This window comes from Taurulus bubalis, assembly GCF_910589615.1.
Source record: "Taurulus bubalis genome assembly, chromosome: 10".
In the NCBI taxonomy this organism is placed as follows: Eukaryota; Metazoa; Chordata; class Actinopteri; order Perciformes; family Cottidae; genus Taurulus; species Taurulus bubalis.
Window position 1 is genome coordinate 7,261,739 of NC_136598.1, and position 114,266 is coordinate 7,376,004.

Below are 114,266 nucleotides of genomic sequence, written 5' to 3' on the forward strand. Positions count from 1 at the left end.
ATAATCCAATCCATAAGCACTTAATGAAATATAATGTGCATTTAAAACCTAGAATCCAACTCCTTTTTGATCTGAAATGTACACAAGTTTGAGTATACATATCAAGATTAACCTGCATTTTCTATTCTAAACACATAAAAAAAATCCCCAGACTATAGTGACAAAGTGCCATATATGTAGCTAGAATAACCAGATGCCGTGATTAAAGCAGAGGCTTTTATTTTTGGTGTGTGTGTGTGTGGGGGGGGGGGGGTCGACCGCTGTTGCAGTCGGGGAGATTTAAGCGGAGCGCATTCCTGCACAGCGCTCACACCGGAGGACGCGCCGCGGTGAGACGCAGACCGCAACGCCTCACAGGGGCTCACAGCGCACCGAAAACCTCAAATTGGAGGTGGGAGGAAGTGCCGGGTGTCGCCCGAACACACAGCGGTCACATGTGCAGCAGCCTCGGCCGAGGGTAAACGTTGTGTGTGCTCGAGGAGGACCTGTGCGCCGCGATGTCGGAGTTCCTGGTGAGTCTACTCGGGGAGCGGCTCGTCAACAGCGAGAAAGCCGAGGTGGACGTGCAGTCGCTGGGCACCAAGCTCTCCCTGGTCGGGCTCTTCTTCGGATGCAGCCTGAACGCCCCGTGCAAGCAGTTCAACGGAAGCCTGGGCGAGTTTTATAGCAGGTTCAAAAAGGCGTCCGAACACAAGGACAAATTGGAAATCGTCTTCATCTCGTCCGATCAGGACCAGAAACACTGGCAGGACTTTTTGCAGGAGATGCCATGGCCTGCGTTACCTTTCAAAGACCGACACAAAAAGGTAAGAGGGGCTGTGGTGATGAAGAGCAGCGGTGCTTCTGCTCTGAAGAGGGCTGCCTGTGTTTAGTGAGCTGGAAATCCGTGAGGAAGAGCCCGTGTCTGCTCCTTCTGCCGGTGCACAGGTGTACGAGGTTTATTGTGGGTCCTTAAATTAGTTTCCTTACATCATCACCATCTTTATAATCAGGTTCCATCAAATCTGACTTTAATTATATTGACTTCTGTCTCCTTAAAATACACCAAATCTAGTTATTGGAAACACACACACACACATTCAGAAAATCTAATTTAATAAAGACAGGGGGGAAAAAAGAAAAAGCCACAGCCAGTGGAAAATTAAAAGGATCTGTGAAATGTCAGTACTGTTGGCCAAGACTTATGAGCAATTTAATGATACATTATTTTCCAGAAAAAATATTTCACCCTTTTTAATAATAACAGTTGCAGCTGTGAAGAAAGCTTTTGTCCTTTTTTGTTCATGACTTCCTTTTTTAATCAAGATAATCTAAATGTGGCAGACCAGACATTCCTAACTTATCAGGAAATGGAAAGAGAGACTTAATATACTTTTGATCTCTCCACTGACTAACATTTCTGTTCAAGGAATCTTTATTGGCACATACTATTTCAGCTAAATGTCTCAGAGCACTGGTATTTGTGCATACAACATTATCCTTGTGCCCAGTGGTGGCCTTTTATTTTTGCCATCATCTCATTTATAGCTTTTACTGGTCATACAACAATGCAGTGCTTGGAATATTTCTTGTTCAGTCCTTTGCTTTGTCCAACTTATGAAGTATATTTATTTTTGTGAATCATGAGGCAGCTTGAATTTTATTTCTGTAATATTTAGTTTGAAAATGTAGTATAAATACTATAGCTTTACAGTGGAAATAAACAGAAAATGTAGTTTTTATTTTTTTCCAGTTGTCACTATATTATCAAATTGCGTCATTTATATTGTCATACATTTGACTGTAATCTAATATTATGATTGAGTTTTAAATGTAAGACAATTATTGCTAGTTTCTTTTGTTCATGGCAAAAACTGCTCCACAAAAACAGAAAATCACACACAAACATAACTTGTGCAAAATATGGAAAAAAATATATATGGTAGAGGTTTCCTTTACTAGTTAGTAAGTAATATTTGCAGCTGCATAAACATGAGGTCTTTTCAAATAGGAAGCACTTCCATGTTCCATACATTTTGTGTATGTGTGCGTGCTGCAGGAAGTCTGTGGGCATTCCCAGTGTTCTGTCTGCAGCACAGGTCTCTTTCTCTTTCTCTAAATCTAAATGTAGGTGCAGATGAGGAATCAACAAAGTCAGATTGTTTTTTACATCGTATCCGTCATGCATGTCGGTGAATGCTGATTTTTATTTGCAAATTTAAATGGATCGCTATGGATTCAAAATTGCCCCCAAAAAATTAGAGGATTTTGACTCCTTGCTTTTTAAGCTTGATTCTGCTTTTAGGAGAAAATATACCTTTCTCATGTCGTACAGTATGTGTTACAAACCATAGTGGCCTCAAATGTTTTAGCAGCCCACATCTGGTCTTTAACAGTCTGCATTTTGTCAGAACGGATGCATGTTCTTCAGACTGGCCACGTTTAGCCAATTCAACCCTAACTGCTCTTTGTGTCGGTGAGGCATGACTCGGACTGCATCATTGTCTTGTAAATTCTTTCAGATTGCCAATGATGATTTCCGTTGCGCCTCATAATGAAGTCCAGGCAGGAATGGGGGGGGGGGGTTGTCTTGTTGGCGTCTGGGGCGGAGCACGTCCATCGCCACAGATTCGATTATGTGCAGCATTATTGTGTTTTTCTAACTGCTGGTGGAGAATGTCTGTGGCATCAACATAACCATTGTTCATGCTCTTGTTGGTGGTCTATTGGCTGTCTCGGCCTTATGAGAGTACAGCAACACTGTTGTGTATCTGTGTTTTTGCAGAGGCGCACAGTTCTGGTCCAGTCTGGGCTTCCTCTAGCCTCTCGGCCTATTCTCTCTCATCATCGCAACACAGCAGTGGAAGCGCGTGTGAGCATCAGCAGGAACACTATTTTATAAATGTGAGAGGCGTGCACAGCGTGGTGTTACACCTCATCATCCACTAGTTCATGTATGATTTATGCATGTTGGCATTTTAATTATATTATAATGGTACATGTATGTATGCTGGGATTTGCGCATTTATTCATACTGCGGCCTTTAACCTGTCCAAATGGTTGGTGTTTATATTTTTAATGGTAATTCAGCTGGTTGAGTTCATTTTTTCCCCACTAGATATTGTTTGTTTGATTAGTTGTAGTGCATATTACTGCAACAATTACTCAATCAACAGAAAATGAATTGGCAACTATTGTGATTGATTGTAAGATCTACACATTTTTTAGACGGTAATGCCAAATATGTGCTTGTTACAGCTTCTTAGATGTGATGATTAGATGCATTTCTGTGTCATGCATGATAGGAAAGTTAATATTGTTGGGTTTTGGACTGTTTGTGGAATAAAACAAGCAATGTGACTACATCAGAATTAGGCTGTTGGGAATTTGTTAGATATTGGTCACCATTTTCTGACAATAATGGATCGCCAATTTAAAACATGAATATAATGAACGTATTTGTCAGTTGCAGCCCTAATTCATTGCCTATTGTGTGTGGATGTGTGTCTTGGTAGAGAGGAGAGAGAGAGAGAGAGAGAGAGAGAGAGAGAGAGAGGAGAGAGAGAGGAGAGAGAGAGAGAGAGAGAGAGAGAGAGAGCGAGAGAGAGAGAGAGAGAGAGAGAGAGAGAGAGAGAGAGAGATGAGAGAGAGAGAGAGGAGAGAGGAGAGAGAGAGAGAGAGAGAGAGAGAGAGAGAGAGAGAGAGAGAGAGGAAGAAGTCTTGCCTGAACGTGAACTTAACGGTCAGGAAGAGGATCCAATGTGTGTGCGCACCATCGTCGGACCTAATTGCTGACTGATGTTGACTCGGTGGACGGCCTTGTTGATGTTGCTGGTCTACAGAGACTAAGTGGCCCTCTCGCCTCTCCTCTCGGGGCTCTATTTGACTTGGTGCAAGCCGAGCTCATCCCCCGAAGGGTGCACTTTCTCTTTCAGATCCTCGCCGCCCACCTGACAATCTCCGACTCTACCTCCACCCCTCTACCCTGTACTGACTCGGCTATATCTCACTGGAGGCTGTCCGCCTTTTCTTTTTCCTGTTGCAGAAAATGTGTATTTAATCAAGAGGGGGATGATATTCTTGATTAAATACAGATTGAAAGGAAAGTCTGGTGTTGTTAACTTAAAGTCGAGGCCTATCTTTATTCAATCTGTCCTCAGAAAAGGGTGAAATTGTTTGTGTACTTCTCTGATTTTATAGCCCACTGGATTTAAATTAGTTTATTTCCTCATGTGCGTGTCTGACTGCTTAACGGAGTGGATCATGTTAGTAGTCTTTCTTAGTTGATATTTTCTATTCTGAAGGTGGTGTCACTCTTGAAGCCAGGCCCTGCTTCTGAACAGCAGAGAGGATATCCACAAATATGTCTCCAGGAATCCTCGAATGGCATGTTCTCAGCGAGTGGACGTCTGCTTGTTGTCCAGGGTCGGCCCAGCTGTCTGGCAAGCTTGGCTTGCTGGCAATGCCTTACATGGACTTGTGCAGCAGGAGGGAGAGAGAGTTCTATGTAAATCAATTAAAGCCTTGGCCAACGCGATGTGAAAACCCAACTTGACTAAAGCGGGGAGAACGAGCTGAGACCCTGCCAGAGCTGATCCTGCAGGAGTCGGAAGGGGGGAGGATCACATCCCGGGGAGAGAAAGGCCTCTTGTTTGAGTCCTCCTGGTCGGCGGTTCATGCCCGGTAGCGGCAGGACGGCCGCTCACTTGGCCCGCAGCCCGGGGCCGAGGGTGTAAGGGTCTTCAGAGAGGGGCTGAGGACGTCTTTCATCAATAGGTCACTGATCTGCTGAAAACTGCCCAGCCCATTATCGCTCCTTGCACTGCGACAGCAGAAACGGCTTGAAAAGGAACCCAGACTGTTTTATCTGCAGGTGGTGATTCCCTCTTCTTGATCTGTCCAAGTTGCTTTTGGTTTCTGTGGGTCTGTAACATTTAGATGTTTCTTTTTCTTCTTTCACTCGCACAGTGTGGGTTAATAACGTCAAGAGAATGTAACATTTAGTCTGTAATTGAGAGCTTTAGAAATGTAATTGTAGGATTCGGAGAGGATGTGTTCGTCACCAGTCTCTGCTCGGCATGCCGGTGCTGCAGCCCGTGGGAGAAGACGTCAGTGAGATATCAAACTGAGGTCTTTAAGATCACCAGGTTGGCAGTAGAGATGTCTCATCATGATACGGTATTATATGGATTCTTTGGACATGGTTACACTATTTGTATTTTACAAAATCTGCAGTGATACAATTTTGATTCAATTCAGGGAGCTGCGATCGATTTTACACTATCATTTGTCCATTTAATACACTCAGTTACATATACTGTATCACCTCACAAAAAGCAACTAGAATATGATTCGGCAATCGTATTACTGGCTCTGTGAGAAGGAGGTGCACTTGGAACGTCATGGTGACGCAGACGTGCATCTTGATGATGGGAATCAATGTTTTCTCTATACCTCGATTATATTAAATCTATTTTTCGATCCGGATCGATGTATTGTTAGGCAGGTAGCAAAAACATTTTTGACTGCTCCCTAACAGTACGTCTAACCATAATTCACAGATGTTTGAAAGTAAATTTGTATAAAACATTGTAAAAACCTGCAGAATGCATTAGATCTAAAGACAGTGTCTTTGCATTGGGGCGGTCAACTAAGGGTGATGTAGGCAGATGCAGCAGGCATGCATTGGACATCACATCCAGTAGATGAGGGTCGTCTAACGTGGCCTACTCCTCCACACAAAGCTGTGAACCTCTTTTAGATTCCCAACTCTGATCAAAGTACGGAGGCTTTAAGTAGCCTAATCTGAAGTTGGCTGTGGGGACTCAAGAGAAAATACGATAATCCTTACTTCAAGGCATTTGACCCTGGCAGATAAAATGACTAATGAAGAGCACTTAACCTAAAGTTTCATATTGTTTAATTACCCCTCAGAAACATGTAATCAGTACTCTATTCCATTTACTTTTCATTTACAATATCTTTAACATGAGCACAGATCTATTTCCTTTTCAAATTGCCAAACTACATTGCTCAGGTCAACAATACTTAGACGCCTTATATATAGGCAAAGGAAGTTCTGCGTGTTGGCATAACAACAAACTAGATAATACCTCTTACTGTTCAAATTGCATAATATGGTGTCTTCATTTCAAAGCAAAAAAGTACAGGAAATGCCACAGACATTTATCAGGCATTTAACTGATTCAGATTTTATTTTTTCCCTTCCTTTTAAAAGCTGATTGGCCATTTGCAATGTTTTATGTTTTGTTTCACTTGTCGTGAAATATATAACACTTTAGCGCCAACGGTGTATCAACCTCGGCCAACCAAGGTGTGATATAAACACATGTAGCGTTGAAATGCCACGGCTTTTGCAATTACGAGCATTCATACATTCTATTGGGTTTAGTGTCAGCTGACCTTGTAGAAACCCTGACTCTGGCTGGAAGTGTGCATGCCTGGTTGCAGTGCTGTACTTTAACGTGTCTCCATTGTCCTGCAGCTGTGAGGCCTTGTTGCTGTGCGCCATGTTTGACAAGAGCTTATGTAAAGAATGTGGACAGACACCTGCTCCACTGAAGCCATTCAGGGCCAGAGGGCATGGCAACGGTGTGTGCTTGAGAGGGCTCGGGATACTTGGCAATGCCAACTGTTACATCTCACACCACCAAGCTTGTGTTACCGTCTTCTCTCACTGCCCATTGTGTCCTCTTTATTGGGAGAGATGTAATATTATGAGAGGCCACAATAGAGATCTCGTCAGAGGTGAAGTTCGGATGCTCACGTTACCCAAGTGAAAGTTTCGGGAACAGTCGCACTGTGTGTCTGGTAAAAACCCACTCCCGGTTGCAACTCTATCTGTTTTCACTTCCGTTATCTACTCGTCAGAAGACAACACACAATAGCTGTAAGGCTTCGACCTCCGTCTGCGGTCCGTGGACCCCTGAAACGATACTCTGGGATTGAGTTTTCCTCTTTGTCCCCCGAGTTCTCCAGCTGGACTGTGGTTTTCAGTCAGGACTTTCCAAAGCGGAGTGACATTAAAGATAATGGACATGGCTAATGTGCTCACCGCAAAGTCTGCAGTAGCTCTCGATGAGAATAACAGATGATTCCCCATGACATTCACCATGACATTACCCCAAACCATCCCGTTTGCCACATACTCGCCAGTCAAATCATCCAGCAAAAAGTTCAACATTCGATCGCTTGGTATTCATTTTGGACTCTACTGATGACAGGAAAGCAGCTCAGACCAAGCTTCTTTCCATGGAAAAAAAGCAGCTGTTTGTTACTTCAATTCATAAATCCACCATCATCTGCCATGTGTTTCTTTCTTTCTTTTATAATGCTACTACGGCCTTATCCGGGAGGTTTGCTCGTCCTTTTTCTCTGAGCTGAGAACCCGTCACGGACGGGTTGTTGTGCCTGGACCCTCCCCCACTCAATCCTCCGATCTCTAATTGCCCCACACCGCAGCTCAGCAGCCCCTTCCAACATAATAACAGCATAGCCGCCCCAGGGGCATCCTGCCATCCAGAGCTGTCTTTCCTCTTCCTTTTGTTATCTCTCCTAGATTGAATGTTGGCTCTTTGTGATTGCCCAGTTTTCCCCCCTCATCACCAGCACTGATCATATTTCTTAAGCTAGATAAAAAGACACAGCGCTTCGGTCCGTCACTGAAAATGTTCATCTTTATCTCTGACAGTTGATGAAACGATCTCCTTCAGGATATCACAACGCTGTATCAGTGAGTGGCAGCGTTGATTTGATGTAAATGTATTCATTGTATGAACATTTCTGGCGTGACAAGTTTCCCCTTGGACGATAACCCCTTCCCTTCCATGTGAGCAGGATAGCCCCCACACTCACTGGGGCGTTTCCATCCAAGTGTAAGTGCTCCTGCAGCTCCCGTCTGAAAAGAAGCTCGCCATACAAAGAGACTCACTGTCTCGGCGTGTAGCATGGCACACTGACACCGGCCCCGCTGTCTTGCCTACAGTTTAGCGGGCATGTAGCGAGGGGACTTTTATCTAGCAGCTGACAAGCAGTAGCTTGATTTCTTGAGTGCAAAGCTGTTATTTGTTATGCTTCCTTAATAACCGGGTTGTTGTGCTTGATTACACTTACATAATGTACATTGGCGATTCCCAACCACTAACCCAGGTTGTACCGCTGCAGTTGTGGAAAGACGGCGGAGGAGTTCAACTAATTAAAAACAGAAGACATATTGACAAGTTTGTGTTTTGGAGGAAATTAAGCATTGGATTACAAACTGGTGTGATGAAAGCAATGAATAAACCATTGAAATTTGGCTAAAAGTAAGGCATGAATCATTGAAATGGTTGGCTAGATATAATGAATAAATAGATGAAAAAGTTAGCTAATAGTAATGTTGGGTGTTGGACCCAAAATACAACATTCCATCTCAGCGTTTTTACGCCGTAACGCGCTATGCATGGACATCTTTAAAAATATTTTTTGTTCGTTTAAAAAAAATAGCAGATGGTCACAGTGAGAAAAAATAAATACTTTTCAATCATTCATTTTTATGCATCAAGATGAATCGATAATAATTGTATAATCACATCGTAGCCCTCTGAATTGGATTTGAATCGTGAGGTGCCTAGAGATTAGCATCCCTACTGGGGACCACTGGTGTACATTAACTGCTGTGCTGTGATGTGAGGGTGGAACATGGATAAAGACGGAGGAAAATAAGGTGGTAGTCCCTCCATCAAGCTCAGAGTATTTCTGTGGAGAAAATGCTCCACTCTGCTCTGATGGGCTCTGTGGGCAGCCCACATCTTCTATGATTAAACGGGGTAGATGCAATGTGGCGACGCAGTGTATCTTATTTATTGTCTGCCACTGTAACCACATTGTGGGATTTTAATTTTGTGTATTTTTTTCTTCTTCAAATACCGAAACATTTATCACAGTATACTGTATGTAGATGAAGATCATCTGGCTTTCATTTGTTGTTGTTTTTCAACCCATCCTAAGCCTTATAATAAGCAAGACTGTGGAAAATGAAAGTTGTAAATAGCATAAGTGGTTAGGGATGAAGAGTATTAAAGCTGTGATATCTTCAGTATCAGACTACAGTGGTCAAGAAGGTAAACACGCATATTTCCCAAAACGTTGAGCTATTCCTATAATGAAGTATTGACAGTAGATCTGTCTCGTGTTTGCAATATGCCAAGTCTGTCACAACCTGTCAGCATGCACATACACTCACACACACCCACCAACCCCAGTCACTCAGCAACAGTTAGACTGAAGGTGTTCACTGAGAACCAGAGGAAACTGAACAATATTAAAATCCAGAATAGCACTTTGTCACAGTTTTTTTTGACAGCTCAATAACACTTGCACCAAGATTCCACTGGGAGTTCAGGCCAAGTCTCTTCTTCTTTTTTATTTGAACTTGCTTATTCGCATATGTATGCTTTTTTGACTCAAGGCATACATGTAAAGTAAATGTACACGAAAACACAGTGCTCAGTTTACATAATTCAGATCAGTTGGTTCTAACTGCAGCTTGATCCTCACTTTGCTCCTAGGCAGATGCCACATTTACAGTAAGCTGTTAATCTCAACCGGACAGCGAGTCAGCTGAGGCTACATCATGTCTGAAAGGTCACAGACAGCGTCCATAATATCCAAGTCACTCTTAGTTTTCATGGCTTAGCATAGGAGCAAGTTGTGGGTTTTAACAGTTGCTGAAAGAACCACGAATGTATAGGTAAGCATCCTCAAAAGTACTTTTTGTCGGAGCTCAGCAATTCAACGAGCTGTGTAGCTAATCTAAATGCTAAATTGGCATGTTGTGTGAAGTAAAAGTAGAGAAACATTGAGGGGAGTCTGGCCTGAGCAGATCTCATGGCCTGTAGTTTGCTCATTATATTTAACCAGAGTCACTTGGAATCATTTCCAGGCGCGCCCATCCCCTGCTCCTCCAGGAGATTGCACACAAACAAGCATTCTTGAATTTGTATTTGTATTTTAATTATTAATCTAAATATTCGAAACAGTCTGCAGCCAGGTTCACTGAGTTTAGCGCGCCGCTGTTATTTGACACCAATGCAACAGCTCGCTCTCCACATAATTGCACATTATATATATGTGTGTGTGTGTGTGTGTGTGTGTGTCCGGTGATTCTTTAGAATACATTTGTGAGCTTTTACTCAAGGTCACTGGTGGGTAAGATAATCTGGAAAACTAATAATGTTGCTGCAGGGTTGATTCATGCTGGGGTATTTTCAGGAACATTGACAATATGAAGCGGACTCTTTTGTTAGCAGGCTACAAACTATTTACTAGCATGAAAGCCTGTTGCGAAGTACCGTGGTAATTAATAGGTGCAGACTTGCCTGCCTTGTTAGTGACTGTATGTAATAATAAGAGTTATTTCATTGTTGGCAATTCAAGCATTTGTAGATTCCATATGTGATTAAAGCATCTTTCTAAATATTAAAAAAATGTAAGTTGTTTGGGCTTTTTATTTTTTTGTTGTAGAAAAAATGAAGCCACCATGTAGTACAATGACAACAATAATAATAATCTTTTTTGACGCTACCTTTTGGGGGCGCTATGTCTGTAAATTTCCCAATTCTGCAAATATTATCTTCAACAGTAACATTTCCGGCATCTGTGAAGTGAAATATTGTTGGAATACTTAAACCTGCTGAAAAGTTAAGGACATAATTAATTAAGAATAAAATAAAAATGGATATTTGCGAGTATTGACACATGCAAAAAAATAAACATTGGCATCATGATGCGATGAAGTGAGCAAACGATTAAATATTTACACATCCACGACACATGGAGCTAGGAGTCTTTTTTTCCCGCTCTGTTTTATTCCCCACCGATTTCCCTTTGGCTGCTAAATTCTCCACTGGGTTCACCAGCTAGTTGCTGACTTTGTATCACTTGGCTTTTCGATTTTCCAACAACACTGATAAGAGACATGGGAGGGAAAGAAAATAATTAAGATAAGCTAGAAGGCTCTGAGCTGGGGCGGGACTGCAGAGTTGGGTGATCTACGGGTTTGTTGTTTCAAGCGGTACCATTCACAATAAATGTTGTCATTGGGTCCATGCGATCAATGTTTGTAGGGAAATACCAATTAGTGATTGTTTTAAATAATTACAATACTTGGAGGCTGCTTTCTAAAATCTGCTCTCCACAGAACCGGCCTTTTTTTACAGTAGTTCTCCAGAATGTAGTGAGTGTTGAAGTCTGGCTTGTTTGTTCACTTCAGCTTCAGCAAGTAAAGTAAACAAGCACACAACTTGACCTTGCTGCTGAGAAACACACAGAGTCTGTGTAACATACCAGAGCAACAGGCCAGAGGATTCACTAATGGTCGTCCATATGGAGTTCTTGGCAATGTTGCTGACTGTAATGGGGACTAGTTAGAGGGACTAGTTAGAGGGACTAGTTAGAGGGACGACTCAATGAAAGGCTGGATAACAATAACCATGACGGGAAGCAAGCGTGTCGCGGGAGGTGCTGATTATCTGAGTGCGAGGGATTGCACACAGAGTGAAGAAGTAGCTTTGGATATTATTCAAGTGGGTAGGCCTGTTTTCTGTCTTCTGAGGCGCGCTTGTCTTCAGGTGTCACATCCCATTTTGAAATCAACTCCGTCATGTCTTCAATAAAAAACACAGCCGCACGCATTCCACACATATTCCAGCTTGTGTAGTTTCAATAAGGAGTGTGTTCGCCTCACACAAATCATCACATGCTTTAAGTCGTTGAGCGAGCGGACCCCCTGCTGAGCTGCTCTCTGGCTTAGCTCTGCCTCTATGTTGGGGGCTAATCGCTGTTTTGATTCGTCTTTTTTTTTTTTTGACCCAATCTGTTTGCACGGACCGCCGATCCTGCGGCCATGTTGAATGAAAGGGTTTATCAGCTTAAGCCTGTTGTAAGGAGCACGAGAGGTCTCATCTTTTCACTGTGGAACGAGAGCGGCCCTCGGACACAAGTGTCCAGGCAATTAGAGACGCCGGGGCCTCAAAGGGAGATTACTGGCACGCAGAGTTGTGGCCGGCGTCTTTCTAGTCCTGAGCATTGTGTTCACTCTGGTGTTGAGACACGATGCTCGGTGCTGTTTCCTCAAAGGGCAGCAGAGGAGATAACCGAACGCAGTCGGGGCAGATTCTTTGGATGCAACCTCAAATTATAGACTTCAGTGCTGTAAATAGTTTTCCCACAGACTGATGACAACTGGTGGGTTTGCGTTCTAATATAGTAGCAGTATCCACGCTTTCAGAGGAGGAATTTCCTCTTTGTTTAGTTTTTAGACTTTTGGCATCATTTACGTTCGGTTGCTATTGTAATGTGAATATATTTTGTTTGTTATCTTTGGTTTCAGCCTCCATCACGCCTGGTTTTGTTTGGCAACATCACATCAAGGTAGCATTGTAGAGCAGTTTGCATGCTAGAGTGTAAGGAGCCTCGAGGTGCCAAATTAAAGAAACACTGTCACCGATTTGTGTGGATAAAGGTCCTTTTTAAGGGACTTTTCTGTATTCCCTTATTCCACGAGCCAAAACGACCTCCAAATAATATCTGGTTAGGAATTTGAAGGAATTTGATGAAGCTACAGATGTTGACTTCATCTGAGTGTGCTTTTAATCCAGTGTGCTACTTTGCTCAATGGTAAGTAAGCCTGACAGTCGTATTAGAAACGGTCGTTACCTCAGGTTCAACGATACATAAAGCGAGACGACATCACTTTACCGCTCTGTTTAACATCTCTATATTGGACTATATAGATCAGGTTGCACATCAGGGGCAAAGACTGCAGAACTGAAATAACTTTAATTTGTGAGGTATTTGATTTTCTGGATTAGCAGAAGCAGATGTTCCCATCTGGCTATGTTAGTCATACAAAGTTTCTCAGTTGATTTACGATAGTAATATTCTATATTAAGTGAGTTAAACATGTCCACTTCTAAGGTTAAGCCATTTAAAAAATAATAAATGTTGCATCAGTATTATGACTCAATCCAACAACCTCACTGAAGGGAAAACACAATATATATATGTTCAGTTTACACCCACACATGTCGCTTTCTATGAATTCCATAATGACCTCCAGTTTTATTACTTTCATTATATGTGACTAACTTTTTTTTTGAAAAAAAAAGAAGCTTGCTAAAAGATGTGATGCTGGCATGCAAATATAATGTCACGTTGCTGCTATGCACATTAGCAATATAATTAGCAATATCCAAAATATTGTCTTCACCGGGAGACCAACAGATTAAGTTTGTCTAGTTTTTCAAGACGTGAACAGGACTTAACGCTAAGGTTTTATGGTTTCCTCCTCTGAAGGAAATGAACTATTAGAAAACAAACCGGCTTTAAAGGGAGACCCTGCTGATGTGACTTGTAGCCTCTCGGGTGTTAAATTGAGTCCGGAGACCGTGCGAGCTTAAGGAGTGGGTAAACACAGACAAAATACCCAACCCTCCCTCTGCGCCACAGTTCACCAGTATGTCACTCGCCACCTGCTCATTTGACAGCACTGCTGCTTTTGGAAGCAGCAGGTGTGCTCTTCAAGTCTAGTGGTAGCGGGTTCCGATCCGACAACCCCGGTCTGTGTGCTGTGTCAGTAAGCCGGCTTTCTCTAAGGTGGACTATATAGTACGCCGGGATCATTAAGTGTGGCCGCATCAGTAGCCAAGTGTTTGTGTGCACACAGTCCCCCATAGACGCTGATGAACTGAAGCAGAAAGATGAAGGTTTCATGTCAGGAATGTCTGTGTCTTTGTGCCAAGTCCTATACCTTTTCCCCTTCTCCCTTTTTCATCTATCATATAATTATGGCGTGCAGCAAGAGCTGGAGGTATGTACCATGTTTTTAAAAGGGTGAAAGGGAGGGAATACAACTAAAGAATTAGTTTTGCGATTTCTTTTTCTTCCGGTATGAATGAAACCAGGCTCTAAAAATATAAAAGGTGACACCCAAACCAGGAGGCCCAGTTTTTGACCCATGCGTCTTTCTCAAGAGTGCAAAGAGGAGCTCGCTGCAGCTGAAAAGCCGACATGTGGAATAATTTCTCTCCTGTCTGCCGAGTGGCCAAACCCCCTTGAGAAACAAAGGCATCTCCATCACTTCATCGCTTCCCTTCAACGCTTTGTTGCTCCAGGTGTCTTAGCAGTCGAGATGAACTGCAGATAGAAACCTCGTGCAAAGATACAGTTTGAAAAGAGGAATAAAAAAAAGAAATAGCCTGAACTTTCTGCAAGGCTGCTATAATTCTCACAGGGGCTTTATGAAACTCTGCTTTCCCTCAGTTGGACTTCTTTAAGCTTGAGAGGCTGAGCGAGTGCGAGGAATCCTCTTAACTTTGCTATGGCGGGAGAGAAAAAAATCTGGGGCAGAATCCACCAGTGGGGTGGAGATATGCTCATAATGTATACTGTAATTATGCTCTCTAATTACTGGCATCAGAGCATAATCACAAAATATGAAAGCAGTTTCACATCACACACTAACGGGCTATTATTATTGATTTTGTTTTCTTCTGTTTTTAAAGGCATTCCAACAAGGCAGAGCTGAAGGACGTGACGGTTTGAAGTACAGAACAATGTATAACGCTTTGCAAGTAAAATGTGGGACTGACTGTACATTCTCTTGCTTTCTAGGCCTCATTTTAACATGTTCTTCCTTCATTTCTGTCTCAGAAAGTGAAAGCGGAGCCAAGTTAAAAACCTGGCATGGCCTCAAAGCTCCGAATAATTCCGTGGAAAGCAGAGTTTTTGGACAGAGATAACAGATTGCTTTTCTTTTGTGGCTGGGTATTTGCAGGTCTTTGGGTGTGCCACACACTGCCCTGGAATATTAGGTAATAACACACTGGGGTTTCTCAAGTGTGACCACTTTGAACACGAGTCTGCTGGTATCAGAGCAGTGCCGTGAACCTTGACGAAACGAAGCAAGGCGTCTCTTATATTGAGTCTGATATTCATTCATTAAGAGTCAGGTGAGACCTAGTCTGTGGCTCAGTTAGTTCTTATGTATCGCTTGAAGGGTGGTCTTTTTTTCTCTTTTTTTCTCCTCATTTATCCCTTCAGCTTCCCTTCCGTTGTCAGACCCTAGAGTTATTTGGGCCTTGAAAGCCATTCCTGCTGTCCTAGAATCATCATTTAATCAGGCTGTTTCCTCTTCATTGATGGTTCCTGCTTCACGGTGTCTCCCACAGGACGTCAGACTAAGCCACGAGCGTCCGATACATCCCTGCAACCTTTTTTTGTTTTTCCTTTTTAGCTGAAAGACAGCGATGAAAAGAAGGTTGGAAATGGTGCATTTTTAATGATCCATTTCCACCATCTTTGAATTGCAGCCATTGCGTGTCATAATATTCCATGTAAAATTCCTCATATTACCATGCTTTTGATGTTCATTCAGACTCTGCTTTGATATCACCGGGCTGTGATTGGGAATGCAACTTCTGATTTGTGTGCAGTATTTACGCCAAACAATAGCACTGCTCATTTAAACAAACATCCAGATAGCACTTTATCTGAATAATAGAAATGTGTTAGTCACGGTCCGGTTGTATAGATGCCAGAGGGAAATGTGCTGGTGGTTTGGGGGATTTAGTGATTCAGTCAATGTGTTAGTTCAGTTTGTGTACTTGGCATCAGGTTTACAGACGGGGGGGACAAGAAACAAGAGCGAGGCTTCATCCACGATCCTGAGCCCGCTCTCGTGTTTGCCAGTGGTGGAGTGTGAGCAGCTGGAGGAGGATGCCAGCATGATGACTGAAATAATTACTGCAGTATGCTGGCTTGGTCAACACTGTTCAGCTGCAGCTGTTTCTTTTGCCGTTGAAAGAATTTCAAAGGATGTAATGTAGCTTCAAGATTATTATTTTTTAGCACGGGGAGTCAAAACTACCTAACGGGGTTTTGCTGGTCTGTGGTGCCATTCTGGAAAGTAAATATACTTGACGTTTAATGGTCAGAGTCTATGACCCGAAGTCGGAGCTGACACTTAAGTGCGGACAGGACCACTTCGGAGATTTATTATCAACCTGATGGGCTTGGATGCACACTTATGTGCTCACACCGTTTCGCAATGTTGTTTTTTTATAGACTACACCCCCGCGGCAGTGTCCTCTTCCTCCCAACACAAAGGAGAGCAGGACGAGCAAACTGGGTCAGCTTTCTCTCTATTTATGACATGTTTGTGTTTTTCTTTTCTCCTGGCGATGACCCTCTCCTCACTGGTGTTTAAACATTTGGATGTTTTGTTTCTGCAGAGGTGCAGAGGTGTAAAAAGCTCCCATAGCAGCTTTTAAACTATTATGAATCCTTAAAGCCCCTGAAAACGTGGTTCCAAAAATATTTTTCATCACATAAATAATCATGGCTAAATACAAAACTAAGTTTGGAGTAAAGAACATCCTCTGTTCTCATAAGGAGTGTCTGGGCTTGGTTTGAGCGTGTTTTATTGACGATGGCCCGGCAATAAAAGCAAACAACCCAACAACTGTCATCCCATTTATATTCAAATCGGTGCATGGAAGTTTGTAATGTCCGCTTTTCCCACCTGAGCCCAGTCCACTTAGAAACCAGTAAGAAGAGCTAAAAAAGAACAAAACAGAAATATATTGTGTGAAATAATCACTATATTTGGCAAAAAAAATGTGTGTGGTCATATACCTTGTCGTTTATAGTAATAATCTGGTTGTGTAATATGTTTTTAGGGCCTTTTTTAATGTGTAATAACAACAGAATTTGCAACAATTTTAATGCAAGCTCATATTCCTCGTTCATGGCCCCAGCTCAAGGTATTTATTATAATTGCATTCACAGACATGGTGGCTGTCTGTGACTACCTCTCAGCAACATCCTCCTGTCCAGCCCTTTCCCAGATGAGCAGCACTCTGTCATCTTCGCCTGCCAAACGCAGCCGCTGAAAAATGGGAACACTCCAATCACTTTGGTCAAAATTATGCTAAACGGCCGCATTGCCAATCCTCATGATCCGGATATATTTTATGCTCGACACATTTTTGTGATTGCCCATCTTCATACGTTTTCCTGAGCACAGGATGATGGAGCTGTGAACAGGAAAGTAATTTCAGTGATCATGAGACTTGTGCATGAGTGAGCAGACCTGTATCTAACAGTTTCCTGTTATTCATCAGGGAGGCCAGAGTTTCAAGTTTGTTTCCAGTGTGTGCCACTCTTCCTGCACACTTTCTCAGGCTCGAACAATAGTCCCCTCGTCGCTGGCCCCTCGTAATCCTCTTTACCACCCCCCCTCCCTTTCCTCTGTATAACTTCTCAGCTCCCTCCAAAGGCCAGGCTCCCCACGGTGTTGTCAACATCGACCAATCATGCTGAGATCTGCTGCAACTTTAAACGTTTGGAAATACTGCAAAGCTGACTTTTAAAACCTTTTTGATATTTAACTGAAACGTGTAGGAACATGAGATGTAGTGTATAAACTGGAGTGTAGTATATTTTTTTTTTGGTTCACGTTGTTTTCTTTGCGCAGCTTGCACATCTGACAGCTGATCAAGACCATAGAAATTGCCCAATCCATCCCAGTGTTTTTTAGTTTAGTTTTTTTTGTGCCTTTTTTTTTTTTTTTTTTTTAATTATTTTTGATGTCTTACGGCAGCAAGATGGCTTCAGGATGCAGTATGTTTGCCATGCATTGTTCATCATCTGCTTTGATATCATACTCTGTGGTCTCTGTGCCCAGATTTCATGTGGAACAGAAAGTCACAAGTTGCTGGAAAAGTATTTAGTCCTATTCCTTCTTTTTGTTGCCTTTGTTCGAATAAAGTGAATGCCGGTTTCTTTTACGGCATGCATTCCATCTGTGTTTGCATGACTCAACAGAAATACTCTTGTGGTTTATTGGTCCAGAGGCACGTCAAGGTTAAGCATCTCAGTATAGTTGAGGCTTCTTATCACACAGGGGGGTCTGTTGATCTTTTTATTTTTCCTTGCAAATGAGCAGACCTCTCCTCCAGTTGAAACTCTGCCCTGTCTTATCGCTGAAGAGATTATTTCAGCTTGATTAAAAATGTAATTATTCACCCATGTATCCCTTTTATGCATCAAACAGCCTTTTTGCTTCAATGGAATGGCAAGTGACTGGTGGTAATTGTAGATCAAGGCCAGCTGGAGGGACTGGGGGGGGCTGGCGCTAAGGCTTTGGTGGCCGGCTGCCCCTGAACCACCGATGTGCTGCTGCCCGTGGTGTGAACAAAAAAATGGTGCCGCTTCTGAAGTCAAACCCTCCTCGCAGTGGCCGTGGTGGTTTTCCCCCATGCCAGCCGTACAAGGGCTGCTCTTTTCATTCCAGTGCTCACAAGAAGTGATTCCTGCCCTCTGCCCAGGGCCGCCATAAGCGTCAGTGTCAATCAAGTTGAGTGAGAGCGAGTGCTGGAGGAGGGCATGAAAGGCAGTGACACTCCAGAAATCCACTTCAAACTAACAATTAGAGCATGCTGATGCATGGGCCTGATAGGCTTTTATGGGGATATTTGGAGGTAGCCTCGCTGTTGAGATGGTATTAATTATTAGCAGGTTTTAAGGTGCTGCGAGGGAAATCCATTTAGCTTTTCCAGGTGATGCAGAGGAAGTAGTTTCAGTCTGTGGATATGTGTGGGTTTGGAAGTAGTAGGCGAATGTAAACGGTGTTCTTCCTGAGTACTGGAGCGGCGCCTCATCAACTACCACAATGCTGCTCAATATATGCAAAGCCGTCTCTTGACAGGGCTTGTTAAGCATCAATATACACTCCTGCTCCAGAGATTTATTTCAATATGGGCCATTACCGTGGATAAAGTCCCCGCTCTGCTCACCCCCTTTGTGACTTCCCTTAAAGGAGCCACAGCCCCAATTCTCTTTACAACCAAACAATCCAGCGTTGTCACTGTTATGGTCAGTTCATAAACTACTTTGGAATGAGGGAGATGACATGCTGTTAAACATTAAACCACAGGCTAACGCAAAGAATGGCTGGAATATCAAGTTTCAACATTCAGCGGAAGGGAAAACATGACTGTATGTGCAAAACAGAGCGCTCACACGCAGAAGGAAAATATACATTAATTTGACATCAAAATCTGTGTGTGTGTGTGTGTGTGTGTGTGTCAAACTGATCATCTTTACAAAATATGTGGATGGTAGTGTCCATGTTTGGCTGCAGAGGTTTTACTAAGGAGCTCTTGAATCAGCAGGTAGCCTTAAACAAGCAGTGAAACTCAATTCAAACAATTTGATGTGCTTATACCATGCAATATTATTTTTTTCCTTCATATAAAGAATACATTATTGATGATTGAACAGCATCATATAGAAATACAGAAAACAGGAGCTGTTTGTCTTCTGTTTCCACTAGTCTCTTCAAAGTATCTTTTTTTTTTTCTTTCTCCTCCAAAAAAGACGCCTTTAGACATATTAGTACCATGAAAGGGATCTTTGACTGGGATGTCGGCTTCATTTTTCCCTCCTCTAAAGCTGTAGTCTGTGCTGCTCATCCTGGCCTAATTGAACACAACACTGCAGCTGTTTGGAATGAATCAAATAAACCCTATAGATGTTAGGTTTTTCGCAGAAAATGCAGAGAAAGGAGACACAGACGTGTAGAAGTATAGAGGGCCTTTAGGGTTTCCCAATTAGGAAAATAGGCTGTGGTTTTAAGCCGATCTACTGTATATCTGCAACTTGTTGGACAAAACTGTCTGCAAACAGATGGATGGTTTGAAGGTTAAGATATGTATAAAAGTCAGCGTTTTCTCCCTCATACATTATGTTAACTTCTCCCTTTTTTTTTTTCACAAACCGTCCACTCCAAGTCAAAAGGGCTATGTAACTCTCAAGGATGGACGCAGCTGTAGAAAATAGATGCTCTCATAATGAATGCAACTCTGATTGCAATTTGACTAAAACAGGAAATCATCTTCAGGCTGCAGATCTTTGTTGCTAAGGGACCAGACGGGTGGGCTCCTAATGGCTGAGTGGACCCCGAGCGACCCCGAGCAATTACTTCACCTAATCATTGAGATCTGAAGAAGGGGGTGGTGCTGCGCTGTGAATTCATTACAGGGTTGAAGCCCAAGATGAGCTGCAGTTGTAGAGACATAAGGAAAAATTGACACTGTGTGAAAGACATGGAGTCATTACGAGCCAACTGTTCATGTTTGGAAGAGCAATTAGTGGTTATTGGCTTTCTGTAGACCATTATGGAATGGGCCATGGAAGAAAATCAATTATTAAAGCGTCATGTCCCTTTTTTGTTTTCATTTTCCACAATTATTCCATGTAGGCCTGAGTGTTTTTTTTTTTTTTGGTGTGTTTTTTTTTCTTTGTGCGTTTGTATGAAAATTGCTGACTGAATCTCCCCGTGGAAACAGGAAGGCAATTCAGGATGTTTGTGAGCTCATTAAAAATGGAGGAAGAAGAAGAAAAAAACGTCGGCATTGTCTGATCGGTCACTTCACAGGAGTGAAATGCGTTGGAGGGAAAAAAGAAAGTGTCCCATACAAAAGTCCAATCTGGGCTGAACCAGTGCCGGCTGGTCCATTTGCTGCTCACTTGGCTGGACCACCCAGACGGATCTGGTGGGCTCACACAAGTGAACATTGTATTCCTCTGGGAAAAAGATCATGTAGCAGAATTGGTTCCCAGATTAATTTCTGGCCCGAGACAAAAGGATTAATCAACAAAAAGCTGAAGACGCTGTCACGACACATCTCATGTCAAATGATTGTGACTGGTAATTATACAGTCGGATAACATGTACACCTCGACAACTCCTGGCCAGATTGACGAAAGGTGCGGATATTCTTGGTCTCCTAATGATTACTCTTAATATCTCCTAAAGTGATCAGCTGCTCTTTTGTCTGAGAGTCAAAATCCACCCTTGACCAACACTTAAGTTCATGAAAGTATCTAAAATATATAAACGCCCTAACTGACCTGGAATTGTCTTTGTTTGGTCAAAGTCCTCAGACAAGGAATGCTCCCCCCCCCCCCCCCCCCCCCCCCCCCAGTATTAATCTGATAGGCAGATGGCCCACACATATCCATTCTCCCTCCATAAGGTGAACCATATCAATTTTCAGAGACTTCTCGGCTTTTGTTTTCGCAAGGTTTTGCAAAACCCTCTTTGTTTTTCTCTGGGATGCGAGTGAATCAACAAACCTTGTAGGCAGGCGTGAAGACAGGCAATTAAAATATCAAATTACAGTTGTTGTTTTTTTTTTAAATTGAAAATGTTTACCGTAACGCAAATTGGGATGCTTTTCATAAACTTTGTCCAAAACTGACTAGAAAAGGTGACACAGCAGTAAGTTTAGCCTTTTCATTTGAGAATAAATGCGTGATAAGGAAAATATTGTTGGTTTTGTTAGCTCTGCCCAGCACCTGTATAGTGACATTTAATGTCTGAATTAGATTTTTAGTCTCCTCTAGTTCTCTGATTGAAAAATGCCAACAAACTATTTATTTAGTTATTAATTGTAACTTGGTGAAATGCATTGGTTTGGTGTGTTTTTAGCTCAGTACATTCATTTTGGTGTACTTCAGGCATGTCTTAACCACATTGTAATTGCATACAGGGATATAGTAAAAATATTGTGAAGATCATTAATGTCAGGATCTTGTTCAAGTCACCCCAGGAAGGTCAGAGTGAATTCAAGTTGTTTCAAAGTGGGCTGCTATGCTATAGGGGAAAATGAAATAGCAGGATGTGTTTCAACTTCATAAATTCTGCTGTGAGCAGGACTGACGTGCAGCAGCGAAAAAGCAGACTGTGCGGTCTTCTCGCGGTAGGTTATCTGCCAGAAATTCTAAACATTATTTGAGCAAACTTGTCTCTAGCTCGATCCTTGCAGTCCGTCATGTGAAGCGGCAACCGGCGAGATCTTGACCAGTTGGTCCTGTTGTCTCAACAAATGAGAGTGAGCTCATAAACAGACCGGGCGTGCAGCAGACTCCCATATGGTATCTCTATCCGTACGAACACCGGCCTGCTGTTTACATCTCAGAGCTCTCAGCTCAGATATCGTCCTACTTTTTTATTTCGTACGTTTAGACTGTAGTTCTCCAGCTGGATACAAATGGAAGACGCAAAGCCATAATTGAGAGCTATGCCGCAGAGTTTGTTCTGAGTAAAACGGAGTTGATTTCACACATGGGGTCTGTTAATTAGCATGCAGCTTATTGTCTGCTCTCATTGAGACCTGCTTCATCCAACATGAGCAAACCCACATTCAGCACTGAGATTGTAGCTGGTGGTTTATGTTGAGGAATGCAACCGCTTACTAACTGTGCGCTGTAGGCCACCACATATACTATGTGTTTGACAGACCACAGTTTCCTGGTCGGTATTTGGCAGCAATCAGAGCAAAACATGAGCTGCATGGGGCTGGATCCAAAGCCCTTAAGCCCAGTGACAACAAAATGACTGCAGGCAAAGAAGGAATATATTAAGTTCAATCCAGATGAGTTAGGTAGAGCTAAACCTGTAATTAGAAATGGAGAGTGACGTTACAGGTTACACCTCTAGATATCGCCCAGGGCTACATAAAGACCTTGAGAAGCAGCTTCTACTTGGCCATTGTGCAACTGTATCGCTGCCGCCATGTTCCACCACCCCAAGGCACAATGCGTGCTGGTCATCTTGTGTGTACGGATGTCGGTTTCGCTTGTGTCTGGGCAGGATGTGTGTATATTCTAGGAAGCTACTTCGTCCGGTTCCTGCTCGTATGTATTAAACCGAGTGCCACTCAGGCCGGAGGGAGCAGGCAGAAATCTGTAGGTTCGCTCAATCCTGTTAATGTGGAACAGCATTTAATTAGATTCGCTCCACATCGAGCAGCTGCATCTGTGTCTGCAAAGTAACGACACTGCATGTCGCTAAACACTGACGTTAATGCGGCGATCGCTTTGAATGAACCTGTAAAAGTGTTTTTTATGGGCTCGCTGGCTGTGAGTGTAAAGAACATGTAAGGACAACTGTGTTTGCAGCGTGATGGTCTCCCTGATGAGTGTAGTGATTTAATCTTAAAATCATTTGTGATCTACAAATTACATATTAGGGCTGCAATGATTATTATCATTTTTCGCTTCTTAATTATTTTTTGGAATATTCATTTAAGTCCCCAAACCCAAGATTATTTATTCAGTGCTGGTTTTGTTGAACAACTAATTTACTATCGATTTAACCTGTAGATCATATTTTTCTATTAATTGATAAGTTTGGTCAATAAAACATCAGCAAAAGTAGAAAACAGATCCAAGGTGACATTTTCAAAACTCAAGGTGACATCTTGGAAAAGCAATTTTTTATTATTTTTTTCAATGAAAAAGAAGCTTGGACCGTCAAAAAAGCTGCTTAATACTCTGTCAATCAATCAACCAACCGATTGACTTATGGTTTCAACTCTAGTTCTTAATCGATAATCGTAGTGTTCAAACCGCCACAAATGTGAATATTGCCAGAGGTAGATAATCGTCACATCAAACATTGAGGTTTGGTTTAGTCGGGAGTTCCCTGGTGCATTTCCTGTTCAGGTGGATGAATGAAATTGATGGTATAAGTCACATTTTGGCTTTGGAACATTCCAGCCTGAGATGTGACTGATTGTGAATGTCCATAGAGTGCTCCGTGCTGTGGATTATATTTTCTTTTTGATTTAAGTAGGGATGAAGTTGGATCGAGGCGTTAACAGACATGATACATTTGAGGCAGACGCATCTATTTTCAACCTCTTTTGTTTTTCCTCTATGTCATTGTTTATTCTCTCGGTGTTAGCGCCCTAAAAGGAGAGGAACCTTGCTTCCTGGCCAAGGAAAATAGAGCTGGTTCGGATGATGTATTTTTCTGTGGTGTTTTTGAGAGAAAACTGTGTCACTGCCGAATCACGCTGGAGAGCAGAATCGGCATCACAATCCAATTTTCCACAGCCCGAAGAACAGGAGATACATAAGTACATATTGTCCAACCCTCCTCACTTTCCCATTTCTACTGTGTGCCGGAGAGAAAAGCATTTAAATGCAGTGTGACTGGCCATTGTGCAGCCCATCACCTTTTCACCCCTCCTCCCTCAGCCCCTGCCGCTCTAGCGTGCTCAATGCATGCCATTACAGCCCTTTTTTATAAAAAGAAAAGGAGGGAGAGAGAGAGAAGGAATAGAGGGCTGGAAAGGTGACGAGAGGACTGAGAGATAGAAATCAGCCTGGTTTTTATATCTTGGACGAGCTCCAGGCAGCAGCACGCTTCTGCTCCCCTGCAGGTACCAGGAGAAAAGGGATGACGGATGTAATGTGGCAGCGCGGATTGATTCTCGTCATAATCTGTTCCTATCAGCTCTGCGGCAGCGCATATTCAAACACTCGCTGCTTTTCAAAAAGGCTGTCTGCCACTTTTCATGCCATTGTGCCATGCAACCGCATCCTTACAGCCACATGGTCTCATTATTTCCGAAGCTACCTCATTGCCGTGCGAGCTGATATGTAGTCTTGTAGTTTAAGCCCAGTCAGATGGGTTATATCTCTGCTTTTACAGTCGGTATGAGGAAAGATTGTGGAGTAGCTCAACAAAACGTAAAACTTATAAATTACAATTTGAATCAAAGAAGTAACTCACATATTGCGAATGAGAGTGCATAAAACAGTGACTAGATGAGAATTGGCAAGTAGCTAAATCTGGTAGAATACATATTTTCTCATACTTTCGTTGTGTGAAATGAATGTAAAAAACATTAACAAGGTCCCTGACAAAAAATGCAAATAAACTAAACCTCCCTGCTTGCATTTATCCAATACGTTTGGCGAACTAAATGTTTTGGATAGACTGTTGACGTTAGCAAAGATAGGCTAATAGATAAATGGTTCAAATAGATTGCTTAAAGTAATGACTAAGTGGTTGAAATGGATTCATAAATGTGATGTTCTTATTGTTGGCTAAAACTAATGAATAAATGGTTGAACACAACTGTGTAGCTTCTGCCACACTTAATTCTGCTAGTACAAAATCAAACTGACCCAAACAATAACTGTTCATTTTGAATATAAAAGCCACTTGTATAAAATAAATAGTGTTATCAATTTTCCCAAAAGAAAATGAACATCAAAATATTTAAATAACAAAGGCATTGAACGTGCTAATTCCCCTAGGTTCATAGTGGCTCTCTCTAATTTCAAACAACCTCTGGTTAGGAAGCAACTGACTTTGTGCTTTGTACATTATCGTTGATGCTTTTATGTCAGCTGGGTTTAGTTCATCTGCGTGTGCATGCAGTACAATTATTCATTCAGCGTTAAAAAAAAGAGAAATTGTTGAAATAATTGAGGTTGCAGCCTTAATTCAATGCTATTTCTCCCCTCCTCCCTTACTTAACCTACATCCCCCCCACACACATTTATACACTGCCACCTTGTTTGCCCTTAAAGGTTTCTTTGACTATTCTTCTCTGTATTCAGACCTAACGGGAATGCTGATGCTGGAGCTGCAGGGATGCACACAGGCTTGGGTGGGTTGGGTCAGGGTGCTAACTGCACCGGTGGGACGCCGGTAGTAACCAGTAGGGCAGCGAGGGTGCTCTGCAAGAGTGGTCCGGCTTAGAACAGCGGCGCCTTTTGTGTCTGCCTGTTTCTGACGGTTATTTATAAACCCAGTAAACCCACTGCACATTCCTGGCTGCCACAGACGCAGGGAGAGTTGCACCTCACCCATGTGTGTCCCCTTTGTGTCTGCACCGAGCTCGATCCTGGCGGTCGGGACCAGGGCTGACGTTGCCCGGTGTGGATGAGACCAAAAAAATAGCTGCTGATTTGTGATTTATTCACAAAATCTGGACGTGCATGAAAAACCCTTTGACTCCCTTTTTTATTTCTTGTTTTTGAATTAAATTTTGCTCTTGGCTGTTGCTTTTTTATGACCACTGCTTGTGGTCTTCCATGACTCATGTTAATGGGAGGGCCTTCTTTGGCAATGGATTCCTCAGTTTAATGTTAGCCATTACTGAACTTGACTACTTTTGAAAAGTGCTTCTCTCATTCTGTCTCTCTTTGCAAATCTTCTGGGAATTCCTCTTCAAAGTTTGTGGAAAACATTAATCACATTTCCCTGGACAGCTTTTACCAGCGCGGAACAATAATACATTAGATGTTTTCTTGTTAGCAGGACGTCATTTTCTTCAGCTTCAGGCTGGATGACTCAAGAAATTTTGTCTGCACCATTTTCTTTATTGACAATGCACAATACATTGTTCAAAACACGGCAGTCACCAATGATGATGATATTAAATAACCGTTCAGCTCGAGAGTCATTTAAGGTTCATCCTCTTCTTCCTCTTCCATTTTGTTTCTGGCTGCAGTTATGTGCAGGTTTCCTGTAGCTGAGTCCAGAGAACTGTTGGAGGAAGTCCAAGCACTAAAGGACTCTCCTTCCCCACCCTGTGAACCAGACTTCACTTTTCTACTCGGGTCCCATACGTTAATGGTTATAAATGTAGTGAAAGCAACATAATCCTGCTTTTAATTTAATTTCTGGATGTGTTTGTTTGCCTTGTATTGTATTCTGCTCTCCAAAGGATGCTTTCATTTTGACTACAAACATAGAGATAAAGATCCGTTGCTCCAGCACTCATGCCTATAAAAGGAATGAACCAATCTTTAAAACACAAAGCCACATTGTTTTGTTTTTTTCATTACCTTCCTGATTATTGGCAGGCTTTAAAAGAGTTTTCCACTCCTTTTTAAATGTTGAAGCCTGCTTTGCTGCGTGGCCTGAAATGTTAAAAACATTGGAGATGGGCTATAGTTAAAAAAGGAAAGTCTCTCCATCTCAGCCAAGGTAGTCATGTCTTTGTAGAGCTGCAGTCATGAAAAACATTTTGTTTATGAGCTGCTCCAAACAAAGTCCGCCTTAGTAAACCTGTACTGTAGTATAGCTCAACACATTACTATGAGAGTTCAGACCAGCAGCCTTTTGCACCAGCTGAGCATTATTGCAGCATAATTTAGAGTTGGTGAGTCCCAGTGTAAAGTCAACACTAACTGATGTAACTATTTACTTTCACACTAAACTTGCCACTTAGTAGTACTGCTGCAGCGTAATTAGTCGACTGTAATCAAAGCGATTTTTCATCAAGGGAGTCATTCAAGTACGATTGGACAGGAAGGGCTGCTAGAAGTAAGGGTAAGGGCCACTAGAAGTAAGGGTAAGGGCCACTAGAAGTAAGGGTGAGGGGCCGCTAGAAACGAAGCGTTTGCAACATGTTATCTGACCTCGTCAAAAATAAACGGCTACGTTGGAAGAGTGAAAAGATCGTACGATAAGGGTGTATATTTTAAGACATTCTCTTCTGCAAGGCATCTGTCTTGCTTCAAGTAGTTGTCATGAATTGGAGAAAAAAAAGTTCAAACCCTGGCTCTTTTTCTCCCCTTCACACAGCTGGCCAATGACACTGTGAAAGTTACAGAAATTATGGGAAACCACCCCCAACCCCCCACTTCCCACCCCTGTGTGGGGTCGGAATGATTTAACAACAACGTCAACAAAAGGCGCTTGAAGTCCACGCTTGTTGCAACACTGTTAAAAAAGAGCCAAGCGGTCGACAATTTCCATAACAAGTGAATGCAGCGTAAAATCCCTCATGTGACGAGCGCCAATGGGATGTTATGGAAAATGCAGTTTTAAAGAAACATTACTTCCAGCTGTAACATCGGCCTCTCCCATCTGTCGAGCTGTTAATCAAACCGTTAATAAGGAATGTTCTGTCTATTTTAACTTCACATTGAAACTAAGCCGTGGTATGAATCGACACATAGCTGGTGCAACAGGCTGCTGGAATTCAAATGGTATCTTAGAAACAAGAAATCTGATTAGGGCTGTTGGCTTGTTAGTCTTCGACATTTGCCAACCATTTGCAGCATAAATCCATGTCAAGCTTGTAATTTCCTCCACATTGTGCTTCACTTCCTGTCTCTACTGTAAGGCCATTGCTTCCAACCAAACATCACCGGGCTGATTTCAGTATTTAATTGCCTTCAACAGTAAATAACAGTCAATGAATGTGTTGGATTGCGCGGGGGGGAGGAGGGGGGGGGTTGGTGCCAGAGGATTACATCATCTTGTCTAGAAAGCCCTTGAACTGCTGAAATAAGATATCAGAAGAGTCTGGAGGAAGCCCAGGCTTAGTGAGGGCTGGTGATCTCTGCCTGCATCCGTGGGAGGCCTCAGATCTGTATGTCAGGCTTGTGGACCTGAATTACAAACACACCGCGGAGCGCACACTTCCCTCTGATGTTGCACATGTTTTTGATGGAGCGGAAGCTTCGAGCTCAGACGCTGGACAGCTTGCTCCAAGTGGAAATCACTTGGTGTAAAATAAAAAAGCTATGTTTTTATTCTTTGCTTTGTTTCATTCTGAAAGTCTTTACAGGTGTGTACAAGACAAATCTCACAAAAAGAGGCCCTCAGGTCCACAGTATGGGAAGGTGCTGAGTGGTGAGATTACTGACTGTTTGCGTAAAAGTATATATTTTTTCCTTTTTTGTAAGTGTTTCATTTAAGGAGCTGAGACGGTGGTGTCGGGGAGGATCAGGGGTTGCATGGAAGTTAGGCATAAACAGATGACATGAAGGCCAAGCTGTTTCAGCCGGGCTATTAAAGGCCTGAACTGTGAACCTGTGTCAGTCAGCCCTCCAGGGTGACGCGACCTTGAAAACTGACACTAATGTCTCTTTGACTCCTCTCTGTCCTCCCCTTCTTTCATCATCTCTGTTGCCGCCGCTTGCTCACTCTCACCGGCCGATTTTTGTTTACACTATGAAAACCCTCCCGTTACCTTTTTTTTTTTTTTTTCTCCAACACAGCATTTTAGCAGCATGTTACAGGAAATTACTTAATGGTGCTTATTTGAGGTTTTTCACTAATCATGTGTGAAAAGCAACATGATGTGTCCTTTCTATAATAAGCCAGTGTTAAGTCATGTTACAAATACAGACATGCTTTTACTTGCGTTTCCCCACACCCAACCACACCAGCTCTGACAACAATTTGCTCTCGTAAATCGCATCAACGCTTCAAAATAGTAGATTCATGTAGTAGCCATACTTTCAGACTGGTGTTTATTGACTTGGCAGGAAAGAGAAAAAAAACAAATACACAACTATGGCTACAGTATCATTAGTGGAACTCATTGCTTGTGAGTCACAGCATGATTTGTTTTTCCTTATTGAAGACAAAACAAGGTGCATTCTGATGCCTTGAATGAGCTTAGGATCGAAGCTACACTGCTGGTTTTGCATGGTTTCGCCGATTTAGCTACAAATTCAATATGCTTTTGCTTTCCTGCCGACAATTCTCCAAAGCATACGGTAAATGCATTTTTTTTGTCATTGAAAATCAATTTACAGAGCCAGGTACATAGTCTGTCATTGTGTATATGTATGTATGTATGTATGTATGTATGTATGTATGTATCATGTTTGTGGTAATCGTGGGCAGGGACTGTTTTTAAAACTCCCCGCTGATGCATTCAAGAACAATCCACAGCTACGATTTTTCTAGTTGTGTTGAAAAGCAACGTCTTCAGACTGCAGCAGACACCAAGACACTGCTTTGGTAGACTGAACAAAGCCAGTTGAGGTGGTTCAGGCACCTGATTCTCCCAGACGTTCAGCTGCGCTGGGAGCTCAAGGAGGTCCCCCAAGAGAATCTAGAGGAAGTTGTAAGGAAAAAAGACACTTTGCTCACTGTGCTGCCACCACAGTCCTGGCCTTAAGTATCTAGAAAATTGCTGGATGTTTATTTTGAGGCTCAGCAGGGGTTTGGCTCCGAGCTACATATCAGACCTTTTTATAAGTGCTTGTGAGGGGGAGCATAGCCTCAGGTTCTCTGGCAGAGCACCGCAGCTTGTTCTAAGGACTTGTAACAAAAAGTGACCTAGTCTTTGCTGTCGAGGCTCCTGAGGTCTGCAGCACTCTGCCAGATCTGAGGCTAGCCAGATCAGTAGCACCTTTTTTATACCACTTCTCAAAGATGGGTTGTACCGGGAAGCATTTTTACAATGTGCTTTTATATCTTATTTTATCGCTGTTCCAAGCCTGCCTGTCTCCTCTCCGTTTTTATTTCATAGTCTTTGTATCCTTTTATCTACATTTTGTCACTATTCTTGCAATCCTGCTCTGTGGTTGACGTAAACACAGTGAAATAGTATCCCCAATGTCCCAATTAAATTGTGATCAAAGATGAAACTTAAGAACATTCAAACTGTCAGACATTTCACCATTTTTAATGTTCACCTGCATTAATTACGGGCCATAATGAAGTGGTTATTCATCAATAAAATCGCATAAATAGATGCATTTTAGTGACTGAAAGTGTGTGCCTGTTTAGGTTGTTTTCCCCCAGTGCATCCCTCGACATGTGGCTCAGACTTGATGGGTATTGGATTTATATGACGTTGTGTGTGCAATACTTAATCTGGATGAAATGAAATCTGTACCCAAGAGTCTCTGACCAATATGGCCTGATTCTGTTGGAGAGGGAGCTTATGAGAGTCTGAATCTGTCGCCCCTGCTGTGAAACGTGTGGGAGCATGGGGGGGATAAGCCGAGAATGAGGCGTGCACGGAGTAGGGCGGGCGACGGAGGGAAGGGGGGCCTGTGCGAGCTATGAAAGGGGGTCCAGCTGTACAGCTCAGCCATAAAAATGCACGGGACCGGTCTGCAGCGACAGCCTAACAGATGTGACTTTTAATGAGCGTAAGACTAGAGGAGGAAACAGGCTAATGGATGGATATAAAGAGCCACCATGTAACCAAATGTCATTGTAGACATGCATGTGGCTCTGCCTCAGGTAATGGGCAGCCCATCATGGCCTGCAGCAGCCGAAGCTTTGGAGATAAGTGAGAGGTTGGACTCTATATCCTGGGACGGAGGGTTGTTGTTTTGCGCTGCATGCTTGTATGGCTATATATAGTTAGAGTATATATCTCTGACTGTGTGTTTGTGTATATGTTCCCATGCTGGAGCCAGGTTGATAAGTGTTGTTTTATGAGGCAGAGCAGACGCAGGGTGTCATTGTGATTTATGAGACTCCTTGCTGGCTGTGGAGGGAACAAAAAGACAAGAAATGCATGATGTCTTACACAGCGTCAAAACAGCATGCCACTTATTGTGTTTATAACGCTTTACTGGAGATGTTCAGAACGCAGGATCTAAAAAGCCTATCATGCTTTTTGAGGACAGCTGTTAAAAAAAAAAACTTGGTGGTGTTATTATGCACAGTGTGATTTTTGGGGCACGTGGTGAAATGTTTTGGTCAGTAACGACGGGCTTTACCATAGTCTGACTACTGCTACAACCCACATTTACGATCAATCAGAATATGACTCCAACTGGTGCAAACACACTGGTGAGCTAGCATAATGCTAGTGCTAAAACGTGTTTATCTCAAACTCGCAATGCAAAGTCATGATTTCATGTTTTCGTATTGTTCCTGGGCTGCATCCAGCTTCACTCGTTCCACTTTTTCCTCTTTCTGAGGGTTTTGATTGCATAGATGAGCCAGCGCTACGATCAAAGCTTGTTCATTGAATTATTTTAAAAAAATGAGTCCTAGACTTTATTAGATACATTTCACACAATGTGAAATGCAGTAAACTTGCAAGATTGTTGTTTTTGCAGTCTAAAGGGTGCCTTTATTTTGACATGGAATCTGTGTGTTGTGTGTTGTTAGAGGTTTGCTTCTGCTCAGTAATGCCTGGATGCAATCACATAGTCTTCATTTGAATACCATTATAACTCATGCATGCATGCTGTGTATTTTCCTGCTATAGATTGTCCAAAAGTGTGAACGCAGACAAATACACAATGGAGCGCTAACCAGCAGCCTAAATGTAAAGATGTCTTATAAAGATTGTCGTGTATAGAATTCAGCACTGCCCTGATTATGCACAAAACGCTGATAATGTGTCTGCAATGTTCGCCTCAAATTTCCATAAATATTAATGCCTTGTGTTGTGATGGAATCAGGGATTGAGCTGCTGCTCCGGGAGACTTCCCAAGGCTCCAGCACGAGGAGGAGTGGTGGGAGTTAAATTTGGGGTCATACAGAGGGCACAACAGGGAAGCGGTCTGAACCTCCCCCCCCTCCCTCATTCACCGCCGGCAATCCAGGAAACTGGGGTACCAGAGAAAGGCAATGTTGGCTTATGAGTAGAATGGATGCACGGCTGCTGTGGGCCTGTTTACTGAGGGTAGCTAATGGCGCACATGCATAAAAATCAAGTTGTGCTGAAAGGCTTATTCTAATGTGTGTTTTGTCACATTATTAATATGTAATTGTCTGAGATTCCCCAAGTGCAGGGGCAAACTTAATGAGGCTGCACAAAGTGCTTATCTGACGCATATCTGACTTTATTTGACGCCAGAATCGCTCCATGCTGTGGTGGGTTACAGTTCAGAGCGAGTCGAGTGCGTTATATTACCTTTTGGCAAACACCATGAAAAAAAAGAAGAAGAAGAAAACTCAGTAAAATGCGGCAGGCTTTCCAAGTCATGAGTTGGCAGATGACGGAGTGTATAATACCAGGGTCACGCTAAGGTAGCTGATAGAGCACGTCCAGCTGGTCCAGAGCCAGCTTTATATCGTCTCGATCTGTGTGTCCGTTAGACCCTGCAGGCCTCCGCTCGATGAAATGCAGGCTGACGATGGTGTAGAAGGTGTGAGTTACAACTAATCGAGAAATCATGACGCACTATTCGTACAACAAGCTTCTGTCATCCTGTGAACAGCGTCGAGGTAAATCATTACTGGTCATTTAATGATTGACTTGCAGAGATTGACCTGAATGAGTACAGTACCGTGACTACACTTTACTTCTCACGTACAAATATACTAATTCTGTATGTTTTGGTTTCCACACTTGTGTAGACAAATCTGAAAGCAGTGTTTTAATATTGTAATACTGTTTGCATTACTACGGGTATTATATCATTGCTGTAGTCATGCTAACCCAGCGTTAGCATGACTACAGTTATTATTTCACTGGCGGATTACATTTTGGTGGATTTTGGTTATGTAAACAAATCATTCCACTGTGTGAAGTTCGTGGATGCTACCTGTGTAGGCTAACGTTAGCTGCTCTGTTCTGCACTTTATTTGGGGGACATTTACACCAAACTACTTATCCGAGGTGGTATAATATTTTTTTTGTTCTTTCCCTAAAAGCTTTTTCTCTTGTAACAATATAAGTGAAGTATGAAAAATAAAACTTGAATCTAGCATCCGTCTTGCTTGCTCAAATATGCCTCAAAACTCAGAACGAGGGAGTTTAACAAACTTATAAAGCTAACGTTGGCTTAACTAACTAGTTGGCTTCAGGTGATACAATCTGGTATTGAGAGCTGCAGATTTATAAATGAGACGCCCCTATTGTCTACCACTGTCTACAATCAAGAAGTCAAACAATGACTACCGGTATGTATTTTATTGTTAAAAACGGCCTTTACATGCCGTGCATGAACCGAAAACTGAGGCGTAGCATTTCTTTTATTTTTTTTTTGTCCATGCTAAACAACTAATGGTTGCTGAAGTGTTTTCTAGTCTCCACCATGCTGCTTTACTTGCAACAATAAAGCATGAGAAGTGAGTGCGACGACAAATCAGTGTTCTCAGACATGTAATACACGACAAACAGCCTCTAATCCCATGATAATCACGCATCAGTGTCTAGAAAACTGGTGTGTTTTATTCTCATGGATGACTAAAGTGGAGAGACAAAGAATGCAATTAAAACATTTTCCACATAAGTGTGGCTGTGGTCTGTGTGTGTGTCAGAGATAGACTGAGAGAGAAATAAAGAACAGTAAATCTATGGCGGGGGGAGGCAGGCAGACTGGTCTAAGCACCACTGGGAGTAAAGAATGCAACCCCTGCCGTCCTAACCTTTGGCCTTGCCGAATGTCGGCCTCAGGGGCAGCCCACGCCTGTGGAGAGACAATGCTGCAGATACCTATTGAGCTCTGGCTTTTTACTCCTTTACAATCCCCCTTGCTTTTTTACGCCGGATTCTTTACTGCATAAAAACTTCTCGTCATACAGGGTCCAAGTTTGGATTTAGAGCCTGTATTCAGGGGGTTGCTTTTGTGCCTCGACACAAGGCTTGAGGAGGGGAAACACCCACACACACACCTCCTTCTCCCTCTCTCTCCCTTTTTTTTCCTCCTCGGTTATTTCCCCGAGCTAAGCCCTCTGACATTCTGGCACCTGTTTTCCGCACAAAACCGTTAATTTATCACTGAATTATTAACTAACAGCCCACAATGTGTCTGGCACTCGGTGACATGTCCTGAGTGTGTGTTCTTGTGTGTTCGTGCATGTGTGTGTGTGGGGGGGAGGGATTGGGGGTTGCCGTAGCAACGGGGGGGGCCTCTTTATCGAAAGCACTAAAAGCAATTTAGCCAGTGTATCTGGCCTGCGTTCTGGAGGATTCACCACAAAAATGGCTCGGCCGGAGAATGTTATAGGATTAATGAAATACACGAGATGGCTGCTTCATTTTGCATTGAAGAGGCGCGGTGCGAGAGCTGTGTTCTTTCAGCTCGGCAATTTTCGGGAAAGGGCATTTGCCCATCACAATGGATGTGTAGTGCAGGATGAGCCTCTGTAATGAGCACAGTGGAGTAGGCTGGAGTGACTGGTCTGTACTTTTTATATAAGAGGAATATGATAGACACTCTAGGGAAAAGTGGTCAGAAAATAGAAAAATTGGGGATTTTTTTTTTCCAAAGCATATTTCATGTGTTGGTTATTGTAATGCAACATGACCTGCACATGCAAAGCAAGATGTAGCGTATTGAGAGAGAGAGAGAGAGAGAGGTCATCAGTCTTTGAGAAAGGTCAGCGACTGTGCAGCTGTCACAGGGTTTGAGATGTGTGTTTCACCACCGGGGGAGCCACGGCGGTGAAGACTCTTGACCGAGTAAAGCAATAGTCTGGCCACAGCAGCACATGGAAACGCAAAGTAACACACACTGGCCCGCATAGTGTTGGCTGAAGTATGGCTAGGTGGGAGCGGAGGGCTCCCTCTTGTAGCTATGAAGAGCAGCAACAGGGTTTTGAAGTGGATACAGGCAGTGACTGAGAGCCTCGGCGCAGAGGCAGGGTGCAGCATGGAGGAATGCAAGTCAAAGCTAGCTGCAGGGGCCCAGCCAAAAGGGAGTTGCAGTGGTGTAGCAAGGAGATGTAGGGAGCCAGTAACGTGTTAGCAGACGGGAGACGTTTGTTTCTCGTCTGTCTTCAACCGTAGACCAAAAAGAGAATGCAGAATGCTTTTAGATTTGAACCTGAAAGCAAGCTGACTCATGATGAATGAACTGCTGCAGCTGCTGTGCACCAACATGTTAGTTGGAATCCATTTCCAGATTAAGTTATCCATGTTGTTTTTTTATTTTATTTTTTAGGATGCTCGTGCTGGCCCCTGCCAAAGAGTGCAGTCCAGCCTGCTCGTCACGACAGTAAATCCTTACCATAAGACATCAGACAGCCTGCAGGCTCTCTCGTCCCAGTAAAAGACACATTTATTTTACTGGGACAAGATCATGTATTGTGGGGGATGGTCAGTCCATCAGATAGGAAAGCTTCCTTCTATAGGAAGAAGCCACTGATCACCTGACTTTTCTCTTCTGTACAGGAGATCATTGTGCGAATAAAAACATTTGATAACATTTTGAAAAACTCTCCTCTTTTTGAAGATTTTAATCAAATCAAACTGGGACACGACTTTCCTCTTTGTCCCTCGTGGTTTTTCTCAATCTGCTCAGTGAACTGTGCCAATAAATTCCACTCGCGTCGACATGAATAAAAAGATTACGTGGTGAACATTTTTGCCCGACGATAAATGCCGTTGAGAATTCCTGCGTAGGTTAAATTAGATTCAACAAATCTACGGTATGCAGTTATGAATTGTGAATACTTGAGGTTGTTTATCTGAATGAAATGGAATTAATAACATGAACATTTAGTTTAAGCCCCTCTTTTTTTTCATATTAAGAATTGGATAATTACCATTTGTCCCTTGTACAATACTGCTATCAGCATCGCAGCAGGATACCTCTCATGCCCTCTGTTGTAGAGGGTTGACTTTCCTTTGTGGTGCCACTGTTGTAATGAAGCAGCGACGGGAGCGTCTGGCAGATGCCTCGGCCCTAACCGGCACAGTGAAAGCAGATCTGTGAGGAGACGGGGCTCGAACAGTGATGGGTGACTTGGGCATGTTGAATGATGAAATTCCTTCCACTCTAGTTCTCTCAACAGAATGACACACACCACGCCAAAGCCACTGCTGAGAGCTACCACCACCGGTTACTGACAGAGGCCCAATTTCACTGTAGACTGCAAGGGGTTTCAAAAAGGACGGAGTCAAAACTAAAGCAGACGTGTACAGCTGAAAAACGTTTAGGCCTCAAATCCGTCAGGGGTTCTCCACGTAACCTAACCTCCTCTTTTAAAGAGCAGAACGTTGCCATAAAGTGCAACAGAACAATGAGGCATGAAAGCGATCGCCACGCATGACATTAAACATGGATATGTCGATCACTGGAGTGGGTTGGTTTACCCTCTTCCTTTTTTTATTCTTGCTCACTTGCAGTCCAGAACATACAGGTACTTGGTGGAAATCAATGCAAGCATTGATCCCCAATAAAAAAAGAAGTAGCATCCTATCTAAAAAATAATCAGCATTTTCTTTGATCAGTGAAGCGATGCGATTTCACCCTTGGTATGTCCACTGGCCCACAGTGGGCTGATTTGGTCTTCTTCTGGATATGGATCCGCAGCCATGTGTGATCCAATTAGCATGATGAGCACTGGGCGTAGTGCGAGGCTAATGTCTGCATGTCCAAAAGAGTTAATGGATCGTTAGTATGGATTGCCAGCTCTCCCTGGAGCCTTAACAGTTGGTGTGCTCTCCACAAGGGTTATCGGCATCTTAAAACCGGTGTGTAACTATATAGCCAGGCCTCCTGCCCGGCTATATAGTTGCAGTCTGTTGATATTGATAATGAATAGAGGCCGGGGATGGCACATGCAATCTTGACGTGAGCAGTGAATTAGCTCCTGACTGCTCTATTGGACAGAATGTTCTACATTTAATCTGTAAAAACAAAAAAGCTAGCCTGGCTCTGTCCAAAAGTAACAAAGTACCAGCATCGTACAAAAAGCTACTCTAACCAGCTGCTGGCTGTAGCTTCATATGTGTTGTACTGTTATGAGAAAACTCTCTGCAAGAAAGCAAATAGGTGCATTTCCTCAAACTTTTAATCTTCTCAGCTTTACATACAGCAGCACATAAGAAAACACTTTCATCAAACGAGTCCCGTTCCAGACTAATACAACTTGACAAGATCACAAAATATCCTCAACGTCACTTCGACGAGTCTTTTTTCACTCAAGTGCAGATTTGAAAGTATGATTTATAGTGTTTTTTAGTACCATGTCACATTGTGTACTTATGGTCTCAGTTATAATGGACAGCCTGCGGCTCTCGACAATAAAACCGGGTTTTTGGGTAAATGGATCATGTTGGCCTGCGATCCTCATGTTTTCCAATGCTGTTACTGTGAGAACTATTGTCCTCTGTGTTTTGGAGGAAGATTTGGGATTTACAAGTACAATGAAAACTCGACGCTCGGCTGTGACGAGCATGTTTGAGATTCCCCCTTTTCCACCCCACCCTTGCACAATGAATTCATGTAGTTGCTGAAAGCCATTTGACGTTTGTTTGCGGCAGACTCTAGGACATGTTGCTTTTGTAGTTACAAGGTCAGCCCCCCCGTCCCCCCGGATATCATAACAGCCCTTTCATTCTAAAGGCAGATCTAAACCCTCGGAGGATTTTGCATACGGGGCCACTCTGATCTGCAGCCAAATCACCAGGCAGACATGATTCGAGGATGCAGTAAATTAGTGGCAAGACAAAAAGGAGGAATTGGTTCTGCCCCTGAGCTGAGGTTGCTCCACAGATCTCTCCTCTGCTCTCTTGATGCTGCAACATGAGAACACTGAAACGACTTGGAAAGCCTTAGATCTGGTACACATCTTCCTGTCCTCTCAAAATAAGTATACCGGAGTATCAATTATCTTAAAATGATTTGAGAGGATGTACATTAACCTGGAGTGAGTAGTAGTAAAGTATTTATATTTGTAGCCACATGTTTTTCAAAATCATATAACCTCAGCGTGGATACATCCGGGCCTTGACATGGAATACATTTCTTGACATACATCTTAGTGAGAGTGCAGAACCAATCCCCTCCCCACCCCCGCCCTTCTCTGTTTTTTCTCCTTCTCTCTCGTGTCCCGCACTCTTTCTTCCAAATCCGGCCCTCAATCTCACATCAGCCCCAGATGACAGCAGCAGGCGGACGGAGTGAATTGGCTGCAGTTAAACGGATTCGGTGTCGGAGCACGTTAGCTTTCGCAGACGGTCACAGTTAATGGCCCTAAACCTCATCAATTTGTGAGCTGAGATTGAGTTTCCAGAGCAGCGTGGAGCGTGTGGTAGAGCTGTTGACTGTGGCAGATGCTGAAGTTTGCTTTTGAGGGACTTCCAGACCAACATAGTCGGGAGGCTCCGGGTTGTCTTGTCCATGGGACGGACCGCCTGACCAGCCAGGACAGGCTTGTGGTTGACCTCTGAGGAGTATATTTGCAAAGAGGAGACACACAATACGAGTAAAGCATACAGTGTGTGCAAGTTTTCCTCTCACTTATTCAGGCAGCATTTCAGAGGCTCTGTACACGGCTCCTGCTCACTGTTTTCACAAAAACTTCATCAACTTGGAACCAAACTCCAAGCTTAAGTCCCCCAGCCTCAAGAACGGCAGCGCTCACTTCATTTGGCACGCAATCTGTTAACATAGCTACTGCAGCATCCAGACAACACAAATCATTATATTATATTGGATGCTTCAGAGTTTGGCTGGCTACAGCAGGTAATACATTGGACGGTATTTAAAGTGTTTATTTGGCAAAGATTAAATCACAGCAACAGAACCTGAAGTATATAAATTAAATAAGAGGACGACACCGTGGTAGTATGATGTTTCTCGCTTTCGTGCTCCTGCCTACATTTTGTGAGCTGGTATGGGATTTCATGCGAGGGATTCCCCTCTGCACTTCCTGAAGCAGCAACAATGCACAGAGCCGATTGCCGCTCTTTACAAGTCCCGGCTATTTTCCATTCACAGCGTAGGACTCTTCCCTCTGATATGTAAAGTGAGTCTCAGATATGCAGAATGCTTGATCTGCTCTTTGATGTTGTGGACGACACTGATCGCTGAACTATGTAAATAATGTCAGTTCATGCACAGATGTCTGGCTTTAAAGGATCTTTTCTGACTTTATGAGGCCGTATTCATATCGGCTCATTCATTATGATTAGATTTGAGGCCAATGGGCGCTCATAAATTCCTATGGAAGCTTGAAATGTGTATCCAAGAATTCAGACATTTCTTCTTTACTGCGGAGCAAAAGTCGTTCTTTTTACAGCTGCTTTTACTCGTATTCATGACACAGCAGGGACAGTATGAGTTTGCTCCAATTCAGCCTCCTTTTTAAAAAATGCAGCAGTGTGCTTCTCCCCCTTTGCTAATTCACCTCAGGGCTCCTGTGTGTTTTTTTTTTTTTTTTTTTTATTCTACCCACTTAGTCTCCTGAGTTTCCTTTTTAAACAAAAGAGGGTGTTTATCCTATAAAATACATATAGTACTCAGCTGACGTTTGTTTCGTTTATACTGCAGTATTTCAGGTGAAAATGCTACGCTGGGTAGCTGCTAAAGACATACTTTATGACTGGGTTAAGCATTTTTTCCAGCTCTGAAATTGAACCAAATATAAATGTTTCCATCAAGGTCTTTTTTCCAACCTCTCCTCGTGTCTTTCTCTCCATAGATGAAGCTGTGGAACAAGTACAAAGTCACCAGCATCCCATCTCTGGTGTTTGTGGACGCGACGACGGGAAAGGTGGTCTGTCGAAACGGTCTGCTGGTGGTCAGAGATGACCCGAAAGGTGAGATCAGCCACACACATGCACTTATGGTATATTATTATTGAAGGCATCAGGCTGATTTATGTTTATCCCTTGACCTCAAGCTCTGACCTTAATCCTCTTTATTAAATGGTTAACCCCAACCGCCCACCATTCAACACAAAGATATCTCAGTATAATGAGATAATAAGAAGACATTTGAGGGTCAAAGGGACAGAATAACATTAATCAAACCTTTGTAACTCTGCATGCAAAATACTGAATGTGCTTTCAGTAATAATAACAAAACTTAAAATAGTATATTATTCCAAACTAACTTGCCACAGTGTTTGTACTGCTTAGTTACACCAACATACATGAGTGAGATAAACCTCAGAAATGTAAGTAAACCAAGATGTAAATGAGTGCAGAAGTCCCACCTGCATGCACACAGACGCAACAGTCTTTATCTGTAATGCTGTTTACTGAACGTCTGCTCCGAGTTCCCTGTGGAGATATTGCAGTGCCACATCATGCAGCATTTGGCTAAAACATTTTGTAAGAACTTTTTTTTTCTCCCCCCTCCACTCGTTTCTGTGGATCCCGCTGTAATTATGGTGCTGCATGAATATTATAGCGTGTCCATGTGTCACTCCCTCATCTGCAAACCCTATAATTTCTGCACTTTGAAGTGGAGACGGAGAATTAACAAGAGTGAACTTGCATTCCTCTCCCTGTGTAGAGGATGTCCTCTGTGGCTGTGACTATCTCTATTTGAAACCCGGTGCATCTTCACACCCTGTTAGGTCAATGTGAAAGGGAGTGCTTTTAGTCATGTGAGAAGGGAGAATAGTGGCTCTGTGGCGGCGCAGCGGGGAAGCAGAATGGATTTCACGTGGGAATTGTGACAGATTTTGCTGCCTGCTTAATGAAAGCCAGTCGGTGCCTGCAGAATTATCCATGATTCATTAGCTGTTCCTTCTAACTAGACGTGGCTAGAGGAGAACAAATTAATGTCTGGACTGAGTTGCAAATATGTGCACAGGCACTTGATTACAGGCTCACTCTTTTGTTTTTATTGTACATTTTGATCAGTTCATATTACTGGTAAGGCAGACTGGGAGCAGTTCCTGACGTGACAAATCTATTCAGCTGCTGCAGGTTTGGTTAGAAATGGGGAAAGGGCACTAAAGTTTACCGTACATCGACACTGGGAGAGGCGGGTGATTGGTTCAGGGCCCTCTGCCTTTCACTCCCGATGAAAGGCTGGACTTGAGTGGCGACAGACTCGCCTGCAGCGCAAAGATGGAGGGCACTTTTATAATCGGGACAACAATAAAAGGCCGAGTCAGTGCGGTGCAGATGTGTCATTCCTGCCTAATGAAGCCGTAGACAGCCACGCTCACATAAAGAGCCCATTATGAACCAGCCATACAAGGTTATAGTTATGATTACCTCCTTTTTAATTCGGCTGCAACAAATGCATCTCTAGAGCGAGAGCATTTCTGGTAACCTTCATATGCTTGAGAGGCATGGCTTTCATTAAAACCATATTTTAAATCCAGAGTGCATTTCCAGTCGCAGATGTGGAAAAAAAGCCTTTAAATAGTGTGAACATGACGAGCACACGTTATCCAACAGACATGACACAGACAGAAAAAAGTGTCTCTGGTTTAGAGCTGCAATGATTAGTCAATTGTCAGAAAAATCATTTTCATAATTTTTAATTGTTTTTGGTAAAACAAAAATGCCTCGGAGCACAATACGCTGCTCCGAGAAAACTGCTAGAATTAAGAAGTTTTCTAAGTTCCCTCTCAAAGTTCAAAGTTATTCAAATCGCATCTTAGGCCTTAATAGAGCTCCTGAGCTGAAAAGCTGTTTGGAGAAGAGAGGTGGACTTTTAGGAGGCTTAAGAGTTTCTTAAGCAGATGAGAAATATTCTCCGCTGAGTGATTGTGAGATAATGAAGCGCTACAAATTACATGGTGCAGAGATAATGTTTGTGGTCGATCTCATTAGAGATGCGCTCACGTCTTCCACCCAAAGCTAGAACGCTACAACCCAAAGGAAAAGAAAGTGATTACAACACTTCGGTATTTGGCAACTGGAAAAATGCAGCTGTGTTTGCTGGTTTACAGATTTGTATGCCAACCAATACCACTACTTATATAGACTGGCCAGCAATCACAGAAACTGATGAAGGCTGAGACATCCCCCCCGTTATTATCAAATAGATAGTACTATAGATCAAATAGATAGTACCATAGATCAAATAGATAGTACTAAACCGATCAGCAGAGTAAATAAACACAAGCAAATAAATATAACGACTATCAAACATTTTTGTTGACTACTTCAAATCGATGCCTGTGGCTCACACTTTATTCGACAGAAATGTTCATTCCATAAAATAGTATTTATAGTTACAAAGTGTTTGAATAGATGCTAAATACCGTAAATTGGACACTAATCCATTCTATGCCCTTTATCACTTTGAATATTTTCCTGTCTTTTAATTTTTTGGATCAAACAGTCACAACTCCTTAAAAGGATGCGTCACACTATCAATATGGTCAGCCACACCTCATCACTAAGGTAAAGGTTTCTGTCTCAGAGTTGCTCTTCAAAGTGATTTAAATTACTCCTCTACTACAGGATTCCCTGTGAGGAGTTAGTGGGCTAAGTGAGGAGCTCTCTGAGAGTAGTCACATGTTTGTGAATACAGCCCGTGGTTTCATCTTCTCAAACGTGAATATTGTTCTGATTATCTACCACTGTGTGAATTGAATATCTTTGGACTTGTTGTTGGACAAAACAAGACATTTGAAGACATCACCTTGGATTTTGGGAGAATGATTAATCCAGAAAGTATTTGACTGATATAAATAATGACCACTATTGAATAAATTCCAATTATAATGCACTCATGTTCAGGATGAATTGTAATTACTTTGATCTCTTGACTTCATCTGTTGCCATTCACAGCTCAAATTCTGTCCAGTATTTTAGTTTTTGAACAAATATCTGCTAAACTAATGTTTTTCTGATAAGCTTCAGATAATTATTATTATTATTATTATTATTATTATTATTAGCATGCTAAACTAAGACATGGTGAGCATGGAAAACACAAGACGTTGTCATTGTGAGTATGTTAGCGTGCAGATGTTGTCTTTTAGCTCAAAGCCCTGCTGTGTCTCTGTACAGCTTCACACAGCAGCTATAGCAGTTCTGTTTTCTTCTCCATCTCTTTTTGATGCTTTTCTTTCTCATCCGCCCCTTCCCTTTGCCCCCTCCGCTTTTGTACCCTCTCCCAGGCCTGGAGTTCCCCTGGGGGCCGAAGCCATTTGCGGAGGTGGTGGCAGGCCCTCTGCTCAGGAACAACAGGCAGACAACTGACAGCAGCTCTCTAGAGGGACACTATGTGGGAGTGTACTTCTCAGCACACTGGGTGAGTACAGGGGACAGAGAAAAAGGACAAAGACGGACCCTGATTATTATTTTTCTTCTTGTTTTTACGTTTCTGGCCTCCTAGCTCTGTCAGAACACTGAAACATTGGTGAGAAAGGGCACCGGCGGCAGAGCGGAGCATGACGGGACAGCAGATAGTCAAGACAGATAAGCGAGAGCAGCAGCAGGGTGGCGGCGACTCCATTGTGTTTGTGTGTTTACACTGACGGTGGTTAGCTATCCCTGTCAGTCCTTTCACCACCACCTCTGGACCTTTTTTAAAGTGGGGATCGGTCACCACGCCCCACTGACATCATCACCATTGTCTCTTTCTCTGCTGGACCTGCTGATAGCCAGTGGAGGTCATGACTCAGTGATGAAGGCTGGGCGTTATATCATCAGTGGACTGTGCCTGATGAGATGCAGCGCCGGCTACTGAGGCCGGTCAGCACAGCAGCTGCCATAGCCACAGCCTCAGAGACCGGCTCTTCAGAACGGTGACGCCTAAAGGCCATACTAAACTGAAAAGGACAAGTCACAAAAGCCATTACAGTAGTTTATTTGCGGTGTTTTTACACCACACTCCCCTGGTTACTCATGTAAATCTATCCACTATTAAAGAAAGTGTAAAAGCATGGAATGCCAGCACCTGGCCTTGTCATCCATTTTTTATGTTTCCTTAAAGTTCTGGGGACATGAAATGGCCTGAGGCAGGGAAACATGACCTATATTTCACTGTGCATCTGCTTTTTCGCCTGCAGGGTGAGGGACTGTTTCTTTTAACTCATTACAGTAAAACTTAAGTGAAAAGTTTTAGTCACAAACGTTGGCAAAAAAAGCCCAATCAAGACCGCTTCATGAAGCTTTATCACTGACACCACATTGTCCCAACTATGACATAACATAACTACAATATACAGTGTTTACTTCTCTGAGAAACCCGAGGAAGAAGTCAATTAATGAGCAGTGAATTGATCGAGGCTTTGTGCTTCACACTCTCACTCCAACAGTCCCTTTGTGTCAGTATGGTTACTCGATCAATGAAAGTGCTCGACATACTGTATCCACTACAACCAGCTTGAATGGTAATGAAACACTGCCTGCTCTTTGGCAATACATTGGAAGAGATGATGTACTTTCATAGATGATGGATAATATTAATGAGAACTTATTTCATGTATTTGTTTTTTACATGCATATGACACAATTACAACTATTATAAAAGATATGATATGTACACAAAGACATTCAATATACAAAACGTCATATACTCACATGTACATGACTTCAAAATAAAAGCCTGTGCGGGAGATTTAGGAAAGCTAATATAAAGACTTCTCCGAAAGTGTAATGGCAAGAGAAAAACATTACATGAATTATGATTTGATGATAAAAAGAATGTATAATATGTTATAACGATACATCATATGCATTTGGATTACAAACTTGCTATTGAATTGTTTATTAATACAATTATTATGCTTGACCAAATACTTCTATTGATAATCTGCCAATATTTGATATATTGGTGCTTTTATGAAATATTTTTCCCCAGATTGACAAGATGACCAAATAGATTATGGCATTTATAAGGTATCATTTCTCCTAGTTAAAGCAGTCTAAGTTGTCTAAATGTTAAGTGTGGGAAATCTACTCTACCTTTTCCAACGTCTCACTTGCCAGAAGGCAAACATCGAGGAGGTTGTCCAAAAATGTTACCCACAAAAACATGAATTACATAAATTCCTTCCCCCGTCTGATGACATCAGGGTCTAGTCTAATTAATAAATATATATATATATATATATATATATATATATATATATATATATATATATATATATATATATATCTTGTAATGCCAGCTATGCCACCCTGCTTGCAGAGAGTGTGAGCTCTCCAAGCTCTTCAAACACACAGAACAACACATTCTCAAGATCCAGCAAAGATATTTGATAGAAGCTGGAGACAAAACAAGAGACAATTACTAGTTTGTGGAAAGGTGTTTGGAAATACCCAAAGTAATGGAAGCAACCAATCACATTTGTGTACTGTATATTCACTCCCTTTTACGTTCTCTATTTTCTCCTCTTTCTCGCTCCGTTAGTGCCCCCCATGCCGCAGTTTGACCCGGGTGTTGGTGGAATCGTATCAAATCGTAAAAGAGGCGGGTCAGAAGTTTGAGATCGTGTTTGTCAGCGCTGACCGGTAAGATTCACCAAGATCCTATTTAGTGACACACACGTCTCCGTCTGTCAAGGACACAAATGAAGTCTTCTGTATATTCAGCTGTTAAATCACCAACTGTGGTGTTGCTGTTTGGCGCTTTCCCCTTTCAGGTCCGAGGAGTCCTTTCAGCAGTACTTCAGCGAGATGCCTTGGTTGGCGGTGCCATATTCAGACGAGGCTCGGCGGTCACGTCTCAACAGACTATATGGAATACAAGGTAATTTACCTGCAGCTCATCCTTATCAATGTTGTCTCAATTCTTCAAACTAGGAGGAGCAAGTGTAGATAGTTTTTTTTTTTTCTGCCAAGCTCAGTTTGGTCACACACTTAAACACACTGGCACAATGACTGACAGAAAACCGCAACTTGGATTGCCCCGCAGCCGGAGAAATGTGGGCTAGTTATCAAGGTGTGTGTGTGTGTGTGTGTGTGTGTGTGTGTGTGTGTGTGTGTGTGTGTGTGTGTGTGTGTGTGTGTGTGTGTGTGTGTGTGTGTGTGTGTGTGTGTGTGTGTGTGTGTGTGTGTGTGTGTGTGTGTGTGTGTGTGTGTGATTAGCAAGAGCTGGCTCTCGGCCTCTTCTGCAAAGTATGTGAGGAATGCATGGAAGACAAGTCAACACTGCCCACCTCCCGCATTTCCAACCCACGCAGTTCATGACGGCCCCCACTTGTGTTGATTTCAGGAACACACTCACTCACGTATACTGTTTGCTCCCGGACGGCGTCTGTTTCTGATAAGGCAAGGAGATTTTAATCGGAAGGATGGTGGGAGCCAATGACATGTGGAAAAAAGCACAGAGAGAGAGGCAAAAACTGATCAAAAACATCCACACAACAAAGAAAATCTCCGTGGGAGAGGAAACAGTCTGTATCATGAAGCGATAAATAAAAGGAAAAGAAACCAACCGCCTCTGACGCTCTTGCCCATTTCTTGCCCAACTCTCTTTTTTTCTTCCTCTCTGACCGCCTTCATCTCCCCTTCCTCCCCCAACCAGGTATTCCCACGCTGATTCTGCTGGACGCAGAGGGTCGCATGATCACGCGACAGGGCCGCGTGGAGGTGCTGAACGACCCGGAGTGCCGACTCTTTCCCTGGCACCCTCGGCCCGTGCTGGAGCTCAGCGAGTCCAACGCCGTGCAGCTACACGAGGGGCCCTGCCTCGTCCTGTTTGTGGGTGAGGAGACCGACATTTAGGATTCAGCTCCACATGGGGCTCTGCCTGGAGGTCCTTGTGCGTGAATGGAGTGGCATTTATGTGGAGCATATTGAATGTCAGACCCTGTGGAAAATTCTTGCAGTGTTGAAGAGTCCAAAGGTCTGGAGGAAATGTTTTAGTAGTTATATGCTAATACAGAGAAGCAAAGAAACCAAATGCAGGAGGTTTGTGAATAGCATATAAACAGGACATGAATGAACAAGAGTTATTGGTTTTGTGAGGAACTAAATGCCAAAGTTAGACAGTGGTGAGCCTCACAATTTGAGACCATCCTTGTGTCTCTTGCGGTCAAACTGGATAAAAGAGCGAGACAAAGTCCATCTGTGCACTTTCTTTTATGACCTCACCCATCTGTCCACAAGTCATCTCTCTTTCCTTGCTTCCCATTTCACCTACCAGGTGGCTGTTGTCTCCAATTCTTTCAACGTCTTTCTGTGTCTTTCTTCTGGTTGGTTCAGACGCTGAGGAGGAAGGTGAATTGGAGCCAGCCAAAGAGCTGATTCAGCCAATAGCGGAGAAGCTTATGGTCAAGTACAAAGCAAAGGAGGAGGAGATGCCGCTGCTGTTCTTTGTGGCTGGAGAGGTAAGATAAGACAGTCAAGACACGAAAATGTAATTTCACACAAACTTGCATAGCTGAAGGTGGGTCATCCTTGTGTTTTTAGGGCATGTTTGCTTAAATTGGAAGTGATGAGTGAACAAAACAGTAAAGCAAAAATGTTCTTTAGAGCTGAAGGAAATTGCAGTGTCAGGTGATGATTGTCAATGTGTTTAACACAACGAGAGCCCTTTTTAAAATATAGTGTATATGCAAATATTAATTTATAGCCACGTTAACTTTGGTTATTAAAGAATTCTGAGATGGACACATAACAGTTGAAAAATTGAAAAAAAGTAGCGTAGGTTTCCCTTCCAATCATTAAAGGTAAGCGTTGGGCTCCAGACAGAAGAGTAATGTAATAGTGTAACTTCTAACCAACATGTATTTCTACATTTGTTACATTCAGCCTACATGTGATGCCAATGTATCTGAAATGAGCTAATATCAGCCAATGCTTGGCCCAGCAGTCAGGCTCTGATCACATAAGTCCCTTCCTAGTTTGAATCTGCACCCAACACCTCAGCCGTTGTTGAAATGACTGCATTAGAGGCCCCTCTGAGCCTCTTGAACCCGCAAGAGTAACACTCGCTCCTATCTATGACCCAAAATTCAACTTGGGGTCTTTATCATAATGGGTAGAGCGTGCCAGCAGGCTTATCTCGTCCAAAATATCCTTCCATCTCCTACTTTATCTCCTCCCGCGTCTTAACTTAGAAGTTTTCATAACTCCTTTTAGTTCATGTTGTTCTGTCTCGACCTTTCCAGAGCTGGTGGAGTTAGCAGCAGCGGCAGACATAATTACCAGATTAGCTACCTCTCCCCAGTTCCCTTGCCATCTACCCTCTAGCTCCCCTTCCTCCCAGTTCTCTCTGCCCAGCAGTCTGGGAGGACAACGCTGGTCTCTCGTATCACACACTGAGGGCAAGCTCAGGTTTCGTGGCCGTGGGGCTTGCACATGTGCTAACTTTCTGACCCTGTGTGTGTCAGTCCAAGGTCGCTTGTCAGCCTTGAAATGCCCCTGACGTACACTCACAGAACAAGGAAGGCCTCCAGAGTTGACATGACAGACTTTCGTGTCCATTGTCTGAGTGACAATATTTATTTGACCTCACACAAAGAGTTATTGTTGCACTGGAGCTCGAAGTGATTCAGAAGTTTGCTTTATTTCCCTTGCGGCACACATGCGAAGGCAGATCTTTTTACATCCACGCAGTGCAGGTATCGTTTTCTGGCTTTTGCTCAACCGGCTATGAAATCACTTTTCACTTCCAGATCGGATTCAGGGTCCGATATCACTTCCTGTTTGAGGCGCTCAGAGTGGAGCTTCCAGGCTCCGGGCTCAGACTCCTGCTCCTTGGCCCGGGTTAACCATGGTAGTCGCACGCTCCTTGCCAGGCCAGCTGCTGGGTTTTCTGTGTCCATGAGACAGCAGTATGTTGGCAGTCTCTCAGGGGGAAGGCCAGGCTGAGCAGAATGACACAAGATCTTCTTACCCTACAAAAAAAAAGAAATACGCCACAGAGTAGTATACTCATGGTACAAATGCAGAATGAAAGGTCTTTTGTCCTTTCATTGCTGCTGTGTACTGGCCTTTGCACGCACATTGTACTCTCGAGGTAATAACTAGTCATTTTAACAATTTCAACAGATCTTTGTGGCAGGAATTAAAGAATAATTACAACAAAAAAGACCATGTGCTTCTTTTTTTAATTAGCATCAGGAGGAATGTAAACAGCAGCAACAAACACTCTTCTATAGGCGGATAATGTGGTCGGCATCTTAACATTAAACATTTCAACATCAGGGCCCCGTTCCTCGCACCTGGCTAACTGAGTTTTCAGGATAAGATTACACAGGTCAGGCTTTTCGGTTCCACGGAGCAAGTTTGGCAAAATCACCATAGCAACACATCTAAAAACTTGAACCTGCTCCAGCGCAGGTTTACTGAAATTCACTGGATAAGCTGGACACTCCCACCGGACAAAAAAGGCAGCTCCCTTCCTCATTGATGAAGGAGCGATATTAGTTATATTAGTTTTATAGGGAGAGAGTTCTTCCAGATCGCCAGGATCCGTTGTCACGTCATCATGACTTCCTGTACGCGGCGATATAGATTATGCCGACAAGGAATAATGTATTAACGAGACCTTCTCGAGCCGTACATTGAACGCAACACGCCGCAGCCGAGCATCAACTGGATCACAGACTGGATCACAGACTGGATCACAGACTGGATCACAGACTGTATGCAAAGCCTTGCGCTTTTTTGCGAGTGGTACATGTTTGTACAGTGTCGGCGATGCGGAGAACATCGGGAAAGCCGCTGCATGCCGTGCTGTTCGTAACGTTTATTTAGCGCTTAAGAAACTTATGGATGTGTTGAAAGCACTCATAATGATATGACAGTGTTATTAGTACACCATGCATACCATTATTGTAGAAAATGATTAAGGTGGACTCATGATAAGAATAGAGAGAATCACACATGTGCATATAGTACATATATCCTCATAAGTATCAATTAGATACTCTTGGGGTTGGTTTTTATCTACTTATTCTGAAAGCCTACTGCCAGCAGGCACATTTAAAGAAATACTAATCTGATTGATTTGGGTGATGACGCACTTAAAATGAGCCGATACATTTCCCCAACACTTACGCATTTAACTTGTCTGATATTTTTGTCTAGCCCTCGCAGCATGGGCGATGTTAAGCTGCGTTTCACACCAAAAGCGTTGCGAATATTCACAATGCTTTTGGTGTGAACGCAGCTTTAGACTTCACCATGATGTATATGGTCTTGACTTCCTCATATGCATTCATGATCATCTCCTGCTCGTCAGCAGAGAAAAAAGTGTCTCTTCCTTTGAGTTTATTTGCCATTGTACTGTTAGAACATCATGGTTTCAGTGATCGACGCTTCCCCCTTTTGAAGCAGACGGGCACGCACAATTATCCAGATGACTGATGTCTGGTTTGAATTAACAAGACTGTTTGAGCGCGGATCAGCCTTTGAGAAACCGAGATAGCCTGACTCCAGTCATCGGGGTAATTTAAGCTGGATAATAGGACATCTGATCGACTTAGTTGAACCAGGTACGAGGAGCGGGACCCAGGAAAGCATTGCCCATCACCTTTGTCTATGTTTGAGCAACCACGCATCATGATGTAAACACAGAGTCCATCTCGTCCCAACGGAGTCCTGCACTCTGTCCTGCGGTCCGCCCCTCAAGTGCAGCTTGATCTAGGATGCTGCAATAGTGCCCGGGATTTTTAAATTTTTTTTCAGGTTTCTAATGCTTGATTTTGTGCGTAAAGCTCAATAAATATTATATGTTTTTAGCTCTGCTTTCGGCGTGGCATTAGGAATGAAAATACGATCAGTCTGTCCACCACTTTAGTTCAAAGTGAAATGTCTTAACAACTATGAGATGGTTGACATGATCTGTAGATTTTGTAGAGACACTCATGGTCCCCAGAGGATGATTCTTTGGTGATCCCCTGACTATTCCTCTAGCGCCAGCATGAGGTTCACGTCCGAGATTTTGAGTGGAATTTTTCAACAACTATCTAATAGATTGCAATAATATTTGGTACACACATTCATGGTGCCAAGAGGATGAATCCTAATGACTTTGGAGTTACCGCAAATTTTACTCTAGCACCACCATGAGGTTCACATTTTGAGTTGACTCAATAAGCAAGAATTTATTAATTAATCAGCAACAATTTTGATTATCAATTAATTGTCTCTTTTTAAGCAAGAAGGTCCAGGCTCACAAATGTGAAAATGTCCAGCTTTACTTTGTCTTACATTACTGTACCTTGAATACTTCAAGGTTTTAGACTATTGTGAAGTCCATTTTTCATTGTTTTCTAATGCTTTATTGACTAAACATTTAATCAAATAAATAGTCTGTGAATTATTCAATAATTAATACAATTGTTACATTTCTGGTTGTACGAAATGTCTCAACAGCAATAGAATGAAATGGGTTAGAGACATTGATGAGATGAGTCGTAATAACTCGATGACCCAATAACATGTTGTCAGGCGTCATCACCAGGTCAAAATTGTTCAATACTACCAAATACCTGCAAATGTCAATATGTGTTTAGTACTGATTAGCAAATGTTAACATATTTAGTTTAGCATTAGCAACAAACTAAACTAAATGACATGAACAAGGTAAACATTATACCGGTACAGCCTGATAGAGACCGTAGCATTGCATGGAGACATTTAGTGTTTAATTATAAACACACTGAATGTTTCTTTGCTCCAAAAAAGAAAAGAACACAACAGTTGCATTGACTGTAGCCATATTGCTAAAGTTCAATGAAATCTGATGGTTTTTGTGTAAACCGTTGTGCAATTGCTGTTGAGGTCATCCAAAATTTCACAATCATGGCTTTTCCTCAAGACATCAAAGCTGGGAAGTGAGATGGACGCAGCTCCGGCTCAGAGGCCAGTGGGGAGGTTTGTTCATCGTTATCAGTTCGGGCCTTATCAGCTGGCCATCGTCTGTGAAACGCTACGGCGCATCAATAATCAGAATAAGCCTCACACGGCCCAGCAGGTTCCACACATGGTAAACACACGCTGAGCCTTATCACAGCTGTGAGTGCGGGCTGGAGCAGAGAGGCCCTTTGTCTTTTTTGTTCTGAGCTGCGCTGCAGAGGGCGGGGTGGGGGGGGGGGGGCCGAAATGGCTGCACCTCACGAGAAGCAGAGAAGGCACACAAAAGAAGATGCATGACTTCCTACGGAGAAGAAGACTGATGCAGAGATTACATCTTCTCATATCGTCGAGGCTGGAAAGGCCACAGTGACAGATTGTGGAATTTCTCTCTTTGTGGTTTCCTTACACTGTGTGCCCAGATCATCTATAATCTACACTTAGTATGGCTGCAAGAGAGCCTGCAGAGCAAGGCCTCCATTTGTAGTCGCACAATCAAGCAGCAGTTCACTCGTAACAACATTGTTCTTAGTGACAGATTACATCTGTGAGTATTAAGTGGCCAATGTATGGTGATTTGTGGCACGATAAAATGGGCTCTATTCAGAGGAAGTTAGCTGCCTATGACAAAGTACCACACTGCTGCTCATCTGTTCCATCTGTTCACAGTTCTGCAAAGAAGAGGTCACTGACTTCCTTTTGGCACGCTTATCCTTTTTAGGTAGCAACACAGCCAAGCTATTCGATGAGAAGTCTGATGGCTGATTGTGTGGTTTTATCCATTTAGAAAGAATAGCTGCGGATCGTCTGAGAACTGGGAAGACGCAACAAACAGCTCGAGCGTTTATATGTAGAAGGAAATCCGTCCAAAGTCATTTTGTCTTTGACTTTGTTTGGACAAAACTCACACTGGCACATAAATCAGTAACTGTATTAACATCAGAGGCGCTGCCTCCATGAGAAGTCCAACTCTTTGTTGCAGTGCCACCCTCTGGCCTTTTCTTGTTAGTTTTGCATTTTCAGCATAATCTTTTCCATGTGAAACTGATCTGCAATCTTTGAGTCTCGCTCTGAGCCAGCAAACTAAGCTGAGGGGAAATCAGGTTGCGCTGTCATGAAATACTCAAATGAGAGCGGCTGTGCACACCTAGCAAATGAACTGTGTGACCTTACAAAACGCAACACCTGAAATCCGCTTGACTTAGGGAAGGTATGACGAGAATAATGGATCTCTGTCATGGTAGGAATGCCAATTCCAGAAGCCCTCCCGGCTGGAACTGAAGCTGAATTACGAAAGGGTGGGATTTCTTATTCAGTCTCAATAATTAATGGTCTTTTTCAAGCTTGTTTGAAAGTTGCTGCCTGCCTGCCTGGCTGCTGCCAATTCATTCTGTTACCTGGGGCTACAGGGGTTGTAATCCTGACTTGTTAAAGGGTGAATGGTGACATCGAGCCTCCGGCAGAAAATGGGTGAAGCTCTTTCAAAATAACTGCCAAGAAGAAGAAAAAAGTGGAATGCCCTCCAAATCCTGCAGCAATCTATTTGTGACATATTCCTTCACACCTCTGCTCTCGCTCTCTCTCTCTCCCTCCTGCTCACATGTAACATTCAGAGCTCTGTGATGAGACGTATATCTGATGTGAGTGAGCTCTTGCAACCGGAGGGATGTTGTTGGACCCCCCACATGGTGCTCCTTCCTGTCTTTCTACACAGCAGGATGTGTGACTAGGCACCAATGCTCTGGTCTCTCTGGGCCGGCTGCCTGCAGGAAGACGGGAGAGAGTTTTATATTCTCTTTCAAGAAGTGTGCATTAATAAAGATTGTACCAGGCAGATCTGAATTGTATGAGGCGATTGTATCGTGGTGTAGTTCAGGTAAGGGGTGCGGCCAAAGTTGCCAAAAGCAAGTCTGAACTGATGAGCAGCAGAGAAATGTGTAATTTCGAGTGTCTTCTCTCCTGGAACATATCCAGCGTTTGACTCCAGATTATGAGACAGGGGCTCTCATCAAGATGGGAGCATCATCATACTGTCGACGAAGATGGGATGTCTAAACCAATAGCACCCAGTCTTTCTTTTTTGTGAAAGAGTCCTGAAGAAGTCAGACTGTCCAGTAATTTACAAGAAAAGAAGCGTGCTGTCAGCAAGTGGGCAAGAAAATGTGATCACACCAAAAGAGAAAATGGAATTCCTGCACACTGTCCACGCTGCTATGTTGCATTTCCAATAAACGTTCAATATTTAGTTCTATATACTTGGAGATCACAGTGTGCAGGAATTCAGCAATTTCTTTTTAGAGACATTCTTAAATAGTCAACTATGTTCTGTCCTTCCTGTCCTCTTAGTTATCTTCTAAACCCTCCAATGTATGTTAAAACCCCTTGGTGGGTCTCCAACCCCACTTTGGGAACAAACTGCAGGACATTATGCACAATATTATAGGAAACTTAATGAGGAAACCTATGAGTTATATTTTCAGAACAAATCTATTTTGTAGATCCCAAATGTTCATCAGGTGTCCTTAACCAAAGTATTGGCAGATAAAATTCAGCAAAAAGAAAAAAGTGATTAAGACATCCCTACTTTTTGACTTTCCAACAAGACATGTTACCAAAAAGAGAGTCTCTGTTTTTGGCCTGTGCCCAGTAATCCATCTATGAATGTAAGGAACCACTGTAACACCGTGACCTGTCACCCCTAATCACTGTATTTGTTTCTCCTTCACCACAGGATGACATGAGTGACTCCCTGCGGGACTACACTAACCTCCCCGAAGCAGCACCTCTGCTCACCATCCTGGACATGTCGGCTCGTGCCAAGTATGTACGCGACGTAGAGGAAATCACACCGGCCGTAGTGGAGCAATTTGTCAGCGACTTCCTGGCTGAAAAGCTCAAACCAGAGCCCATCTGAAGAGGAAGTCCAAATATAAATCGGACACGCTATATGGGACTCAGTCCATCATCGCACCCTGACCTGTTGCAACTCCCCCCTCGCCTTTCCCATCCTCGTACTATCTCTCCCACCTCCACTCTGACTTTGTCAGACAGTTTTTACTGACATTTTAACTTTTTTTTTTTTTTTGACATGTTCTCTTTTCACGGAGTCCTGTTTTTCTCCTGTGGTGCCTTGCATTGACAATAGTCCCTACAGTAATATATATGGAGATTCTCTGTTGGTTCTTTTTTTTTTGTCAAGAAAAGTATCTGTACTTTTTTTTCACTCAATAGCATTTCTGAACTCTAGAGAAAACCAGAGAATTACCCAGTGGACCTACTTATTCAGCTGATTCTTTGCTTTCTGTTTTGTCTGTGAGATCCTTGTTACTTTTGGTTTCTGAATGATGCTGAGAAAGAATAAAATGCATTTTTACAGTTGTAATTCACATGTAGTGCAAAAATGCTCAACCTCAGTTGGATGTAGCCGTAAGCCTTTCTGGCCCTATTTAAAGAAAAAAAAAAAGGTGCACATACAGTAAAGATCACATTAAACTTGCTTGTAACAGACCAATGACTGATATTTTAAAACCCCTGTGTCTTTGTGTGTGTGTGTGTGTGTGTGTGTGTGTGTGTGTGTGTGTGTGTGTGTGTGTGTGTGTGTGTTCTGATGTGAGTGAAAGTCATCTCTTGCCAGTTGTTAATGGTGGTTCTCATCTCAAAGTCATTATGAGGATTTTCTGTGAAGGTCCCATAATGAAAAGACCAGGTTATTTCTGAAGGCACAGAAATGGCATTTGAAGAGTGTTGAATGTAGAAATCCCTGTATTCTGTTACTTCAGTCATTACTCGCACCCATTAAAACTCACTGGCAAGCACAAAGTTTTGCTTCTTTTTAAGTTCTATCAATAAAGTTAGCTCTTGGATATGTAAAACGCACAACGCAAAGACTCCCAGTTCCTTTGTTAGAAACACTCAAAACCCATGCTGCATTTATTATGGGAGAGGGTATGCAGATCTTTTTGGTTAATGTGCAGACTCCAGGTGGGATGGAAGTTTCATGACTTCTTTATATTTGCATAAACTGCAGAACGAGGATGGACTTGTCAAGGCTGTGTTCGTTCTAGAATTATTATGCCTCAAGTGCATGAATCTATTTAAAGCTCTTAGGAGCCATATGGAAATGATAGGGAGGGGGAGAAAAAGGAAAAGTTGTGCTTTTTTTTGGGAGGGGAGCATCGTCTCTTCCAATAAGCAGGAAGAGTCTTAACTTTTTCTAATCCCAAATTTGTCATTTCTGCCTTACCAAGTGAGATTTATTGTATATTAAATATTGTCCTGCATCTTTTTGTGCTCTATGGTAGCACATTCAAATTATTTAGGTTTTGGGTTGTCAATTAGATGAAATAAGTTATTTGAAGATGCTACCCTGGACTCTAAGAAATTCTGATGACCAGTTTTCACAACTTTCTCACATTTGACTGACAAAACGATTAAACGAGAACATTTGCAGATTGATTGAATCCCTAAAAAGGCATAAATTCACTTAAAATCATAAAATAAAAACACTCATTTCACAAATCCCTGATTGATATTCAGTGTTTTATTGGTTGCAGGACATGATGTAGAATATAAAATCATTCAGTTCATTCTGTAGTGACTGATAAATAGTCCCACATCATGAAAGCTGCTGCTCCGCTTTAGATTTCCCTCCAGGTGTCTGTATTAGTTTCAACAGTTGCTTCCTGCCCTCAAATAAAAGGATACTGGCAGCCATGGCTGAATTCAAGCTGTCCACCAAAGGAGCTACGGGAATAAAGAGGCGGCGACCGGCGGTTTTCTCAGCCAACTGGACCGCTTCTACACTCAGACCCCACGTCTCTCCACCTATCACAAGAGCAGTGGCACTCTCCGCCCAGCTCTCATGGTACAGCTTTGAGTCCACTATGGGAAGTAGAAGTCCCCCATCCTCACAATCTGAGTCCGAATCAGAGTCGTATTCCTCGTAGCGCATGTTGTTGTGGTTCGACTTTGCGCTGACCCAGCCATAGTCTCCTGCTTTGGAGGGTCTACGAGACACGTTAACTTGTGAATCCTCCGATTCTCTACTTCTGTCGGTGCCACAGCTGCTGTCAGCCACATGAACAGTCACAGGTTTAGGGAGATGTTTTTCCATGTCATCCCAGTCCAAGCTGGAGTAGATGGGTAGGCGGAAATGGGCACCCATAGCTGCACGCAGAACTTTAGGCTCCCAAGCGTCAACACAACCTGTCGGTGGAAAAAGCAAACAGATTTGAAGAACCACACGCAAAGAAACAAAGCCATGTTCAATAGGGGTGGGGGAAAAAATCGATACAGCATTGTATCGCGATATTGCATCGATACACGGAAGCCAAGTATCGATCTTTTTATTATATCAATTATAAGCTTTTTGGTCCTAGAAATATAAAATAAATTGCTTTGTCAGCCCACTAGATAGTGCTGTGTTGTTTTGTGGTGAGGTCAGCAGAGGTCCCGGATCAGCATGATTGGTAGGAAGTTGGTCAAAACTAAAATGAGACATCGGAGAAAGAAATTAGAAATGCACCGACCGCGTTTAAATCAAACGTCTGAACTTCCTGTCCCTCGTAGCGCCGCTGCTGCACGACACACAGGACAACATTCGCACAGCGCTGGTCAAATACGTTAAAAAAAAGCAGAAATCAAACTGGCTACTGGTACTCTCGTAGCGGCCGGTGTTACGGAACAGTTAACTGGCTGCCTGTTAATCCGTAACACCGTCATCCCAACGCAGTTCCTGGAGAAGTCACCGAGCTGTGTGTGTGTCTATCGTATCGTGGGACCTCTGGTGATTCCCACCGCTAATGTTCAAGGGGTGAATAGCACTTATTCGCACAATGAATTGATTAGCATACCTTTTGTGAGAAGGACATTGTGGCAGCCAGCAGCGGCAGCACATCGCAACATGGTCCCAAGGTTGCCAGGGTCTCTGATGTTGTCGCATATCAAGGACAATGGCACCGAATGACCTTTACTAGCGAAGTTCAAACGCGACGGATCCGGACGAGAAAATATGGCTGCAGAAGAAGAAGTCAAAGTCAGAAACAACTCCGAGCACCTATGGCTTCGTAATGAACCCAAACAAAACACGTGACCCTCACCGATCACCCCTTGTGGGGCCACAAGCTCAGACCAGATCTTGATGTCCTCAAACTTGACTTTGACTAGCGTGGCCCTTTTCAGCTTGTCTAAAGGGAGCTCCCGGAGCCGATCCACGGTACTGAAGAACACCATCTGTGGGTTGGCTCCAGCATCCAGGGCGTCGCAGATCAAACGCCTGCCCTCCAGGAGGATTTTACCCTGGTGCTCCCGAAATGTCCTGGAACGAGCAACACTCACTAACCTCCTGAAGGACAGATGAGCGGAGATGGGAGGCAGAGATGATCAAATGCAGTGTGAATATGAACAATGCTCGTGAATATTTTTTAAAACAGTGTGACACACCTGATCAAAGAATTAGTAAATCAGATTATAAATCTCATAATTGATGTTAGATTTTGGTACTCAAGCACACAATAAACTGCTTTCTAAACGACCTTTTTTTTATCCTCTAAGCGACTGACAGAGATAGTAAAAGGTCATGATCAATCAGACCGTATCCTTTATAGGTGTTATCTGTGACAATTATGGCAATAATTCACCATCTGCATGAAGAGCCACTTACGCCAGTCGTTTATCTCCAGGCAAAGCCCTCTCGAAGCGAAGTCCATCAACGTGATCCTTTATAACAGCAAGCTTTACAGCGGAATGGTCATCACGCCTCGCTTTAACGAAGTCCTCTTCAGGATGCTTCATTGTAGCTGGGACTTGTCCCTTCTGCCTCTGGACGTCTCGCCCTGCTGTCGGCTTGAGGACTCTCTCCGTCTCGGTGTCGGGCATCAACACCCGGACCGGTTTCCTCTTCAGTGCGCGGACATACCGCCTCGCTTCTGCAACAACACCGCTTCCCCTTGACATAAAAGCACTTCGCTCCGTGGAAACCAGACATATCATGCTCCTCATGTACGCTGCCATGTTTGCCCAGTTTCTTCTTCGCTGGTTTTCCGGAAGGTTGCACTAACGCAAACTAATCTCCTTACCGCCACCAGCTGCAGTGAAGATAATACTACATTTAAGTTTCTAAAATGGTCTCGTTTAAGGGGTAATAATTCACTGCGTGGTTGGCAAACTAGTTGCACTCAATACACAAATGTGTCGTCTTCTTCGTTTATTAAGCTTCTTCTTTAAGCTTTATTGGCGGTTGGCAAACAACTATTTGGTGCATTACGCCACCATCTGGTATGGAGTGTGAATCAGGATGTTGCATTATTAATAAAATAATAAAATACACATATTAATACAAATAAATAAACGAAACAAAAAATGAGAAGTAAAACAAATGATATAGCAACAACAACAAAAATGTGTTTTAACCCAGAGCTCACATTTTCTCAATACTATTTGTTATTCTAAAATACTGAAGTAATACTGGATAGCACTTACTTGAGTTATTTTGCAGAATACCTGTTATATCTATCCTAACTGTACTTTTCCTTATTATTTTCCTTTTTCCTTTTTCTCTTCTAATGTAAAACAAGTCTGGTGCTGTAACCTCGCGATAGCGTGTGACATTCTGGGAGATACCATTAACCTGAATGGATAGGGGGGGCGAACGTAGTTTTATTTATGTTTATCCTGCGTAAAGACGTCGTCCTTCCCCATAAGGATTTAACAATGTAAATGCCTCAACAAAGGCTAACATAATAATCAATAATTGCATTTACAATTGTAAATTCCTGCTGTTTTCTTACTTTCGACCAATCGACGACAGATACATCGATCATCAAAAGGACGCTTAATCGTTCACTGCTCACCGATCTTCACTCACAGACATCATTAACTTATATCTGTCTACAAATATGGCCTTGAGACGAGCGTTGCATTTTGTTTTCAAAGTTGGTGACAGGACCAAAACTGCCACGTTTTACCGAGATGTTCTTGGTATGAAGGTACATTTTCGGAGTTTCCTTCAAAGGCCGGAAGCAATTAATTCCTCCAGTCAGACCCGCGTGTTTTATTAATGTTGTACTAATACTGAATGCATATTTTCTCATCTCTTCTCGTTCATTTTAGATTTTGCGTCATGAAGAGTTTGAGGAAGGCTGCAAAGCAACGTGTAATGGGTAACGTCAGACAACTAGAAGTAGCTGCACTTTGTACTCACAAATCTGTATAACACAGAGTTATGCAGAGCTGTTAATACCCGCTGCACCCACCCTGTGTCCTTACAGCCCATATGATGGAAAATGGAGCAAGACAATGGTTGGCTTTGGCCCTGAAGACGCCCATTTTGTTGCTGAACTGACATACAATTATGGGGTGGGAGAGTATCAACTTGGCAATGACTTCTTGGTGGGTGAGAGTTTAGTGAAATACTTTACAGAGGACAGCACCATGTTTCTGTTGGAGAGTACAGCCGCCTCGTAAAGGGTGATTGTCGTAAATATCTTCACTTTAGGGGCTCACTCTGCAGTCGAGCCAGGCTGTGAGCAACGCTAAACGTCTGGGATGGCCTCTGACTGAGGTAGGAGAGGCTCTGTATCTGACCCAGGCTCCAGGAGGGTATCCTTTCTACCTCGTGGACAAAGAGCAGCCTCCCAGTGGTAAAGGTCTCAACCCGGGTCTTTTTATCTGCTCAAGGAGTTATCATTGTAGTTTATCCAGTACTCGAATAAGAATAACTGTAGTCATTTTATCACATTTATCAAGTAGAAAATACCAAGCTTGTTACAGCTTCACTAATGCAAAAGAGTTGCTTGGTTTCATGGCATTATACATTTATTTATAGCAATACTCTTTCCTGGTATTATATTGGTCAAACAAATTAAGCATATGTCAATGTATTTTGTATGTTATTGATTTATCATTATTTTCTTAATTGAAATTGCATGACAAGAACCCACATGAAACATTTCATGTGACGTTATCCCTCATGCAGTGCCGGCAGCTGGGGCAGACGTGTGTAGTATCCTAAAGAATACTGCACACGCTTGAAGAAAGCGTTCAGCACTAAGCTTTAAAATTTTGTTCCCAGACCCGGTGCAGAAGGTTTGTCTCGGAGTATCAGACCTCCAGAGATCGACCCGCTACTGGACTACACTTTTGGGAATGAAGGTGATGGAAAAGAATGAGGAAAAGAAAACAGTGCTTTTGGGATTTGCAGACACTGACGTGAGTCAAGTATCATATCAATAATTGTGTTTTGTAATTTGTGTTAATGATGCTGTAATCTCTTTTACTATGATTCTTTCTTTTTTTAATTTGTATGCAGTGTAAACTGGAGCTTCATGACAACGGTGGGACAGTAGATCACGGAACAGCGTTTGGGAGAATCGCATTTTCCTGCCCACGTGATCAAGTAAAACATTATTTCATGGATGCATTCTAGTAATTGTTAATAATGGAGAAAATCATTATTGTATTCATCATGAATGTTTTATTAAATCTCACAGCTGCCTGACCTGGAAGCCTTGATGAAAAAGGAAAATCAGAAGATTCTCACTCCATTAGTCAGCCTAGACACTCCTGGAAAGACCACAGTAGAAGTGGTTATATTGTCTGACCCAGTAAGTGTATTCTCAATATAATGCTGCAATGAAGTAACATTTGTTTCTATTTTTAAAATAAACTTACCTGAACACTGTTTGTTTTAGGATGGTCATGAAATCTGCTTTGTGGGAGACGAGGCTTTCAGGCAACTGTCCAAGGTGGACCCCGAAGGAAAGGAACTGCTTGATAAGGTTGATGTCGCTCCAATATTTCCCTCTCTAGATAGAATATGCTACATGGATATTAACCGTACCTGTGCTCTTTCTGCTTTTAAACTTGTTTTTTAGGCTATGGCCGAAGATAAAAGCGACGAGTGGTTTGCCAAACACAACAGACAGAAAGCTGCTGCGTGAGATGAAAGAGCTGGCCGGGAAAATTGTACACCATCAGTTTCCGTTCATATGATGTGCAATATGCTGTACAAAGCACCTGTGGTGCTGTAATGACAACTCAATCATCCTTATTAAAGTAGGATGAGAATGATTCTTCCCTGGATGTGTGCTGTGACGCACAGATGCATTGACAGCACTTTGGGAAAAAGACCACTTGTTTAATTTTGAGATGTTTTTTTTTCCCATCGATAACGCAGATAGGTGGACAAAAAGTGAATTTGATTCAACTTACTCCACTTAAAATGATCAAATATGTATCCTGCTGGCTGTTTACTGATCATATGCCTTCAGAATCATACGTATTTAAGTCATGTGGTTGAGTTACACTGAATCTAATCACCTGTAAAGATGAATAAATAAAAAAGTGAATAAATATAGCTTCTGTTTCTTTGTCATCATTGTAAAGCAGTTTGATTATGACTGTGTTTACTGTGTATGAAGTGGCCTGCGTTATGACCCTGTACTTTTGAGTGCATCATGACACACAGTCAAAGATTAATATGAGCTCGAGCAGCCTTCCGCTGGCGCTGCTCCAGCTCCTCTCCCACTAGTCCTCGCGCTGCCAGCTGAGCGGGGCGGACCAGCACCGAGCCTTCACTCTGCCCGAGCAGAGAGCGACCTGTCAGATGACACTGCCCTTCGCAGCGCGAACACGGTGCCATGAAGGCGTCCCGGTAAGTGACTCGTTATCCGGGGCCAACGGGAGCGAAGACGTGTCTCCGGTTCAACGAAACGAACGCCCCGTTTGAGTGTCCGCCGCTAGCTAAAGTAGCTGTATAGCGTTAGCCTGCTAACACAGATTTGCTAGTGATTTCTGGATGACGCGTCGACCAACGCCTTCAAACTACTTGGTACTTTTGTTACTTTGGGCCGACGCTGCAGGCTCCTTGTGTTTTTGCCGCCGGTGGCTCGTTGACGAGGACTACGTTTAGGTAACACACACACACACACACACACACACACATACACTGAGTGATGACGTGAAGCTACGACGTGCTACTTCCCTGTGAGGCGCTACTGTTGGCTGAAGAAACGCGATAACGGGCGTTAATCTGCAGAATAAATGTTGCGTCAGTACGTCACAGTGAAGGACAATTGATTATTGTTTAGTTTTTTATTTATTTAGTTGTTTTAGCAACCAGTCACACGACTTTTGCACCTGAATGCCAGGTGTGTTCAGCTGACGTGCATCTCTTCCTCTTTGACAGCAGCTGATGGAAGAAGAGCCAGACTCAGGTCCGAGATTTGGGTGTGAACAACTCTGGACACAATGTCTCTCTTGCTGATGTCCTTCCTGCTTATTCTTCTGCTTGGGATTGTGTTGTTATGTGTCGTTTTCAGGTAAAACTTGTAATGTGTTAGATTCAGTGTGCTTTTGGTTGCAATTTTAGTGATATGATTTAACCCAAACTTTATTTCATGAACAATTTATTTACAAAATCACAAATATATGCTCTTGCCGTTGTTGTTTCTAGGTGGCTCATATGCACCCTGGCTGTGCGATTCTTCCAGACTGCACTGAATGCGGATCTGAAGATCAAATCAGTCGGACTGTTTTCTGTCCAAGGAGTTAGTATCCAGTTTCACCCCCAGCACACTCTGGTAAGACACACGGTGTTAACATGACATTTATGTAGTGAGCTAACTTCAAGGCGGCCGCTCTCATTTCAGGGGGTCATGTTTGGTTCAGTAATGGCCAGAACACATGTTGTGTTGTTTGTCAACTGTCCCGAATTATTTCAAGGATACTTTTTTGACTCGCCATACCATAACCGTAACTCTCTTTATGACAGGAAATTGACAGAATATGGATTTCAAGTAAACTTCTAAACCAGGATTTGCCGTAAGTTGTCACTTTTTGTTTTGTCAGTTGTATAGTTTGAGAGGTAATCTTCCAGCCTTATATATACGAAATTATGTAACTATGTTATTTGAGACATCTGCTGCATGTTTGTGTTTCAGGAGGTACCTGGCCTTGTGTGTTGGCGAAACCAGAGTCAGGTTCGACTTGCAAGCACCACTCCGACCTTTGGGGAAGAAGAGCCATGGAAAGAAGTCTGGGAAGATTTCCGTCAGCCCCACAACGCTACGCTTTCTGTCACAAGTATGGAGCCTCACTAAAGGTCAATCTTTTGCTGAACGCATTTGTAGTCAGCATCTCACTTCTTGTGGTCCTGTGTTTTCAGCTACTGTCGTTCCATGTCAGCTCCATCAATGTGATGGTCCTGAACCTGGCATTGTCAGAGTCTCTATGGCACATGACAGTTACAGGCATCACCTTGTTACTAGACCACCAGAGTAATAGGTAACTGCGCCGTTCACACTCTGTCTGTTATTAGAAAAGAAAGAAGGATCAACGTATAATGGTATGGTCTTTCATTAAAGGTTGGCGTGGGACTTCTCAGTCGGGCAGCTAAGCAGTAAAGTGCTTAAAAGCAGTCAGTTGGTAAGTTCTTGTATTTCCCCTGAAATAGAAACTTGTGATTGGGTGTGAGTGACTAACGTGCTTTCCACTGTAGGATATATGTTTGGCTGAAGTTGCCCTGAGTCTGCTGCTGTCTGGAGATGTGAGCCTCCCGGAGATGAAGCCAGGTTGCCTGTCCCTCAATGTGATGACACTTATAGCAGAGCTCCATGAGGGACTATTTCTTAGCCAACTCCTGCTGCCCTCCTCTCCCAAAAAGAGCAACCAGGAAGCATCTGGTGAGAAAACAAACGCAAAGTATAATCTCTGAAATGCCATAAAGTTGTGATGAGAATAATTAAGCAAACAAGCTTGGCAATAACCAACCAATCTTGGGATGTTCATGTTACGTCTGGAATGCTGGTTGATTGTACGAGTGGGGAAGCATGTCAACTTGTCTAACCAGTATATTCAGCACTTCTACAACTATTAGCTGTGTCCTTTATTGCCAAATAATTGTAACTATGATGGCACTTCTAGTTGTTTTCCAATGGCTTTACATCAGTGAGCTTCTGCTTATTCTAAAACACATGGACATGGTCTGTTGTCTGTGATATTTTTAGCTGTTCTGCTAAAACACCAAGAAAATGAGGACAATGTCACATCGTAGTGCTGTATTGACTTTGTAGGTGCTTGACATGTCCACGTGCTGAATGATGAATTAATCAAATTTGACCTACCTAGAAAATAAAGCAAGTTATGCAGTCATTTAAAAAGAAAGAAAACATTGGAAAACAATGTCAAGTATTTAGTGTTTGTTTCTCAGTATTTCTTGATTTACTTGGTGGTCTTTTGAGGTTTTTATTGCTGACTGAAAATTTTCAGAAATGTATTGTTAAAACTAGAGTCTCAGCACAGACATTAAGGTTGACAGTTTTGCTGATGTAAATACACACTGAAAACTGGAAAGGGGAAGGATACGACACATTAGCTCACTCTGGTTTTTCATGCCAAACACATTTTGGGATCATCAGACGGCTAAACAATGACGTGGAATACATTTACTATAAAGTAGGCCTCGAAAATATGCATCATGCAAAAAATACCAGCTGGCACATAAACAAAGTAAAAAAATGTACTTTCAATTAACATGTGATTGTTTTCATTACATGCTGTTTGTATAAGTTTGTTTTTTTTAAGATAATTTAGCTGTGGCAGACTGGACATTTGTGATTGTATCATACATACTATTTTGATGTAATAGTATTGATACCTGTTTTCTTTCAGAGTGTGAAAACACCGTGTTCATCCAGACTGAGACGGTGGAGCGGTTTCATCGGCTGGTTCCCCAGAAGGTCAACATGGAATTTGATAATACAAATGTAACCCTGTCCATGCACAGCCAGAAAAAGTGAGTCAACATTTTACCATCAATTGCATATAGTTGTTGGTTTGCACAATTAGAATTACTATTGATTGAACCGTCGTATGATTCTTTTCCCTGTCAGACACCTGAACTGGACTCTGAAATCTTTAAAAGTCTGCTATAGACGTGATGACGAGCAGCTTCCTCTTAACAACTTCACACCTGAGCTGAGCTTTCCCCAGAGCAGTCTAGAGCTCCTTCTCGAGGGTTAGTGGACAGCTGGGTGCCGCACGCAATGCAGAGAGTTGGTTGAAGGAAAAAGCTATGAATAACAAACACATTCTGACATTTTTTGCTTTGTTTTAACTGACAGATGGACTTCTCCTCTCACAAAGTAGGCAACGAATCCTTTGTGTGAACACGTTGAAGACAACCCTGCAGGTGAGAGCAAAGATTCTTAAATCCATAATACGTTTTTTTCTTAACATTATTTTGACTCTGTCTCTTTTATATTATTTGACATTTAGATTACATCAATTGACATCTCCGGGTCATTCACAATCAACACTTGCATCATCCACTACCGTCACCAGGAGTTCTCTCATTGGCTGCATCTATTTCCATGGGAACAGCTAATCCACAGGAAGGCAGCAAATAGAAAAAGGCAAGTTGCAAAAAAAAAAAAATCAAAGGCTTCGATTGTTTAATGGGTCAGGTTAGGGAGATTATAACCAGACCTTTTCAGTAGCACATCTCAATGTTTACTGGAATGATTTGATCTGTGTTCTGTCACAATAATCTAATATATTTTTACTGTCTTCTCTTTCTTATTCATGTTTGTTTGCGCATCACTCCATGTTCCATGGCGTAATTGTGTTGTGTAGTCCATTAGATTATTTGCCCACCCTCCTTTTCCTCAGGCGCCTCCCTCACCTGGATGCTCCTGTGATGATCACTTCCACCGTGTCCAACGTTAATGTATCTGTTCAGCTGGGGGACACCACGCCGTTTGCGCTCGGCTTCCTCTCTGCTAGTGCAGGTACTGTAGGTCTTTCACATGCTGCACACGTGCACAGAGAAATGCAGGTGAACGTCACATGATGTTGCTGCTACAAAGCAAAATGAGGGCATTGTTGCATTAATCTATAACCTTAACATCCTAAGCAACCAGGCTTAATGTTATTACTTTACATCGTGTTAAAGTCCTGTTCTATTGTTACATTCAGTAAATCTTCGTGGGTTTTATTCTGCAGGCAACTTTTTGTGTCAGACTTTTTCCAAACATGCCAAACTAGATAAGATAAGGTCTTTTCTCAGGGTGCCCTTTAAATGTTACACATTAACTTGTGCTCCTTCATATCCATGTTAACTTTTAGTGACTATTGTTTTTGGGGAAAAACTTGAATCTCAATACTGCTGCAATTGATATAATGAATATAGTTCCTCAAAATAATCTTTTTGTGATGACTTGCACTTCCTGTGTCTGTAGAACTGCAGCATCTTCTTGACATTAAAGTTGACACAGAGAGCACAGAGTCCCAGAATGTGCACCGGCGTGTCTCACTGTCCCTGGACAGCTTCTGGTGGAGAGTGGGTCAGGGCTCTCATATCCAACAAGCACCCCATCCTCCTGGTAAACATGTGTGGGGAGAAGCGCTCATTTTAGACACGCTCAGTCTACAGGTAGGGGCATTACAAAGTTGTTTTTGATGTATTTTTAATGATTCATTTTCAAGTGTATGGCTTTTGGTTTGGATTTATTTTCATACGGAAATGCTAATGTTGGTGTACTTCTAATCTCGTCCCTCCAGGGGAGTTTCAACCGACCGCACATGGAGTCGAGTAGCATGAATCCAAGTTTGAGTGTGGAGTCCAGCCTGAAAGGGCTTCAAGTGGAGCTCTCGGAGACCTGTGCACTGTGTCTGTCCCGCCTGCTGTCCATCATCTGTGTTCCTTGCAACACTGGGCCACAGCTGTCAGATGTGGCCTCAGTGTCTCCCTCTAGTGATGATGCCGCTCCACCCATCCCCTCCTCGCAGCTCCAGCTGCTGTTCAAACTGGACTGTTGTCTGGAGGATGTCAATGTGTTCACACTGTCTAATCTAGCAGGTAAATAATTTCAGAATATGTAAGAATGTTGCATGGCTTTGAGCCGTAAATCACGATATGTGACATAACTCTACAGCACTGTAATGAATATATTTATAGTGCGCTACAAGACCCAAATAGACTTCTGTGTAGCTCAAACGATTAGTCAATTAAGAGGTACGATTACTCCGCAACTACCTTTTTTCATTTTTCAAGCAAAAGTACAGAACATTACCAAGTACTTGCTCTAATGCAACAGTTAACAGAATTTATTTGTGTTTTGTACTCTTCCTTTAAACAAAACAAGCTATTTGAAGACACAACCTTGGGCACTATTTTCTGGCATTTGAGAGATAAAGCAATCATGAAAAAAATCCATCCATTTTAGAGCTAACCCTTGAAGTAACAGGTCTTACGAAATCCTCACTGCATCTTTATCTTGTGGTGTAAAGACCACTGCATACACACAACTGTCTGCTTTTCAGTCTATCATCACTGTTTAATTATCTTTTGTTATCTTTTATTTCCTCTTGTTCTCTTTAGGAGCCGTGTCTTTGCGGATGGACACTGTTGAAGTCCACAGCTCGGCAGATCGATCCACGGTGTCTCTTCAAAGCATTAGCTTGTCAGCAATCAAAGCACTCACGGATAACATGGAGTCATGTTGCCCCGCCTCCCAAACCCCAAACCCTGTGCTCAAACTCACCAAGATAGCCTTTTCTTACTTCATCACCACCCACACCTTACAGGTATACAGATCTCCATATGTTTTATGTCTCTGGCTGGACTGAATCTCTGTGTCAATATTCATATTTTGTGTCTCAATCAGGTTCAATGTGAAGAGGAGCTCACTGTCGAGTGGACGCCACCCGACCACATGGTCTTATACCAGCACATGACTGAAGCTCAGGCTTGTTGGCGTATGCTTTGTGGAGAGAAAGGAGAGGACAGTCCAGTCGAACCCACGGAGAGTGAAAGCATTCCTGGCCCGAGTCGAGGGCTGTGTGTGCGTGTTGAACTGGGCTGCACTCGTCTGACGGCCCATGTTAGTGAACAAAACTACATTCTCCTGCACAATGAAGCCCTCACAGTCTCCAAACACGCTAGTTTCATGCATATACGTTCTCCCTCCATGATCCTCAACTTGGATGGCAACGACATCGTCACCTTTAACAGTCTAGATGTTGAAACGCACGCCGAGCTGACAGAGATGCAGCCGCACAGAGACACATTCCCCTTCCTCACCACTCCTCACAACTGTGTCTGGGTCCTCACTTGCCCCTCTCTGGCTATCGAGTTCCCCTACCAGTACAACTTCTCAAACACCTTTGACATGGCCATTAATGTGCAGAAGTGGCTGAAGACTCTGCATCGCTCCTCTAACCAAGCCGCCACCGTCCAACGTCTGCCTCCTGACCTTGTGTTCAAAATCAGCCAGTTCTCCTTTGTCTTCCTGGACGACATATTTGAAATCAAGCTGCGAGACAACTACGAGCTAATGAAGGATGAGAGTAAGGAAAGTGCAAAGCGTCTTCAGCTTCTGGACAAGAAGGTGGCAGATCTGCGCAAGCAGCATGGAGAACTTCTCCCTGCTAGAAAGATTGAAGAGCTGTATAGTTCACTGGAGAAAAAGCACATTGAGATCTACATCCAGCGCTCGCGCCGCCTTTACATCAACACACCCATGAGGAAGTCTCTGCTGACCTGGACTGTGTCTGACTTGGAGCTAGTAGTCCTGGCTGATCAGTGTCTTCATGGGCCAGAGATGGTGAGAGAGCAGCTGAGGGACATCGACAGGATCAGTCCCTTCCCCAGGGATGGACTCCCTCTGGTGGTCCAGTGGTGCCGTGCTGTCAAGTTCAAACTGGCAGCTTTTTTGGGTAAATTGATACAAAATATACAGATATAAGGTGGGATTTAGATGAGACTAAATTGGAGATAACATGTCATTGAAGGCCTCCAGCGTTTTAGCTTACTTTTACAAAAACCTTTCTTGTCTCTCCTCTTTTCTTGCTGTGCCAGTGAGAATTCGGGATTACCCTCGCTACCTGTTTGAGATCCGGGACTGGGAGCTGTCGGGGCGTCTGATTGGGACGGAGCAGGATGGACAGGCCAGGGCTCATCGCAAAGAGATTGTGCCGCTTGGTCCGCCATGGGGAGATGTGACGGTCCACAGGAATATGCCACCACTCAAGTTCTACTATGATTTCAAATGTGAGTTATGGGAATCATGCTATTCTCTGAGCAATTGTGAGATAATAATGTACAGTGTTTGAAAGAGTAAACCTCACATTAACCCTCACTGAATATTCTCTTCATGCAGCGACCATCTCTCTGTACACCATTGTGTGGGGGCCATGTTGGGACGCCGCCTGGACTTTGATTGGCCAATCTGTTGACCTGCTGACCAAACCCACAGTTGATCCCTCACCTCTGCTGGCCTGGTGGGACAAAAGTCGTCTCCTTCTGCATGGGAGCTGGGTTATGGACATTGATCATGCCAATCTTCATCAGCTGGCTACAGAGGTAAAATAATGTACACCTTAAAACTTTTGTGAATCTACACTAGAACAGGTTCAGCAAAGTTGTGTTTATGACAATCACTTTCAGTCAGTTAACCTTTACACTTAGTGTGTCACTGAATGTTTCATGGCACGCACATGCTTATGTAACTGAGCCATGTGATGCAGAATACAATGAGTCATCTAATCTCATATAATGATGAACCTTGCATTCTTACAGGACCCTTACAACACTACAGAAAACCTGCATTGGGAGTGGAATAAGGTGAACTTTGACTGGAACCCAGGCCAGTTTGTTTTTAAAGGAGATTTGGATGTAAATGTCAGGACAGCGTCAAAGTAAGTGGAGGCATCAGCTGTGAAGCTTTCAAATGCAACTTTCATTGACTCAGTATTACAAGTCCCCTTTTTTTCCATACTAGGTATGATGATATCTGTTTTCTACACCTGCCCAATCTGTGTATGACCCTTGACCTCCAATGGCTTTGCCATGGCAACCCCCATGACCACTACGCTGTAATGCTCTGCTGTGCGGAGAACGTTGCAGATGTGACCTCAGGACAACCTCATGACTCCTACAGAGCCTTTCGCTCGGAGAACCTCAACCTCTCCATCACCATGGACCTTAACCAGCACTGTGGCACAGGTACATGCAACTGTCGAGCCAAGCTAAGCCCTTTGCTCTTTAAAGCCAGGGTCATATAGTATTTTGCTGTAGATAACTATATACTTCTTTCTTTGTAGAATCCTCCCAGCCGAGAATTCTGCTGTATAGCAGCACTTTGCGCTGGATGCAGAACTTTTGGGCCACATGGACGGGTGTCTCTCGTCCTATCTGCAGAGGCAAGCTCTTCCACAGCCTCAGGCCTATCCGCAAGAAGCTGGGTCAGCACTACAAACAGATGTCCTACACAGCTGCCTTTCCACAACTACAAGTAAGTGCTTCACTAGTCTGCCTTCCAGCAACGGTGCACAAAAGATGTTGTCCCAAATATAAAAGTTAAATATTTTGGGGCTTGGAAGCTTTGGTGAAAAATATTAGCCTATATTGAAAGCTTGGGCTGCATTTCGGTACCTGGGACTCAACAAACAGCGCTATCTGTCTGAGGATGACTCATAATAGTTGATGCATAATGAATAATGTGGAAATACTATTCCTTATTTCATATGCTATTTGCTATTTTTGGGGTAATGCATATGTATATAAAAACCTGACTCATTTGAATAATGATTTGGACGTTAATTACTACTGTCTGAAGATAATTCAATTCCACCCTTTTCCACCATTTTATCACACTTAATATCTACAATACATTTCTACATATTGTGTGTCCTCCAGGTGCATTACTGGGCCTCCTTTGCCCAACAGAGAGGCGTCCAAGTGGAGTGCAACAAAGGCCACATCTTCACTCGAGGAGCACAGAGACTTATTCCACAGGGTACACATGTTAACATACCATTCCGGAAAAACAATTTATTCATACATGCAGATGTGTGATTTTATGTTGATTTGTGCTTGTGTGTTTTTCATATCGTCTCTCAGCTGGCACTGTGATGAGGAGGCTGATCTCTGAATGGAATGTGACCCAGATGGTTAGTGAGCTATCTCAGGAGACGGTCCACCTGATGGCCTCCACCTGGGATGAGACAGCTGACCACCAGATCAACGCGCAGGTGAAGAAGACTCACCTGCTCAGCCTGTCCTCCCTGAGCTACCAGCGACAGAGCAACCGCATGGAGGAGGTAAAAGCCCAGTGGTGGCTGCACAACAAGCCTGTTCTTCACTGTCGGAGAGTTCGTCATTAAGCAATTTTGGTTTATTTCTGACAGGAGGTGAACCAGAAGGATGAGACTAATGCCTCTTACACACACAAACTGCGCCTGGTGGACCTACGTGCTTCCTGGACCACGACGAACAGGAACATAGCCTTCGGGTTGTACGACGGTTACAAAAAGGCGTCTGTGCTGAAGAGAAATCTCTCTACTGAAGCGTTAAAGGGTCTGAGGATCGACACACAGCTGCACACCAAGAAGCTCAAACGGTCTCCTTCCAACTACTCTCCCACCACAGCCCCCACCACACCAGTTATGCCCACTGTCAATCGAGCAGAAAAAAGTCAAAATGAAGGTAAGGAAATGGCTTGAAAAAGTAAAAGACGAAAGCAAAGTCTATTAGGACCCACAAACCTTCTTTCTTTTTTTCACTTTTTTAGGAACGTCGATGCTTCAGAAACTGATTGAGGAAACGGACAAGTTTGTGGTGTTTTCAGAGGAGGATTCAGGTGTCAGCGACCAGCTGTGTGGCATCGCAGCCTGTCAGACAGATGATGTCTTTAACCGCAACTGGTTTATTGAGTTGGTCAACTGTCAGGTAGCTGCCTTGATTTGTTGTTTTAGTTTTCCTTGTTGCAAGTTCAATCAAATTCCTACTTAATGTCACTCTAAAAAGCATATTTACTCCAGTTTGTTTGTTTTCCATCTTATTGAAGATCATGTATACTACTACTAATGGAATGACAAAAGGGTTGAAAAAGCTGTTTCAAAACTCCAAAAATATGTTCTTTGATATTGAAAGGCTTCTATTTTCCTAATTGATATTTCCTCAGAAAAGCTGGTTGAATATTGGTCAATCAGGCCCTGATGTTTTATTAATCTGTTTCCCCGCTTTTCCCAGATGATGCTGCGCGGCACCGAGACTGCAGGCTGTGTGCTGGTGTCTGCAGCAAAGGCTCAGCTGCTTCAGTGTGAGCACCACCCAGCCTGGTACAACGACACCCTGAAGCAGAAAACCACCTGGACATGTCTGCTGGATGGGATGCAGTACTTTGCTACCATGGAGCCCAACCCCTCTGAGCAGGAGGACAGGCAGTTGTGGCTGGAGGTAAACACAGCTCTGTAGTTACAGTCTTAAAGACTTGGAAGAGACAGGATGTCATTAGAAAAGCACAAATCAGCATAGTAATTTACATTTGTTTCCCCTTTTTGTTCTTTTGTTTCAGTGGTACAATTTATGACATTACATTTCCTTCTTACAGTTGTTAAACTAGGGATTACAATTGTTCAGCTTGTGAGCAATGTCTTATCAAAGGACGGAAAGTGTCTGTATTATGGCATCATTTCAGATAATTAATAAATACATGGCAAACACGTTATCTTATTTTGTTTTATGGTATAATACACCAGGCTTGAAAATGAAGAAAACTAAATATGTATCTACCGCAAACAACCAAGGCTTCATAGTAACTCATCTGTGTGGAGTGCTGTTTCTGCTCTGCTTTGCTTCTCATGATGCTACGTTGTGTTTAGGTGAAAAACATAGAGGAGCACCGGCAGCGTAATCTGGACTCGGTGCTGGAGCTGATGGAGAGCGGCCAGGCTGTGGGAGGAATGGTGTGCACCACTACAGGTAAATTACTTCTCAAATGGAAAAAAAAATATGAATTGCAGGACATTGACCACACATACTCTAAACTCCCTCATCTGTGTCTGTAGACTGGAACCAGCCAGCCCAGGTGAACGAGGCTCAGCAGGTTCAGCGAATCATTTCACGCTGTAGCTGTCGGATGCATTACATCAGCTACAGTCACGACATCAACCCAGAGGTGGCCACGCAGATCAAACCACCAGAGCTGAGGAATAGCCACGAGAAGGAGGACCTTCTGAAAAAACAGGCTGGTATGTCGGACCACCTCACTGCACCTTTAGCCTGCAAGAAATAATGCATCTGGGTTCAGGGGAGGATATAATATTACTAAATCACCATAAATTAGTTTGAAAGAGTTTTATTATGTTGATTTAACAGGGGCAGTGGACACCTTCACCCTCATTCACCACGATCTTGAGATATCCACTAACCCGGTTCAGTACGCTATGATCCTGGATATTGTCAACAACCTGTTGTTACACGTGGAGCCCAGACGCAAGGTAGGGTGGAGCATCAGATGATCCCAATTTATAAAACATTACGTGAGTCCTTAGTGATGTTCCTCCTGACTCATTCTGTGTTTTGTTTTTTTTTATCTTCTGGACATGTAGGAACACAGTGAGAAAAAGCAGCGTGTCCGTTTCCAGCTGGAAATCTCCAGTAACCCTGAGGAGCAGCGCAGCAGCATCTTGCACCTCCAGGAGGCCGTCAGGCAGCACCTTGCCCTGATCAGACGTCTTGAGAAACAGATTTACTCCAATATCAGGGCGAGTCACATAGTGCTTTACTCCTTAAATTGCAATTGAGTTTATCTGGGAAAAAATAATTAATGAAAAAAGATTATTTAATTAAATTGCAGGCACAATCCGAGGAACTTAATGGTGACGAACTGATGGAGGTCAACATAAGACTGCAAAACCAGCTGAATCAGGAGAAGAATGACATGCAGATGAAGAGTGAAGAGCTCAACATTCTCATCAGGTCTCACATCCGCACTCATTCACGTAAAATACTGACGAGATATGTCACACAGGTCAAATAATGTATATTCTCTGTCTTTCAGGTGTTTTAAGGACTTCCAGCTGCAACGGACAAACAAGCTGGAACTGCGTAAGCCCCCAGAGGATGTGAGTGTGGTGAGGAGAACAGAGATCTACTTTGCTCAGGCCCGCTGGTGTTTGACTGAAGAGGACGGCCAGCTTGGCATTGCTGAGTTGGAGCTGCAGAGATTTATGTACAGTAAGGTAAGCACTGCAGACAGGACAGCAGAATCGCTTCTTATCAGTCATCCAGGGTTGAAACCTGACATCCCACCAAACTAATCCATCTCCTCTCATATCCTCTTTTACTATTTGCACTTCAAAAAACATTCCCTCTGCCTCCGTCTGTAGCTTTTATTTACCCTTTTACAGCCTTCTGTATTTAAAGAACCATCCTAGGATAACATCTATCACATTTGCACCACAATATCACACATTTGCACCACAATATCTTATGATGTTTTACTCCTCACACTAATCACTGATAAATGCTTCACTCAATGAGTGTGAATTATTTCTTACCACAGATAAACAAGTCTGACGACACGGCCGAGCATCTGTTGGAGTTGGGATGGTTCACAATGAACAACCTCCTGCCCAATGCAGCATACAAGGTATGTTTCTCACATTATTCAGACAGGCAAATTAATTTGACTTTAATTAATTTTAGCCTGAAAGGCAGGGTTGGTAATCTTCAAACATATTTGTGTTATTCTTGTTGAAATTTGTATTACATCCTGGCAGCGATCAATAAATAAAAAACTAAATCCATTATCTGTGGCTGTTGCAGGATTTTAATAATAATAAGCTTTTCTGGAGTCTTCGACGAGCTGCTAGCTCTACAGCTGAGAGTACTAACAATAGCCATGTTTGTTGTTTACGTTCATCATGATAATTTGGAGGCGTGGCTTTGTAGGGAGTCCTGAAGGGACGGGCTATCGGTGTCTCCAACTTGGTGACCTTTTTGCTAAATTTAGCAACTTTGGGATCTAGTGCTGCTCAATGCATTTATTGGAAAAGAGTTTGTAACACTGGGCACTGAGTTTTTGTTGGGATTGATAGATGTTTTTAATCTAGTGTACTCTTGTTAGTTTCTTCTAGATTACCAACCCTGCTTTAATTATACAACAAAATGCAGTGACATCCGTGACAAACACCCTTTTGATGCTGACATGTATTTCTAAAAAGCCTACATGATGCGATATTTATGACTCTGCCTGGTTTCCTCTGTGCAGCGTGTGAGGGTATGTACAGTGCTCGTACAGTGACAAGACTTGTCGTCTGTGTTGACTCCATCTTCAGACTTTCATATTCAGTGTTGCATGTACACTCAAGGATTCCTTGATGCATGTGTGAACAAGGACTCGACTCATTATAAGTTTATGTTAACCTCGTGGTGTTGTCCATGCTGTGTTCATTATATCATCAATAATTTGTGCTGTTAAAAGTCATCAAAGTAGGATTTTCACACAAAATCTAACTATAGCTTTATTTATGATGTTGTTCACTCCCTTTTGTTTTCTAGGTTGTACTTCGACCTCAGAGTAACTGCCAGTCAGGACGGCAGTTTGCTTTGCGTATCTTCAGTAAAGTGCGCCCCCCTGTGGGAGGAATCTCTGTTAAGGAGCACTTTGAGGTGAAGAGCTTCACATGCACATGCAGCCACATTCACGGAAACATCTGGAGTGTGTTTTATTTGAATCATTGTTTCCATAATCAGGTGAACGTGGTGCCTCTCACCATCCAGCTGATGTACCAGTTCTTCAAAAGGATGATGGGATTTTTCTTCCCGGGGAGAAATGTTGAAGAGGAAGAGGTCACTGATGAAGAAGACAAGTTCAGATTGGTTACTACAGGTATGTTGTTGTCAACAGGGGCAATATGACAGCAGAAGTCTCTCTGTGGGGTCACCAGCCTGTAATCTATACCAACTAACTGATCAATAATAGTTTCGATTTTCTCTGACAAATGTGTGTGTGTGTGTGTGAGAGAGATATCAAATAGCCCATTACTGTGTTATGTCATTTCTCTGAGCTATTAAAAGGCTCTGTCATGTTGGATATGACCTTGGGGGGGGGGGAGGAGATTCACTGAGTGAGAGAGAGATTCACTGGGAGTGTAGGGTACAGAGTCATCCAGAGGCCACAGTGCTGATGTGATCTGTGTCACAGGTATCGCTGTCAAGCCTCGGCAGTCATCAGAGGACACCATGGGTGCTATGGGCCCCAGCAAAGGTGTCACCCAAGGACTGAACCGCACTGCGGGGGTCAGGAGGTCATTCAGGAAACCTCCAGAGGTATTCCTGCTTTCTGTTTATTGGCGCTCAATGTCAAAGTACAAGAAAATTGAGAAATATAGGAGCATATGATTTATGATTTCCTCCCACCAGCATCCTGTTGATGACATTGATAAGATGAAGGAGCGAGCTGCTATGAACAACTCCTTCATCTACGTCAAGATTCCCCAAGTGCCCCTCTGTGTCAGCTATAAGGTAACAGCTGTTAGTGAACTCCACACTGACTGTTATTGTTAATTCAATCCCTGATCATTTGTATTGATAATCAATTTGAATAGAAATAAGACTGAAAATGACTTGACCTTAAAACAGCTACGGTCCTCCAGACAAAACTAACTCTAATTATGGGAAATCATTATGGTCATGGCTTCCTGGCACTTTATTAACTTTTAGATTTTGGCCCTTTGGTTTTGCAGGAAACCTAAAGATAGAATTTAAGTAAATAAGATTTATAGGTCAAATTTTTCAGTAACAGTACTAAAAAAAATAGTGCAAACATCAAAAGTGAAACATGGTTCACTCTCACCGCTCTCATTGTAGTAGTACCACCAGCAGCAGCCGCAAGCAGCTGTTAGCAAAATAATGCTCTGATAAACCCACTGTACATAGTCAGCAACTAGCTGGAGAACACAGTGGAACATTTAGCAGCTAATAAGCTGGACATTTCCCTCAAGAGTTGGTGGAGACCAAAAACCGAGCTAAAAGTGAGTGACTATTGGACTAACACAACTCCAAATGAATGATAATGTTGCTCCATAGCTGCTGAGTTTACAGCTTGTTTCTGATGTCCAAAAGCCCCAAAAATGTATGTTGAATGAATGTTTGGTTCCATTTTAATCCCACTTATTTAGGGAGAAAAGAGTAGTGTTGACTGGAAGGACCTGAACCTGGTTCTGCCCTGTTTGGAGTACCATAACAACACCTGGACATGGCTGGACTTTGCAATGGCTGTGAAAAGGGACAGCCGGAAAGCTCTTGTAGCACAGGTACACAACTTTGAAACACACTTCAGCTGTGTGACTATGATCTGTTGTTGGTTTCTTTCTGCAATTTTGAGTTTTCCTCTAAGTTTAGAGTGTGCTTATTGTTTAAATGTATTAATCATTGTCAAATATTTAAAACAAAAAATGTATTTATTTGTTTGCTCAGATGATAAAGGAGAAGCTCCGTCTGAAGCCGGCTTCAGGCTCAGAGTTGCGGGGGAAGGCGTCTGAAGGGAAGTCGGACAACAGCCTGCAGCAGCAGGAGGAAGATGAGAAGGCTCGGCTCCTCATCGGCCTCAGCGGTGCAGACAAGAGCTCCGGCAAGAAGAGCATCTTCAGTCGGCGCAAATGAAGCAGCAAACACTCGCACATTCAAGTCGGAGCTCGCACGGACGATCCACAGCAGCAGCAGCAGCTGCCACAATCCCTCGCTACGAGGATCAGGGAAAACTGCCACTTCGGGGTCGGGATATCAGTCTGGCTTTGTGAATCGCAAAGCGAAACGGTCGAGCATTTCAAATTGTTTATGGTGATATCTCACTGTATCATATGAGCCTGCTGAACTTAACATAATGTTTTTGTTTTTGAAATAATGCTCAGTTTGTGGCCAAAATCCCCACTGGGAACTCAAACGGGTCTCTCTTAACAATGAGACCTTGTGTCTCAATGAGATAACCTGTATAAATACAGGTTAAATTAACTAGACAAAATAAAAGAGCTCCAGGAATTAACAGGGTGCCATTTAGACCAAATACATATTATTATCTCGTTTATCTGTGTGCCATTATCATTTCACAGACAAAATAATGACCGTTTGCGTTACATTGAATGTAGCGAGGAGGAAGATCTAGTAGCGAGGAAGAAGATCTACAGTGTGTAGCGAGCACTTCACTGTTACCGTTTCCTCTGCATTCTATAAATGCAAGACTGAGAGCGCCTTCTCCTGCTGGCTCAGGATCACTGTATTTCTGCCTGAATAAGTAGGACTCAACTAGAAGAGCCCTCAATGCTGTCCACTGTAAAAAAAAAAAAAGATATCACAAATAAATAGCAGTATATGTTTTACTAATGAAAGGTATTGTAAATGGCTGTATGAGTGTCACTCTGACAGGAAGGCCTTTTCCCCCATAAATGACCACAGAATATTTTATAATTGACCTGTAAATGCCTGTGCACCCTCTGCTAGCGGGTATACTGCACCTCACCCCAGTGCAATACTCAACAAGATAGCAGCAAAAACATGTATTGTGATGGACAATGTCGTACTTGGCTTGGTGGCAAAAGAAAAAGAAAATATGTTGCAGCTAATCAATGAGTGTATGTTTTGTAATTTTATTACTAAAGCACTTTTTATGCAAAGTATTTTGATATTTTTGTAACCACGTCTCTTCCTTTTGAATTTATTGCGGATCTGTTGCGCTAAGCTTGTTGTTTCTGTCACATTTCTACTAAGAAACAAAATAAAAATGCCCCGACCATTTCAGTTAAACGGATCATATCGCAAAAGCAGATGTATTCACATTGCTATGCTCTGTGGTTTATTGTTTCTGTCAATAAAAAACAAGTCTCGCAGCGGTGTTTGGGGTTGGTTTTGTGCGCAGTGGGAACCGGGTGAGCTCACTGATCATTGATCTGACAGCCTGAACTGGAGCGGAATCGAGCCCTGGCCGCTGCGCAGGACTTGCAACAACACAACAACACTTCAACAACACAACAACACGACAACACGTGGACCGGAGCCGCGGAGATGGACGAGACGGAAAGCGAGAGCAGGACGCGAGAGGAAGAGCCGATCGCCTCTGTGCATATTTGTGTGTGACTTTTGGATTGTGTATGGGCAGCGACGCCAGCAAGAGGAGTCCGGTGAGTCGATCCGATTTAAATTTAGATGTAGATGTGAGCTAAGAAGAAATATAACGACATGCGAACAAGATGTTCGCAGTGACAAAAATATTGACTTTCTTTTCTGAAGAATGTGTAGAAAAATCTTTCTCCGGGTTTTAAGAAATGAAGATAGTGCTGCACTACTTTTTAAATGCAACAAAGTGGAGTCAGAAATAGAGGTATTGATTAGTTAAGTGATCGCTGAGCTTCCTGTGCAGCTGCATGAGAAACAACAGGAGAAGCTTGCTGTGACGTTGTCTTTTTACTGTTCAAAACAGCACAGTTTTGTTCGCTCAAAATATGAAGCTTCTGCAGTTTTATGTTCTATTCTGTATTCGTGTAGCTTGTGAAAGTATGGTTAAAAAAAAAAGAGGCACCAATAACTCCTGTTTTTTGTTATTAGATCTTTAAACAAAACTGCAGAAGCTGGAAATGATAATTATATGTAAATTGATGATTACAGATTATATTGGCCGAGGCAACATGGATGTATCTTATGAGATCATCCCTGTAAACGGTGGTGAAAGAATGTAAAACAAAAAATTCAATCACAAGGCAGGGCAAGTTTATTTGTACAGCACATTTCAACAAGGCGATTAAAAGTGCTTCGCACAAAACCATCAAAACATAATGCAGAAGAAACCCAGATTTAAAAACAAAACATAATGCAGAAGAAACCCAGATTTAAAAACAATTGAGAACACTCATTAAAACAAAAAAACAAGCAAAAAGTAAAAAATTGAATAAAAGTTGCAGTGCAGTTTAAGAAATAAAATGCATTAGTGAGATGCAGAAATTGATAAAAATCCTTGAATTTGGTTCAATTAAAGGCAGCAAACAGAAAAGTCCTCAATCTGGATTTAAAGGAGCGGAGTCTCAGCAGATCTGCAGCTTTGAATTAAAGTTAAAGTTCTGCTTTGAAAAGAAGAAGTGTACCAGCAAAAAGTGTTGTATTTACTTTCAGGTTAAACTATACTGTCATAATTTGAATTGTATTTTTGCAGAAGTTACCAGAATAATTTGTTTACAGTACCTTTACTGTTTCCATATTTTATGATAGGCCTAAAACTGCTTTACCGTGATTGTGCGCTACATTATAACTGCTCTACAGTAATTGTGGTTTACAATATGATTTTGTAAATGTGCTTTAGAACAAGATACTGTTTTTGTGTTTTTCAGTACTATACTGTAAAAATATTCTGGAGTGTGGTATTGCAATTTTAACAGTTTACTTACGTGCATAAACATGTAGCTGATTTGGGTTGTTTTCATCTTTAACACTGCATAATTTGACTGGATTGATAACTTTAGCTGTGAAATTATGGAAAAGTAAGAATTTCACTCAAAATCTTTGTACGAAGTCGTACTATATAGTACTTTATATTAATTTTCTTTCAACCCATGATCACAATCAAATACTTATTTTATCATAGAGAGAAGGACCACCTGCTCAGCGTCGACTCAGCCATGGGTTCCTCTCAAACGTGGGGATCGCCATCCATCACAGACTCACACACTCGGCTGTGTTTTCTCGGCCTGTGGGACCGGACGGCAGGCCGCCCGTCCCCAAACTCCTCCGGCCTCCAGAGGACACAGAGGCGACTCCTCCAGCTTCCATCTCTGTATTTCTGCCTGAGTTCCCACGGCGTAAACTTCCTGGACGAGACCATTTCCAGGTACCACAACAAGAGAACGTCCAACAGAATGAAAAAAGCCGATAGTGGAAACATAATTTAACTGTGCTTCACAGATCCTGGGCTTCATAGCCAAAGGTTCATATGGACCCATCTTGAAAGTGAAAGACGTTGTCAAAGAGAAGACCTATGCTGTTAAGGTTAGTTCAGCTGTAATAATCAGTGTTATAATAACAATACATAAAATCCTTTTTTGTGTCATAATTTTCATTGTTGCACAGGTTCTACTAAAGTCAGATATCTTGAAGCATGGACTGCTGGAGCAGTCAAAAGAAGAAGTCATCATTCAGGTATGGTTTTGGAAGAAAGTACCAGTCAGTGGAAGTACTGTTGCTTTACTGTTCTTATATACTTACATTAGACCTGCCACCAGTTGATTAATTGATTGGAAAAACTATTTTAATAATCAGTATATAATTTTTCAAGTAAAAATTCCAAACATGTTCTGGCAAATATAAGGTAAATTATAGTTTTTGGGTTGATTTGTTAAAACAATAAATCTAAGGACATTACACTCTGAGGTAATGTCAAAAGAATAATCTTAAGAAAACAAATGAATATGGCTACTCAGAGTATGAGTTAGATGGGTCATTGCTGCTAAAAGTGATGTTACAAAAGATGAAAATATTTGAATAATGTCTGAATGATTCAGTATTTTTCTGTCCTAACTCTTTCATACGATACATCATCTGGATTATTGGATCATCTCTCACTGTTAAATTCACTCTCACTCTCTCTGTGTGTGTGTGTGTGTGTGTGTGTGTGTGTGTGTGTGTGTGTGTGTGTGTGTGTGTGTGTGTGTGTGTTGACTGTTGAATTGCAGCGGCAGCTCAAACACCCATTCATCCACAATCTGCAGGACTGCTGGCAGACGCAGCACCATCTCTTTATTAGTGAGTCAATAAGCATAAACGATGGCACAGTTCAACCACTGAACTATCTACTGTCCTGTCCTTCTGTATGTTCCCCCTGCTCCCATTCCACTCCCATAGAACATGGAGCAGTTACGTTGTTGCACAACTGCGCCGCATCCCTGAGTCTGAATACAAATGTCAGTGCTGGATGTTGAAGCGGTACGCTGCCATCTAATGAGAGTGCTACTGTGCTGGGTAAAGCTGCACTGCGTGCATGCCTTTTCCAGTTTACACCAAGCTTGATTATACATTACTTTATATACATATAGTATTAAAAGATATAACTCAGCTAACAGTAGACTGACAAGACAGACAGATGTGTGGTTCTGACTCATAATTCAACCCTTCTTCTTTTTCCTCCAGAGCAACAGTGTGATGAGCAAAATGTTCTATTTTCTGCTTCTCATTTCTGAAATTTAATTTCAGAGGATGTTGGCCTACATGAGCTCAGTAGCCGCTTTCAAAGACATAACAAGTGTGTGTTTGTGTGTGTGTCCTCTGCAGTGTGCAACTACTGCACCACCGGAGACTTGTACACTTACTGGTTACTGAAGGGCCAGTTTGGGGAGGACGAGGTCCGACTCTTTGCTGCAGAGCTGGGCAGTGCGCTGGGTAAGTGTTCATATGCAGACGTTGATCATTATGAGTTCATCATATTGACCTTTAGTGTTGACCTATATTGACACAGGCATCATGCTTGAGTTAAAAGGGCATTTTAAACATGGATCATCTTGTATTTATGTGGTGTATTCTCATTTTATGTCTTTTGTTTGTTATTTTTTAGGATTTCTTCATAATTTAGGCATCATGCATAGAGATGTAAAGGTATGATTATTTTTTTTATGTAATGTAATTTATCCATATTTGTATTCATGACTTTCTGTGATAATAATTGTACCTTTTTTTCAGATGGAGAACATTCTTTTAAGTGATCAAGGTAATGCTAGGCCATATTTTTTAAATTTTTGTCCTGTACAAACATTAGGGTAACTTTTTTATGCACACAAATAACAAAAAAGACACAAATTAGACAGGTCCCACCCAGCAGACAACATGAGAGAGTTTCAGTGTGTATTTTCAATGGTTCAGGTCACCTTCGCCTGTCTGATTTTGGACTCTCCCGGCGGCTGAAACGAGGAGGAAAAGCTTTTACGATATGTGGGACCATCCAATACATGGGTGAGATTTTGGTTTCATTTCCACACTTAAAGATATTGTCTGTTTGAGGGACAGTACGCTGCATTAGACTGCATTAGAGCAACGCACCTGCGTTTCGCTCCCACTGGATTCAGTTGACCCAGTTATGAATGTCAAGCACCTGGGAAGGGATTTTGTGTTTCGTTTTTCTTCCATTGTGCTGCAATTTGTGTTGCATATCTGTAATTTCCCCTTTTCACCTCTCGTCTTGAGGTTATTTTTTTTCATAATTGTTTTCCTGGTTTGTCTGAACAGCTCCTGAAGTTTTAATTGGGGGTCCGTACAACCATGCTGCTGACTGGTGGTCTTTTGGCATTATGTTGTTCTCACTGGTGACAGGAGAGGTGAGGGCACATGCATGTGATATTACCGTAGCTCTCCATGTGGTGCTGTGTTAACTGTCTGGCGTTTTTTTCTACTTGCACTTTGCAGTTTCCGTTACCAGCGGAGCCGGACCACAGCACGATGTTGAACAAGGTCACAGACTTTCCTTATGTCCTACCTGAGACCTTCAGCTCTGCTCTGATCTTACTGCTCACTGAGGTTTGTAAATGTGATTCTCCTCTCTCTAACACAGTGTTTGTCAACCACTGTGCCGCGGCACACCAGTGTGCCATGAGAGATCGTCAGGTGTGCCGTGGGAAATGTCCAATTTCACTTAATTAGTCCAAAAAAATATTATTTAGTTGCCGCATATATTTTTCCATTGTTGAGAGTCTGAGCCTGCAAAATAGTGGCTGGCCGAGTAATTACATACTCTTCCATGCCAGTAGGTAGCACAATAATGACCTACCATATACGCTGTATTATTCTGCAATGTGACATTTTGGAACTTTTTTGGTTGTTGGTGTGCCGCAGGATGTTTTTATTGTAGAAAATGTGCCGCGGCTCAAAAAAGGTTGAACAACACTGCTCTAACATGCCCACTGGGATCCCTCTTAAGGAAATATCACATCCTCTTTACAGCTTCTGTGCAAGAATCCAGTGAACCGGCTTCGTAACCTGGAGTGTTTCAAGATGCAGGCTTTCTTTCGCGGCACTTCATTTGATTCTCTCATCCTTCAAAAGATGCCTGTTGACGTCATCCTGGAACTCAGGACTCAACCTGATTGGACGGCCAAAGCAATGAGGGGCCTTTCATTGGACTATTTTGAGAACTTTGACTGTGATAAAATCCTATATTCTCCCACTGAGCTGTCTCCTACATTGACCAACATGGACCTGAGCCCGGCTACGGAGCAAATTGTAAAGCACAAAACTGAAATGTGTTTATGAAGAAGCTGATTGGAAATGAGAAATATTTCTCTGATACATGTGTCACCTCTTGTACTTGCTTTTCGATTTTTACTGATTATGTTATTGTGTTATGCTGTGTGTAATGAAGCAAAGGATAGTTTTAAAGTTATTATGATTATTTTGTGTTTATTTACAGTATTTACAGCTGAAGCCCCCCTGAAATGCTCTTCAGCCCCCCAACTAATTTGGCTTGAAAAAAAATTATATATATATATATATATATATATATATATATATATATATATATATATATTTATATTTATATATATATATATATATATATATATATATATATATAATTTTTATTTTGGTGATGTCATTAAATTAAACTATTGTTTCTCACATGGACAAGTTATTTATGACTTTAACGTGCTACATATGTGCGTTCTGGTTTGTATGTTTTCTCCCCCTTCAAATTACAATCCAATAGCCTACTTATCCTTAGGGCACTAGGACCTTGGGGAGGCTGCTGTGCTGGCTTTCTCACTCTGCAAAGTAACGTCTCTCATCAACCACAGCAGGATTACACCAAGGAGTTTAGCTCCAAGTAAACTACACCAAGGAGTTTAGCTCTAAGTAAACTACACCAAGGAGTTTAGCTCCAAGTAAACTATACCAAGGAGTTTATCTCCAAGTAAACTACACCAAGGAGTTTAGCTCCAAGTAAACTACACCAAGAAGTTTAGCTCCAAGTAAACTATACAAAGGAGTTTATCTCAAAGTAAACTACACCAAGGAGTTTAGCTCCAAGTAAACTATACCAAGGAGTTTAGCTCATAGTTAACTCCACCAAGGAGTTTAGCTCACAGTAAACTCCACCAAGGAGTTTAGCTCACAGTAAACTCCACCAAGGAGTTTAGCTCACAGTAAACTCCACCAAGGAGTTTAGCTCACAGTAAACTATATCAAGGAGTTTAGCTCAAAGTAAACTATACCAAGGAGTTTAGCTCAAAGTAAATTATACCAACGAGTTTAGCTCACAGTAAACTCCACCAAGGAGTTTAGCTCAAAGTAAACTATACCAAGGAGTTTAGCGCAAAGTAAACTTCACCAAGGAGTACCATCATATAATATTTATCATTCGATAATTAAGATGTACTTGAAATGTTTTTATTTTTGTTATTCATGTTTTTTTCTTCTATTGAATGGTATATTTGACACTGAAATAGTTCATCTTTATCTCAGTGATAGTGTCCAAATGAGCATAAAATATCACTGGTTCATAAAAACTACATAGACAACAAAATAGATGTAAATGTTGATCAAAATAGTATTCCCTTCTGCTCAAAATAAAACAAGTAAACAACTCAAAAGTTGACAGTCAGGTCCATTCTCCATCCATTGGATTTGGGAGTGACTCGGATATGAAAGCTAGTTTATCCGTCTTTCCCTTACAAGCAGGAAAAATATTTCTCTCTCTTTATTTGAGAAAAGTTCATATTTGTGTTCACTATGACCCTGAAATTCTGTCTTTTCTGTTATCATATACTGAATGAATGCAAGCAAAAACTACAGAGCAAAATCACACTTTTTCTGATTGAACCAATCTATGAACTGTCTGAAACAATGGATATCCGCGACCCCAAATAAGCGCTCACACATGCCAGTTCCCTAGGGGCTAAGCCCCCCCCTTTCTTTCAATCCTAGAAACGCCCCTGCCAGATACTCAAAGACACTTTACACTGGGGACAAGAGACAGAGGCAAAAGCAAACAAAGCAAATAAACAGAATATTTTTGGTAACAAAAAGAAAACTGGAGAAGCTGCGTGGAATGTGTCATGTAGTGGAGGATAGGGTGCAGGGCTTTAGCAGGTGAAGGTGATCTGAAGAGGTGGGGTTTGAGGGCTTGCTTAAAACATACCAAGTGTCTAATTCTAAACCAGTTATCCTATAATGTCGTACCTGGATTCATTATGGCCAACTTTCAGCCTTGGCTCGACCTATTTAGAGGAGCTCTCACAAACCCATCGAGGACAGCCTTAATAGGACAGAAAATTGAGGACCAGATAAAGTATCATCATTAAATGTTTTTAATTAGGTAACAGAGAGAAAGAAGAAAAAAACAAAGCCCCGGAGGAGAGAGCCACATTTAATTGCTGTACTTCTTGAAGTCATGTATCTATTTAAATCTGTATCTTCCTGAAAGGGAGCGCACCGGCACGTCCTTCCACTGCCTCCCTGACATTGAATTCCCTCTCAGGCCCTTGTCTTAGACAGGTCTTCCATGTCTGTGTTGTGGCTGTACGGTGGCAGGCAGTCCAGTGACCCATTTCTAGTTTCCGAGGCACACTGACCCACAATAACGAAGAGAGGAGTCTCTCCGAAATGGAGGCGAGCCACTGAGTCAAACTAAATACCTTCAGCTTGTAGAACACACAACACAAACATGCAGTTTCCTGAACATAGCTTATACTGCAACGATGCAGACCAACATCATTCAACAAATCCGTACACATCATACAGGATGATCCTGTTTCGCTCACAGAAATGTAATCACATCATTTTGTTTCTCTGTGTGTGTTGGCATTTTTAAACAAACATTGTCTGCTACAGTATAAAATAACCGGCTTCCAACTTTGTGAGCCGATGTAACGTGTGATAAATAGAGGGAGAAAAGTAGAAAATTCCTTCATCAAAATGGAAATGATAGTTGACCTCATTTGGGCCTTATCACCATGTTCATTTACATTGACTGGAACCTGAAAATGATTTCTATTTCGGAAGCTTTCCATCCCATTCTTTACAGTTTAAAGCTCACAAGAAGAAGCCACCGAGTGCACGAATTGCTTTGAGACTGGAACACCCTGGAGGATTCGAGGATAAAGACCAAATTATCAGGAGACTTGAAACTTTCCTCTGGGCACATTTTTACTAATTAGAATAAAAATAGCACGTCATAGGGTAATAGGTAAACGCGTAAATTAGTTTGCTATACGGGAGGAGGCTCTGACAGAATACATTATTTTACAATCAGCCAGCATGGGTGAGTTGACATAGTTAAAACAATACAGTATGTACGGCAAACTCATGAATAATTGTATATATGTATATATATATATATATATATATATATATATATATATATATATATATATATATATGTGTATGTATACACACCAGCAATGAGCAATTACGAGCACTAGATTGAGATTGAGTGACAGAAAAAAGGCTAAAGCAGCTGTATCAACATGAAAAACAATAATCTGCATGGCTGGAGAAAAAAAACGTCTTTATTTAAATCGAACAATGATTCATCAAAGATCTTCTAATTTATAGTATTTGGGGCAGAGGCGGGTGTACAAGCGCCGCCCAGGGGTGTGGGCTTATGAGGTGTGACATACTTGAGCTGGATACAAAGCTGACTGAGAGTCTCCAGTTAGTGTTCATCACATCAGTGGACAAGACACGTTTGATTTCTGTCAGGTAAGAACTGCTCATCTCTTTTTTAAATCTAGGGGTACATCACTGACTTCAGTGAGTACATCTCTTCACCTGCTTCAAGCTGTTAAAGCTTGCAGTTGCACAGTTGGTGTAAATTGCAAAATAAAGTTATATCTAACTTAAGTTTACTGATAACTGATATGTTTGACTTATAACAACTCTAAACTGCACTTCATCTTATACACCATAAAACAAATATTTAACTTGTTATGCCTCTGTTGTATCTGTTTCCAATCTCTTTAGTATTTTTCTTGTGACACTCTAACATGTCAATTTCACCACTCAGAATAAAAAAAAAGATAATATGCATTATCGTAATACTTTTGGTGTTTGGTGAGTGGTTTGGTTCCTTTGATGTACAATCATGAGATGTTTAAGTAATCCATCTTTCTTTTAGATTATCAAGTAATCGTGTACTCAGCGTTTAGCCATTGGTTTCAACATTTTTAACACATTGTCTATAGAAGCTGAGACTTCAGGAGGTTCAACACAACCCAGTTGAAAACATGCTAATAAGGACTGTTGTCACAATATCATACCTCTTTAACTGGCTCTACTCCTTGTGAGAAACACAGAGGGAGAAACAAATGTGGATGAACCTTTAGACATTTTCTGTCCTAAAAAACTTCATGAATGTAATATTTGTCTTTTAGACATTAATGTGTGAATAATACAATCTCATCAACTTCCAAAGGCTGTAGGACAATCAGTCACTCGGGATGACGCACCAGTCCTCTACACTCTCCGAGGCGCAGAAGAAGGAGCTACATGAGACTGCTCTACGCATAGTTTCTCCAGGGAAGGGCATCCTGGCTGCAGATGAATCTGTGGGTCTGTAGCACTCTCTTTTCTTTTAACGGTAGAAAACATGCGTGCCAATAATGTTGCACTCTGACAATCACGCTCATCAGTCAGTTCTGTGACTGATGCAGACCATCCAGTCCAAAGAGTGCACAGTATGGATATTGAAAACTCATGTATATATATATATATGTTAACTGCAGGCAGCATGGCTAAGCGCCTGGCCCAGGTCGGGGTGGAGAACACAGAGGAGAACCGCAGACAGTACCGGCAGATTCTCTTCAGTGCAGACGATCGCATCAACGGCTGCATTGGAGGGGTCATCTTCTTCCACGAGACGCTGTACCAGCACTCTGATAGCGGCGTTGCCTTTGTCAAAATGATCAGGGAAAGGGGCATCATGGTCGGCATCAAGGTGTGTTTAGTTCCAAAGATTATAAATGTGGAGCGTCAAATCGTACCAAGCCATGAGGGAATATATGTTGATAATCTGATCAAATGTGTATCATCATGGCAATGCATTCTGATTATTAGTCATTTCTATATATAAAAATGTAACATCACGTTTCTGTACATTATTCCACAGGTTGACAAAGGTGTCGTACCTCTGGCAGGAACGTGTGGAGAAACCACCACGCAGGGTCAGACCAAAACAATTTGGGTTTGCCTCTGATATCACTCACACCCTTCAGAGGAATGCATATTACAACACAAATGATCACTCTTTTCTGCACCTCACAGGTCTGGATGGATTGTCAGAGCGCTGTGCGCAGTATAAAAAGGATGGAGCTGTCTTTGCAAAGTGGCGCTGCGTGCTTAAAATTAGTGACACCAATCCATCTAAATTGGCAATCACAGAAAATGCAAAAGTTCTTGCTCGCTACTCCAGCATCTGCCAGCAGGTCAGAATCCAACAGTGTAAAACCATGTTGATACAAGTTTATGATGCGTCTGTGTTGCTCTGATAATCTTTCCTTTTCTCGGCCAGCATGGCATTGTGCCCATCATAGAGCCGGAGATTTTGCCCGATGGAGATCATGACCTGAAACGCAGCCAGTACATCACTGAGAAGGTGCTTTTCTACCTCTTACATCCTGCATGTGGGACATTTTTACTTCAAGAGAGGGAGGGAAGCGCCTGTCTGCTGGCCCATTTGGTGAAACAATGTGTGTGTTGCAGGTCCTGTCTGCAGTGTACAAGGCCATGTCGGACCACCATGTGTACCTGGAAGGGACTCTCCTCAAACCCAACATGGTCACCGCTGGACACAGCTGTCCCACCAAGTACAGCCCAGAGGAAGTTGCTATGGCAACAGTCACCACCTTGCGCCGCACTGTCCCCCCAGCGGTCACAGGTGACCACTGAGCGCTGTCGTGCCTGGAGAGGATTTTACAGAGATATGTTTGAAGTTTGCAGCAACAAAATGAAAGTAAAACAAGATTCTTTTGTTCACACACAGGAGTGGCTTTTCTCTCAGGTGGTCAGAGTGAAGAGGAGGCCTCTGTCCACCTCAGTGCCATTAACAACTGCCCTCTGGCCAAACCCTGGATCCTAACGTTCTCCTTCGGCCGCGCTCTGCAGGCGTCTGCCCTCAGAGCCTGGAGAGGACATAAAGAGAACGAGAAAGCCGCCACTGAGCAGTTCATCAAGAGAGCCGAGGTACCTCTTGCTTTCTGCAGATCCTCATCCTTAAATGTACCACTAACCAGTGTTTGTTTCCTATTCTGTGTTTATCTGCTTGTTTAATGACTTCTCTGTCCACAGGCGAACAGTCTGGCATGTCAGGGGAAGTACACTGGTGGGGATAACTATGGTGAGGCTGGCCAGCGCAGCTATGGGTCCTGTCATGCATACTGAGAAGTCATGTTTCCATAAGCACTGTGTTGTGGATTGTTAGGTTATTTCAGAATTATGACGTGTCTTCTTGCCTTGACGAAGGAGGACAATCAGAACATGGCCGTGAATATTTATAATGTATTGCAGGATGTTTGCTTTAATTTCGTTATAGACGTACATGATCTTGTGACAGTGTCTTAAGCTTTAAAATCTTGCATTTACTACTTAGTAACACAAATACTAACGAGCCATTTGCTGTTTGTAAATTGGATATTTGCTGTTGAGCAATGACGTAGGTTTGTATGAAAAATAGGGGAAATTACTGAATTTCTGACATACAATTTCCCACCTGTTATGTGGAAATATCTTCAAGATGTGCAAAACTTCTCTGTGTACGAGTGTGTGTACTTTAGTGCTGTTAGTAACAATGCACAATTATAAATATTGCACCTGAATTTGTTTCAAGCTAATCTGTCTGCAGTGCCAGGTAGAAAGTACAATCCACACAACAGACATTTACAACACAATGTGATTTTGTGCCAGTTGTCATTCTGAATTTCTAATAGTCTGATAAACATAGTTCAAATGTAAGCATTTAAGCAATAAAACCGTGTTCAGGTTCAGTCTGGTGTGGGCGTTTTGTTTGTGTTTTGCAATAAACACATATGGGAAATCCATAATATCCAAAATATACAGTATGAGAGTTCAAATTTGAAGTCCAGGTAAGTATATATGGTTAATTCAAAAGGTTGAATGATAATGTCCATGATAAAAAACAAACAACTATAATGATCCTAATGGAGACACAATAATCCAGAGAGAGAGAGAGAGAGAGAGAGAGAGATAGGAATGCATGCAGTTGCTATTCTCTGACCTCAGGGTTATCAGATGCCAAGGTTCTATGCTCTAACCATAAGGTTCTGCTCTGATCTCAGGGTTCTATGATCTCATCTCAGGGTTCTCTGATCCCAGGGTTCTATGCTCTAACATCAGGGTTCTATGCTCTAACATCAGGGTTCTGCTCTGACCTCAGGGTTCAATGCTCTGATCTCAGGGTTATCCAATTCCAGGGTTCTATGCTCAGACCTCAGGGTTATATGATGTGATCTCAGGGTCATCAGCCAGCAAGTGAAGAAATATGGATATCAAAAAAGTGTGACATTGAATGGTTTTCTTGAATACAGATTGGGCTGCCTGTGTTGACACTTCTTCATATGCTTGGAACTTACACATCTACACAGGGAAGCCTGATGGAGGAGCCCAGAAAAATCCAGGAATGAGAGTTGTGCTGGACATGACTCAGGGAATAAAAAATAAATAAATAAAAAAGTCTGAGCTCCCCCAACAACTGCTGACTACACAGGTCTGTTAACTCTTCCAAGTTTGTGTATGAAGTAGACATCTGTTGAGTATTTTAACGTACAAATTGTGTGATTGTGTTGAATTAAAAACCCAAAAATGCAGCGGGTCCACCAGACCCACGAACATTGTCTGAATAACAAAAATACATTTTTCTCTATTCCCTTACCCTTCAAAATAGCGATTGTATCGCATGAGTAAAAGTCTCTTGAATCTTTTATCCGACAGCCTGTTCCTCCTTGGGGACAGAACAATACTGCCCAGGCTGAAAGCCTTTCCAGTGTTGTAACTTGTTTTATTACATGATTTACTCTTATTTTGAAGAGCATGTAAACAGGATGTGCTTTTACTTTGAAGGCAAAAAGTACAGTGATAAGTGCTTGTTGACGCTAACTAATGTTGATGTTACGTGTGGAAAATATATACATGTCAGGTGCAAGAGCGCGTTCTCAATGCTTTAACAGTTGTAATACTGCAGTTCACCAGTAAAGTGGTTCCGTTCATACCAGACGTGTCTTGTCCTCATTAGAAGCTCCACGTCATTACAGACAGGTGCACTTGATGGTATTGGAGTGTTGTATTGCTTTGCAATATCCTTAATCCTAGGGAACCTGGAGAGAACCTCCCAGTTGGATCCGGGCTCTCCGTCTCCGTCTCCGTCTCCTCCATTTCCCGCTTCCCTCCTTCTACGCACCAGCAGCTACGTCACTCAAATCACTCAGATGGAGTTCTGTGATAGGTTGTTCATGCAGGAAGTGTCGTGTGACTCGCGCGCCGCTAAAAGAGAACTTTTCGGACTGGTGCAAATGTCTTGAGTAACGCAGGAACACGCGTTACTGAGGTCTAGTAAAGTAGTGTAGTTACCAATATTTTGAGTGTAATGCGTTACTTTACTTCGTTACCTATAAAATTTATTACGTTACTGTAATCCGTTACTTTGTAACTCGTTACCCCCAACACTGTACGTAGGCTACAGAACAACAGTTAGACCTATACACGCTTTATAAGGTCAAATAAAAAAAAGTATTGTATCGCCATCCTTTCTAATATGCACAGTCCCTGTTAATAAACCAATGAATAAAACAAATAGTTAAAGTGGACTATCATTATATTAATTACATGTTTGTTACTACCACATAAATGATTGACGGGCATCACAACCCCTGGGCGTTTCGCGGACTATTTCGTAAGGCGGATGTGTCCGCGCTGGCTGCGGTGTTTGCGGTATTCATGAAAGCTTCTGTAAAGGAGCGCGGGTCCTGAGGAAAACCCGGAGTAGTGGGCGCCTCACTGAAAGTACAGTCGCCCCACTTAACACCCTTCAGATTGCCCAGTTGAACGACGCGTTTTGTTGCTTTCTCCTCTCTGCTCGACAACGTGCCAAGTGCTCGGAGTTCATCTCCGTGTTGCTCCGCCAACCCCGTAGGATCTCAACTAACCGTTAAGGAACTGACGTGCGCCGCGATGTCGGGTGTAGTGCGAGGCCCCGCTGGTAACAACGACTGCCGGATTTATGTGGGGAATCTCCCCCCTGATATTCGCACAAAAGACGTGGAGGACGTGTTCTACAAATACGGGACAATTCGAGATATCGATCTGAAAAACCGGAGGGGGGGTCCGCCTTTCGCCTTCATTGAATTTGAGGACCCCAGGTAAGGTGCTGTCAGTTAGGCCAGCCCCACACTCGCGCTCTGACGCGGGCTCGGACTAGTTCCTGGACTCGCTGCAACCGGACCATGTCCCTCTCATTGCAGCGTGGTGTGTGCGGTTCCGTTTTTCAATGTGTGTTTCTTAACGAGGTCTAACGTTTGCCCACGTGCCCTAAAATCCTTCGTTAGTTCCCACCGCGTCCTAATGCCCTGCCAGCTAACGTCACACTGTGCATTGTTCCCAGCTGGTAGGTCAGTCAATGCACCCCGGGAAGTGACGCTGCGCTTGATGGAGTAATATTCACTGCAAAGTGCAACGAATAACAAATAACATTGTGTTTGTCTTAGCACAAATGGAGGCACAATGACCGTATTGCCGTGGACGTCTGCACGGCGGATTAGCTACCGTAAAGCGGATCAGGCTAAAGTTAGCCGCTAGCGTGGCTGACCCCCGTCCGTCACTGCAGTTCCTCTAAGTATGTGTGTGTACCAAACTTAGCTGCCCGCCCTCCGCGAGCTTTATCCTAAAACTATGCCCGTTTTGTCACAAGGGACGCCGATGACGCGGTATATGGGCGAGATGGATACGACTATGACGGCTACCGGCTGCGGGTGGAGTTCCCTCGGAGCGGCAGGGGCTCGAGAGGCGGCTTCGGCGGGATCGGTGGGGCTCCCAGAGGAAGATACGGGCCTCCCTCCAGACGCTCCGAGTACCGGGTCATCGTGTCGGGTAAGCAGCCGTTTAAATACTCATACACATAATTACAGAGGTCTGCCGCTTTATCCGCTGTCTTAAGTGTCATTTGCTGAATGCACAGTTGAGGAGGTGGGCCTTTTTTAAATGAAGTTTAAGAGGTTAAGTATCCCAACAAACTTTTGTGAAAAGTTGAGCTCTGGTTTGTTCGGTGTGTTCTATATTTGGGATTCTTAAAAAGGTTCAATATGGAGCGTGCATGCAAATCGAACATTAAGCATATGTTAACTCTTGGTTGACTGTTGTGTGCTTCATCACATTCACTTTAGATGAATGCAAACACTTTGGTTAAAGTCAGAAATTATTTAACAGAACAATCTATATAAATTTGATGAATGTATTGTTAAACACATTGGTTGTTAAAGCAGGGAGGTAATGGTAAAGCGATGGGACCTGTGTGTGTGCTATGTTGGTTCATAGTGCTGTCATTATACCAAAAGTATGACTTTGATATGCTACCTGCCTGTATCTCGATACTTAAACGATCCCAAGGCAAAACCCGATCATTGGAAAAGTTAAGAGAATAATAGAGGATAGAACTTGGAACTTAACATTCTTCTGTTTTCTGTTTTCAATAGTTATTCATAAAGAACACGTTTTGTCAACGCACGACCATGGAAGGTGTGAAAAGTCACAAAACAGGACTGATGTATAACAATAGTGGGTTCATACATTTTAATACCCCTCCAAGACTTGTGAAACTCTTAACTTATATGTTGCATTTCTTGCAATAATAGATTAAATCCTTGCACAGATGAACAGAGCTGTAAGCTATCTGTCGAGTTTGATCTGAATGAATTTAAGTACCCTCTCTTAAGCAGCAATGCAATATATATGTCGAGGGCTTTTATTGTGGAAGGTAAGAATGGATAAAGTGAAGCTGTAATGTGCCACCACTGCTGTTGATAAGGTGTGTTGACACGAGTTTCCAGTCTTGGTTCAGAGTTATTATGTGGAACCCTCGGCTGCACTACAAGTGCTATATTTCGCGCTGAGTCTTCTTTTGGCGACAAGCTGCATTTGGCAAGAACATTTGTATTTGTAATGTGCATATTGGAGAAAAAAAATCAGAACGCCAGCAGCAAGTGGAAGCAGAGCTACGCTGTTTCACATTGATGATACTAATTAAACGGGATATTGTACGGTTTAAACGACAGGTTATCAGTATACTGTGCTGCACCAATAGTACCACTGAAAATGTATGTGTCCTCGTATTCTGTTGTGACCGTAAAGCTAAATTGATAATCTCCACAATGTCAGGCTTGGTAATATGATTTGTAGACCAGGACAATGTGCCTTGATTAACATAGCTGTAACTGATAAGGGGGCTCCAATAGTGACTTTTGGGGCAGATCGCTGGAGGCATCATCTGATCACTGCAAGCAGTATCGGCCGATACAGATCACAGAGATGAGAAAGTATCATGAATTGACTGTTTAGTGTCAATAGTAAATGTACAGTAGGTAAAATTAGATTAGATATTCTTTTATTAGTCCCGCAGTGGGGACATTTGCAGGATTACAGCAGCAAATGGGTAAAGTGCACACAAGAGACATAGTAAATAAATACAAAAGTAATATAAATAAACAGTAATAAAAACAGACGACAATAAGTTGAGGTGATTAAAGTGACCAAAGTGATGGAAGTGGGTTTTTTTAAGCAACATATTTCACTCTCTCAGAACCCCTTTTTCTCCAGCGATCTTGCTGAATTGCTGTTAAGATTACCCCTTATTGCTTTGCTTTTTTACACTGAACCAAACCAATCCGACATAATGCTGCCCCAGTTGGGATAATAGAATTCAGAGATGCATGACCAGGCGCTGTGACCACCAGCAGGCCCGCATACTGCGTTTATTAACTAAACTGAACACAACAGTGTCTGCGTCTAGAGTGTGTCTAGCCCCACCGCGCCGGCTATCGCTTTTGACACAGGCGTCGATTCGGTTCTGTGACTTCCTCGGTAGTCGCGGGCTTAGCGGCGAAGCAACAATGCCCCCATTCCGTGTCCGCATATTTTTTTAATACAGATCATTGAGGCAGAATAACGACACAACATTCCTGCCTTGAACACACTGTGTAAAAAGGGTTTTAGAGACACGACTCAACTCTGGTGAAGCTGTTTCAGTGGTGGTAACATTGTGAAGGCAAATGGAATAAAAATGACATATTATACAGTACCAGTCAAAAGTTTAAATACAGTGCGTTTCACCAATACATGTTGCCTTAAATATATTGCCTTTAAATGCTCGTGTCACTAAATCCTGCAGCTTCTGTTTGGGGAAACAAATACATTTGTCGTTCAAACATATGTTGAAGTTTTCGCACATAAAGCAAGCTGGAAAGTTCACCATTCGTCAGGTAATGTAACTTTGGGTAATGTTTCAGGACTCCCTCAGAGTGGCAGCTGGCAGGACCTGAAGGACCACATGCGCGAAGCGGGCGACGTATGCTACGCCGACGTTTTCAGAGATGGAACCGGGGTTGTAGAGTTTGTGCGCAAAGAAGACATGACCTATGCCGTACGAAAGCTGGACAACACCAAATTCCGCTCGCATGAGGTATGTGTACTGATTTGATTCACTCTCATGGACAGTGTTTCTTTGCTGTGTCCAGGTGAGTACTTCAAGAAATGCTCCATGTTTGAAGCACACCTGGCCCTCATTTCCATCTATGGTATTTCCACCATAGGAAGGAACGTTGCCTTTTCAATGTCAAGTTCTCTTGTGTCCGCCAGGGAGAGACTGCTTACATTCGTGTGAAATTAGACGGTCCCCGCAGCCCGAGTTACGGAAGATCCCACTCCCGCAGTCGTGGCAGTCGGAGCAGGAGCCGGAGTCGCAGCGCCAGCCGCAGCCGCAGCAATTCCCGTTGCCGTGGCAGAGGATCGCCCCGCTATTCGCCTCGTCACAGCCGCTCTCGCTCCCACTCTTAAACCTTTCTACCACCGATGTTTTTGCTCTTTTGATGTATACCTTCCTGTTTTTACCTTCCTGTCTTTCATGAGTTTCTCCAGATGTCAGGAATTGATTTTAAATTTTGCATTTCATGTCCCGATGTCCTTGTGGATGATCTTGGTATGTAGATGTACCCCCCTCTCCTTCCTTTTCACCCTCTCCCCCACCCTCTCCAGCTGCTTTGTCCTTTTTTGTTTTCTCCTCCTTTCTCTGTCCTCTCAAGTTTTGCAACATTAGGAATTGTGCTGTGTGGGACTTCAAAAAGGTTGAGTTTTTATAAGCTGCACTCAATGTTTTTGCAAGTATTGAAAATTGAGTTTTGTTTTTGTTTATTTAAAAAAGCAACAACAACACATAGTTTCTCTCATTTGATATGTGGGGTGGGCTGTTTGGACAGGGAGCCCAATGCTTAACTGTATTTTACCCTTCTGTCTTCCTCTTAGACATCTGAAGAGAAGGATTAAAGTGATTTGGAATAAAACCATTGTGGAGCACATTTCATTTGTATGGTCAGGATAGGACATCTAATTGAGGAGCAATCAGGTCGAGGCAATGGTACGCTTCATATTCCATAAATTGAATGTTTTGATAGGTTGCCATATCATGCATGTCATATTTAGTAAAGCCATATGTGCTGTACTTTATTTATACTATTTTTAACTTGCTACTCTGGCTTGTGACAGAATAAGCAGCCCTAGATAAAGTGTTGTGATGTAAGTGTAACATCTTTGCTGTCAAATGTAAAAAAAATCTGAATCACTACTTTGTTTAAAAAACATCCTACTTTTAATTTTTATTTTTAAATGTCCTCATTGGTTAAAATGTTTTAACTTCAGGGAGCTACAGTTTTTGTGCTCAGTGGCATTTTTTTTTCTTTCTTGATCTGACATAAGTGCACAAAAATGGAAAAATTAGGCCCAAACATTTTGACATTTTATTCTAACAGTCTGCCTCTGATTTTCTTCCTGGTATTTCAAGGTTTTGATTGGAGGAGTGGCTCAGTGGATCCCAATCCTTGGAGCTGGATGAGTGGATCGATTAGGACAGGGATAGGCAAGGATGGATGCTCGGAACGGGATCAGTTTTCCAGGATTCAAATGAGTTTGATTTCAGAACTAATTAAGAGCAACATGATTAGAGCAACATTTTTTTTTCCATTAGGCCCCCCAATGCCTATTTAAAGTTTTTCATTGGTAATGTCTTTATTTTAGAAGAAAACGAAACTGAGGACCAGGAAGTTGGATCAAAGGATGGAGTCGTAGATGCCTGGTATGAAAGAATTACAAATTGGGGAGGGGGTTTCATGTGGGAGTAGTTTGTATGTTTTATTTTGCTTAATCTTTGCTTTTTCTCTCAGCATTTTCAATAAAACACTTTCAAACAAGAACTACTTTAGTTTGTTTTTATTTGAACCCAAATATCTTACTGTATTTATCATTTTAAAGCTTTTCCCTTCACGCAATAGTTAACACGTCCACACATGCATTCCACCATTTATAACCACTGTTTTGTCTTTAAGAAGAAATTAGAGATGATATATTCGTAACACTGAACCCAATAGAGCAGAAAACGAAGTTGCTAATTTGCATAAAACCATCACTTCCGATATGACCGACCACACGCAAACGCAGCAGCAGCCCAAATGTTCAGCACTCAAAGCTCCAGTGTCTCATCTGTGACGACAACTGATGAAAAAGCCTTTTACGCGCAGCCAAACGATACCTACTCGTGGCCAAGGTCTCGTTTCTTTTGAGCCCACAGTCGGTGGTGTAGACTGTGAATGATGCATTGTGGGATGAAATAAGATGCCGGCAGACAGGAGCTGGAGAAAATCGCTTGCAACACACAGAGAGGCTGCAGCTCAGCCAATAGCAGGGTGCAGCCTGCAGCAGAGGGGCGGGGAGCTGTTGGAGCGCAGCAGAGAGAGCCAACCTACCTACATGCTTATTGTGTAAATCTTTAAAAAGCAATTAGCCGCAGCATCATCTAAACCTCCCCCCTCCGCTGGCTGGGTGAAATACATATTTTTCGGGGGGAAATAAGTGTTTTCATTCGGCTCAAGGAAAGGTGAGTTGCAGATTCCCCTTTTGTGTGAAAGATTGACTTACATGTCATGCCATATATTTCTGATTCGAGTTCCTCGTGATGTTGAGCGTGATACTGTACGGCTTACTGTAGCTCGACTGGCAAGACGCGGGGCTGGACTGGCACGGAGGACAGCTGGTGTATTTTTGCCTGAGCACATGAGTAATTAGATACATCTCGATACTTCTGGTCCTCCTGATGCTGCTTTTATCGGAAAGTGATTTTGCCAAGTAATATAACTCCACCTGTATCAAGTTTCGCAGCTAATCTATGCAACACTCAAGTCGTCGTTGAGATATCACACATGAGCGCAAGTTCCGATTGTGAATCAGTGCACATGTTGGGGGGGAAACGCGCTGTCAAACGCCCATTATTCTGCGTATTGGTGATGTTTTCGCGATGATCCGGCTGGCCTAAACAATCCCCCTCATCACCCCACGTGCGGTGTTCATTTTCAGTGCAGTGAACGTGCTCCGTTTTCTCTTCCCTCAAGGCAGGCATCCTCATCCTCAACCATGACTGACAGGAAAGCTGTGATCAAGAACGCAGACATGTCCGAGGACATGCAGCAGGACGCGGTGGACTGTGCCACCCAGGCCATGGAGAAGTACAACATAGAGAAGGACATAGCAGCCTACATCAAGAAGGTGAGACAGGACGGTCCTCTGCGCGCTTACATCACTGGCACATGAGCTGCACATTCAGAGGCTTTTTGTAATTCTCAGATCTATTTTCGTTACAATGTGGAGACGAGGCGCTTGTGATCAGGGCCGTAGCCAATTTTTATTTATTATGAGGAGTTCACAAGTACCCCCCTCTCTCTCTCTCTCACACACACACACACACACACACACACACACTCCTACACACCACACTCAAGTATTTTTCATATTTTATGTTGACTGATGTCACAACATGAATGTTTCTACACTAGAGCAGGCAATACAAAATCATTTTAATAAAAGTACAAACTTGATAATGGTCCGAAAACATATTTATTATTAAAAGCCAGTCTACATTTCGCTTCATGCTTAATGCTTTTTCAAAGCCTTTTGAATTCAACCGTATCGGGATTTTGATTTGCTTTCCCCTTATTTATTTACATATTCATTTATGTATTGCCTTAATAGTTCAAATTCCAAGAAAGAAAATGATCACCATTTTTTTTTTTATAACTGAATAATCAGTAATTTCCCAATCAGAAATACCAAATCTTTGCTCGTTTCAGCTCCTCAAATGTGAGGATTCTGATTGTCGAGCGCGCCTTTGTTCGGATAAAAGATCTGAAGATTTCACTCCGGGCTCTGAGGAATTATAAGGGACATTTTATACCACAAGTAATTAATACATGATTTGAGAAAATAAGCAGCCAATGAAAATATCCATTCCCTCAATATCCTCAATGGTACCTACGTCCCTGATCATGATATGTACGCCAGAATTTGTAGCTTGCATCCATTTTGTATTTCTTTTTGGTTTACACTAATTGTCTTCTTTCGACCCGTTTCAGGAGTTTGACAAGAAGTACAACCCCACCTGGCACTGCATCGTCGGGAGGAACTTCGGCAGCTACGTCACCCACGAGACAAAGCACTTCATTTACTTCTACTTGGGCCAAGTGGCCATCTTGCTCTTCAAGTCTGGCTGAGAAGTTTCAGCTGAGTGTTGAGGAGTTTTGCTCCCTGAACCTAAATCGGAAGATGCACTGGTGGCTGATGTCTCCCATACACTAATAACGACATACCATAATGATGCAAACCCGGCCGTGCGCAATTGCATGGACTATACACTTTAATATGTATGTTACAGTAAGTTTACTTTTTGATAGTTGCCATTTGAATGCAACTGGAGTAGTTTTTGTTGATGCTGTTAAATTCTAGGTTGTAAAAGATTTCAACGTGGCCCTTGATTGTATAATAAAGGAAAGCTGTAGAATGTAGTGGTGCATCTGCTTTCCTTCACAAGTGGCATCGCCAGACCCTGTTATGAGACTCCATCTGTCGGTTTAGATGGTAAAATCGTTCTGCGTGCACCAGTTTAACTATTCATTATCAAGATATTAACATGTGATCATGAAAAGAAGTTGAGTTATTTCACAGCCTTTCGTTTTGGTTTCCACATTAACAAACAGCGTGGTTTCCGTTTATAACTGCTATTTTACTTATTTATGGAATTATGTTGTCTGTACATGCAAAACCTTTAACGTTTTCAATTTGGATTTAAAATAAAATGTCCAACGGATTTCAAGACAAAGATGTCACAACGACCAACAAACTTGACATTTTGGACCCAACACGAGCCAGTGCACACATTTACAGGGATGTTTGGTTTTCACTGTGAGGGACAAAAGAGCAAATGAAGCTACAACATGACATACTGGTCACCAATATCTTCCAACTCATTTCCCTAGATTTCATTCTTGTAATCCTGTGTTTCTGCATGTTTGGAGGATAATAAACACAAATTATTTAGCTGTCATCAAACACAAAACCTAAGCAAATAATTGATTTAACTTTCGAGTATGTAAATATTGGACTGAGCTTTAGGAAGGCGATTTAGATAAAAACATCTGCCGTCTCACTCCGCCAATGCTACCAACACCCGTGTGTTTCAGATGGTTGTGTCGTCATGTGTGGCTCGTGATACTTTAAAGTTGCATTTAACTTCGAACGTTTAAGTTTTTATTTTATTTTTTATTTTTTGAACATGTGTACTGCCAGACATGTAGGAAATATGACACATTTAAGAGTACTTCTTAAAGCAACTGGAAGGAGGCGTATCTCTTGTCTACCGTACTGATTTGGGGTTTCCTTTTTGTCATGTCGGCATAATTAGTTTGAGAGAGCAATGCATGTTTGGATCCTTTAAGAGGGCAGGTTGGAGGCATGTAGTCCATGGAGTTGGTTAACGCCACACATTTCTTGCTGTGTGTAAAGACAATGTTTTCAGTTGCTAACTACCATAATCCAACAGTGGGTAAAATGTGTATCTCAAGTGTTAGCCTGGATTGACATCGAGGGAAGTCTTCCTAACTATTGTCAATGTAAACTGATTTAGTATTGTTTTCCTCTGGCATGTATTTTTGCTGTGTATATGTAGGAGCCGTTCCAATGCTGTTAAATTTGCACAAAACGTGTGCCTGTCATTGCTCTCAACTGTAACCGGCTTGAGTACAATTGCACTTCATTAGAGTGATCCAGTAGGTTGCTACAGAACCAAAATCGTATAAACTCGATAAAATAAAAAAACACAATTGTTGACTTATTACAGAGTGGCCTTTTTTTGTCATTGTCCCTTATTCGACCCATTTATATGTAGCTCACATATCTCTGCAGTCAATATGAAGCTAGCACCGGCAGCTTGTTAGCTTAGCTTAACACAGAGATGGACAAAGCTAGAGATAAAAAAAATATATAGAGATAAAAATATAACTTAACTCGTGAGCTGGTAGGTAGATTTGTTTCCCTTTTGGCCGACCCAGGCTAGCTTTTACCCCGTTTCCAATCTGACTAGATAGACTAACCGTTCATGTTTACTCTAGACGAGTGGATCAATCTCCTCACCGAACTCGGAAAGAAAGGGATTGAGTGTAACGTTATTTCCAAAAATGGCAAATCATTCCTTTAACTAAAGCTAAAGTATGTACATTTTGCTAAACAGAAGCTACTTTCTACAAAAATGTTGTGCTAGCACATGCTAAACTGTTGCAGAACAGTACCATACCAAGTCTAGTCGGTTTATATATGTAGGTCCTTTTCAAACTTCACCCTATAAACATTTTTAAATGGGCCCGTTTTTATTTCCTGATTTCTTATGAGTTAAACTTTTCGTTTGTCGTTTCATTTTCCCAGTGTTACACTGCGTCCATTTAGGTCTATACCTTGAACCAGCAATGGTAACTATTTACCTATTTTAGCTTCTTTAACTGTTTTACTCTGTATTTATATCATCTCAGATCTAACATATTTCAAGTTTTGAACAGTTTGTCAGAAAATAGCCAGATTTCTTTAGATTAAATCACATTGGACTCTGGGAAAATTGTGATGGGCTCAGTCTAAATTCATAGGAGCTATTGATTAACGGCTGAACCCAAAAAATAAACACATGAACGTAATGAAAAAGGTTTCTTTTTAGTTTACGATAATATCATCTCTCGTAACAAACTTTGTTTAGACATTTTAATACATCAGTATATTATTGAAGCCATTACTGATAGCTGATAGTTCCTCAAATGTAAAGATGATAGGCTACTCTTCTACTCTTTTTGCAGCTTTTGCAGCTTCCAAACAGACCTTGAGACATTCCTTCCAATAAAAATGCTGCCATAATGCCTTTTGTCCGGTTACATTTTATGCCGATTCTAAAATACATCCCTACACAATAGACAACAGAATGCCATAACAGTAATCCACTGAATGATGATAAACAGATGAACAAACTACGTAGGTTTCAGTATTCATGTGTGAAAGCTGCAGGGCACAAAGTATGTTTGCAGTGTTGGATTCAATGTGTGTTTACTTTGAATAACTGTGGCTCAAGTGGTCTGGTGTGAAAAACAGTCCATAGCAACAAGTGTGTGAGACCTTCACTCAAAGATGAGGAGCACAAACCACGTAACGGTGACATCAGTCACTGTAGTGTTGTGCTGATTACCCATATGGCTCGCCACAACACTTGGCTGCTCACCAGTCATCTGTGTGATGCACTGATGCAGCGTTCAAGTCACTTGTTTCTTCTGATTGATGAGTATTTTCTTAAAGGGACACTATGGATTTAAATGTAAAAATGTTGCTCATGGTGTTCACCAGGCAGGAAGGGTGTAAAAATATGCTTTACATATATATTCCTTTTATTTCAGACTCATGGGTCCATATAGCAACAAACACAAATACAACAACAATATATAAAATGCAATACAATACAAGGACACAGGTATAATCATTGCAATTAAAAAGTTACTCGTGGTTAAAAACATACATACACTTGTTCCAATATTTCCAGAAACAAGAAGAATACCTTATCACTCTGTGTTGGCTCAGTTAAGACTATTATAATTACATTTTCTGAGTCATTTAATCAACTTTTAAATTTGTATATAAAATTCCTCAACACAGCATGGAAAGTGGGAACATTACGAGTCACAAACATATGACTTGCACTTGTCCATCTGGGAAGCTTGAGCAAGATTCTGAAAGCATCATTAAATGCCACCTGAATCTTTTTCATTTTTGCTTTGCCCTAACCGCACCACAGGTGGGCTGTATAGAGAGGACTACGGTAGGCTCTCAAGAGAGCAGTTTTAACATCTTCTGTGCTTTCATGTTGCATTATGGCAATGTTGGATCCAACTATTTTCGACTCCCCATAAGTAGCGAGTAAGTCAGGATATCTCAGCCTCTGTGGAATAAAATGACACAGTTGTTTCTATAATATCGTGCAAGCCCCCCGACCTTATGGAAGTGAAATACTGCATTGCAGGAGTACAACTTTAACTCAAGTATGTTACATATTGGGTTTGCTTCTCAGTTGCATTATCCCACTTCTGGTAGAAATGCTTCTTTTGATTTCTTTTCCCATTAATGCGACACAAACTGGTGGTGTCCAACAATGTGCCATGAGAGCCATGTTTAAATAATACATCAGCTGATTTCACCCATAAACAAACCTCCATTCTGGGTGAACTCCATGAGCAGAGCAGGGGCTGTTTGGGCCGGCATAAAAATCTGCAGACGACAAACAGGAACAGACGTGTGACCTCAGTTTCAATCCAGATATTGTGTGTCAGGATCAGGGCTGATGTAATGGTGTACATTTCAATGTGATGTAATTAAAGGAAAAATTACGTAGTTTATGTTTTCCTTCAGTACAACATACAACGTGACCATCACCTGAGATGTTTCATTGGTGGTTTTTTAATGACAGAAAAAGTCTTGAGTTTGTTATGCGATGTCTGTAGGTAGAAATCTGTAGAAACAAGAGCACGCCGAGCCAGGGGAGCTGAGAAAGCAGACAAATTAATGGACAAGTGACTAATGAATAATTTCTAGAGACAGACTGAGGTCAAAGTGGGTGAAATGAGACACGCTGTGGACTTAACTGGAACACTTTGCCTAAATATTAGAAATGCTTTTTGTAGTCACATCTACAAGGTTTTGAAGCTCAAAAAATCCTTTTAACACATTAATGTCCTGGGTTTCACTTGCAGCTCCCTTTCGTGAGGGAAATAAATAGGCAATCAAAGCTTTTATTCACAGAAATGTTTCACAGAAATAGTGAATACTGAAAAAAAGACTAGATGTAGCACAACAATCTCGAGTTTGTTCATTCACACTTTAAAATAGAAGTGCGGACAAGGATTGCCACCAAACCTTCACTGATGTGTTATGCTCCTGTTTTTTCCATCACACCCCCCCACACAGACACATACCTGCCTGCTTCTCTTTCATACTGTAGCCTCTGGCTGCCTTTATCCATCTTCCCACACAGAGCTGTAATTCATGGTCAGAGCACATTCACATGTACATCACACAGACAATTGAATGGACAAAGAAATGCCAAGTTTAAACACAAAGCTTAATCATTCAGATGATGACAATTCAATCTATGTATCTGATCTGGACTTGACGTTTTCAACTGACTGAGATACATCTGATTGTTGATTAATTGTTCCTGATTAGTTCAGCAGGAATTATAATGTTCCATTTTTTAACTGTTAACTTTATTATGGCGTAAAAGCAAATCCAGCTCGTTCACACGTTGTTCAATGCCCGTCATACTCAGACATTAAAATCCAAATTGCAACATATTTTTCTCCTTGTGCGCTCAAACTCCTCTGTAGCTCCTCACATGTTCGGTCTGAAAAACATTTGAATAACCTGAATTGTACCAACCACACTGTTGTTTTGGCTCAGGCCGAAAATACCCTCCTGCTTTGTTCGCTCTCATTGATGTGTTGAATGCGTGTACTCTGCAGATGCCTCATAGTCTGTGAGATGACCAGTGGGCGGATTTAACACCGGCATTACAAAGAGGCGAATGACTCAGACTCAAACATCAGGGATGTCGATAAAAAAAAAAAAAAGGTGCCACATTAATATGTTAATTGCAGCAACTGAACACATGGACAACCACAATGACACGGTGTGTAGGTTGAAGTACATGTTATTTTCAGGGGGAATCAACTTTGAAGAAATCATTACATGAAATTCCTTTTACACTCATGCTTGCTGTGTGTTTAGTGGTTGAAAAAGTGAAATCGCATCAGAAGATATTCTGTCTTTTGCCAAGGTTATATTGACATGTGGAACAATGGAGATATGAGGAAGAACACTTCCTTGCTTTATCTGCCTGTGTTGTCTCTAGTTGATGCTGATTTCCATTGGAAGATGCAGAATTAAGATACATAGTGGGAATAATGGAGAATGTGTGTAATATTCACAACCTAACCACAAAGATATGTAGAAGGGCCGTGTTGAAGATTATTGCATACTGAATATATATATATATATATATATATACATATATATATATGTATATATATATATATATTCAGTATGTAATAATCTTCATATCAAATACTTATGATTTATAAATCATGTCATGTTTCCTCATGAACCAACACGGCCCTTCTACATATCTTTGTGGTTAGGTTGTGAATATTGCACACATTCTCCATTATTCCCACTATGTATCTTAATTCTGCATCTTCCAATGGAAATCAGCATCAACCATCGTTATATCAAATACTTATGAAAATATTTATCTTATTTTAAAATATGGAAGTGAATATATTCACTTCCACATTTTAACCACAAGAGGGAAACATTTCTCTTTATAACATATCTCTTTTTGTTGTGCAATGACTGTCTGAGCCCGTGTTCATCAGTATTTGACATAAACATCAATGAAACGCTTCACAATGCTTTTTAAAGCAGTCAGGCTTGAAATTAAAATTACAGCTCCAGTGAGTCAGTTTTATTAAGTCACAATAATCACCATATTTTGGAGCAGAAATACAATTCAATGCTCAATTAGTTGAACATGAATGAGAATTTAGCAAAGCTTTGATTTAGCTTGTAATGCTAATAAGACTATTAGTATATGTGTTCTGTGCCGTCAGTGACTGACAGCTCTGTTCATCAATATATTTGCATATCAAACATTTTTCTTTTCTTTTTTATTTCCATGTGAAAAGCCACAAACTTCAGAGTCAACAAGAGTCAACAAATTAGATGCGTTCATTAATTAACATGTCTTGGATACAAATGTACATTTTAAGAGTGAGAAATAAGAATGAAGGAATAAGCCAATCAAAACAATGTGCTGTTTGACTCAGGAAAAGTAGGTATATTCCATCTACGTTACAGTGGACACATTGTACCGAGTTAAACTAATTGCACAGCTCATATTACTGTCGATATGTTGCCATGAACATAGAGCTTGCATTTCTACCTTTGGACTTTCACAAAAAAAAAAATTGTACAGAGAATTATTCATAACAAAATCTCACTATGATGTGTAACAGGAACTCACCCAAAAAGGGGAATTTCCCAACACGAAAGGAAAACTACTACACTGGAAATATAACACAACATGTGGATATGTGAACAGATGAAAAAGCGTGTGAGAGTTTGCATGAAGACCGTTGGAGCCTTGTCCTTGCGGGTAGGGCACCCAGAGGTGATTTGGTTCATAAATGATGGTGCCCGGTCTGCTTTGCTGCACCTGAGAGCAGTTTGTTCTAATGGTTTCCCCTGAATGGAGTGCATCCACAAAGGCTTGCATTGCAAACCGGGAAGTTGCTGAAGCAGTTTCACTCAGGTGGGGTATCGCTCATGTGCCATTAGGCTCATTAATAGAGCCATTCTGAAGATTGGAGCGGTGGACACGAGCAGTGAGGCTTTTCATTGTGACTGTTGGCATAACAATACGCACAAAAGCTCATCAGAGAGGAATAATCAACCTTTTTCTTACTGAAAAAGCAAACGTAAAAACAACATACACATGCAAACACGTACATAATGCTCAGTTTTAAAGTCACCAGATCCACAAACATCCTGCATGACTAAGTGAGGAGCAGGTTAAAGGTTGGAATGGCTGCCTTTCATGGGCCGCTATATTTTTATGACCTTGTCAGCAGAGGCACTACTGGAAACACATAAAAGTTTGCTTCTGGCAAAACTAAACTTGATTCCTAAATCGAAGAAATGGGTCACACGTTGATGAAAGATGTTTTGCAATATGTGGCTGAATCAGCCTCATTGGCAATAAGAAAACCTGGTTTCTGTTGACCTAGAGTTACCAGTTCTGTCTCTCGCTCCCACAAACCATCTTATCTGAGCCAAACCTTTATGAACCATCACCTTGTAATCCTGCACCTTTACTGCCCTTGCTGTGCGCTGCTGTCAAGGATAAGGTAATCAGCTTATCATAAAGACATGATTTATAAAACTTGTATGCAATAAGGGCATCTCAGGGATTCAGACCTTCTTATCCACCAAAGAAGTGGTCTCACTTTCCACTTTTCACCTTATATAAAGAAATAATGAGACACAAAACTTTCTTCCACTCAGTATTTATTTTCACAGACGTTTTAAAACCAAACTTCAACGCGTTCCCCATCCGGTTCATTTGCCTGAACGAGCCGCGTAAGGAAGGAGGAGAGGAAGACTTGTTTCGGTACTTTCTTGCCTTATCTCAGATCATATCCGAGCACTGAAGGCATGTGATGTTGGGCAATAGGGTCATAAAGCAGGGCAACTCTTTATGAGAGGGACTGTGAAACTCCTGCTCTGGCTACGGGAGGGTTTCCGCATTACGATTTTTTTTTTTAACAAATGTCCTTATCTCGAGGCAAGAAAGAGTGAGAAGTGAACCATTGAAATACGTTCTTTATTGTTTTCTTTCACAATTTATTTCCTTCAAACTGCATTTCTTCAACATGTTTGTTAAAAACACTAAGTTTGATGACTAGTACAGAATTCATAGAATTCAACTCGGTTAAGCTGATTCTATCTTGATATAGTCTAATTTAGTGTATCTAAGCTTTGTTTATCTTAGTTTAGTTTATCTTGGCTAGCTTAAAACATCTTAATTACATTTATCAAATACATACAGGCACATAAATTAAGTTTGACCTCTGCATTTAACCCATTCTAAGCATGTAGAAGCAGTGGGCTGCTGTTAAGCCCCAATGAGGGTATTGCGCAAGGCCACAGACACTTTTCTTAGTTCATTTAGATTAGTTTTGAGTCTACCAAGGTGAGTTTGAAATTGTTTAGCTTTATTTAGTCTAGTTTAGTTGAATTTAGCTTAGTTAATCTTAGCTTTTGCGAGCTGAGATGTTTATTTGTTGCTCACGAATTAAGTATTTTTAAGGAATTACTTAATGTACATGAATGTACATTCTCATTTTCATAGGGACATTCAGTTTTGTAATAGAAAATGTAAATGTTCTACATGACAACCTTGAATCAGTGTTGAATTAGAGCTGATCCCCACAACAAAGCAGTGCAGGTGTTGTCAGGCAGGTAACGGATGGGGTTATAAAATGGGGATGTTATAAAAGTCACATTTTATTTGATTACTGTTGGGTCTCGCTGGCCCTGACTTTGTTTAAAGACAATGCAAAAGAAAGGACATGGGGATGTGTGTGTGTGTGTGTGTGTGTGTGTGTGTGTGTGTGTGTGTGTGTGTGTGTGTGTGTGTGTGTGTGTGTGGGGTCATGCAGGGGGTCTGGTCAGGGAGGCCGGGGGGTGGGGAGGTCACACAGGTAGGGGACACGGACACAGGCGGTGGGACTGTGCAGTCACCATGTCTCAATCTACAAACTGACCCTGCATGACTAGTCTTGGGCAACAGCTAATGGCCCCCAATTACAGTTTCTCTGTCCTCCAGAAAGCAGCCAGTGTGGCGTGACTCTCTGAAATGAGTCTTCCTCACAAAAGCATGGTAACCACAGGCATGTTTAGAGATTGAAGGGGCTTGATGTTATTTTTTCACATCTGAGATAAAGCGACACATTTACACTTGCTTTACATCTTATTTATAACAATTCTAAGTCATAACACCTGTCCGTTTTCTGTTCAGTCCTCAAAATCAGTCAGCAGCATGAGCATGTTGAAATCTAGATGAAGCCAGTGAGGGTGGGAAAAGAGCAGAGAGAGGGTCTGAGGGGGAAAGGTCAACCTGATGTTTCACCATGAAGCCAGAGAGGGACATTTCTTTCCGACAGGATGCCTCCTGTGGTCGGGGTTAATGTGGTGTTGGAGGGACAGAGATGTGCGGATGAATTAATTTTAGGGATGAGCAGAGGACCGTGGAGACAGAGGTCTAAAGTCCACTGGCGGTGGAGCTGTAGAAGGATGGGGTGGGGGGGATGGGCTAAGTAAGAAATTACATTTCCAGTCTGTAGAGTAGATCGGTGGTGGCCAACGTTTAAAGAAACATCGAGTTCAGGATGAAATATCCCAACAAGTATTAGATCTACTGGCATGAAATCTTGACCAGCCATTCATGCTCCACAGAGGATGAACCCTAGTGACTGAAGGGATTCCCTGAGTTTCTCTCCAGCACCACCATGACATTGACGTGTTTGTCTTTTCGCGAAATATCATGACAACTGTGAGTGATCAGACTTTCCAGAATTGGACAATTTGTGGCAACTTTGGGGATCCCACAACTTTCCACTTAGCGCCGTCATCCGTCTGTCATTTTGGTTTATGACCGAACATGTGCAAAACTAATGATATTCCCATTCCATGCCTCACAGAGCTGCAGGCGTGGCTGTGTCTTGATTCTTTCTTGGATTGTTTTAAATTAAGCTGTTTTTAAGGCCTGAAGAAGTGAACCACTAAGTCACTGTGTATCTCCTGCAGAATAATCAGCAGGATCTGATCACAAATAGATGCACAAAAATAACATGAATAGGATATAAAGCAGCGTTCCTAAGGTTCACTGGAATAGAGAGTCACATCTGATGACTATACAAAGACGGTAACTGTGTAGGTGCTTTAGGCAATCACGGGGGACAAGACAGACACCATGGTTAACTGAGTGTGAAGATTTTCTCTTTACTCGTGAAATAATAGATAACTGGGTTCCACATTAAGTGGCACAGGGCCAGAATTTTAATTGTTCAAAAGCTGCTGTGAGACCTTTCATATCAAAGTTCATGTTTACAGTAGAAAAAACGATTTTACACTTATTATACACAAAGAAAGACGGCAATTTATCATGACAACCACAGATGAAGTTTAGACATCTGTGTCACTGGTTGATGTCAGGTGTTTCATAATGTTCATCCTTTTATTGAAGACACAGTTTTTTTCTCTGTATATCCCCCCTAGTTCACTGTTTAAAACACACATTATGACATCATTTATTTCATGACAGGATGAGATAAGTTACTGTAGCTTTCTTGACAATGATCCCATTTAGCGCTCTCGCAGTGAAGCCACACCAACATCGATCGGTGTATGAAGGAAAAGGAAATGTGCTGATTCCTCACACACTCGGTTACACATTAACTGTTCACAAAAAAAAAGAAATAAAAAGAGCTTATAGACTTGGACAGATAACCTCCTACTGCATCTGTCAGACCAGGCAAATAAATTGCTGACAGAAAAAATAATCTTGACACTAAAGGTCATTGTTGCTACCGTCACATTTTTTGTGTTATTGGTGCGTTTATGGCCAAAATAACGAGTGTCGGATAGTGGGAGGAGAGACAGAGAGGATATTTCACCTGTGAATTTAAGTGTTTTTTAAATATATTTTTGAAGAGGAAGAGATTAAATGTATGTGGATTGTTTGAAGAGGTTCTATTCACACTTGCTATCTTGCCTTTTATGTATGTATGTATATGTACTCCAATCTTTTATTTTATTTTATTATTTTAAGTATAGCAATACCACAATGTAAACATACACCAAGGAAAAGTCATATTACTTAAGTATAAGTACAGAAGCATTATCAACTAAATATACATAAAAGTATCAACAGTACTTATGTGACATGGTTACAAAAGATAATAAACAGCCAAAAGGACTTTTATTTTAAAACCTGGCAAGCTGTCGCTATTTCAAGGCTCTGATAAATCTACAGAGCTCATGATGAATAATGTATTTTTTTTATAATATTAGCTATTAGTAACACATATTAAAACTGTCCAAAAAAAAGCGGGTTGTCTTGAAGCTCATTTGAAGTTTGTTGTATGCTGTTGGACAATTTGTTTTATTTTATGTTATCCTTTGTGAGATTATTATATAGTTTTTAACTACAGCTGTTGGGAGTTGCATTTGCCTCTGAAAATGGTTAAAACAATCTAAATATATGCCTTGAATTTGGCTTCACTCCTTCATTGTTTAGGGTTCCACATTCTATAAAATAATAATAACAATACTAATAATAATTAAGAAGAGTCATGGAGTATCAAGCTGTTAGAATAATGTTAAGTAAGCTGTTAAAGATGGTCCCGTGCCTGGCAACTTAAAGGTTGTCACTTCTCTGATTAATCTAAAGTAAAAAAGGATATCCAGCATTTTAATGTTGTAGCTGGCAATTTGTAGTTTATTTTGCAGCATTGTATATTTTGCTGTAGCGGAGCAAAAAGGAGAATACTTTCCCTCTGAAATGTAGAGGAGCAAAGTCTAAAGTAGCAGAAAATGGAAATTCAAGTAAAGTACGAGTACCTCAAAGTTTAGTTGGGGAGGTGAATGTACTTTGTTACTTTCCATGACTGAGTGCATATGAGTATATTATATATATATATGTATATATATATATATATATATATATATATATATATATATACACATATATATATAATATACTTGTATATGTATACTCGTAATGTACTTTGTTACTTTCCATGACTGAGTGCATATGAGTATATTATATATATATATGTATATATATATATATATATATATATATATATATATATATATACGTATATATATATACGTATATATATATATATATATATATATATACGTATATATATATACGTATATATATATATATATATATATATATATATATATATATATATATACGTATATATATATAATATACGAGTATATTATATATGTATATATATATATATATATACATATATAATATACGAGTATATGTATACTCGTAATGTACTTTGTTACTTTCCATGACTGAGTGCATATGAGTATATATATATATATATATATATATATATATATATATACTCGTATATTATATATATATATATACATATATAATATACTCATATGCACTCAGTCATGGAAAGTAACAAAGTACATTCACCGCCCCAACTCACTTCATA

At 42.0% G+C, this 114,266-nt stretch overlaps 8 protein-coding genes across 8 annotated transcripts; 7 read left to right on the forward strand and 1 right to left on the reverse strand.

The window, feature by feature from the left end:
- Positions 1-497: 497 nt before the first annotated feature.
- Positions 498-55,032, forward strand: nxn (nucleoredoxin; the record flags this gene model as incomplete). The annotated part of the gene is made up of 8 exons (XM_079225433.1): positions 498-806; positions 39,950-40,067; positions 43,343-43,476; positions 45,583-45,683; positions 45,815-45,921; positions 46,699-46,878; positions 47,379-47,503; positions 54,712-55,032. The coding sequence occupies 8 exons, from the start codon at positions 498-500 to the stop codon at positions 54,892-54,894; spliced, it is 1,257 nt and encodes a 418-aa protein (XP_079081559.1). The 3' UTR covers positions 54,895-55,032.
- A 1,501-nt stretch (positions 55,033-56,533) lies between these two features.
- On the reverse strand, positions 56,534-59,012 carry mrm3a (mitochondrial rRNA methyltransferase 3a). The gene is made up of 4 exons (XM_079225031.1): positions 58,642-59,012; positions 58,079-58,323; positions 57,833-57,994; positions 56,534-57,185 (listed from the first exon to the last, which is right to left on the reverse strand). The coding sequence occupies exons 1-4, from the start codon at positions 58,989-58,991 to the stop codon at positions 56,596-56,598; spliced, it is 1,347 nt and encodes a 448-aa protein (XP_079081157.1). The 5' UTR covers positions 58,992-59,012; the 3' UTR covers positions 56,534-56,595.
- Positions 59,013-59,875: 863 nt separating this feature from the next.
- glod4 (glyoxalase domain containing 4) lies at positions 59,876-62,303 on the forward strand (the record flags this gene model as incomplete). Its single annotated transcript, XM_079225278.1, has 9 exons — positions 59,876-59,965; positions 60,090-60,139; positions 60,248-60,368; positions 60,475-60,619; positions 61,051-61,187; positions 61,288-61,374; positions 61,469-61,582; positions 61,670-61,756; positions 61,853-62,303. The coding sequence occupies 9 exons, from the start codon at positions 59,876-59,878 to the stop codon at positions 61,916-61,918; spliced, it is 897 nt and encodes a 298-aa protein (XP_079081404.1). The 3' UTR covers positions 61,919-62,303.
- Positions 62,304-63,173: 870 nt separating this feature from the next.
- On the forward strand, positions 63,174-79,652 carry LOC306742118 (bridge-like lipid transfer protein family member 2). The gene is made up of 39 exons (XM_079224459.1): positions 63,174-63,298; positions 63,433-63,559; positions 63,751-63,800; positions 63,920-64,061; positions 64,144-64,262; positions 64,343-64,433; positions 64,477-64,660; positions 65,649-65,772; positions 65,870-65,994; positions 66,101-66,168; positions 66,255-66,391; positions 66,612-66,766; positions 67,217-67,410; positions 67,539-67,836; positions 68,359-68,564; positions 68,645-69,695; positions 69,838-70,029; positions 70,139-70,341; positions 70,558-70,676; positions 70,760-70,983; positions 71,082-71,272; positions 71,677-71,776; positions 71,881-72,080; positions 72,168-72,465; positions 72,551-72,708; positions 73,012-73,218; positions 73,644-73,743; positions 73,830-74,012; positions 74,140-74,261; positions 74,373-74,540; positions 74,633-74,742; positions 74,825-75,005; positions 75,329-75,415; positions 76,327-76,437; positions 76,522-76,657; positions 76,973-77,097; positions 77,191-77,292; positions 77,949-78,083; positions 78,247-79,652. The coding sequence occupies exons 1-39, from the start codon at positions 63,228-63,230 to the stop codon at positions 78,430-78,432; spliced, it is 6,780 nt and encodes a 2,259-aa protein (XP_079080585.1). The 5' UTR covers positions 63,174-63,227; the 3' UTR covers positions 78,433-79,652.
- Positions 79,653-79,913: 261 nt separating this feature from the next.
- On the forward strand, positions 79,914-85,044 carry LOC306742119 (ribosomal protein S6 kinase-related protein-like; the record flags this gene model as incomplete). The annotated part of the gene is made up of 12 exons (XM_079224460.1): positions 79,914-79,943; positions 81,398-81,640; positions 81,715-81,798; positions 81,880-81,948; positions 82,482-82,551; positions 83,077-83,184; positions 83,357-83,397; positions 83,482-83,509; positions 83,662-83,751; positions 84,025-84,113; positions 84,202-84,312; positions 84,736-85,044. The coding sequence occupies 12 exons, from the start codon at positions 79,914-79,916 to the stop codon at positions 85,042-85,044; spliced, it is 1,272 nt and encodes a 423-aa protein (XP_079080586.1).
- Positions 85,045-89,225: 4,181 nt separating this feature from the next.
- Positions 89,226-91,261, forward strand: LOC306742308 (fructose-bisphosphate aldolase C-A-like; the record flags this gene model as incomplete). The annotated part of the gene is made up of 8 exons (XM_079224663.1): positions 89,226-89,341; positions 89,515-89,722; positions 89,894-89,948; positions 90,049-90,209; positions 90,296-90,379; positions 90,487-90,661; positions 90,767-90,966; positions 91,072-91,261. 8 exons carry the CDS (start codon positions 89,226-89,228, stop codon positions 91,162-91,164), a joined length of 1,092 nt encoding a protein of 363 aa, XP_079080789.1. The 3' UTR covers positions 91,165-91,261.
- Positions 91,262-93,966: 2,705 nt separating this feature from the next.
- Positions 93,967-99,223, forward strand: srsf1a (serine and arginine rich splicing factor 1a; the record flags this gene model as incomplete). The annotated part of the gene is made up of 5 exons (XM_079224994.1): positions 93,967-94,154; positions 94,703-94,881; positions 97,293-97,465; positions 97,642-98,416; positions 98,840-99,223. The coding sequence occupies 4 exons, from the start codon at positions 93,967-93,969 to the stop codon at positions 97,837-97,839; spliced, it is 738 nt and encodes a 245-aa protein (XP_079081120.1). The 3' UTR covers positions 97,840-98,416; positions 98,840-99,223.
- Positions 99,224-99,825: 602 nt separating this feature from the next.
- Positions 99,826-103,201, forward strand: dynll2a (dynein, light chain, LC8-type 2a). Its single transcript, XM_079225106.1, has 3 exons — positions 99,826-99,928; positions 100,440-100,593; positions 101,457-103,201. Exons 2-3 carry the CDS (start codon positions 100,462-100,464, stop codon positions 101,592-101,594), a joined length of 270 nt encoding a protein of 89 aa, XP_079081232.1. The 5' UTR covers positions 99,826-99,928; positions 100,440-100,461; the 3' UTR covers positions 101,595-103,201.
- Positions 103,202-114,266: the final 11,065 nt, after the last annotated feature.

What these genes read in the sequence shown, in the direction of transcription:
- mrm3a (XM_079225031.1), bottom strand. Translation starts at nt 58,991, where the DNA reads ATGGCAGCGTACATGAGGAGCATGATATGTCTGGTTTCCACGGAGCGA. An exon ending in CCTGGAGATAAACGACTGGC is followed by an intron (nt 58,324 to 58,641) that starts GTAAGTGGCTCT and finishes TCTGTCCTTCAG; the next exon opens with GAGGTTAGTGAGTGTTGCTC. An exon ending in CAATGTCCTTCTCACAAAAG is followed by an intron (nt 57,186 to 57,832) that starts GTATGCTAATCA and finishes TTCCACCGACAG; the next exon opens with GTTGTGTTGACGCTTGGGAG.
- LOC306742118 (XM_079224459.1), top strand. Translation starts at nt 63,228, where the DNA reads ATGTCTCTCTTGCTGATGTCCTTCCTGCTTATTCTTCTGCTTGGGATT. An exon ending in CTTCTAAACCAGGATTTGCC is followed by an intron (nt 63,801 to 63,919) that starts GTAAGTTGTCAC and finishes TTTGTGTTTCAG; the next exon opens with GAGGTACCTGGCCTTGTGTG. An exon ending in CGTTGAAGACAACCCTGCAG is followed by an intron (nt 66,169 to 66,254) that starts GTGAGAGCAAAG and finishes TTTGACATTTAG; the next exon opens with ATTACATCAATTGACATCTC.
- dynll2a (XM_079225106.1), top strand. Translation starts at nt 100,462, where the DNA reads ATGACTGACAGGAAAGCTGTGATCAAGAACGCAGACATGTCCGAGGAC. An exon ending in TAGCAGCCTACATCAAGAAG is followed by an intron (nt 100,594 to 101,456) that starts GTGAGACAGGAC and finishes GACCCGTTTCAG; the next exon opens with GAGTTTGACAAGAAGTACAA.